Here is a 144,179-nt window from a genome sequence, read left to right as displayed (position 1 = left end):
CTGTGAGAAACACTACAGTCCTCCGCTCTACCAACTGAGCTAAGGTCGGGGAGATGTTATGTTGTTCTTGCATTTGATATTTATTATATATTAAAATATTTGAAACTATATGGCAATAAACATCCATTATATAATCCTTTGTTTTAGGGCAGTGATAAATCGACTCCCCATGTGTCTATCTCTCGCCTCTTTCTCTCTCTAACCCAGAGGAGAGAGAAAGACACATGGGGAGTCGATTTATCACTCCCTTTGTTTTATGTCCGTGAATATGGATGGTTTAAAAACCACATCTAGGCAACGGTTTGTACAACAAGAACTAAAAATTATTAGGCTTTGGTATTTTTTTATGGGCGATGATATTTTCAGCCCCTGCAGTATGCATTCGCCCCCCTTTTAACGTGATTTGACGTCAAAAAGCGTTAAAGTTGCCCACTGTTCTTATAAGGGGGGGCGCATACGTACCGCAAGGGGAGTGAAAATATCATCGCCCTTTTTTTATGATTGCCATGAATTTTGGGCTATAGAGATCCAAAGCAACGCCTGTCAAATATAAGAAAACTTGGCTCCAGATCGGTCTGGAGGAAGTTTCCTCCAACCCTTTGCTAATAGTCTAATAGCAAGGGTTGTGGAAATATCAATTCCTCCTAAAAATAAAAAGTAAGCTTGGAATTGATATTTCCAGAGACCTTGCTATTAGAGGGGTTGGAGGAAGTTCCTCCGGACCGGAGCCAACTTTGTTTTTGTAGACTAAAAAGCACGCATGAAGTAGAGAAATAAAAGAACTGCTGCAGGATTATCCCCATGATTCATTACATCAGCCTCCATATCTCCTTAGTTCTTGTTACTTCTTATCATTTACATATGTAGTGGTAGGTTGGTAATTTCATACTCATTTCATTTTTTTATGTCTTTATAGCCTACTAGGAGTAGTTTAGTTATTTTCCTAGTTATTCATGGCTTTTAGTTCATTTGGTGTTAGTAAAGATAATTGTCTTTTACATGTATGGGCAGCCTATATAAAAAGCTTATTCACGCACAATTTGTAACTAGTTTTTTCTCATTTTGAAGTGAATAGAAATTAGAATTTTGTAGCTAGATTGTAATTCTAGCAAGCAATCATCCAGTAGGGAAACTACTCCTTTGAGAGAAGGTTCTTTTTTTTTGTGGTGAAATTCTTCCATGCAAGGGAGGAGAATTTCAAGCTTGAATTACTAGCTTTTCTTCTTTATTGCGGCCATTGATCCTTTAATTACAAGGAGTTTTCATTCATTAGTGATTCAACATCCCAATTGTTGGATCAAAGAACTCTAGATTGAAGAAAATCATCAAAGCAGAAGTTGAAGGCAAGTCCTAGCTATTCGTGCAAGCTATAAAGAACTGCACCTGAGATTTTGAACCTTGTACCTGGAATCCGATACTGGTTTGTAAGGAGTTATGTTTCTGTTAGTTTAATAGCAAAGCTTCGAAAATTCGAGGATTGCAATGTTGCTGTCTTTCATTTGAATTACATTGCCACTACTCTGCTCCTATTAGCAAGCTGTTGTTCGTGTCATTTGTTTCTGAAGCTGAGTGAATCAGTTTGCAAGATTTTTTTTCTTTGCTGAAACGGACGCTTTCCTTACTGAATTTTGGTTGTGAAGTTCCTTCTTCCCATGATCTGTAAGTAGATCTATTTGCATCTCTTTGTAAGCCATTAAATCTTTTGGATGTTGATGAAAGTAAAGGTGGTAGATGAAATTGTGAAAATTTCATGCTCTCGTTTTCAATACTGAGGACAGTGACGCCACTAGAATCAGATCTGGAACTTCCACTGCTAGAACGTACAGATCTCATCCAAAGATTGCTCACTAGGTCATCCTAAGGTTGAAGACATCAGTTTGAAATCTAGAATTTAGCAAGGAATTTCGTCCTAAATCTTTGAATCAAGGTATTGGAATCAATCTTCAGCTTTTGCAAGAAACCAGAAAACTCAGTGCTATTATAAAATTCCTTCAATCTCTTGTTGGATAATATTCTTGAATCTAAGGCCTAATTGAAGTGATCTAATGAGGCTGTATTGAATCCCCTGTTAGAGATGATGTTTACAGATTATCATATCCCCTTATTTCAGATTACCATATCCCCTTATTTCTCAGTTTACAATTTATCACCTTATCTTGCATTCAAATTTAATTTTAATCCTTCTATTGTTGTAATTGAAAACATATAGATTAGAAGATATTATTTGTATCTAAATCACTAGGATTAGAGTCCGAACCATCCAAGGATGCTGCTACTTGATGTATATAAATACACGCTCCGTAACTCTCTTTTTATCAATGAAAAAGAATTCTTATATGAATCCAAAATTATTATGGTATCAGCGCTTCAGGTTACAGCTATGTTTCTTGTGGAGTCTCTCATTTCTCTCCTGTCTAATCCCTGCAATACTCGGTCCTTTAGGCAATACATCTTTGTTCTAGGAGTCCATTCCAGTCTTGCTACAATAGCCTATTAAAGCAGCTTATTCTAGCCTTGCTACAACAGTTGTTGATCCCCTCTATAGCAGTAAATCCTTGCTACAGCCTATTTTAGCCTATTATAGAAGCATTACATCTTTGTTACGGCATGTTTTATCCTGTACTTGATCCTTTTTTTCTCAACAGTTGTTGCAAGTGACTTAATCCAACTTTTTTTTGACTCCACGTTTCTTCCTACACCTATTTACCTTCATTCCTTCCTCATGGCCTCATCATCTCTAGATCGGGTCAATACCTCTCAAGTTTCTGGGAATAATACCACTTCTCCTCAACCTACAGATATCCTTGTTGATGCCTCCGGTCCTTTTTATGTTCACCATTCCGAGAATTCGGGCTCCATCCTTGTTTCACAGCCCTTAGTTGGAGATAACTATGTCACCTAGAGCAGAGCTATGGCCATAGCTGCTCATGCAAAGAACAAATGGGGATTTGTAGATGGTTCTCTACCCAAGCTTGCCGAAAGTTTTGCTGATTTCACCAACTGGGTACGATTTAAGTTTCTTGTTCTCCCGTTGCTGCCCAACTCTCTTCCTAAGGATATTGCCGATAGTGTGATTTTCGCTGCCACTGCACGTGAAATTTGGGGTGATCTCAAAGATAGATTCACCCAAAGCTCTGCTCCAGCCATCTTGCGAATTCATAGAGAAATCTCCAATCATGCTCAAGGTAATCTTACTGTTCCAGTACTTTTCTCAATTAAAGAGTCATTAGGATGAATTATCCTCCCTCATTCCCATTCCAACTTGTTCCTGTGGGGCAATGAAAATCTTTAGTGATAATCAACAAAATGAACATGTCTTCCAATTCCTCATGGGACTGAATGATAGTTACGGACCTATTAGAGGACAAATTCTCTTAATGGACCCTCTCCCAAATCTTAATAAAGCCTACTCTTTAGTCTTACAAGAAGAGAGTCAGGGAGAAGCAAATATCCCACTTCCCACTCCACTTCATGGAGCAGGCCTTATTGCTTCCAATGGTCAACCTTCCATCCATCAGCCCCCACCCATTCCAAATAGAGCAGCTCGAGACCCCAACTCCTTCAATTCTAAAAATCGTGGCACAAGAAGTCCACGTCCAACTTGTGAACACTTCAGTTACAAAATACTTTTCATTCAAATTAGATTCATCCCGTTCAACTACCGAATGGGAACATTTCAAACATTTCTCATACAGGTTCTTTTCATCTTTCTCCATATCTATATTTAACTAATCTTCTTTTTGTTCCAGATTTCAAATTTAATCTTTTATCCATTAGCCGAATAACTAAATCCCTTGATTGTTCTGTTCCTTTCTTTCCTAACTCTTGTGTATTTCAGGACCTCTCGACGAAGAAGACAACTAGGAGTGGGTAGAGACGAAGGCGGTCTTTACTATTTTAATTTTTCTAGTTCTGCATACTCTAATAAGCCTTCTTTTGATGCTTGGCACTATCGATTAGGACATCTTTCTTCTTCTAAGTTACAGTACTTAGCTAAGTCTATTCCAGAGATTTCTTATTTAAATTTTTGTTCCTGTGAGGTATGTCCTAAGGCTAAACGTACTCGTTTGCCTCTCTCCAGTAGTAGTATTGCTTCAATTTATTAATTCATGTTGATGTATAGGGCTGCAACTCGGGTAGGGTGGGTCGGGTTTTGAAGAACCCAGCCCTACCCAAGAAATATCTCGGGTCGGGTCAGGTAGAGTTTTTTTTCAGAAAACCCACGATTCCCGAACCCGGCCCTACCCATGATAAATCTCGGGTCGGGTTTTTTCACATTGACACAATTTTTTAAGGAAAACTCTTGTTTGGCAAGGCAATTCAACTCATAGAAGCAGAAAACTCAAGCATGGCAAACTCTTTAGTGAATTAACTAATAACTAGTCCAATGAGAATAAATTGATGCATTACCAAATGAAAATGATTATACTCATATGAGATAAATATTATAAGCAATTGGGCAAATATAATAGATAAATAATGAATCTGATTCTTTAATGACACAAAGAAGATGACCATAAAAAACAAAAAAGAACCAAATTTATAGGCCATGCAATGAAATTAAACATACTGGATGTCTTTAGTAGGCCATGTAAGGAAAGTAAACTCACTGGACGTCTTCTCGAGAGGAAAAAAACTTGTCACTGAACTTTTTTGTAATGGTCTTTTTCTCAAGAAGCTCAAGATGAAGATCCCACAAGCATGCCTAGCAAGTACAGGTAGAAGCTTGGAGTTGAACTAGCACTGGTGACCTTCTCATGGACCATGGAAGATGTTCAAAGAATGGAGGAAGTCACAAGGGCTAAAGCAAGTCGAAGAGTTCACTCGCAAGTCAGAGATGTCCAAGAAAGTGCGGAGGAGCCAAGCAATCCAAGAAGACTCAAGGGTATACACTTTAGATTGTATTTGGAGTCCTCTTGTTATTTGTATTTGCACTTTCAAAAAGGGTTTTTAAAATGGTTTCATTAAAACATATTTATATCTTTAGAAACCATCAACACTCCCCCAAACATGTTTGAAAACCTTGGACAAAAGCCCAAAGACCATGGCCCAAAGTCCCTATGTTTCTAACTTTAAAATGGAATTTTAAACAGGGCCAGTCGACCGGGGTTCCCCGGGCGACCGCGATAAGGTGGCTGGAAGTCCAGCACCTACCGGAATTTAGTAGGCTGGTAGATCGGGACATCCCGGGCGACCGCAGAGGTGTTCCTGGAAATCCAGAAACACTCCATCATGGTCGGGTCAGTCGGCCGCCATTGGGCCAGGCGACCTCGGACAGGGAACTGGACAAAAATATAAAAGTCCAGCTAGCTCTCTCTGGGCGACTACCATGACTCGGTCGACCACGCCGGTTTGAAATTTGAAAATAAAAGAAGAGCGCCCAATAGGGCGGGTGACCGTGATGCCTCGGTCGACCGCGACGGTCTGGAAAACTAGCTGTTGGGGCCTGCGCTGCTTGACTTTTTCAACCCCATTTTTTACAGTTTTGCCCCCAAACGGTCATATCTTTCCATGGGCTATTTATACCCTATCCAAACACAACTAAGTAACCTTTTGGAAGATCATTTTTCAAATCTCTTTGAGCTTACTCTTTAAAATCTAAGGTTTTTAGTTATTCCTCTTCTATGCTTTGATTTTGCAATCTACATTCAACAAGATGATCTCCATAGGGCTTTCATTTGCTTATTCTTTTGGAGAATTGTGAGCTATTATCTTTGTATCAAGCCTATTAAGAGGATAAGAGAGTTTTTCATTTTTGTTCTTTATTTATATGAGGGTCTCCAATTTGGCCCGGTAAGAAAGGTGAATCGTCTTTGTGGAAAGGGGTTTTCACTTCGGCCTAAGGAGAAGCTTGATTGTAAGAGGGTCTTGGATTCGACCTGATAACAAAGGAGAATCCGGAGCGAAAAGGGTTTATTCCCTTGGAGGTGAAGAAGGAGTTATAAAGCTTGGAGATTAAGCTTGAAATCTCAACACTAGTGGAGTACTTAAGGAGCTAAACTTGGAAGACTGGAGTAGGTCTTGTTGATAGATCGAATCACTATAAAAATCTTGTGTCTCCTCATTGTGATGTGTATTCTCTTCTCTCCTCCTTCTCACTTGGTGAATGGTAATCTCTACCCTTTATGTGTGTTTATTGTTTTTTGAACAAGGGTTAGAGAATACAAATGATAGTAGTATCTAAACCCTAGCTTTTAGTGTTTTGCTTATTTGAACAAGGGTTAGATCAATAATTGCTTAATTAGTAAATCAACCTTAACAATTCACCTAATTAAGCTAAGAATTTTTAATTAACCAATTCGCTCCCCCCCCTCTTGGGTTGCCACACTTGCGTTTTATTTGGTATCAGGGCTAAGGCTCTTATATAGATTTTTTGAACTGTCAAATTTCTGCAAGAGAAAAGATCTATGGCAACCTCTATGGATTTTGAGAAAGGACAATCCTATCTTGCTCTTCCATTCTTTGATGGAACAAGCTATGGATCCTGGAAGTCAAAATGTTGTTCTTTCTCAAATCCTTAGATTATGAAATAATTAATATAATTGAAGAAGACTTCACCTTGCCTAAAAAATGCAATAAGCTTGCCTTGAAAATATTTTCTTTGAATTCTAAAGCTATGATTGCATTGTGTTTTGGAATTTCTAAAGATATTTTTGTAAAAATCTCTTCATGTGTTAATGCAAAAGAAATTTGGACTACACCTGAAAACATCTGTGAGAAAAATGTTTGTCGTAATGCATCTATTGATGAAAATGATATTTATGAACAAAACAAAGTTTCTCAAAACTCTTTTGCAAATGAAAATAATGTTAAAAAGTCAATTTCTGATTTGCAAAATCAAATTGAAAATTAAAAAATGGAAGTTGATGAAGCTGTTTCCAAAAATGAAAAATTAGGTCAACTCAACAAAATTTTGATAAACAAAAATATTGAGTTAGTTAAAAAATGTAGAGATTTGAAAAATAAAAATATTAAGCTTATTGAAAAACTTAAGTTTTTGAAAGAAAATGAAGAACAACTAAGAACTAATTCATCTCATCAAATAGATTATCTTGAAAATAAAATAGAAGAGATGAAATTAAAAAATGAAGAACTCTTTTTGAAAAATGAAAGACTACAAGAAAATAAAGATAAACATGTATGTTCTCATTTGCATTCTTGTGGTTCTATTTGATCCTCATCTACCAACTCTTATTCTTGTACTTATTGTGGTAGATTAGGTCATTACAAATCTAAATGTAAGTTTAGATTTGTAAAATCTTCTAAGTTTGTATGGGTTAAAAAAGATTCATCACATCACACAAACTTGGTTGGGCCCAAGATGATTTGGGTTCCAAAACCCTTTACTTGAGACATTTCATATGCTCAGTAGATTTAGGGGTATGTGCTAAAATTGAAAATTATTTAAAAATTTGCTTGTATAGATACTATGTGCCTATTCTTGATTGATTCCTATGTATCTATATGTATATGAGCTTAATTGATTAATATCTTTTTGAAAATTTCAAAGTCTATTTGCTTAAAATTTATTTTTAATAAGACTTTGATGCATTGCATCTGATTGATATCTATTGGAAAAGGTTCCCTAGATGTCCCATGGTGATATATAGTTTATTTTTTAGCTTATATTGACATATCTATTGAAAAGATGCACTAGATAATTCACTTTATGTATCTAGTTAATTTGTGCTAAAAAAAGAAAAATCATTTAAATTACATACTAGACATGTTGTAATGATTCAATATCATATGTCTAGATGTTTGCACTTAAAAGTTACATCTTTTTGAAAATATATTATAGATACACTTTTTTTTTACTTGCTTTATCTATATGTATCTATATTTAGGCATTCATACCATTAATAACATGATATAGTATATTAATATCTATAAACCCATGTTATGGTGCATAATAAAGTATACTCTCATATAATGGTATGATCTTGTGATTTTGTTTAAGTGTTTTGGTACTTCATTTGAATCTCTCTCATGCATAGCTTTGTTTAGATTAAGCTAGATTCCTAAGTCCAATACCTTGAAACATGGACTTAAATGTGAACTAGTCTTGCCAGTGCTATATTTCATTGGTTTAGAGTTATTGATAATGTCATTCTAGCAAATATAGCAGAAATTAAAAGAAAATTAAAAATAGAAAGAAAATGAGAAAATTCCTTTTAAAATATGATGTCTAAGCAAAATCATAAAAAATCAATTCTTAGACTTCTTTAAACAAACAAGGTTGGATCAAAATACAAATCTTAGTGAACTTCCAAAGCTAGTTAATATCATGAGAAGTTCATAAGTCAAATCACTAGCCCAAGGTGTATCACCCTTTGGACACTCTTGAATGTCCTTGGCTATTGATATAATTCCCTTGGATCTTGAAATCTTAGAATATTTAAGAAAAATTGATATTGGTTCAATGTGAGAACACTTATGAGTTATCTCAACTTCTCATTAAACTAATCATGTCTAAGAGCTTTAATATGATAATTCATTTTGAACATGTAACTCACTTGTTTTGAAAGAAGTCTAATATGAACCTAAAACAAACAAACAAGTGAAATTTGATTGGAGGAAGAAAGTATTAAGAAATTTTGATCCTTCACATCAATCTTATGTGCACAAGAAACATTAAAATCTAAGTAAAATCATCATAAGTGTGCACATTAAAATACATTGGCATTATGGAATATCTTTGATATTTGATCATCTATTTATATCATCCATATGACATTGATTTGTTCACAAGGTGATTAAACTTGAAACACTCTAAATATATGAACTTAAAAACTATAGTGGAATCATTAAAATGTTATGATTATTAAAATTCACTTAATGAAAGGCATATGATTAAAATTAATATATGTTTTGCCTTTTATATGTGATCTGTGTATATCATAGAAAAGACTCCCAAGCTAGATCACTATAAGTTTGAGTTATTTGAAAATATTTACATCTTATACTCAAACTTATATCTCATGACCCTCATGGCAAAATGTGAATATCATTGAAATCATGAGAGTTTGCCTAAAAAGCCAAAAATTGAGCTTATCATTGAAATATGTATAAAATTGGCTTTAAAAGAGAAAATTGAAATGAAATGTGTTTTGAAAATTGCACTTTATCATTTAATTGAAATTAATCCATCAAAACACATCTAACAAGTTAACAGGGAACATGAACATGAAAATAAAAATGAACCTTCCCTAATATTTGAAAACTAGTTTGACTTTATGGAAAATTTTCTAAAACTAGTCGTCTTCATAATAGGATAAAGTTGCTTATCCTATGATAGATTTCTACATACTTGTCATCATTTGTTATCCTGGTAAGCTTATATTTGCTTATTTATAGCACTCTATATATGTATTTCCCCTTTTGTGGTATTAGCTACGTGTTAAGATGTTAAACTTTAAAGTTAAAAGCTACTCAATTCATACTTTTAGCCTTCTTACTAGTTAAGAGGGAGACTGTACATTCACTTTAATTAATACATCTAATTACTTTGGCATCCTGCCAGCATCTTAACCATGGTAAGTCTTATGTGCATTGAATTGTTATATATATATATGTACTCTATATGCACATAGTTAGGGGGAGTATGGTCTGCTAGGCTGTCATCTCATTTGGTATCATTTGATTTCCCTTAGCAATCATGCATTAGTAGCCCAAGGGTTGTTTGTCAATCACTCACCTCTAAATCCCTTGGTGCATGTATGTTTGGACAACCCTTTGGATTCATACTATGTGTGAGTCTCAAACAAAATGGGAGCTATATATATGTATAATATCTGTCCTTTTTATCTTGTCCTATACTTTCATTTTGAGACTATCTTTCATTTATGACAAGTTCCCTTAGCCTATGCCTTAATGTCATATCCTTTTAGGCCTTCTTGGAAGAACCCATAAGGTATCAATATCTCCAATAATAAGTATCTTGTTCTAAAGTTCAATTGTTTGGAAAATCTCTAGAACTTTCCCTTCATAGGATAGTGCTTGAGTTGATCATCTCATTGCCTATGAAGTAGTCTCTTATCATGTGTATTTGAAGGTAAATACATCATTCATCATGACAAGATTCATTGGCTATGCCCTCATTGTCATATCTTTAGCCAGTTTGTGTTGTCATGCCTTACCATATAGGTTTTACCTAAGGCCAATGACAAAAACTTAGGGGGAGAGCCTACATATTTTATTCTCACTCTTATATGGACTATTGTTATGTGCTCACAATATTCATTGCCCCATTAGTTGTGCTAAAATGTAGATATCATTGATTAAAAAAAAACTACTTGTCATGAACTAAACTTGATTTTTCTTTTTCAAATCTTTATGATAAGCATTGTATGAACTTGAATGTCATATCATAATCATTTTCATGGGCTATAGAAGTTATGTGTAGTATATATCCTTCATCTATGCCCATTCCCAAATATAGAAGTGTTTTACACTGTCATTTCACATGTCTATGTTTGATTAGTCTTATCATGCATATTTCACTTTTATCATATCATATCCATGATAAGTAGATAGGGGGAGTATTTATGGCACTATGTTTTGAACTTTCACTGTTAAAACCCTTCCTTTTCACCGCTACAAAAATGGGGAGAATTTTTTAAATTGATTAGGCAATCCATAGTTTATATGCACCATATGTCTTATAGTCATATATTATACTTGTGCATATAGTGAGGGGGAGCTATTCTCAATAGTTATATCATTTAATGCATAATTAACTATTTATTTGATATCTCCTTCCTTATCAATTTGGTTTGTCATCATCAAAAAGGGGGAGAATGCAAGCCCAAGGGTTCCCATGGGTTCAATCATTCACCTTACCTTCTTGTTTTGTTGCTAGCAAACTTAAATTGATTAGTCTTTATCGACTAATTTGTTGCTTTGAAGTGTTGTGGCTTATACAGGAATTTCATATGTCATATCGCTATTACACAACTCATCTCAACACATGGCTTGAGGATCAAGATACAAAGGAACCAAAGAGCTTGCACATACATTGAAGACATCATTAGAAGATGTTCAAGTCAAGAAGCTCAAGTTGAGGATCCCACAAGCATGCCTAGCAAGTGCCAGTAGAAGCTTGGAGTTCAACTAGCACTGGTGACCTTCTCATGGACCATTGAAGATGTTCAAAGAATGGAGAAAGTCACAAGGGCCAAAGCAAGTTGAAGAGTTCACTCGCAAGTCAAAGATGTCCAAGAAAGTGCGGAGGAGCCAAGCAATACAAGAAAACTCAAGGGTATACACTTTAGATTGAATTTGGAGTCCTCTTGTTATTTGTATTTGCACTTTCAAAAAAGGTTTTCAAAATGGTTTCATTAAAACATATTTATATCTTTAGAAACCATCAACACTCCCCAAAACATGTTTGAAAACCTTGGACAAAAGCCCAAATACCATGGCCCAAAGTTCTTAAGTTTCTAACTTTAAAATGAAATTTTAAACAGGGCCGGTCGACCGAGGTTCCCCGGGCAACTGCGGTAAGGTGGCTGGAAGTCTAGCACCTACTGGAATTTAGTGGGTCGGTCAACCGGGGCATCCCTTCTACGTAGAGGTGTTCCTGGAAATCCAGAAACACTCCATCATGGTCGGGCCAGTCGACCGCCATTAGGCCCGGCCACTGCGGATAGGGAACTTGAAATAAGGGTCTATAGAACCAAGAGGGGGGTGAATTGGTTTATCAAAAATTTATACCATTTTAAAATTCAAGTATTAGACTTAATTTGATTTTTCCTTCTCTTGCTTAGATTTTGGTTAGTTCAAATAATATCAAATCAAAAGGAAGTGCCAGACCAAACAAAAATGAAAGTGCATGACAAGGAAGGAACACACCGATGTATAGTGGTTCGGGTAAAGCCCTACTCCACTCTTCTTGAGATCATCCTCAAGGATTTCCACTATCACTACACAGTATACTCAAAAGATTGTATAAAATAATTTTCTTCAAACTTATTAAAACACAAAGCTCATTCCATTTCATATACACAAACAAGACAAGTCACAGATTATACTAATTTTACGACCTCATGAACTAACTAATGAAAATTAAAACAAAAGTTATTTTTGAGACATTATAACGAAGATGCAAGTACTCCAACTTCAATGACATTATCATCCAAATCATACCCTTAGAGATGTATCCACTCAATCTGAGAATTTTCACTACAATCCCTTCATTTAGAGTTCTACGCTCTGCTGAACTGAAGAGAATTGATCAAGAAATATGAAGGGTAATTATCAGAACAAAACAACAAACAGAGATGATGAAAATTTTAATCACCTGATTAGTAATATTACACTCAAATCATCTCTGACATGGAATCCGAAGTGATAATTGAGCTCTATATTTTTTCAAATTATTTTGACTTCAGCAATATTATAAATAACAATATACATATATGTATATGCTCATTCTAAAAAACACAGATCGCAGACATAATATAAAAATCATAAGCTTAATAAATATTTTATTTTTAACTTGAAATGAGAATAAGGTGCAACTGAAAATCATAATAATACTTTTTCAGTAAAAAGAAAACAAGTTTATGATACTTATTCCATCAAATTTGTACTTGATAATTATATCTCTCTAAATCTATATATCTATCAACAATCAAACATCATAAGTATAGGAATTGGATAATTAAATAACAATTTTTCTATCTTAACTTATTCTTCTGAATCTAAATTTTGAAGATCTAATTATAAATCCACTAATTAATCTGATCAGATTTTCTAATGTCTCAAATGAACTTCAAAACCTTGCAAATTGATTTTGTCTCAAAATTTTTAACACTATTGGATTTATGATTCAATTTAAAATCAAAAGATCCTAAAACAGAGCATTAATAACACTTGAGATCTTATTGAAAACTTGACTCACAAAGCAAGTATCTATAATGAAAATATGTTGCATACTTAAAAAATTAACACAGAGAAAATATATGAGAAGGTACTTACTTCTTGTCTAATTCTTCTTCTTTCACTATAAGCTCTTTTTCCGCTTGAATCTGATGTGAAAAAACTCTCTCCTTCTCTTATTTTTCCTTTGTTTGAAACCTTGGAACTTACTCCACTCTGAGAATGATAAGCTTTTGAAATAATAAAAAAAATCTCACTGGAATTGAGATCCGGACCTCCAAAATAAGAAGAGTAGTGGGAATAGTTGAGACAAAGGAAGATAAGTGATAGAAATTGATGATTTCCTGCCGGATTCCGGCAAGATCCGCCGGAGATGTGAAAGATAGATCTGATATAGGAGAAGACCAGATCTGAGGTTTCTCAAGTAAAAAAAAAGAGCTTGAAATTAGGGTTCGAAACTTGCTAATGGTGTTAAATCATGAGTTTTTGGAAGAGATTTGAAAACAAAATAGAAATAGGGGAAAAAGAAAGGATTAGCCAGAGTTTGAGTTTGCCGGAGAAGCGATCCAATCGAAAAATCTGTGGGAGGCTGATCGGAGAAGAAAGAGATGGGGTTTGGGGAATTTAGAGGGAAAACGAAAAATCTCTCTCTAATTTCCTTTTCTCTCTTTTTTTTTAATCAAGGTTAAGATGGTATTTATAGGTAAAAGGATGTGGATATTAGCACTTCAAGTTGATGGGCGCACGAAAAAATTGATGAGCGCGCCCGCAATTCTTGTTTTATTCAGCCATGCACGTCATTTCCAGGATAAATTCGCCCCCTCTGAGGATAAACTCACCCCCTTTTCTGGTTTACACTACGACACCACCTCGGCTCGATCGCTAGGCAAACGCGCTCAGATTCTGACGAAATTTTGCAGGGACCTAGATGAGACCCTGACCTAGCTTAGGGTGAAGTTTGGGACTCTAATTCATTCATTTGATGGGGTTTTGCATAAAATTGGAAGGTTAAGGGCACGGTCAAAATGGGGTGTCTACTCCACCTTTCCAATCTCAAAACTTTTTTCTACGAGGAAGGTGCAAAGCCTCTCATACCAGGCTCTAGGAGCTTGCTTCAAACCATATAAAGCCTTATCAAGCTTGAAGACATGATTTGGATGTTTGTTATCTTCAAAACCTGGAGGTTGCTCAACATACACTTCATCTTGGATATAGCCATTTAGGAAGGCACTTTTGACATCCATTTGATATAATTTAAATCCTTTATGAGATGCATATGCCAAAAGTATCCTAATAGCTTCCATACGGGCAATAGGAGCAAATGTCTTATCATAGTCTATTCCTTTCTCCTGATTGTACCATTGGGCTACAAGCCTAGCTTTATTTCTAGTGATAATTCTATCTTCATCCATTTTGTTTCTATACACCCATCTTGTGCCAATGACCGGATGATCACTAGGCCTAGGCATTAGTTTCCACACCTTGTTCCTTTCGAATTGACTCAACTCTTCTTGCATAGCCATCAACCAATATTCATCCTTTTCGGCTTCCTTGATGGACTTAGGTTCTAATTCGGATAGGAACGCCAAGTTGTTACTCACACTTCGATAGTATGATCTAGTTTTTACTGGCGATGTGGCATCACCTAAGATTTGGAATTCAGGATGATCTACCAATATTCTCCTATCCCTAGGTAATGAGTTATCCTCTACACTCTCAACTTCCTCACTAGGTAATGTATTACTTGTAGATGCATGGGGAGGAGCATTTGTCTTAGATAATAGGTGTTCAATAGGTTCATCCTCATCATGTGGCATTTCTTGAGGTGTTGGCTCTCTCTCATCAAATGTAATATGCATGGATTCTTCTATAACTAGGGTTCTTTTATTAAACACTCTATATGCCTTGCTATGTGTAGAATACCCTAAGAATATGCCATCATCCGACTTCTTATCAAATTTATGCAAGTTATCTTTGATATTCAAGATGTAGCATCTACAACCAAACACTCTAAAGTAGCTTATATTTGGTTTTAAGTTTTTTCAAAGCTCATAAGGTGTTTTCTTAGAAATTGGCCTCATATACACCATATTTATGATATAGCAAGCGGTGCTAACCGCTTCCGCCCAAAAGTATCTAGGGAGATCATTCTCATGCAACATGGTTCTAGCCATTTTTTGGAAGGTTCGGTTTTTTCTTTCTACAACCCCATTTTGTTAAGGTGTCCTAGGTGCCGAAAAGTTGTGTTTGATGCCATGTTCATTACAATAAGTGTCAAAGTGTATATTTTCAAATTCCGTTCCATGGTCACTTCTAATGTAAGATATGGCAATACATTTCTCATTTTGGACTTAATTACACAACTTAAGAAAATTTTCGTAGGTTTCATCTTTATGTGCTAAAAATATGACCCATGTAAATCGTGAGTAGTCATCCACAACAACAAACGCGTACCTCTTTCCACCTAGGCTACTTGTCTTCATTGGTCCAAAAAGATCAATATGAAGTAGTTGCAAGGGGTAAGTGGTTGAGACCATATTTTTAGGGGCAAATGAGCTCTTTAATTATTTGCCTAATTGACAAGTTCTACAAATGTGATCTTTGGTGTACTTGAACTTAGGCAACCCTCTAACAATGTCTTTTGAGGAGAGGGTTGAAATGAGATCCATTCTGGCATGACCCAACCTCCTATGCCATAACCAAGAATCTTCACTAATGGCATTAAGACAAGTTACATTTTGGAGTCTAAGATCATCTAGCCCAATAGTGTAAATGTTATTGTCTCTAGAACCTATGAATTGCACTTTTCCATCTATCTTATTCTTAACAATGTATTTGTCGGGGTTGAAGACTACTTCAAAACCATTGTCACACAATTGACTAATGCTAATAAGATTATGAGATAAGCCATCAACATAAAGTACATCATGTATGGGAGAGGTAGAGTTACCTATGGTGCCTTCTCCTTTAACTTTTCCTTTCTTATCATCTCCAAAGGTAACATCTCCACCATCCTTGAGTGATAGGGATGCAAATTAAGTGAGGTCTCCGGTCATGTATCTAGAGCATCCACTATCAAGGTACCATGTGTTCTTCTTGTTGTGGCTTTTAAGGCATACCTACATATGAATAGGCAAGTGAGATCCCTTAGGTACCCAAATCTTCCTAATCTTGCTAAGTTCATTTATTTTTGCTTTAGCGTTCAATTTGATTTTATCTTGTTTAGCATACATGGAAGCAACCTTATAATGTCCTTCTAGGCCATAATGAAAACAAGTTTTAGTACCACTAGAAGAAGCCTTCACAAATTTGTTCTTATAGTTTGACATTGTAGTATCCCATTTATGTCCAAGTCCACTCTTATCATGTGACAATCTTTGAATATTAACAAGCCTATCCAATTTTAGTGAACCATTTTCAAATTTTTCAAAAAGTTTCTTTAGCTCATCGTATTCATGAGATAGTTTACTATTTTCATGCTTTAGTTTGTTGTTTTCAATGGATAGTTCTTGTCGATTTTCATTTAAAATCTTGATGGTAGCATTTAAATCATGAATTTCAACTTTACATTTTTTATTTTCATCTTTTAAAAACTCATAATCTTTCTTTACCCAACCAAATTCTTTTGTCATGCTAGAAAGAGAATTTTCAAGAGATGCATTTTTATCAAGTTCAATTTCAAGTTCATCATGTGCACTTTGCAAGGAATCAATAACTTCTTTTAAAATAATAACATCATTTAAAGTGCTTACCTCTTGATTGTCATTTGTTGAAGCCATGAAGCACATATTTTTTGCTATCATGCAATCTTCTCCATCATCCGGCTCACCTTCACTTTCATTGTCCTCATCCCATGTGGCGATCATTCCTTTCTTGCGTTCTCTCCTCTTGAATCGATTGTTTGGAGTAGGCTCATTGTTGAGTGGACAATCCGGGCGAATGTGTCCAAGTTTCTTGCATCCGTAGCATTGGGGTTGAGATGATCCGTTACCGAGTTCTTCTTTCTTCTTGAATGGAGGATTGGCCCTTCTATTTCTCATGCCTCCCATATTCCTTTGCAAGAACTTGATCATTCCTGTTAAGAGGGCTATCTCATCTTCCATGTCTCCCTTTGCCTCTTCATCATCATCTATATTGCAAGCAAAAGTAACACCTTTTCCTTTTTTCATTTTATTTTCAATTTCGGGTGCTTTTATTTTGAAAATCATCCCATGGGTTATCAAGGACCCTATTAGTTCATCTAGGTTTAATATGTTCATGTCCTTGGCTTCGGTGATTGCGGAGCTTTTGGATTCCCATGATAAAGGTAGGGATCTAAGGATTTTGGTCACTAAATCTCTATTTAAAAATTATTTTTCAAGTCCCCTTAGTCCATTTACTAGGTTAGTGAATCTAGTGTACATGTCGGCAATGGTTTCATCAGGTGTCATTTGAAAAAGTTCATATTGCCTAAATAGATGATTCATTTTAGATTCCTTAACTTGGTTAGTTCCCTCATGGGTAACTTCTAAGGTGTCCCAAATTTCCTTAGCCGAATTCAAGTTTGAAATTCTATTGAATTCTCGGGGTGACAAAGCACAAATTAAAGAATTCATGGCTTTGGCATTGTAGTTTGAGGCTTGTTATTCGGCTTCGGTCCATTCATTTAGATTTCTAGTGGGCAAGGTATATCCATTATGAATGGCTCTCCACATTTGGTAATCTTGGGTTAAAAAGATTTTCATTTTGGTTTTTCAAAATCCATAATTTGTTCCATCAAAATAAGGTGGCCTAGTGTTTGAGTATCCTTCATGGTGTTGAGGGTAGTTTGCCATTTTTAGAATCTTTTCTCTAGACCGGTTAGGGTTTTAAACAAAGTAGAGACGAGGCTTTGATACCAATTGAAATAAGGGTCTATAGAACCAAGAGAGGGGTGAATTGATTTTATCAAAAATTTATACCATTTTAAAATTCAAGTATTAAACCTAATTTGATTTTTTTCTTCTATTGCTTAGATTTTGGTTAGTTCAAATAATATCAAATCAAAAGGAAGTGCCAAACCAAACAAAAATGAAAGTGCAAGACAAGGAAGGAACACAACGATGTATAGTGGTCCGGGCAAAGCCCTACTCCACTCTTCTTGAGATCGTCCTCAAGGATTTCCACTATGTGAGACCTCCACGATGCCCGTCTCCGAGGCGATTACACTCCCAAGGGGTATTAAATGAGGATGCCCTTGACACCTTTACACCGACTCTCCTTCTTCGCCGAGTTCTAAGTGCTACTCCTTAGGGTATTAAAAAATAGAATGCCCTAGCCACCTTTACAATGAATAGAAGATGAAAATTGCTTGGCTTCTCTTGAAAGCTTGATGCACAATGAAGTCCCCTTGAGTGCTCTCCACAATAGGTTGCAAATGAAAGCCCTAAATCCAAACTCTAATGATTTGCAAGTACAAGGCAAGTTTGGTGGAGAAGAAAAACAAAGGCTCAAGCTAAAAGGGTTTTGCAAATGCTTTAAAATGCTTAAGGATGTTTTTCAAATTGTTCAAGAGAGGTAGATGATCCTCTTGAATGTGTATTTATGGTCCTTTGAGAAGATATGACCGTTTGGAGGTGGATGTATCAAAAACACCCCAAAAATCAATTTTTAATTTGAAACCCAAAGGCTCTTTTTTGTGCTGTCGTGACATTCTCGGAATTCCGAGAACCATTCTTGGAGCTCCGAGAAATTCTCGGAGTTCCGAGAGAATGGCCAGAAGTTGGAAAATACTTACTGGACCATTTCTCGGAGTTCCGAGAAATTGTCGAGAGTATGAAATATACTCCCTGGACACTTTTTCGGAGTTCCGAGAAGCCTAAAATTAGCAGACTTTTCTGTTTTTGTTTCTATTTGACTTTGGGCTTTTGGAACTCATTTTATTTGGTAGTTTTCTGGATGTTAAATACCATATGATGGGTTACTTTTTATTAACATTGGAAGCACATCACACTATGGCAGGGCTTATGATAATTTGGAATGTTATGAAGGTCCCAACATGTTGGTCCACCACATAACCATTCACTTAACCAATTAATTTTAATACAGGGAGTGTGGTTAGTTTTGAAAAATACAATTGAAAGATTTTGCCTTGACTTAGAAATCAAAGAGAGAGGATGTACAACAAGTCTAAATATGGTTACGCTCCTCTTTGGTCTTGGTCTTCATAGATCTTCTATGGTGTACTTGCTTTGCTTGAGTGTGTTGAGGTGAGCTCAACATTGATTGTTCTTCCGAGGTAAGTTGTCCCATGTGGTCTCTAGCTCCTTTGACTCTTGTGTGGTACATCATCAAGCATGACCAAGTGATGTGATGGTTCCTTCTATGATCACCCAATCTTATCACAAACACTTAAAGGCAAATTGATTAGTATTCAAAAACATAATCAATTGAGTTTAGAATCATCAAAACAAGATAGGAGGGTAGACCCTTGGGCTTACAGAACTATACAAAAATATAAAAGTCCAGCTATCTCTCACCGGGTGACCGCCATGACTCGGTCGACCGCGCCTGTTTGAAATTTGAAAATAAAAAGAGAGCGCCCGATAGCGTGGGCGACCGCGATGCCTCAGTCGACCGCGACAGTCTGGAAAACTAGTTGTTGGGGCCTGCGCTGCTTGACTTTTTCAAGCCCATTTTTTACGGTTTTGCCCCCAAACGGTCATATCTTTCCATGGGCTATTTATACCCTATCCAAACACAACTAAGTAACCCTTTGGATGATCATTTTTCAAATCTCTTTGAGCTTACACTTTAAAATCTAAGGTTTTTAGTTATTCCTCTTCTATGCTTTGATTTTGCAATCTACATTCAACAAGAGGATCTCTATAGGGCTTTCATTTGCTTATTCTTTTGGAGAGTGGTGAGCTATTATCTTTATATCAAGCCTATTAAGAGGCTAAGAGAGTTTTTCATTTTGTTCTTCATTTATATGAGGGTCTCCGATTCGGCCCGGTAAGGAAAGTGAATCGTCTTTGTGGAGAGGGGTTTTCGCTTCGGCCTTAAGGAGAAGCTTGATTGTAAGAGGGTCTTGGATTCGGCCCGATAACAAAGGAGAATCCAGAGCAAAAAGGGTTTTTTCCCTTGGGGGTATAGAAGGAGTTGTAAAGCTTGGAGATTAGGCTTGAAATCTCAACACTAGTGGAGTACCCAAGGAGCTAAACTTGGAAGAGTGGAGTAGGTCTTGTTGATAGACCGAACCACTATAAAAATCTTGTGTCTCCTCATTGTGATGTGCCTTCTCTTCTCTCCTCCTTCTCACTTGGTGAATGGTAATATCTACCCTTTATATGTGTTTATTATTTATTGAACAAGGTTAGAGAATACAAATGATAGTAATATCTAAACCCTAGCTTTTAGTGTTTTGCTTATTTGAACTAGGGTTAGATCAATAATTGCTTAATTAGTAAATCAACCTAAATAATCCACCTAATTAAGCCAAGAATTTTTAATTAACGAATTCACCCCCCCCTCTTGGCTTGCCACACTTCCATTTCACTAATGCTGTCTTAAATTGAAGTACTCACACTACTCAATGCAAAAATCAAATAATCTAATCTCTGAAAGCCAAAATGCAAAGCTTCCACGAGAGTCAATTCTCAGGATCTAAAATGTAAACCACGAGTGAGCGAAGGCCCAGAAAGTAAGCACAACTATGGTTAAGCCGGCCAATAGAATGGAAGTAAGCAAATAGGCAGCAAAATTTACATCTCAAGGTTCAATACGCAAGTGCTTGTTCTGAAGGAAATTTCCATATCACAAGGGGATTTCACCAAGGGGAACTAATGGAAAGGAGTTTGATTGGGTACAAAAGTCGATCAATTGATAAATCACATGGTCACAAATTTTCAAAGTTAAGAGATTCTCACACACAAGTCACATGTCGATAACGTTAGGAGGATGGAACCTACATTCACATTCTCCTAAGGCCACAGAGTCCTGCAGTACTCTGAGGTTCACATAGACGCGCTGCATTATTACTCGGCGGTTAGCGGCTCCATGAGTTCTCGTCGACAAGGCCAATGTATTAAACCCTATTGGCAGGATTCAAATCTATAGTTTAGTCTCCCTTTCTAGGACCTAAAGTTCACATAGTCGATAACATAGAAGAATGAGTACAAAATGAAGTTGTCAGAAACACATTCTAAGACTCTCACATGCATAATTTCTTAGTAACAGAGAAGCTCAAAGTCACAATCACTTAAGGCTTCGTTTGGTTGCTAGTAAAAAAAATTTCGTTGGATTTTTGTGGAAAAAAGGAGGAGACAAGGGAGGGGACAAGCATTTATTAGACAAGGGTGTCATTATGAGTAGAGAGAGAGGGAAGAGACAGAAAGAGAGAGAGAACCATTCCCTATAAAATTACATGGGAGACTTCCAAGGTAAAGCTAATGTCACCTCCCTTTTTCTACAAAAATCCAATGGATTTTTGTTATTTACTAGCAACCAAACGAAGCATAAGGGTAATTCAATAGACTACAGAAGTTTCCAAGATATGATAGTCAAAACAATTTACATGGCATGGTACCATCACACAAGTTTAAGAAACAACAAGGATCTAGTTCGAACAAAAGGAAACTAAATAATGCGATATTACTTACATTGTTTAAAGTTCTGAAATCTCTCCATAGTCTAAGCTAAGCGATTTTCGTTCAATCCCCTAATTTGTCAAAAGTGTGCCTCGGTGAGTCTAATGGTCGCAATCGGTGCAATGATATACTTAAAATGCCCTAAGCGGGCTAATCACGTAGTTTTGGAAAAGTCCTAGGTCGGTCAACTGTTCATGGCCCAGTTGACCAAGCCCTAATATTAAAAAATCTAGTGTGATGGGTTCGGTCGACCGAGCTTTGGTACGGTCGGCTGAACCCCTCAAACCCACTTTTTTCGTTTATAAAAAAAATATGGGTTTGTTCGACCGAAGCCCACTCCGATTGGCCAAACTCACATCGAGGGGGTTTTCACTAATTTTTCGATATTTCTCATTTTTTTTGTAAAAGTCTTCAAACAATTGGTAAATGCTCGTTTCTCATCGGATCTTAGCATGGGTGAGCTTGTTGGAAAGCTCGTGGGTCGAGGTTTCCAAAGAGCCCAATGTTTGTTCGAAAATCCTGACGGAGATCCGTCGAAAAATAAGAAGTGGGAAGAATCCCCTTCTGAACAACCCTATTCTTCGAAAAATTGATAAAATTAACGAGTTTCCCATGAAGGCTGAGCTTGGATCACATGTCTTACCTCAAATCGATCTCCTCGATCTCTTGAAAAGTCCCTAGTGGCTCACAACATCTCTCCACATGATCTCTTCCAGAGTTTAGGTTTCCTTCTGGAGAAAACCAACATAACATGAGTATTTATACCCCATTAAGGATCCCTAATCTTTGTTTTAAATGAATTGACCGAAATACCCTTTTTCTTATATCTTACTGTAGGGGTATTTCAGGTGTTCAAGATATTCACACACCAACTTGAGGGGGAGTGTTAGAGATGATGTTTACAGATTACCATATCCCCTTATTTCAGAATTAATGTATCCCCTTATTTCTTGGTTTACAGTATATAACCTTATCTCACATTCAAATTTAATTTTAATATTTGTATTGTTGTAATTGAACATATATATTAGTAGATATTATTTGTATCTAAACCAATAGGATTAGAGTCTCAACCATCCAAGGATGCTACTGCTTGATGTATATAAACACACGTTCTGTATCTCTCTCTTTTCAAGGAAAAAGAATTCATATATGAATCCAAAATTATCATCCTCAACCACTTAAGATTTCAAGCAGATTTGTGATGGATTGATTAGCAAAGAAATCTGGAACCATACACAAGATGCAAAGTATATTTGGCAACAATTATTTGAAAGAATGCAACCGAGACAACTTGTATAGCAACACATTGAGTTCTGAAGTTATTACTTTTGTTTCTATCTCTCGTTGGAACTGATTAATGAACGATTTTCTCAGTAACTGTTTTATTGGCACATTCCTTTTGAGATGTCTATTTTGGAAGAGCACCTTTGTTGATGATCTTAAGGAGCTTGAGACTCAGAAATTCAGTAACGAACCGAGCCTTAATGGCTTGAATTTGTATCTGTGAAAGGATTTCTCTTGAATCCTTCGAAGTCTAAGCCATTGTGACCAACACAATAACTTCCTTGCATGTATCTTACTGTTGTGATTGATGATTGTGATGCTAGAAGCTTTTTGTGTTGGTTTTCATTACATATCTTTATTATGTAATTCAGATTGAAAACATCTAATCTTGTGTTTGCATTGAAAACTCATTCAACTAATGCCCTGAAAGTAGTTCAGTTAAGCATCAGATATGGAAGTGCATCCTAAAGTTTTTGTGACCTTTCAATGGACTAAGAAACAATAAATTAAAACAGTCAATTTGGCTCCATTTGAGGTTTGCCCATACTATTCGAATCCACAAGTTACTATGTGCCATGACTATAGTTTCTACAATTCTGGTTTGATTGAATTCAAATTTATTTAGAACATTAAAGGGCTTACCATAAAATGCGTGTCTTTGACTTGATGATTTCTTACTCAACGACCGGACAGTGAGACCTTTCGGTGAGCACCCCTAATTCAAGGACCTGAAAGCCCCACGTGTCTTATCAACAAAAGCTTACGACAAAATGCTTCGTGCCTCTCTCGCTTTAGCATTCGTTTGCTAAGAGACCTCTACGAAAGAGAAGAATCTGAAGACACCCCATTTTGTTTCACTTTAGTTAGTAATTATAGAGGACGACAACTTAGAAGGTCAAAAAAGGAAAGTGGTGGTGTGATTGAGAAAATAAAAGAAAGAATGGTGATTTGAGTGAATAAGACAATGTGGTCAAAGAGGAAAATATGCATAACATGAATTAAAGTTTAGGCAACAATTAGTGGTCAATATCCTCCATACAAAGTGAGATCCCATAGAGAAAAGTGGTCAATATCCTCTATACAAAGCAAGATCCCATAGAGAAAAGATAGCATGGAAACCAAGGCAACAATCAAGGCTTGCATCGCATATTTCAAGAAACTATAAACTCTCTTGATCCCACAACCATTCAAAATGAAAGCATTCATTTCATGCAAGAACGTAGTAAACTTATAATAGTCAAACCCAACCCCATATTGAGTTTGGCTCAATATGGGTATCGGTGGCTGGAGGTGAGTTTAGGGAAAACATCTCAAACCAAATGCTCTCAAGACTGAGTAATCAAATTATTTATGAAATAAGATATTGTAGGGACACTCCATGTTCACTGGGATGATAGCCGATTTATTAAAAATTTGGCAGTAGAAAATGCCTCAACCCAAAAACATTTAAGAATTGTGGCTTGATACATCATGGCCATAGGGGTGGCAATGGGACGGGGCCAGATGTTGCATTCCCCATCCCCACCCCTGCCTCAAGGGAAAATCCCCGCCCCGCCCTGTGGGGAAAATCCAATCCCCATCCTCGCTCCGCACACTATGGGGAAAAATTCCCCGCCACATCCCCTCCCGACTATATTAACAATTTCCATTTTTTTAATTTAATCAAACAATTATTAAATAAGAATCCAAAGTTCCAAACTAAAATACTCCACTTGACGTAATATTAAAGATATATAGGGATATTTACGTAATTTATAGACGAGGATTACAGGGCGGGGCCATCCCCATCCCCATCCCCATCCCTGCCCCATCCCCACTTCGAGGAAGTTTTTTAATTCCTGTCCCCACTTAAAACGGGGAATCCCCGCCCCGCGCGGGGCAGGGCGAATCCCCGTTTTCACAACGATATGTCAATTCTTTCTTTCATCTATTCTGCTTTGTTCGGATGTGTCAGGACAAGAAGATTGGTAAACTATCCCACATTCAGCCAGGTGATTTTCAAACCTCTTGTCAGAGAACTTCCTCCTCTCGTCTGATTGAAAATTTTTAATTTTTTTGGATTACTATCTTTCAACCATTTTTTGAAAAATAATGAAACATCTGAAAATTTTCGATTTATATTTTAAAGGATAGAACCAAGTATAACGGGAGTAGTCATCAACGAATAAAGCGATGTCAAAAATTTTGAACTGAACTAACCGGAGCTTGTCCCCAAAGGTCATAATGTACCTTTTGTAAAGGTTCAATAGAACGATTATTAGATGCAAAAAATGGGAGTTTAACATTGTTACCGAATTGGCAACTACTGCATAAATCCAATGACTTTCTAATTGTAGAAATAAGTCCATTATTCTTAAGAAAGTTTAGTACTCTCCCCTATGGATGACTCAACCTCATGTGCCATATGTCTTCATCTCCAGTGCAAAAACATTTTGAAAAATGAGCCTATACTTTTGTGCCATACAGTGCGTACAATCCACCTCGTCTACTTCCCAATGCCAATATTTGTCTTGTCCATTGATCCTTTATCTTGAAACCAAATTCATCAAATTCAAAGTAGCAAGGATAGTTAGTGGTAAGTTGAGATACAGAAATAAGGTTTTTCTTAGTATTTGGAATAAGTAAGACATCTCCCAAAAGAATTGTAGTATTACCACTGATTATTTTCCTTGACCAATATGAGAACTATGCATCTGATTGTCATTTTCTACCATAACAGAATCCGAACCTTTATATAGGGTGAAGTTGGTGTGATTACCTGAATTCTCAGTTATATGGGCAGTTGCTCCAGTATTAGGAAGCCACTCATTGTCATGTGAGTCAAAAATATGCATTGCGGCTAAGGCTTTCGGTATTTTGTTCCTGATTGAAAACTATTATCTCGACTTTTCCAGCAATCTAGGGCTTCATGGCCGCTCTTTCTGCAAATCTGGCATTTCACAATAATGCCTTGATTTTGAGATCGATCATCTTGTTGAGTGTTGGGCCTTTGAAGTCGATTGTCTTCGATACGTCGAGCATGATTCTGATTTTCACTATGAGGAAATCCTTTGCCTTTGGATGTGAAGGACTAATGTCCTATTCTATTACTATTATTATTATTATTATTATTATTATTATTATTGTTGTTGTTGTTGTTGTTGTTGTTGTTGTTTTTATTTCCAATGTAGGAGGATCGTTGGCCATAGATGGCCATTGAGTGATTCAATGTTTCTCCCATGTATTCCTTATTGTGTAGTTCATGATTTTGCAATAATGATACTATATCGGAGTAAAACGGTACTGGAGGTTTAAGCATTGCCATAGTAAATTATTTATATTTTGGTCCAAGTCCATGCAGCATAATAAATACCTTATTTGTATCGGCAAAAGACTTTCCTATTGCGTTTAATTCATCACATGTTGATTTGAATCTACGCAAATAATCAGATAAGGATAATGTACCCTTAGGAAGTTGCAACTACTACAGGAGCTCAAACTCTCGGGCCTCTGAGTCTTGAGGAAAGGCGTTTTCAAGGGCTTGCTTCACATCTGTAGTGGTAGTCAACCCCATTGCCAACCTGAGAACTTTTGCTGAGAGTGTTTCAGTTTGATCCATGCCTTGAGCAACTGATCTGTCCGAATCCATGACATCGAGTCTGGATTCAGAGTTTTTTCTTTCTCGGCTGATGATTCCACTTCAAATCTCGGCATCGGTATGCTCCCATCAATGAAGTCAAGCATATCTTGGCACTAATTCAATGATGTGATTTGAGTCTTCCACAACAACTAATTCGATCATTTCGGTTTGATTGAAACAAAGTTCATGACATTAATTGAAACTTGGTAAGGGTAAGCTGAAGCTGCCATTGGTAAACAAAGAGAGTAGACTAGAATTGATAGCAAAAAAGAAACAAAAAAATGACGGCAGCTAAGGCTCTGAACTATAAAGAAAAATAAAAACTTAAGAAAAAACTTGAAGAAAAGGGTTGGAAAGTCCTTCTCACCTTCTTTGTTGATCATGAACGTATGTGTTTTGCACTATTTAAAGATGTTACAAGATATTTTTACAAAGATTTACAAGATATTCAAATCGCCTATTTAAAGTATAAAGAACATCTATTGTATAATCAATCACAACTTAGGCAAGTGTGTTTATTGAAATATGTGATGCAGGCCTTGATTGCTGCCTTGGTTTCCATTCTAGCTTTTCTCTCAGGGATCTTGTTTTGTATGGAGGATATTGACCACTTTTATCTATGGGATCTTGCTTTGTATGGAGGATATTGACCAATTGTTGCCTAAACTTTGATTCACGTGATGCATATTTTCCCTTCTGACCACATTTCCTTATTCACTCAAATCACCATTCTTGCTTTGATTTTCTCAATCACACCACCGCAGTCCTTTTTTGACCTTCTAAGTTATCATCTTCTATAGTAATAACATGGCATGGAGGAACCGATGATGAGTGAAGATTCACCTTCTGGGTGGTGGAGCCTTTTCTAGGTTGAAACCCAAAGATCAGAAGCAAGACTATACCAATATGAGAAACCACGACTCAGGCTGGCATGAACGAACCGATGATGAGTGAAGATTCACCTTATGAGTGTTGGAGCCTTTTCTAGGTTGAAATCTGAAGATCAGGAGCAAGACTTTACAATATGAGAAACCACGACTCAGGCTGCAATTTCATCTTCAAAAAATCTTTACAAAAATCAATTCAAATTCACATTTTCAAACACTCTTCAAAGTCATTCAGAGCAACCCTGGTCCTGGGGAATCAAAGTCTTCAAAACATTTTCCAAAATACCTCGAAAACACCACAACTGCACTTACGATTGCATATGATGTCGCAAAGACAATTTCCATGGCCATGTCATAGTAAAAAGTCCCACATCAAAATTTTTACTTTAGATCTTGAAATTTCAGGCACATAAAAAGCCCCCTCAACTACCCAAACGACAAGAATCAAATACCTCGGAATTGTAAAAGAGAGCTAAAGTTCTGATGAGGTGAGGATCTGCCACATCAACCATTCAACCCACATTCCGCCAGCTTGTTCTGTTAGAAGGGTTGTCACCCCCGGGTAAAATCGCTACGTGTAGCGGAAATAAAAATCACGTCGAATAAACATTTTCCAACGATTTGGCCCTAAGCCTAGGAGTCTTAGGGTCTAGATGTTCTGATGGTGATCAAAATAAAATATAGAACGACTGAAATACCTTGTTACAACACCAACGAAAACCGCCCGCTTGATCTACTCCTCAAATGGCGATGAACAATCTGATTGCCGCGCCACCGCAAGTTGATCCATTAGAATCCTTTGTTTTGCACAAAGGGAACGAGAATAACTTTTTATTCTCTGATACGATCTGATCTCTATCAGTTCCAAGGATGGAAAAAATGAATTTAATTGATGGAGCTTTGATACTTTTCTCAAAAGTAAAAGTGGTAAACAAGAAGTAGAAGAGAGAAAGTAGAGAACTTTTGGGCATTTTTATAAGATTTTTTAAAAAGTCAATTCTAGAACCATATATCCTTTAGAAAACGTCCCTAAATGTTTTACATACACTTTGTGTTTCTACATGTAAAGTTTTTTAAAGTTTCTCCAAAGTTTTCTATTAAAAAACAAAGACTAGCTAGCTTTCCTTTTAAAAATAGAGACCAAATATAAGAGGGAATCTATGTCAAAACATTATGGACTTTTCCACATGCCAACTTGGGCGTGAATTGGAGATGGGAAAATGTGGGTTGTTGCTTTGCAAAACCAATCCCTATTTTTTCTCAAAAAGATCTCCTAGCAAATGTCCTACAATATCTCTTTCTTTATTTTATTATTCTCTTTTGCTATTTTCTTTCAAAGAGATATTGGACAAGATTTTATTTAATAAAAAATAGGGTAATTTACTGTTGTGTGCTGAAGTGTTGGAAATATAACGTAAAAATGCCGATTTTTGGAAAAAACTCGTCTAAATGTTATTTTATTAAAAAAATAAAAATCATGGGCGGAAATGCCCCTCGATTGAACTGTGTTGGCTTTGAATAAACTATTTTGGCCTCAACTAACCTTTTTTTTTGCTTCGACTAAGCTAGTTTGGCTTCGACTAAACTATTTTGCCTCAGCTGATTAATTTTGGCTTCGACTAAGCTATTTTGGCTTTGACTAACGTATTTTTGACTTGACTAATCTATTTTGGCTTCGACTAACCTATTTTGGCTACTAACTTATTTTTTTTGGCTTCGACTAACCTATTTTGACTTCGAACTAACCTATTTTTATCTTTGACTAACCGATTTTGGCTTTAACTAACATATTTTTGGCTTTGACTAAGCTATTTTGGCTTCGACTAAGAAAATTTCGCTTCGACTAACATAAAATTAAATGAAGGAATGACTTGTGGTAATGAATTGTGGCCTCATATAAGAACTTGGGAATGGAAGGCCTCTGGAATTACTAATTGTTTACTTGAACAAGCTTTTGATTGTGGAGTCAAATACATGAAGCTTCTTTGAACTTGAGCTATAAACCAGAAAGTTTATAGATGCAAGTTTGAGGACTCAGTTGAATTAATGGGCTGCATATTTCATATGAGGTATTCTGTGAGCAAGTGTGGAGGCATGACTCTGTTCATGGCAGATCAGATTCATTATGTTCCAACTAGAACATAAGAACATGTTCACAAAATACCTTCATAACAGCCAACTTTTCAAACTTTTTGTATTTTATGTGTAATTAAACTACTTGGAATTAAAACTTTCCTTTTAAAGTTGGCTTCATCTATTGTAAAAAACTGCAGTAGACACCCACAATCCACTTAGATTCCACCCACCTAAGCTATCCCTAAGTTTGCAATTTCCTCTTGCTCAAGCTATTGGTCGAGGCAAAAAATGCTTAGTCGAAGCTAAAATTGCTTAGTCGAAGCCAAAATAGGTTAATCGAAGCCAAAATTGCATAGTCGAAGCTAAAAATACTTATTCAAAGCCTTAACTAGCTTAGTTGAAGCCAAAGCCTAGTCGAAGCCAAAGATGCTTATTCAAAGCCTAAACTAGCTTAGTTGAAGCCAAAATAGGTTAGTCGAAGCTAAAAATTACTTAGTTGAAGCCAAAAAAGCTTAGTTGAAGTCAAAAATCGGTTAGTCGAAGCCAAAATAGCTTAGTCGAGGCCTAAAAAAGGTTAGTCGAAGCAAAAAATATGTGATTCAAAGCCAAAAACAATTAGTCAAAGCCAAAAACATTTTATTCGAATCCAATTAGGTTACTCGAAGTCAAAATAGGTAGTCAAAGCAAAAAATGAGTTACTCGAAGCAAAAAGTATGCTACTCGTTGTCAAACATGCTTAATTGAAGCGAAAAACAGTTTACTCAAATCCAAAATAGGTTACTTCAAGCAAAAAAAAGTTAGTCGAAGCCAAAATAGGTACTCAAAGCGAAAAATGAGTTATTCGAAGCCAAAAATGAGTTACTTGAAGCCAATATAGGTACTCGAAGCCAAAAACGAGTTACTCAAAGCCAAAATTAGTCGAAGCCAGGGGCATTTTGGTCCTTGAATTATTATTCTTTGCAAAAATAACATTTATAGGAGTTTTTAAAACAACTAGCATTTTCAGGTAATTTTTCCAACTCTGAGAAACGCAACAGTGATTTACCCTAAAAAATAAAACCAAATCAGATTTGAATTCCTCCTTGGAAGTTTTTACATTGGCCCACCGATAAATTCGTCCTATGTGTTTTCCATATTGGTTTCGTAATTAAATAAAAACTTGTATTTAATTCTCCAATTAAATAAGACAAAATCCTCCTATCCAACATGATTAACGCTCCATCCAAATGTTATTAAATTCCCAAAATACCCTTTTAATAAATATTTAACTAATTCAGTATTCCAATTGAGTCCTACGACCTATATTTTTGTTTTGAAAAATAAGTCCTACGGCCTATGTAAACTAATAGAACTTTCCCTTTGCATCAAATGCAACAAATTTAGTTCATCCGTGCAATCCAATAAATGCAGGACCCCTATCTAATAGATATAAATGGGTCATTTGAGTTGTGAGTGAGATCATTGCATGGATTCAATGGTTGATCCTACAAAACCCATGAATGGGCCCACTTTGATTCTTACTCCGTAGGCAAAACTACAATCGCATTGGATCAGTGGCCTCCATCGAAACGTAATCTTGAAGATAACCATTAAATCATCATACTCCTATTCACATCTAATATGTGCAAGTCCCTTCTCCTTTCCACATCTACTGAATTGGGTCTTACGAAGGGTGGACATAGACTACTCCTTGGACCCACTCGTGGTATACCTTTCAGTTAAACAGTTTGGGCCCGCAAATGCATTTGCTAAAACCATTTCAAAATATATTTTGTAAAATACTTGATAAACCTTCTATCAAATCCACCTGGCCAGGTAATTTTATAGGCCTACTGCTCTGAATAAAACTGTAGATGTTGTCCCAACAAATGGGAGAAGAATTCCATGTCGGGTATCCCTATTAGCCTCGTAGGTTTGTCCAATATTTCAATACCATCCTTAGGTGATCCCCAAAACAACTGCTGTTAAGAGAGACCAAGAGTGAAGGACATGCCCACAAACCAATATAATACCTTAGGTCAAAGGACATGTAAAGGGCCTTGTCTGGTAGAATAGCCTAACTATCTCCTATCCACAGGTTATTCTAATGTGATCATGTTCACTACACAATCACATTACCACACCCACTCTTCTTGCTTAGGGTCCACCACCCAAGTGACCGAGATAAGTCACTCTACGACACACGCATGTAGGCAAGACTGGGACAAGTTGTATACAGGAGGAGATGTCCAATCTCGACCCCAACTAGGAACCTTTAAGATGTGCAAAGAACCGGAATTCCATATCTCTTTGCTCTCTAAGATTTGTGAATCTTTGAGCATGGTATTCCTACTTTGCTTCCTAAGGACAAATATGTGTAAAACAAATAAGCACATCTCACATAGTTATTGAAATAACACCCAAGAATTCATGAAATGAAACTTTTATTAACAAATAAACAAAGTACACTGGTTTTTAGGGCACTAACTCTAACATGTTTTCCTGTCGGTAATGAACTAACTAATCTTCCAAGTTGTATTTTCTATGTTATAGCATGCCATAAAATTATTTCAAGCACAGGCTAGCGATTTTCGTTGCATTGTAGGAAATTCATAAGTTCAAGCAAAGAGAGTCCCAAGCCAGCCTCCCTCCGGGTGGGCCTCAACTCTGAACCCTTTAAAAGGGGAGTCCAACGTCTGACATGGAGGAGGTTTGACCGCAGTTTCAACCTTCAATGGAAAGGTGAATTGCAGTGAGATCTTCGAGAGACAACCCCTTCATGTACAGAGCAAGCCCCTCCTATCATTAAAATGAATGTTCCAATCCCCATGCGTTCAAAGTAGAGACTAGGCTCGTACTGAGCGGGGCTGATGCCTAATCTTTTATGGACTTGTAACTGGAAACCTACCCCTATCTTTGGTGATGCCTACAGGTGCTCAGAGTCTCATGGGTTCTAGGCCTTAGGTGGCAACTCTATTTCCTCCTCGAGGTATCCAGGCCCGACTCAATTCCATCAATTCCAATGGGAGCTCACACTGTCGATATCGATCACTCGTAGCAAATGATCCATCTACACCATGGTTTCAAATTTCAGTTTCGGAATACGTTTCGATCCTCGCTGAAACCGAAATTTCTGCCGAAATTAGATGAAATCACATTAACGACTATTTTTTCTCATAGATAATTTTGACCAAAATTTCCATAACTTAGGGATAATATTAAATAATTATGAAAAATCGTGATTTTTGGGTGAAATCCCTTAAATTTCGGACGAAATTTCAGGATAAACAAATTTCGGCCGAAATAAACTACCACTCGGGCATTATGGATTTCCATTTTGGTCTCGTCCGAAACTTGAAATTTCGGACCGAAATTTTGGATTTTAGTTGAAATTTAAAACCATGATCCACACGAACACCTCTGGGAAGCAATGTCGGACAATGCGGCAGCCACAGGAAGGGAATGAATGTCGGGCAGGAGGCGGGCGTCCACAGAGACTTGCCTTGTCTTTTATTATTTAAACAGTTGTCAAAAGTAATTAAAAATCTTGAAAAGTTCTAAGCTACTAACTAAACATAAAAAGAGTCAGGTGAGTTCTTCTCATTCTCAAAACATGGTAGTGCGAATATAAGTAGCATTAAATTTTTTATTTTTATTTTGAAAAATGATCCACGTAGAAGAACCCAACTAGAACCAGGATTAGAGCCGATCGAGTAGATTCCTTTTACCTTCTTCATGAATTTTTTGTAAAGGATTCATTGAGACGACCCCGACTAGTTTGGGACAAAGGCTTTCTTGAGTTGAATTGAGTTGAGATTTTGAAAAATGATATAGATGGGCTTACACCACTTTGATGTTGTGATGAAAACCCATTTGTTCCATCTCCTTCTTGGTCTCCTTAGCATGACTCTTTTTTTTCCCATAGGATGATAGGAATGCTAGACTCACATGTGACCTTGCAAAAAGGGGTAAATTGGCACAAAAAAGGGCCATGATATTTTCACCCCTGGTACGGATGCGCCCCCCTTTCAACGTGATTTGACGTCAAAAAGAGTTTAAGTTGCCCACTGTTCGCGTCAAATCACGTTATAAGTGTCTCCCGCGAACAAATACGATCATTATGGATTTTAACCCATGCAAATCACATTATAAGCGTCTCCGATCATGATGGATTTTGACCAATTGGCCGCCCTATACCCCTTTGCGCCTGTGAGTCTGGCAAATCTCTTGTTTTTTTCATTAGGTTTCTAGAAGAAGAATCGACTGGGATGCCAATTCCGATTCCTATTCCTATTCGTATTCCTAATTCCGTATTCCTAATTCCTAATTCGGGGATTCCAAATTCCAACGCAAGAGGTGTTTTTGGTTTGCTCCACGAATTTGCTGCTTGAAGCCAGAAAAGGATATTTTCGTCATTCCGAAAGCAATCTGTGGTTTTCAGAACTTACACATGTTTTCTCTTCCTCAGCCTCATCCTCTGCCAAAACAAATCAATTCTTCCTTATTTCCTTCCAAATTTCCAGCACTTTAGGGTTTCTGAAATTTCCGAATCCATCAAAAACTTACAATCTCTAACTGAGTAAACATCACAATCTCTTTTCAATTCATTTCAAATGATCTGATTTCTTCTCTCTCTTTTCTTTGATTAAGTTTTTAATACATCTTTCAGTTTTTTTTTTTTTTTTTGCACTTTGAGGATTAGATGGAGATCGATAAATCTGTAAGAGAAAGCAACGATAAGAGGCTTCAAACAAAGTATAACAACGCAGTCTACGTAATTCAGAGGGCGCTCGCTCTATACGCGTACGTACGCGATTTTCATCTCATTCTTTTAAATCGCTTTGTATTGTATTTGTTTGATTGTATAAATCTCTGCTTAGTAGCGACTGAGTTAATTTTTATTCGTCTTTACTTGTGTTTGTTTGGATGAAATGTGGTTGATTCTTATTACATGCCTAGATGGGGCCGACTAGAGTGGAATAAATTAGTTTGGATTTGAAATATATCCGATATCATTGGATTACTTAGATGGTAGATTAGACTGGTAGCGTAGATTAAGCAATTAGGGTTAATTTAGATACTAGTCAATATCAGGTTAATCTTTTATTTTTATTTTTCCATTCTTATCATAAGATATATCTATATCTTACTATGTTTATCGCTTGAGTGTTTTATGTAAAAACTCATTAGTTTCTCTGTAATGGAATGAAGAATGTTGTCCTACAAATTGTGGAGGACTGACCCTTCCCTTGAAGTGGGTCAAGAGGCTGATGTTCCCTCTAAGAATATCAATTCCGTTGCGAACCGATTTAGGTTTGTAACAGTTTTCCTTCCGAAGTTTAAATGCTTCTATTGATTCTTCTTTTTTCTTTAATTTACGGTTCCTTATTTCTCGATTGAATTTTAATTTTTTATGGGGTTGTTGTATGTAATTATGGATTTCTCTGGGTTTTCTTTTTCCAGGCCTTTTGTATGATATCGGGAATTTGAATGCTTTGCTTCATATACCCAAGTCACAAATACTGTTCTCGGGACTTCCCCGGCAAGGGAAAATCTCAGAACATTAATTTTTTTTAATTTTTTCAGGTTATATCAGGAAAAAATGATCAAAAAGTGGGATAAAATCTCGGGACATTAATTTAAAGGGAAAATGATCAGAAAAATGTACTTTTTACCTGAAATTGTCAAACTTAGCCCATTTTTGGACCACAATACCCTTACTTAGCTGTTGAAGTTAACCCATCCAATCATTCCTTTTTCACAGTTTCCAAAGGCACCTTTTCACCTTATTTCATGATTACTACCCAACGAAACCTTCTTCTTCAACCTCTGCACTTCTGAAACGGATGAAAAAGCTTCCATTGATCCACTTCTCACAGTCCCATAAAAATTTTCCGTTCGTCCATTTTACCTTCTTCAATCTCTTCTCTTCTCAAACCAATAGTTTAAAAACCTTGTAACCTTGTAAAACCTCTTCTCAAGGGCTTGTAAAACCCTTTTTTTGGCGAGCTCTCCTGAAAGCCATAGTTTAAAAACCTCTTCTTCAATCTCTTCTCTTCTCAAAGCCAAACCTTGTATTTAAAAACCTGGGTTTAATCTCTTCTTAAGGTATTTCCCCCTCTTAACTTTGTTTTTTGAAAATAGAGGTTCACAGTAAAATTTAGTGGTTCTTATTGTTGAAATAATGGTTTGGAGTGCTAAATAGTTGTTCGTAGTGTTAAATAGTGGTTATGTACTTTTAAAACAGTGATTCGGAGAGGCAAACAGTGGTTCCGATCAACTAAATAGTTGTTCTTAGTGTTTAAATTGTGGTTCCGAGTGCTAAATAGTGGTTCTTAGTGTGTAGATAGTGGTTTGGAGAGATAAATAGGGGTTCTTTAGTGTTAAATAATGGTTTCATTTAACTAAATAGTGGTTCAGAGTGGTAAATAGTGGTTCTTAGTGTTTAAATAGTGGAGTGGTAAATAGTGGTTCTTAGTATTTAAATAGTGGTTTGGAGTGATAAACATGGGTTCTTTAGTGTTAAAACAGTGGTTTGGAGTGATAAATAGTGGTTCTTAGGGTTTAAATAGTGGTTCAGAGGCCTAAATAGTGGTTCTTAGTGTTAAATAGTGGTTCTGTGGATTTGAGGATCGTTAGGGTGTGAGGGTTTTGGGAAAGTTAGGGTGTGAGGGTTTTACAGTTTTGAGTTGTGGGTTTTTAGGGTGCGAGTGGTTTCCACGCTGGTTTTAAAAAAAAAAAAGAAGTTTGCTTTGCAGGTCGACTTCTAGGTCGATCTGTATAGTGCATTTAGAACCTGTTGATATAACACATGAAAAGGTCGACTTCTTTACTGCAATTTATAACCTGGCGAGATAAGAGGCAAATAGGTTGACCTCTAAGTCGACCTGTTGAGTGTAAATGGAACCTGATGGCATTAGTAGGGAAGAGGCTGATTTGAAGGTCGACCTCTTTAGTGTAATTTGCAACCTGATGGTATAAGAGTCAAATAGGTCAACTTGAAGGTCGGCCTCTTTAGTGCAATTTACAACTTGTTTAGTGCAAATGGAACCTGATGGCATAAGAAGGAAAAAGGTCCACTTGAAGGTCGACTTCTTCCCAAAAAAGTAAAAAACAACAACATTATCTAATGAAAATGTCACGACAAACATGGAAGTTGGCCACAACAGTGACCCTACAGACACCAAAATTGATGAACATGTTTACATTTTTCCTACTGAACAAGTCAACTACATTTATACCATGAATTTACATAACTGTATGGTGAAGATAATCAGTCCTCAGCCATCAAGACAGACAAGCACAGACTGCTCATAATTACAACAGGGTAAGAGATAAATGATCAGTACTTTGCAAGCCCCCAGTAGAACTTCTAAAAAACTACAGGCCTTACAACTTCCCACAAGAATTAAGCTAACTAAATAAATTACATAACAATTCATCCTCCCATCGATAATAGAGTTTTCCGAAGTTGAGTCTACTCTATCCCATCGTCTAATTTTTCTAAGTTGACCCGCCCATATACCCCCTCTAGAAACTCAGATAATAGAGTACTTCTCATCGACGTAATATCCTATTGAACCACTATTGAACTGATATTACAACTATAGTTGCCATTGAACCACCATTGAACCACTATTGAACTACTATAGAGGCCATTGAACAACTATTGAACCACTACTCAACCAATATTACAACTATAGAGGCCATTGAACATCTATTGAACCACTATAGAGGCCATTGAACAACTATTGAACCACTACTCAACCAATATTACAACTATAGAGGCCGTTGAACCACTACTTAACCACTATTACAACTATAGAGGGCATTCAACAACTATTGAACCACTATTACATCTATAGAGGCCACTGAACCACCATTACATCTTGAGGGCATCTATAGTGGTTCTGAGCCCATAGAATCCATCAATGAAGGTCTTCTTCAAGTACAAAAAACCTTCCACCCATGAAACCCTAATAGAAGAAACCCTACATACGAATAAAATGGAATTAGGGTTTCTGTTCTTACCGTTGAAGATGGAGTTCACGTTCTCCGTCGAAGGGTGGATGAGAGAAGGGCGTCGGTGTCGGTCGGGTTCACTCCGCCGCCGGTAGGGTTCGATTTCTCCGACAAAACGCGGTGGAAGAGAGAAGATGGAGAGAGAAGACTGAGTGTGTGCAACCCCACCAGTTGGGTTCACTTCGCCGCCGGTGGGGTTCGATTTCTTTGAACCTACGGCCCTACAAGTGGAAGAGAGAAGGACGAAGATAATAGAGAGAGAAGATGGATTGGGGTTTGCAACGGGAAGGGAGAGAAGGTAAAAAACAAAAGTTAAAGGTGAAAAAATTCAAAATGAAGTATGTAAGGTATTGTGGTCCGAAAATTAGCTAAGTTTTCTCCCTCCTCTCTTCTTTGAGAATTTAGAAATCACCCCCCTTTTCTGACAATTTCATGTAAAAAGTACATTTTCTTATCATTTTCCTTAATTTAAAAAGATATAAAGTAAGAACAAAAAAAATTTAAAAAATACGGTAAAAATCTCGCAATATTATCATGGCAAATGGAAATATCTTTAGATTTTTTAAATTCTCGGGATTATTTCGGGGTTTTTTGTTTTATCTAAGTGTTGCGTTAAAATCGCTATATTAAGAAAGTATCGGAGATATTTTTGAGATAGGCATATTCTGAATTAATGTATACATGTGTGGATATAATGCTTGCCCATGTTCACTTTGCCCATTTGATTGGCCTCATTGGGAAGAGATACAGTGACTAGCATTACTTGTCCATTCTCTGAGGTCATAATTGTTATGACAACCTACCAAGTTTTCATGTTTGGGTGATTGGTGAGGTGGAAGCTTGTATGGTTCTGTCAAAATTTGAAAGTTTTGGATGGGAAAGAGGTTATTTGGAAAGTACAGGTTTTTTTTTTTGGTCGACTCAATTGATATCATGGAAGATTGAGTTCCGGCAAAATATTCTTTGATACATGGGGCATTGTGATCTGAACCTGTCTGGAGGAAGCACACTTTTGCAATGGATTTGAATATCAAGCTATAGCAAATTGTTAGTTAAAGAACCGATTCCAAGTCCAAGCTTGTTTTGGGCCTTTAAAACCTGAGAGCGAGTAAAACAACATGGAAGGATCTTCGTGAGATTAAGAAAGTGAAAGAATTCCATTCACAAAAAAGAAAAAGAAAGTGAAAGAATTCTCAGAGGATTTTAGAACTTGAAGTTTCCAAGGGCAACCGACATCGAGAAATTCTCAGGCAGCCACAAAAGATCTTGGACTTGTGTTGATCTCACTCTGTAGAGCTTGAAGAAAACGACAACAGTGATAAGGCATTCAAAAGTTTCTTTGGAGGATGGCTATTAAACAAGTCAATAGGGCAGAGAATCTGTAGAACTTTGGTCAAGATCTCGCACAAATATTGCAGGTCAGATCTTGCTCTGAATATAACTCGCAGATCAGTTCTGCATGTAAGGTTTTCATGCCAGAAGGGATGAATCTCGAGCAATGGTGATTTTTTTTACTATGAATAAATAACTTAAAACGAAAATTCATGAAAGGATACAATAATCTAATGCCTGGAGAAAAGATTGGAACAAATACATGAAGGAGAATTCTAGAATAGAACAGTAACCAACTGTTAATCGTTCTTTACATGTAATGAAGTACAAAAGGAATGTACGATGGTTGCTCTTACAGATAAAGAGAGGGCTATTTGGAGATCCTTTCTGGATAAAGAGACCCCCTCTCCTCTATTTAGAGATGGAGGAAGGGCTGCTAGAAGCTTCCTCTTGCTGCCATGTGTCCCATGGACAGCTGGCTTGCTGAGTTGGCATGGCCATGTGTCACTTGAATTGCTGCCAACACTTGTGGTCCCATTCCAAGTGTCATGAAAAGGTCTGGCTGTGGTAGTCTCCACTAGTGGTCCCTCAGTAGATCACATGGTTGAGTCGGCAGTGAACATGGCTGCTGACATGGTAGTACCTCCTTGATAACCAATTCATGCCTTCCCTCTATTACAATCTGCCTTACTACACAGCACTCTCTTTCACTCTTATTACAAGTCTATCCTTTTGGGTTTGGCCCAAAAAAGGCCCACATGTGCCACGTGTTGGCCAACCCTAAAAAGAGGGGCCACACGTGAGGGGCAGTATTAAAGTATAAAAGATTAAATAAAGCCTTCTCCAACCGCTTAAGCTTTTGGAGTAACTGGTCGTTTCACAACAATACACCACACCATGAAGTAACACAAATTCATGCTCCTTACATACATGGGAAAATATCACTACCCTAGGTAAAAGAAATAGCCCGTACTCCAAGGCTGTCCCATGTCCACATCACATTGACATTCTTAATCTTGCAATCTAATACGCCTGATGCATCTTGTGAAGTTAATTGATGGTTGCGAAAGTTTTTACTATCATTATTTTGGTCAAGTATGCATTACAACAAGAATGGCTTTACGTTACTGTCTTCATGCTGCCATCAAGCAATACACTGATAGCTATCCTTTTCTCAACTCAACTCAACAAAGCCTTTGTCCCAAACTAGTTGGGGTCAGCTAAATGAATCCTTTAGAAAAAAAAAAATTTCATGAAGAAGGTTTTCTATAGGATTCATTTCATAGAAGAGTGGCAAGGTTTTTTGGCTAGCTGCCAACCTGACGCCAACCTATGAAGCACGGGTACAGGTACGGGGTGCGGGTACGACACGACACGGGTATGCGGGTACGTGATTTTCCAAAAAATCCGGGTGCGGGTACGTTCAGGTACGCCGAATATAATAATATATTTTAATATTTTATTATATATTTATATAAAAAAATAAAATAATCAGTTTTAGGCTCTCAATGGGTTGCCACAATATCAAATGAACAGGGCCTAAATGTAATTGTGAGCCCCAAACAGATTATTGGACTCAAAATTTTGAAATCCAATAATCAGTTTTGGACTCTCAATCGGTTGTCCCTGTTTGTTTTGAATCCAACAGATTATTGCACCCAAAAATCAAACAGATAATCAGTTTTGAATCCAACAAATGTAATTTTGACTCTCAACAGTTTTGGACTCTCAATCCAATAATCAATTTTGAATCAAACAGATTATTGCAGATTGTGAGTCAAACAGATTATTGCAGATTGTGAGTCCAACAATTCAACAGATTATTGCACCCAAAATTGCATTTAGGCCCGGTTTGTTTTGGATTTTGAGAACAGATTGTGAGTCCGAGTCCGAAGCTGATTCTTGGACTCAAAATTAGACTCAACAGATTGTGAGTCCAATAATCAGCTTTGGACTCACAATCTGTTCTCAAAATCCAAAACAAGCAGGGCCCAATGTAATTTTGAGTCCAATAATCTGTTATGGACTCAAAATCCACTGTCAAAATCAAAAAAACAAAAACAGGGCCTTAGAGAGAGGGAGAGAGAGAGAGAGAGAGAGAGAGAGAGAGAGAGAGAGAGAGAGAGAGAGTTGGAGAGAGGGAGAGAAATACCGGAGAGGAGGGAGAGAGAGAGGGAGCGTTGGAGAGAGGGAGAGAGAGAAATACCGGAGAGGAGGGTTTCTGCCTTGCCGGAGAGGGTGACGGTGCCAGAGAGAGAGAGAGAGAGAGAGAGAGAGGCCCGTGACCTAGGGCTTTATTTATGTTAAAAAGTTTCTCTCTTTTTTATAAGTTATCAACACCCCCTTTTATAACCACACCCGCCTGAATTAATACTCCGTTTGGTTGCTGGAATTTTTTTGGTTCTTGGGACTTTTGTGGAATTTCCACAGGAAACCCACGTTTGGTTGCTGGGCCCAAAATAATCCCAGGAACTAAAATAACCCCGCACGAAACCCTACCCTTGAAAAAAAAAAATACTCCCACGAACCAAAATAATCCCAGGAACCAAAAATAAGCTTGCAGAAGAATTGTTTTCTTCCCAACAGTTCAAGCAACCAAACAAAGCATTTTTTTTTGCACCATAGTCCGGTTAACCAAACATGGGATTTTTATTTTACCGGGATACTTCTAGGGACTTTTTTTTTCCACCAATCTCCTAGGAAGTTTTTTGTTCCACAGAAATCCCAAGAACCAAAAAATTTCCAGCAACCAAACGGATGTTTAAAAAAAACATACCCAAGTGTCGGGTGCGCACTCCGCGCGTACCCGACACACACCCATTTCAATTTTTTATTTTATTTTATTTTTTTATAAAATATCTGTGATGGGTGCGCACCCGACACGCACCCACCACGTACCCGGGCGCACCCGCACCCCACATGCACCAGACATGGGTGCGGGGGGCTTGGGAGAGTACCCGTGCTTCTGAGACGCCAACCCTCCTTCTTTATCCTTGCTTGGGACAGGCTGTGAAAATTCCGATAGCTATCCTTTTGAATTTTAGTAATTCACTGTGCAGATTTTATCTGTACGGCATACACAGGTTCATTATCGTAGGTGTGGTGTTGCTCAGCTGACATAAGTAATGAATGTGTGAGTTGTTATCTTATGTTACTAATGGTGAACTGAATGTTTGAGTTGTTATCTTTTGTTACTAATGGTGAACTGAAGGGCATTGAAGGAGAATAGAGATTCTTGATTCTTGGGAGCTGAGATTCGAGAACTATAACCTTTTTTGTATGTGTAATTTTCTTGGAAGGAATGGGCTGTTAGATTCAAAATACTTAATTTGAAATACTTAATTTTGAGTACTTTGTTTCCACTGAAATGATCATTAATAGAGTTGAGAGAACTCCCTCCATTTTTTCAATGGCTACTGATAGTTTATTGAAGAACAACTCGTCTGTACCCACTATTATTAGCAGTCAGCTGATACCACCATGCCGAACCACGACCTCATGATTTCAATGCCACTAACTATGCCTACCTATTTTCTGACGCTTCTTTATAATAGAATATACTTTCATTGGAGGACAGCCAATCTATGAACTCAACTTGCAGCCCATCATTAAATTCAGGTATCTCGATCTTTAGACCACATTCCCACCTTCGACCTTCCTGTTCAACTGGTTCTCTACGCAAAATTCAGTTATGACAAAGGTTTTTGTGTTCTTCCTCAGACTCATCATCTCTATCTTCATGAGGAGTTAGTTGCATGATGCACTGGGTTAATTCATCAACTTGCCTTCTCAGTTGTTCGATTATCTCCCCTTGGTCAATCGGTTGATTGTTTTGCGTAGCTGCTACTCCTCCCCCTTACTTTTCTCCTCGTAGGCATCTTCTCGGACAACAAACAACCCCAAATTGATCTACTGTGATACCAACTATTGCAGCTGCAAGTAGAGAAAAACAAAATAGCAAGGAGCTGATTCAAGGCCACATAAATTTGGTCAAGAAACACATGTTCTGCCCAACGGATTTTGGGAGAGAGAGCTAACATTTTTCTGTTCAAAACTTCAATAATAATCTCCCATATATATACCAATCGATTTATATAATAAGCAAACAAAGAAGCCCTAATGCCAAAACATATCTTCAGCATTGATATATCTGATGAGAAAATCTGCCCGGCAAATTCGATCCAATCGTGCACCAGTAAACAAAAAGAAAAAATAAACATAAGCCCCAAGATGAACACTGAGACGTGGTTCGGCCAAGATGCCTACTTCCACGGGCGAAAAACACGGTCTTCCACTGTGAGAAAAACAATTTACAAGGATTACAATGGATTAACCCAAAACCCACAAACCCGCAAACCTTTCCTTGCCCTCTCAACCAAGACTGTACCCGAGAGAAAACCCCGAGAAGAAAACCCACTAGAAGAACCCAAGAAAAACTCTCTCTTCTCTCTCTCTTCTCTCTCTCTCTCTCTCTCTCTCTCTCACGCCACACACGCCCAACTTGGTCATGTGTTTTTCCTTTTTACCATAGATTTCCCAAAAAGAAACCTAAAATCAATTTTTTCTTGTTTTGGTTTCCTACTCCAACTAGGAAATCTTGTTATAATTAGGAAACATCCTAACTGGGAAACAAGGCAACTTTCCCAACAATATCTAATCTAAACCATCTTTACTTAAGTGAAAAGGCAAATGACTAAAATACTCCCTAACATTTATGTAGCAACTAAAAAGAAAGGAAATAAAAGTTAAGTCATGTCTTCTTTGTGGACACATACTGTTTAAGGAAATGCAAACATGCGTAAGGTCTCATGAAACTGATCAATTGAAGCCTCTACATAAGCTTCCCCTTATCGTCCATTGGAGAGCGATCCCTCTCAACTTCATCTTTACGACAACACCTTCCTTGCCTTTTCCACGCGCCCCATTTGAAATAATTCTCTAAGTTTTCTTCCCAATGTAGAAACTCCTCTGTGTGCATCCTTCCATTAAAATATGACACTTTTATTATCACTCGACCCAAATTTAATTCCAATGCCTTAACCAAACTTTCTTAAGGACTCTGCGTTTGGGCTGTGCACAATACACAGGCTAATGAGAAGGGTTTCCATCTTGTGATTAATTTCTTTCCCGATACTTTCTTTTGGATGGTCAACCAGTTCTTTAGCATTCGGATTGCCCTTATGGTAGCTCCATTCAGTCTTTCACTTGCTCTTGGCATAACAAACTTTGGAACTCATGGGTCAAACACTCTATCGTTCTCCTCAATTCCAGTATCTCCCCTTGTTATGCTTGATTCACATGGGCACCATGTCCTGTACCACATGCTGCCATGGGATTCAATTTGGCTATGTTACCAATTTGATGCAGCACAAGCACATAACAGTTCTGATCCACAAGAAATAAAGAGAAGAAATCCAAGAGAACTAGAAGCAAAGTGGGAACGAAATTCACCTAGGTGGTGCTGTTGTTCGTAAAACTTCTTGGGGGAGAGAAATCTCCTTCTCAAATTCCAATAATGTTAAAAACTGATCAATTTACAGCAGAAACGCCCTTACATGGATGCAATAGCTGCTCGCCTGCTCCTGCATCAGGACTTCAAACACCCATTTTTTTTTTTGAATGGGCTTCAAACATCCAATTCTCAGTCAGTGAAAAACATTTGAAACATTTCTTTTGGGTGACCAAGCAATCGCTTTTGTTTTCTTTGCAGACATCTTCTCTTCATCTTCATGCTTCTGTGGTTGACACCAGCTATAACATGAGTAACTTCAGTGTTCCTACTTGAGGCCAATACCATTTTAAGGCTTTGAATATAAGGAATTTTCCACATTTTTGGTATTTTTATTGGTCTATTAGTTGAATATCGACTACTTTTCCTGAAAAAAGTTAAAATTTCCAATTTGTCATTTTTTAGGGGTGAAAGTTGGGGCCAGGTTTACTAGGGCAAAGTTATACCCAAGTAAAGCCCATGTCCAAAATTTCCAACCCAAACCTAAGCTGGGACTGTGAGACTTGGCCAAACCAACTCAAAATTTAGAAACAGAACAGGTTTCCAGCCCAACCCAAGAAATGTTTGTTGGCTGGGTGTCAGAATTCAACCCTTGTGGTACTCAAATTAGGCCCATGTGTATGCACAAATTAAGCCAATATTACATTGCAGTGGGAGTCACCAAATCTAACCAACTTATCCTCATCCTGTACAATGCGTATGACAGTTATGAATGAAATCTACAATGCCAAAGAAAGCTAATAAGCACCATAAGTGTCAATGCAATTATCATTAACAAAAATAAACAATAATAATAGTAAAAAGTCAGTAACAGTTGATGGGTGCCATTATTTTTACCACAAGTATTGACATAAGTGCCAACGACAAGTATATATGTAATTATCATAAAGAAAAATTCTGAATAATAAGCATAAAAATACTAGTAATAGTCAATGGGCACAATAATTTTTACCACAATTATCATTACAAACAAAAAATAAACTGTGTCAACTCTCAGCAAACCACTAGAAACGCCCCTTCACTTTATACTCACTATATATGTTTTTATTCTGAATTGACCTATTTATGTTATGCGGAGGCCAAAAATAAAGAACTTGGGACCCAAGTGATGAGGATGTTGCTAGTAACAGAAAGCGGACAAAGACTGTTCAATCACACTTTGATCTTTAGATTTTAAACCTAATGTCATTTGGATGTTTTGCTGTAGTATTTGTTTATTTACTTGGCCTTATGTACTGAGGATCATTACTCATAGTTGCAAAATGTCTTTCTGAGCAGGTTTGAGGAGGTTGCCTTCAGCTTTAATGGGGGGAAAGACTCAACAGTAATTACTTCTAATGCTTGTTTACGTTAAATTCTGGTTCATTTAATGAAACTAGTGGAACATGGATATTTACAGGGAACTTGATGGTTGCAGGTTTTGCTACATCTGCTTAGGGCTGGCTATTTTTTGAATAAAGAGAAGGCTATTAGTTCTATTGGGAGCCAAACAAACTTCAAACTAAAGTGTCCAATACGAACAATCTATTTTGAGAGCCCTTATGCTTTCCCTGAAATTAATTCATTCACTTATGAAACAGCGAATACGTGAGGAAACATTTCTGATTCGATTCTCTTGCTTTCATTTGTTTCGGCACAATCTTTAATTTGTTGGCATTGAATCCTGTGTGTTATTTGGGCTTTTGATTTTTTGAGCAGTTATGATTTGCAATTGGAAACTATTCGCCTTGACTTTAAGTCTGGCTTAGAGGCTCTACTGAGGGAAAAAATTACCAAAGCTATTTTTCTTGGTACCCGAATTGGAGATCCTAATGCGGTATAGTAATACTTTTGATACTTTATCACAAATGATAATCTCTCTTGTTGCCAAATACCATCCGGGCTTCAAAATCTCTTTCAAATTTCTTAAGCATCCTTTGCATTTCCCTATGTAGGTTGGCCAAGAACAATTCTCCCCAAGTTCACCTGGATGGCCACCTTTCATGAGAGTGAATCCTATCTTGGACTGGTCATACAGGTTTTCTTTAACTAATGTGTATATGTTGGTGATATTTATGCAGTGTAGAAAACTTGAAATAGGTGTTTTTGGTTTTGTTTCTGATGTCAGTGAAAGATAAGGTTTAATTTTTTTAAATTTATGTTATTCTTGACAGGGATGTATGGGCTTTTCTTTTGACCTGCAAGGTTCAGTACTGCAGTCTTTATGATCAAGGGTAAAATTTTCTCCAATTGCGAGCATCTTTATAACCCCTGAGTTAACTTCCGCGGGACTTTTCCTTCACCTTCTGCTAATGTTTTTGTCCTTTCCATATGATTGCACCAACCTTGCATCGTTGATTTTTCAATCTTCCATCTGTGGTTTAAAACAGTTTGAATGCATTTATTTGATATTCTTCATTATTGCGGCTCTAGATGTGATTGTTTTATGTTAGTGCAAGTTTTACTTTTGAAACAAGCAGTTACTCCAAAAGCTTAAGCTGTTGGAGAAGGTTTTATAAAATCTTTTATACTTTAACACTCCCCCTCATGTGTGGCCCCACTTTTTAGGTTTGGCCTACACATGGCACATGTGGCCCCTCTTTTTGGTTTGGCCATTACATGTGGATTTTTACTATCAAGGAGGTTTGAATCGAGGACCTTTGCTCTGATACCATGTGAGAATTCCAGTTACTCTGAAAGCTTAAGTTGTTGGAGAAGGTGTTATTAAATCCTAAACCCTAAACCCTAGCTCAAGAATCTGCAAATCAGCTTGCATTTTAATTTGGTTACTAGCTCAAGAATCTGATAATGAGCTTGGATTTTAATTTGGTCACTGATGCAACTTTGTAACTTGAGCATGATCTTTAGAAACAAAATCTGGGCTTCCTTTTTTTTTTGATTCAGATCTTTTATACTACAGATACACTTCCATCGGGAGCATCTATGACACGGTTCCAAATTCATTATTGTGCATCAGTGATTCCTCCACCAGTAAGGAAAATTTTAGACCTGCATATCTGCTTAAGGATGGAAGACTAGAAAGAGCAGGGAGAGCAAAGAAGTTTTCTCCTCGGATCAGTGAAGGTGTTCCTGTTGTAACTAATGGCCTGAGCAGTGTAAACCCAACCCTAAGTTGCACTCTTACAGCATCAGTCATCGCCGTAGGTGATGAGATTCTGTAAGTCCTTTGCTCGCTGGAGTGCTTTCTTAATTTCAAAGAACCTGTCATTTGCATAATATTAGTTATTTGACCACTTTTATTGGGATTAATTTTTTCAATTACAGTCTATATTTTGAATACCTAGACCCGGGTGTGGCTCTTTGGCTTAAAGTCATGGGTATGCTCTCTAGTGATGAGAGTTCGAATCCTCCCGGAGTAAACCTGATGCGTGTGGTTTAGTGGTGATTGCACGCATCCATAGGGATTAGTCCCGCCCTAAAATGGGTTGGGGATACCCTATGTCATAAAAAAAATATTTTGAATACCTAGGTATATGCTTATGATTGCATGGTTGTGTAAAAATGCTTCAAGAAATTCATGTTAAATCTTTCAGACATCTCTGGAGCTGACACAAGCCATAACCAGTTTTCTGAACAAGTAACTATGTATTGAGTTAAAAAAGATAAAAATTCTTCAAGAACTTTTGTTTTTAAATTTTTTATACTTATGGAGCAGGCATAAAATTGTTTTTGCGTGACAGGAGGCATATGATTGAGCTGGTGCAGGTAGGTGTGTTTGTCTGAGTGTGGAGATGCATGTTTGCACACATATATTTGTATCTATGTATCTACAGATGTATGCTTATGTCTCTATCATGTGTGTATGTTCTATCTCTAGATGTAATTTGTTTATATTATTGATGAGAATCAAATTTAAAATTCTACTCCTAAGCATGGTTTTAAATTTCCACCGAAATTGATATGAATAACCAAAATGTTTCTGTTTCCATCCCCACTGAAACTGGAACTGAAATGACCGAAATGCATAAACCAAATATTGTAAGTGTAATAGTAGCATATTATATTAGTATGTATCATGTAATTATATTTATATGAATTGCATGCAAAATGTGGTGCATGTATTATGCATAGGGGTGTCAACGGATCCACTTCAGGTCGGATCCACCTATGTCACAGTCACGACCCATTCAAATTCCTTATCGGTCGGGTCGGAGTCAGATTGTTCTTCGGATCTTACTTTCCACGTCATGATCACGATCCATTTTAATTCGGACCGTCCATCGAAGTGTCCTATTATGTCCCACTAAGCTAAGTAAACAATTAATTTTTTTCAAAAGAGATAGATGGCAGTCCACTATTAGTATGTCTCTATCATTTTCTTCAAGTAAATTAAAAATTTATCTATGTTTAATCTATGTGTATAATAATGCTTGTAAACAATAAAACTAATCAAAATTACTTACACAAATATAATGTATAACTATTACAAAGAATATGATTCATAAAGAACAAAACCCCTCTCTCTTTTCCTTCATGAAAGTATGAAATGAAACGACTGAAATGAGTGAAATCACATTCCCATCTGATTCATTAAGTGATAAGAGAGGTTTTGACCAAAATACCCTTCATAGAACGGTTAGCATTAACAAAATTTGGAGGGTATTTTTGTAAACCATTTCGGATCGTGACTATCCAATGGGCATCTGTGGCGTGCTCATACACAATCCAAAATTTTTCGGATCCCAGATTTGATGATCCGAAATATGCCCATGGATCCTATTCATATGTTTAGATTCCGTTCATTAACGTTCGGATTCGGACGATCCATCAGACCGTCTGGATCCATTGACACCCTAATTGTGCATAAATATCTATATATATATATATATATATATATATATGTATATATGAATTACATGTGAAATTTGGTACGTAGTAAAGCATTAGACATGCTCGACAGTGCATGTTACTAGGTGTTCGATATTTTTAGACCATCATAGATGTAGTCTTTCTTATGTGAGGGTTTGTAAGTGTTTATTTGTGCTTATTCTTGCATTTCCTAAAGTTTCATCTTTAAATTTTATCATTTGAATGTGTTTCCGTATGTTCCCTTGATTTTACAGGATTTCCACCTGAATTTCCAATTGAAACCAAAATGGTTCCATTTCCGTGGCGACTGAACCCAAAATCAAATCCGAAATTTAAAACCTTGGTTCCAAGAACCATTAGTTGATTTATACTTAATGGTGGTAGGGTTGAAGCGCTCATGCAATGATTTCTGTTTAATTTTCTTTATAAATCGCCACTGCTTCTTAAATGTAGTTGTAAAAACTAGTCCTTCCATATGCTTACATTTTTTTTCGAGGTTTTCTTATGAGCTTTTTTGTGGACTTTTTTACATACAACCTGTTTTTTAATGCTTCAAATAAATTAACATATCTTTTGAGCTACTGGTGTGAGCTTTTTTAGAGAACGTGCTTTATGCATAATTTGTTTTGAATGTTTCAAATAAAAATGTGGAATTTCATGGATTACATTATTTTCTTTTCTTGCATAACCTTAACTTGGTTGCAGTTTTTTTTTACATAGTGCATTATATTAATTACTTTTCGCTTAACTGGATATTTACATTTTTATTGTTTTCTTGTCCCGCTGTTCCACATAACAGGTTTGGTTTAGTTGAGGACCATTTGGCACCAGCATTGTGTAGAAAACTTCGTTCTATTGGTTGGGCGGTCACACATATCGCGGTGGTTCGGAATGATGTAAGAAACTTATGCCACTTGCTGTAAAATTACCTGTGAAGTACTTCATATAATCTTTAAAAAGAAATGGACTTAATGTTACTCATGTTCATTAACATATGTATACATATTAGTCACAAGGGATGCTGTGGAGCTGTCTTTCAGATCTCAGCACCCTTTTTTGCTCTGATTCATATTGTGGTAATGCTTGTAAAGGTTTCCATGTAGATATTTGGATTCTATTTTGAGTATTTTTGCTGATGTGAAGTCTAAATTTCCTACGCAATAGACTTCACACACACATATATATATATATATATATATATATATATATATATATATATATATATATATATATAGGGGGGGGGCCACATTGTTTGGATGATCCACAACATTCATTTGATAGGCCCTCGTATATAGGGTATGCCCAAAAAATCAGCTACATAGGATCTTCCCAACCCTATGTTTTGTGGAGTTAAAAGTGGACGTCTATAAACCTTCACAAATTTGTCCATATTTTGCCTCCACAGTTTGAAGGGTTAGGATGATCCCATGGAGCTGATTTTTTTGGTTTTGCTAGGGTCCATCGCAAAAGGCATTTCGTTGAACCTCTGTTGCATGACAGAGTAGCCACATCATGAATAATGGTAAAATCTGTTGGAAAGTGAGCCTATGTGGCTGCTCTGTCATGCAACAGAGGTTCAACGAAATGCCTTTTGCGATGGACCCTAGCAAATCCCACACACACATATATATATAGGCAATTTCGGTCAAACCCTCAAGGATTGAAATTTCGGTTTCGGTTGAAAACGAGGTGGCAATTTCGTTTTCGGTGGAAATTTCGGTGAAAATCTTATAATTGCGGCCGAAATTTTTAAATTTCGGTTTCGGTTTTAAATTTTGGATTTTGGCCGAAATTTAAAACCATGTTTGTGATGGACGCTAGCAAATTCCTATCTATCTCTCTCTCTCTCTCTCTCTCTATATATATATATATATATATATATATATATATATATATATATGAGAAAAGTGTAGCTACACATACGTGTAGCTAACTTAGCTACACCGACGCCTTAAAATACAATGGGTCTCACATTGTTTCGGTGATGCAAACCATTCATTTGATGGACCATCACATAGATAGGGTGTGCCCGAAAAATCAGCTCCATAGGATCATCCCAACCCTACGATTTGTGGAGGCAAAAATGGACGTGTAAAAGCCTTCACAAATCTGTCCATTTTTGCCTCCACAGTTTGAAGGGTTGGGATCATCCGATGGAGCTGATTTTTTGGGCACACCCTATCAATGTGAGGGCCATTTAACTCTCTCTCTCTCTCTCTCTCTCTATATATATATATATATATATATATATATATATATATATATATATAAGATGATAGTTTTCTTATTTTACTCCTGAAACTACTATTTCTTGAGTTGAATGATATCCCATGCTGCAGTAATTCAAACTTACGCTATTTAGGCGTAAACTATGAAGTTCTATTTGTGCCAAGACTTGGAGGGACAAAAACTTGCTCCTCTGCTTGCCTCTTTGGACGAAAGTTGCTCCTCTCCTTGCTTCTCTGGACAAAACTTGCTCCCGTGCTTGCCTTCATTGTTTGCCTCTTTCAAAGCTACCTTCTCTCTCTCTTTTCTTGATAGTGCTTCTATCGGTCAGTAGCATGGGGTTTTTGTAGTATGTTATCTTGGGGATTTGAAGCCTCACTGGAGGAGGCTGGAGGAGCTTTTGCTAAGGATCCTTCTCCTCACCATATACCTTACAGATACCTTTGTGGTTAGGGGCTCTAAAATCATGGTTGAACCTAGGGTTTCATCCCCCTCTTTTCCCTTGAACATGTGAGATGTATCAATAGAAAGAAAAAAAGGAGATTCAACAAATCCATAACAAGTATTGACCATCTCCCGTCCTCCAAATGGCAACCGAATATTAAGCAATCAGATGCATATAGATCTGAAGTTGCTTACATTAGCTGTACGGATTATGGAAACAATGAGAACTTAGAGTAACACTGAAGAACTTCCCCTTCAAAAGACTTTTAAATAAGGAGGGATTTTAGGGTTACATTGGTGGAGATGGGGAAGGGATTAACCCAATGCTTATGGTAAAAAACAATGTGTACAAGAAAGAGAAGATAGAGCAATCTTTGTTGGTTGAAGATGAGGAATAAAGGCTTGGCCCGTTCTCTACCCCTCTATATTTCATCGAAGCTTAGGAAAAGGCTCCCACATAAAGATAAATATAAAAATCAATTAAGGAAAGGAGACCGATACCTCTTCTCACCTGCATATAACCATACCTCTTCTCACCTGCATATAACCAAAATAACACATCTTTGAGCACTTCACTCATTCGGATTATGGAAACAATGAGAGCTTAGAGCAACACTGAAGGACTTCCCCTTCAAAAGACTCTTAAATAAGAAGGGATGTTAGGGTTACATGGGGGAGATGGGGAAGGGATTAACCCAATCCTTATGGTCAAAACCAATGTGTACAAGAGAAGATAGATCAATATTGGTGGTTGAAGATGAGGAATAAAGGCTTGGCCGGTTCTCTACCTCTCTATATTTCATCAAGCGAAGCTTAGGAAAAGGTTCCCACATAAAGATTTAATATAAAAATCAATTAAGGAAAGGAGAACGAGGCTCCTGCATAAGGGCGGCCCAGTGCACGAGGCTCCCGCCATTGCGGGGTCTGGGGAGGGCTAGATGTACGCAGCCTTACCCCTGCTTTGCTGAGAGGCTATTTCTGTGACTCGAACCCATGACAACCAGGTCACAATGGAGCAACCTTACCTCTTTTCACCTCCATATAACCGAAAAACACATCTTTGAACTTAACTTGTACGGATTATGGAAATAATGAGTGCTTAGAGCAAACCTGAAGCACTTCCCCTTCCAAGGACTCGTAGATAAGAAAGGATTTTAGGGTTACATTGGTGGAGATGGGGAAGGGTTTAACCAATGCGTATGGTCAAAACCAATGTGTGTACATGGAAGAGAAGATACGCCGATATTTGGTGGTTGAAGATGAGGACTAAAGGCTTGGCCGGTTCTCTACCTCTCTATATTTCATCAAGCGAAACTTAGGAAAATGCTCCCGCATAAAGATAAAATATAAAAAATCAAGGAAAAGGAGACCGATACCTCTTATCACCTGCATATAACTGAAAAACACATCTTTGAACGCTTAACTCATATGGATTATGAAAACAATGAGAGCTTAGAGCAACGCTGAAGGACTTCCCCTTCAAAAGACTCTATAAGAAGGGATGTTAGGGTTACATTGGTGGAGATGGGGAAGGGATTAACCCAATGCGTATGATCAAAACCAATGTGTACAAGGAAGAGAACATAGAACATTCTTTGTTTTTTTTTTTTTCTGAATGATAACAATTTCATTCAATAAAGGGGAAGACCTAGATAGTCCGCCCAAGATTACAAGAATACGAATAAAGAGCAAAAATAATGAGACAAAAAGAGAAGGAAAAGAATGGAGGGGAAACACAATCAAGGGGGTAGGAAATCTAACATTTCCAAACCTAACTTCCCCACACCATCTTTGGTGAGCCTATCCGCAATATCCGCAATTCCATTAGCATATCTTCTAACATGATTGAACACAACCGACGACCCACTAACATGATAGAACATTCTTTGTTGGTTGAAGATGAGGAATAAAGGCTTGGTCGGTTCTCTACCTCTCTATATTTCATCAAGAGAAACTTGGGAAAAGGCTCCCCATAGAGATAAAATATAAAAATCAATTTAGTAAATGAGACAGATACCCTCTTCTTCTTCTTTTTTGAAAATTGACAATTTCGTTAATAATCAGGGTGGGGACAAGATGTCCCACACCAAGTACAAATGTGGAAAGTAAAGCAATTACAGAATCTGCTACATTAGTTAATTATAAAAAACTGTGAGCCACATGGTCTCCCTAAATACTCCTTCCGTTGCTAAGATGTCCGCTGCCTCATTAGCCAATCTTCTATTTTCAATCCTGGGTTCCAAAATTCGTATAAGGTCCAAGATCTCAGTAATTAGCCCTTGAATCCACTAGGATCCCTTAAGCATTCGAAGCCCAACTAATTGCATTAGCTGAGTCCCCTACCACAATTATATGCCTCAAATCATGTTCAAAAGCCCATTGAAGACCAAAAAGAAGGGCTCTTATTTCTGCCTCATTTGCATCACATTCTCCTACCGGTCCTGAGTAGGACATGATGGTTGATTCCCTTCATCCCTTATCAGACCCCCAATCCCAGCCTTACCTGGATTACCTATGGAGACCCATACCTCTTCTCACCTCCATATAACTGAAAAACACGTCTTTGAACACTTAACTCGTAAGTTTCTTCAGTCTATAATAATTTCTTTGAAATTAACTTTTATATATATATATATATATATATAGGGAAATGTTATCAGCACTACTGTATTTTGATGAGGGCACTCCTCACTTTATTAAAAGTACGGTATGGCCCGCACCATAGGATGATCCAAACCGTCCATTAGATGGGCCACAGCCTAAATAGGTTTTGCCCGAAAAATCATTCCCATAGGTTGATCCTAACCCTTCGATCTGAATGTTAGAGGGTTGATCGTAACCCTCTATAGATCGAAAGGTTAGGATCAACGTATGAAATAATTTTTTGGGGCACCACCTATTTAGGCTGTGGCCCATCTAATGGACGGTTTGGATCATCCTATGGTGCGAGCCATCCCGTACTTTTAATAAAGTGAGGAGTGCCCTCATCAAATATAGTAGTGCTGATAGCATTTCCCTATATATATCAATCAAACGTGTATAATTGGAGAGCATTTTCCTTGTAGTCTTTTTGAAAGTTATGTGGCACACATATTTTACTAAATTCTGCATTGTTTGACTTTTCATTTTCCAGCCACCTCTTTATCGAAATAAACATCGAATATAAAGCTTTTTGTAAATTTCTAGGCATATGAGATGGTTTTTTTTTTTTCCTGATTTTATTCTCAAATGCAGATTGATTCGGTAGCTGAAGAAGTTGAAAAACAAAAGTCTACTAGTGATATGGTAAGATTTTACAAATGGTTGAAGAGCTAATTTTGTGCTTATTGCTAACAATGCAATGCATGACGATAAACCTCCCTCTATTATGTTCCTTGCATTTACCTACCTTGATCTGATCCGTGTAGGTATTTATGTTTGGAGGAGTTGGCCCAATGCATTCAGATGTTTCAGTAGCGGGTGTTGCAAAAGCATTTGGAGTTCGTCTCGTGCGTTGCTTTTCTTCTAGATGAACCTTTACATAATCCATTACTGACATGCTATCTAGAACAATTAGAATCTGAACTTCCACAATTATTCTGTGAATCATATTTTAATTTGGTCTCGTCTTGATATCTATATGTACTTGTAATCATGGTTTTAAATTTCGGCCGAAATACCAAAAATTCTGCCAAAATTTCGGATTTCCGTTGGGACCAAAACCGAAATCTACAAAACCCCAAATTTGGGATTTTGTCCAATTTTCATCTGAAATTTTGGAAAAATGATTTTTCCCCAATTTTACTTATTTTCCCAAATTTCGGCCTAAATTATCGAAATTTTACTATTTTCGGCTGAAATTTAAGATTGAAAATGTAATTTAATTTTTCCCTGAATTTCGGCCCAAATTTCGGGATTTTGGAGGAAATTTCGGTTTCAGCCAAGGCTGAAACCAAAACCGAAACCGAAATTTAAATCCATGCTTCTAATATATCCAAAACTCATTTACTACATCTATATTTTCTGTTATTTACCAAGAAACCTAGAGCCTTTCATCCCTCTGCTTGACTACTATTCACTTAATGGTACCCAGTAGTCCATTCTCTTCAATGATCTGCATTAGACTGATATTCTAGTTTTGTTGTAGTTCTATGTTGATTTTATATATTCAGTTTTAAATTTCAGGCTCCTGATGAAGAGTTTGAAGAGTATCTTAGACATCTTATAGGTGATCAATGCACTGGAAACCGAAATGAGGTAATTCGGTGTGTAGATACTATTATTATGTGGGTTGTACATAATCAGAATTTTTTTTTTCTTCTGAAATTTGTTTTTAAACATATTAACCATCTTACAGAAGTAACCGATGCCACAATATTTGATTTCATTCATATTTTCTAATAATTACTATCTTGTATTAATTGTTGCCGTAACCATCCTACAAAAGTAAGTGATGCTACAATATTGGATTTCATTCATATTTTCTAATAATTACTATCTTGTATTAGTTGTTGCCGTTTTCATAAAATATATGATCTTTGAAACATCATGTATAGGCATAGGTGTGTAAAACAATAAAAGTGGGCAATTTCTTTTACTATTGGAACTCTTTCTATGTGAACATCTTTTTTTGTGGAAAAAATCAATTACTTGCAATGAGCACTATGCGTTTGTTTCCTTGGAAGCTTCTTATTTCAAAGAAGCTGCATATCTTTCTTGTTTCAGAAGTGTATGATGGATTCAATTAAACTTACAGTGGATGATGTTGTAATCTTTCAAAATGTTTCGTCTTAAAAAGGAAATATTTTTCGAGGACTTCACAAGTAATTGAATTCATTCTCTGGTGGTATTTATCAAATAAATTATTGTTTTGACAGTATCATATTATATAGAAATAAGCAAAGAGAGGAACATAGTTGAGCCTACTGAAAATCAATTTTTGGATGCTCATCGTAAGTTGTGAGCTCTCCTGGACAAGTTTTCTTAGGAAGCCATGGTTTATTTCATGAAAAAGTTAAAGTTGAATTTTTGAAATTGTTAGAAGTGGATAAGGAAAGAGAGGAAGAAGAAGAAGAGTGAGGGAGAAGGTGGTGAGTTGCCCTCATGTACATGATGTATTTATAGGCCCAACTTAGGGTAACATGGTACAAAGACTACAATACCTCTCATCATACATGTAATGACTAAAATACCCTTCAACACACACTTCAACACTCCCCCTCAAGCTGGAGTGTATATCCTATAGAACTCCAGCTTGTTACAAAGAAAACTACTGCAAACTATTATAATACATTAATACCCGTACAACAAAAAATAATAATCCCATACACACACCAGCTTGGTACAACACTCTTCCTCAAGCTGGTGTGGTGAATCCATAGTGAAAAACATAACAAAAATGGGCAACAGCCATAGCGAATACAACGACGAGATCAACTGCCATAACAAAACAACAGCTCCCCATGAATCAGCACTACCTCGAGAGCGATCACCATAGGGCCTCCCCTTGAATCAGAGCAACGGCCAAAAAATCTGCATACTAACAACGATCGAAAGAAGGGGTCACAACATGAAACAACAACGAACCTCAAACAAAATAAACACACCAAAGGCGAGCACAACAGACAACGACGAAGCACCACGAGTAGACAATAGTTGAACAGCATATCGCCAAGAGAAGAACCTCAACCACCAGAAAGGTGAGAGGAACCAACAACCAATCAACAAACAGGGCAATAGAAAAATCAGCCCACAACAACAACAACCAACCAATGATATCCAAACGGCACGTTGCTTGGGAAAACAACCATCCAACGACGGCCAAACAACAAGTCGCTTGGGGAACAACCAACCAAAGATGGCCACACAGCACGTCGCCTGGGAGAAACAACCACAAGGCTGTAAGCAAAGCAAACGACCAGGCATATAGCCACAATAACAATAAGGCCGAAAGAAACGCTAACGATCGGGCATATAGCCACTAATAAGAACAAGGCCGAAAGTAATGCTAACGACCAGGAATATAGCCAAAACAACAAGTCCGAAAGCAACGCTAACGGCCGGGCATACAACCACAACAAGGCCGAAAGTAACGCTAACAATCGGGCATATAGCCACTAATAAGAACAAGGCCGAAAGTAACGCTGACGACCAGGAATATAGCCAAAACAACAAGTCTGAAAGCAACGCTAACGGCCGGGCATACAACCACAACAACAAGGCCGAAAGCAACGCTAACGACGTGACATATAGCCACAACAACAATAAGGCCGAAAGCAACTCTAACGACCGGGCATATAGTCACCAACAACAAGGTGGATTGCGACGCAAACCACAATAACCACAATGTATGCGTAAAACTACGTAAGGCAACACACACATGTAGAAGCACCAACAAGGTGGATTGCAACACAAACCACTATAACCACAACAAAGGCGTAAAACTACGCCAAGCAGCTACACTCACCATGTAGAAGCTGTCGAAGAAGAGAGGAGAATGAGCAAATGTGAGTTAGGGAATAGCTCCCCTTCACTTATTTATTTATATAGAAGATGAAAGTGTACAAAGACCAAAGTGCTCTTAGGCACATATACACTTCTCAAGCTGGAATGTATATATCATGCATTCCTAGTTTGGTACAAATATCATTTAGCTTAGCTTTACTCAAAGACTCGGTAAAAACATCAGCTAGCTGACCTGCAGATCGAGTTAAGGTAGTGCATATCTCTCCCTTTTGGATTCTCTGGCGTATGAAATGACAATTCACCTCTATGTGCTTGGTTCTCTCATGAAAAACAGGATTGGTAGCAATGTGAATAGCAGACTTATTGTTGCAATATAGCTGAGCTGGGGATGAGGAAGGGAAACCAATCTCAGATAGGAGAGAGCACAACCAGATAAGCTCTCCACTCGTATGTGACATGGCTCGATATTCTGCTTATGCACTCGATTTGGCTACTACTTCCTGTTTCTTACTTCGCCATGACATTAAGTTGCCCCCGACAAAGGTACAATATCCCGTTGTGGATCTCCTTTCTGTTGGTGACGACCTTGCCCAGTTTGCATCACAAAAGCCTTCCAACTTCGCATGCCCATGTTTCTTGAATAATAATCCTTTCCTTGGAACACCTTTCAAGCATCTGATAATCTGAAGTACTGCTGCCCAGTGAGAGGTACGTGGTTAGCTCATAAACTGACTGTCTACCCCTACAACAAATAAGATATATTGACGAGTGACTGTGAGGTATATAAGTTTGCCAACCAACCTCTTGTACCTCGTAGGGTAATCTAACAATTCTCCCTCTTCTGAACGAAGTTTTTCATTCGGGTCCATAGGCACGGCAACAGATTTCACTCCAAGAGAACCCGTCTCATTTAATAAGTCCAATACATACTTTATTTGTGAAAGGGAAAGATCACTGCGAGAATAGGCTACCTCAATCCCAAGAAAGTATCTCAGTCGATCCAAATCCTTGGTGGAGAACACTTACTCCAAGAAAATCTTCAACTTCTATATGCTCGTTGAATCATTCCCTGTAATGATAATATCATCCACATACACTATGAGAAGAACATGTTCGGCATCAAACTGATGGCTGAAGACGGAGTGATCAACCACACATTATTTCATGCCAAATCTCATAATACCATCACTGAATCTCCTAAACCATGCTTTTGATGATTGTTTGAGGCCATACAATGATTTTGCGAAGTCTGCAAACTGAGGAGGACATCTCCCTACGAGCAACATACCCAGAAGGTTGCTCCATATAAACCTCTTCAGTTAGGTCTCCATGCAGAAGGGCATTTTTGACATCAAGCTGATATAAGGGCCATCGTCGGTTGATGACTAGTGAAATCAACACTCTAACTGAGGGGATTTCGGCAACTGGGGAGAATGTCTCTGTGTAGTCAACCCCGAATGTTTGTGTATAGCCCTTGGCAACCTAACGCGCCTTAAGGCGCTCAACTGTCCCATCTAGTAAGTATTTGATGGAAAATACCCAACGATAGCCGACGGGCTGAGCACCATGAGGTAGAGGGACAAAATCCCAAGTATGATTGGCCTGAAGAGCGGTCATCTCCAGATCCATAGTAGAACACCAACCTGGATGCGCAAGGGCCTCGGCCACATACTGCGGCAAAGAAACAGATGACAGAGAAGATACAAAACTACGAAATGCATGAGTGAGAGGATCATAGGAGACAAAGTTAGAAATAGGATGTGCAGTAGAATGTGAACAAGTACGGGAAGCAATATGAGAGTCTACAATAACATCCAAAGAGGGAAGAAGAGGTACCTGAGACGGAGGAATTGGTATCTTCTGCTGAGAAAACGATGCTTCGGGCGTAGGCTGGGGGGCATCGTGCCTCAGACGCCACTGATAGACCTTCGTAGGAGCTAGAGGAGGGGCCAAAGTCACCTGCAATGGAGAGGAACGGACTTAACCGGATCATGTAGAACAGGAAGACAGAGAGGAACCTGAGAGTCGGGGACAATGGTACTGCTCTCAGCGACAAAAATAATGAAGGAGACAGACTCAAAGAAGGTGACATCGGCGGAGACAAATAACCGGTGCAACCTAGGGCTATAACCAAGGAAGCAGGATTCTTCCCTGGGAGCCTTCGATTCCCGCTTTCGATTCCCGTTTCGTTTCCCGCTTTCGATTCTTGCTCTGGCAACCTTGCCTATAACACCGATAACCCTTATGGGTGCGAGAGTACCCCAGAAAGACACATCTCTCTGCCCTAGGATCTAACTTATTGAGGCTGGGAGAGAGGTTGTGGACAAATCAAACACAACCAAAGACCCGTGGAGTAAGCAATCGTCTTCCCAATCGAGAGATCTTGAAAGACACAATAAGAAGGGAAAAAAGAGATAGAGTAAAGATTTTTGGTAATTTGGCTAACAATAAAGTAAATTAAAAGAGGACTTAGAAACACAAAGAACTGAGGGCAAGGTAAGTCCAGAGTGTGGAAAGATAATACTAACACCAGAAATGGGAGCAATGGTCCCATTAACAAGAGTAATAGAATGAGAGGTAGAAGAAAAGAGCCAAAACAAACTAACTAAACATGAATTACCCGTCATGTGGTTCGAGGTCCCGGAATCATTAATCTAGGAATTGGAGCTAGTGAGAAGACATGCAGCTGAACTACCTTGCTATGCAAAGCCTGCGGTAGGTGGTCGACTGCTTGCATGCAGGCGTTGAAGCTCCTCATTATCGGCGCTGGAGACGATGAAAGTACCATCAGGGCCGCGAGGCTGGCGGAGGATGTAGAAAGCATCAGGAAGACTGGCAACAGTAATGTGAGCAGAGCGGTATGGACAGAGCTCAGGATGTAAGACATAGCAAGTATTCACATGATCCTTGGCCACCTGACCATGAGTTCAATAAGGGCGGCCATGCCCACATGTACCACGGTAGTCGCCAAAATATCGACCGCCACCACAAACTCTACGATCCTTGTCACGGCCAAAAGTACCACCGCCACGGCCTGAACGGTCCCCACTACCATACGCCTCAAGCGCAGAACCGTCGATAGATACACCATGAGAGTAACCACCCTGGACACACTGCTGGGCACGAGAGTAAACCTTCGTGAGGGATGGAATGGAACCGGAGCCGATAATTTACTTTTGGAGGGATAGAAAGCTAGAGCCCAAGGCATCAGGGAAATGAACAACTTGGAGCTGCTCCCATTGCCTGGCTAGAACGGTCAGATAAGTTGTGAGGGGCATAAATGCATCTAGTTGCTAACAAAGTGAAACAAACTGACTGTAGTAGGCAACTAGAGGGGTATCTTCATGCTGGAGTTGCATCCACTCCGAGTTGGTAGCACAAATGCGAGTGAGGTTATTGACCTCAGAATGGAGAACGGATGCATGCTTCTAGATTTCTTTAGATGTTTTGAGGCACATCATCGTGCCAGCGGCGTGTGGTGCCACACTCTGCCAGAGGAGAGTGCGGATCAAGGCATCATCCTGCCGCGATCGGAAACATGGTTTTAAATTTCGACCGAAATCTGAAATTTCGGATTTCGGTGAGGACTGAAACCGAAATTCCTGAAATATACCAAATTTCGTTCGAAATTTCGGGAATTTCGTCGAAATTTGTGATAAAATAATATTTTCTATTCGGTTAAAGAATTTCGAATGAAATTACCGAAATTTCAGGAGAAACTTGAAATTTCGGTAATTTCGTCCCAAAAAACCGCCGTTTCGTGCGTAAGTACGAAATTTCGGGATTTTGGCTGAAATTTCGGTTTTGGATAAGACCGAAATTTTAGCCAAAACCGAAATTTGAAACCATGATCGGGAATAGGAGGGATCCGTGGACGAGGGAGGATCACACTCAATATAATCAACCTTACCTCGAGCTAGTAGGTAGGTCTTGACTGCCATATGCCAATTTAGATAATTGGACCCATCTGTAGTCATCTGTGGGAAAGAAGCCTCCACAGAAGGGAAATAACTAGAGGAGGGAGTCGAAGGTGGAGGAGTAATGCTGATTGGAGGATCTATGACGATAGAGATAGGAGGAAACTCTGAACTACAACGACGATAGAGGAACAATAGAAAAGGGAAAAAAATCACAAGACAGGCCCATATAGCATACCACGGCTCTGAAGAGGGCACATAGCAAAAGGAGACATAGGACTACTAGCTGGAGAGAGAATAAAAACTAGCCAATGAGATCGGAGCTGCGGAGAAGGACAAAGAATGTGATGGAGAGGATTTAGATCATTTCGGAGAGGTTAGAGAAAGAGTAGATTAGGTTTTCAAAGAGTTTGGATTGAGAATGGGTGGGAGATGGGATTTTGGATGGAGATATGGAAAGGGATGGGATGTAAATGGAGATGTTAAGGGATTTGAGGTTTTGGATGGAGGGATTTGGAAAGGGATGGGATGTAAATGGAGATTTAGAGGGATTTGGGGTTTTGGATGGAGAATGGAAGAGTGGAGGGGTGGGAGAGGGAGGATGGCACATAGGGAGAGAGAGTAGGGGCGTGAGAGGGAGGTGGGATTGAGGGTTTGCTCAAGGCGGTAGGGGGGGGGGGGGGGGGTGGGGGGCAAGGCGCAAATGCGCTAGAAGGAGCGTTGAGTGGGTGGGGTAGGAGCATAGGGTTGGGTAGGGTTGAAGAAGGAAAGATTGAACAAGAGAGGAGAATGAGAAAATGTGAGTCAGGGAATAGCTCCCCCTCGCTTATGTATTTATATGAAAGATGAAAGGGTACAAAGACCAAAGTGCTCTTAGGCACATATACAATTCTAACAGAAGCATCAACAGACACGACCCGCAAAGTGAGTCCACAAACAACACCAAGTGTGGAAGGAACCTACCAAGAATGCGAAGAACCAACTAACCACCAACCAAAACAACGATGATCTCAACCACGATCAACCCAACCAACAAACTAACCAAAAGCGCCAACAAAAAAGGGGCGCACCTACATCAGCCCGAATTCGCCAACGACACAACACTCCATCCATGGAACTACATTAGGCCGAATGCCTTCAACTTGCACCGAAAAGAATAACTCAAGGCACCACAACTCTCTCAGACATTTCATCAAACACTTGGCCTTTGATATCAATACAAACGCCATCGAACACAACTATCACCAAGAAGGAGATGACAAGATTAGGATGGAGTGGAGTGGAGGGGGTTTCAAAACTTAAGGAAAGGGGTTTAGGGAACTAGAAAGAACCCAACAAGGGTCTAAGGTTTAGAAAAAGAAAGGGATTTATGGATTTAGAAAAAAAAACAAGAAAGGAAGTTATCGAAGGAGAAAAGAAGGAAAAGAATAGAGAACAAGGGATCTTTTTTTTTGTTTTCGTGTTTTGTTTTGGATGGATTTACAAATGGTATTTACAGAAGGGAGATGGAAATTTGAGATTTACAATGGGAATGGATTTTTGTTAGAGATGGAAGTGTGGGATTAAGGTTTGGGATTAGGGATTTGGGGTTTGGATGGAGATTTGAATGGAAGAGGTGGTGAAGGAATGGGATTGGGGATTTGATGGAGGGATTTAGGGAATAAGGGATTGGGGGGGAGGGGTATTACGGCAAACCAAGTAGAGGGAGGTGGTTTACGGCGAGGAGGATAGAGGGTATGGGGTTACGACAATCCAAATGAAGGTTGGGGGTTTACGACAAGAGGGGTGGAACGGGGGGTATGCGCAAGGGGTGGAAGGGGTGGGGGTAGGAGGGGTGGTTACGGGTCCCACCAATGTTGAGGGCTTACTATAGTATGTATAGGATGGGTTTGCGCAAAATAGAGAAGGGGGTGTCGATGTCAAGAGAGAAGGGGTTGCGCATGAGGAAGTGGGAGTGGATGAGAATGCGCTACATACACGTAAGAGAGCGAGGGAGATGCGAGAGAGATTGTAAGGATTTGGGCGGAGGGAATTTAGGGTTGGTGGCGTGGAGGAGAGATTTTAGGGATTTGGCTCAAGGGTTACGTGGTTGGGTTTGCATGAGAGAGATTAAAAACGGAGAGATAGAGAGAGACACAAATGGGAAATGGGAACTCTTCGTTTCTTCCCTAGGATCTTTACTCTAATACCATGTTACTATGTTAGAAGTGGATAAGGAAAGAGAGGAAGAAGAAGAGTGAGGGAGAAGGTGGTGAGTCTCCACTAGGAAGCTCCTCATGTATATGATGTAAATATAGGCCCAACTTTGGGCAACATGGTACAAAGACTACAATGCCCCTCATCATACACGAAATGACTAAAATACCCTTCAACACACTTCAAAAGAAATCAAGGAACACACTTTTACGAAATGAAATGAAATCAAATTTATTAGATAGCATATAGCTGTTTTAATGTCACTTCCCATGACTTTGTTTGTGAGGGTTAATCTCATTAACATGGAAATTACATTTGGGTAGTTGCTCTCTTAGATCGTTACTTCTCTGAGCTGGTTACCTTGCTAGGGTATTGGTTCACCAACTAGTTAATCAAACGCAAGCCGCTTCTTTAGTGAATATCTTCTTTAGCAGCTATTTTCTGCAGTCTTTTTCTCAAGGGCAGGTTATACACTTTACTCTTATATGCTCACGATGGAACCATTATCTCTCTTTTTTTTTTCAGTTGAAATAACTTTATCACCAAATGGAAAATAATATCACTAATTCATCTCCAATTTGCGGATGGCACATTAATCTTTAGTGTGCCTAACGTTGCAAAAATGGTGAAATTGGGGTACATGTGCCTTTTGCAACTTTAGTATGCCTAACGTTGCAAAAGTGGTGCTATGAGGTTATTGCTGGTCAGAGTCCTAATTTCTTAAATCCAAGATTATTGGGGTACATTTGCCTCTTGCTGAGTTTGAGAGGTTGGCGAAGCTATTGGGATGTATCATTGAATCTACTCCTACCACGTACCTTGGTCTTCCATTAGGGATGGGGAGACCAAAGAAAAGTCAATGGCACCCGATCGTGGAAAGGGTGGAAAGAAGGCTCGACGCTTGGAAACACAAATTGGTATATTTAGGGGGGCCGGGGTGAGGACTACAGATTACTCTAATTAAGGCAGTTCTAGCAAACATTCTAATTTATCAATTGTCAGTTTTCAAATGCCCGATGAGCGTCATTAATCGAAGAGAATGCATTCAAAGAAGATTCCTTTGGGGGGGTTCGGATGAAAAGAGTAAGATGTCTCTAGTTAAATGGCAGGAGGTTTGCAAACTGATTAAAGTTGGGGGTTTGGGTATTAGGAGATTGAAAGAGATGAATTACGCTCTTTTGGGTAAATGGCTATGGAGATATGGTGAGGAATCTCAAAGCTTGTGGGTTAGGGTAATTGATGTGAAATATGAGGACTTGCATGGGAGTTGGTTATCTGATGACAAATTCAGGGTTGAGCGTGGTATAGTTTGGAGTGACATTCCCAACCAAAGGGTTAGTTTTAATGTTGGTATTTGATACGGGGTTTATTCAGGGGAGAATTAAATTTTGGATGGATAAATGGTGTGGAGACTTCAGTCTTAAAGATGTGTTTCTTGATATCTTCAACATCTCTCGTACGAGAGAAGGGTGGGTCAAGGAGTTTTTGGAGCGTGGGGATAACGGATTAGCTTGGAACCTCAATCTTAGAAAACAATTCTTTGATTGGGAATTTGATAGTCTTTCTAGGTTGTTGGAGATTTTGGAATCACAATATGTCAGCTGCTTTGGGTCGGATAAGAGGTTTGGATCTTGTGCAAATCTAGAGAATTTAGTGTCAAATCATTCTACCTTCACGTTTCTCCTGGCTTGTGATCTTTGCAGGCGGCCAAAATTTGGTCTATTCCAGCTCCTCCCAGGGTTTGTTCTTTTGGGTGGACAACAGTGTTGAACAAGATTCTTACAATCAACCATCTGAGAAGTCGTCATATGCTAATAGTGGATCATTCCACTATGTGCTTGAGGCAGGTGAGACAGCGAAGCACCTTCTTTTACGTTGGAAGTTTGCAAGCCTTGTGTGGAGTAAAGTTCTTGTTAGGTTTGTCATGAATTGGGTTTTCCCTGATAACCTAGAGGATCTCATTTGTGCTTGGAGTTTTTCATCTTGGAGGAAGAAAGGAAAGATCCTTTGGAACTTATCGTGGTTGGCAACGATTTGGATGCTATGGAAGGAAAGAAATGCTAGGATCTTTAAAGGCACAAGTAGAGAGCCGCATCATACTTTCATTATGGTCATTGCCCTATCCATCTCTTGGGCTAGATCTCTCCCTAGTTTAAAATTCATCTCCGCTTTCGACCTTTGGTATGGTTGGAAGGATATCTGCTTCAGTGGTGAGTATTCTAATTGAGGTGGGCCTCAGTGGAGCCCTACTCCTCTTGGTTTTCTCAAATTCAACTTTGATGGATCCTGCTTGGGCAACCTGGGCCCCTCGGGATTGGAGGTCTTCTTAGGAATGAGGAGGGGGCTAAGATTTGGGCTTTCTCTGGCCCCATTGGTAGTGCAGACTCAAACGAGGCTGAAATTAGAGCGGCGCTCCAGGGCCTTATATTTCTGGAAGCCCAGGACCTCTCTAAGGTTATTACTCGCTTAACGCTATTGAGTGGCTAAAGGGCAGCAAGGCTTTCCCCTGGAGATTCGCTCGTTGGATCGACGAGATTGGGGATCGTATTAGTAGATTTGTGTGCTCTTTTCAACATGTTAAAAGATCCGCCAATGAAGAAGTAGATGAGCTCGCTAGGGACGGAGTGGCGAGGCAGGATCTTGTATTTTTTTATTCCCCCCCTCCCCTGTTGAGAGGGTGGTGTTGGTTGTATCTTTTCCTTTTTCTTCTTTTCTTTTCCCCTTGCTCGCGCTGACTTGCTCCGTCGGTCGTGTATCTGTTCTTTTTATTAATGATATTTTTTTACCATTCATAAAAAAAAATCACCAAGTCATGCATTAGCTTGTCTGCATTGAGATAATGATCTTATTTTATAGTATTATAAGTTGCTTAAACATGAACCAAGATTAAAGCCACCTAAATTGGGATTTTCCTTAGCAACCAAAGCATTTGGCTTCATATAGCTTACAATAGTATTTATCATAAGTCATAACGGATATGAATCCAGGTTATCATTGAAATACTTTAGCTGGAATGTGCTGTCCCTGAAAATTTTCAATAAAGTATGGTTTGAATACAATGGGATAAAGGGTAATAAAAATAGGAAAATAAATGTTGACTATTGTGCAAAACATCTATTCTACATCAATATGTACGAAGACTTCTCATACAATTGTAGCGAAAATACATAAGCGGATGGAATCACTTGAACTAGGTAAGTTTTACAGTGATTACACTTGATAAATCAATATCAATTATCAATTATGAAGATCTCAAGAAAGCTTAGGCCATAGTTTTGTTATTTATTCTTGTCTTGTCTGTTTGGTGATCCTCGCTCTATTAATAGAGAAATTATATGGTGTAAGGGCTTACAACAATAAGGCCTTTGTACGGTGGAAGTACCATCCTAGATGTCTGATTCAACAACAGCTCCTCAAAAAGTGAGCTGCTGTTGGATCAAATATCAAGGGCGGTATCCCTACCGTATTGTTGTAAGCCCTTACTCCATATAAAATCTCCTATTAATATATGCTCATTTCTATTTTCTTTCCCAAACACTTTAATATCTTGCATTTGTTGTAATAAAAACAAATGAAAGAGAAAAAAGTTTTGAAGAAAGTTCGAATTCATAGGGTTTCCGATTTTAACCAGTTTCCCAATTTCATGCAAAAGGACTGCATCAAATTAAAATAGTACTGTATCTATAACCACAATAGCAGCTCACTAATAGGCTAGGCTATTTACTTTCTTGAAAGCAAACAGAAAGTAATAATAAAATTATCATCTAGTAGATCATCTCCATACCATCATCTTAACCTTCCAATCTGAAGAGGTTTCTGTAATGTCATCCCTCAACAGATTTGCGGGTTAGGATCATTCTATGGGGATGATTTTCTTGGCACGGTATATTTAAGTCGGGTCTGTATATGTGAATGCTTTGGACCATCCAACAATGTGGGCCCACTGTATTGTTTTAAAAAAATACGTGCAATATATTATTGGCATTTGTTACGCATCAATATGGACAAGTCATCTTCTTCAGAGTATCTGTGCAATATCGATGTGCCTCTGATGCTTTCCTCATTAGGCTTTATTACAGGAAAGCTCGATAGATTTCTAAATAATTTTTATTTCTTAAAATAATTTGTACAATATATGCGTCATGAGTTTATGTAGCATGAGTAATTGCTGCTGAAAGTGGTTTTGATTTTAAGATCTATTTCCTTTCCAGATGGCTCAATTACCTGAGGGTATTACTGAATTACTGCACCATGAAATGCTACCTGTCCCCTTGGTACGTACGGTAGATGGAAAATATGATATGTATATTTTACTATGCACTTACTGTTTAAGAGTTAGTTCTTTCAATTGGCAGGTATCTTTCTTCTGGGGTTTTTGCGCAAGTTTAATTGCCTATAGTAGAAGCCATATTTAGAATTTCATCTTAAACTGAGGCGGCATATGGAAGTGATTAATAACCTTATGGACATTTTATTTCGATATGTATTGGTTTTTTATATGGTGATACACTAGAATACTTTATTTCGGTTTTGTATTTTGTCACTGATGCATGTAGCGTGCACGCTCAATAAGAGACACCAATATGCACATGATGCTTGTCATGTGCAAAACTGGGGTTTTTAAAGCCACTCTTTCCACCCATATTTTTGCATTTTGAACCTCTCTGAAGTTTTCTGGTTGTTTCCTTGGGACTCTTTAATGACTAAGACCAAAAAACTTGGATTGAAGAGAAGCATCAATTTAGGGATTTTGCAATTTGAGCTATACACTTAATTTTTGTTTGTCTTTTCGCTCTGATTTAGTTCTTCTTTCCAAATCCATGTATTAAGTCATGATTGTTGGAGTGTTTTAAGCTAGATCTACACATGTATGTGCTAGATCTATCATCTCCCCTGTTGTTTTTTTTTTCCTCCTGTTTTTAGAATATTTTTTTTCAAACTTTTGTACTTTTTTTTTTTCAAACTTTGTTCAAACTTTTTTACTTGCTAAACTATTTTACTTGTGATGGAGTAAAAAGAGGTAGGGGCAGACCGAAAACAACTTGGGTAGAAACAGTGAGGAAAAACTTGATAGCTAGGAACATAACAGAGAACATGACCTTGGATAGGATAGAATGGAAGAAAATGATCCACGTAGACAAACCCAACTAGAGCCAGGATTAGAGTCTTGTAGATTCCTTTCACTTTCTTCATGAAATTTTTCTAAAGGATTCATTTAGCCGACCCCAACTAATTTGGGAAAAAGGCTTTGTTGAGTTGAGTTGAGTGTACTTGCCAAATACATATAGGTCCATGTTGTTAGTAATATCTAGGGCTAAGAACATGCATGAATGCTCTGGATCTCAAATTCTTTCCATTCTTTTGGAATTTTTAGTACTTTTTGGGGTCAATTTTTCTTCTTTCTTGAAATACATGTAGATCAATCTTTGTGGTAATGTTTACAATTGGATTTGAGCATGGATTAATTTTTTCTTGCATTCATTTTTTAATATTTTTTGGTTATTTCAAATGTTTTGGTTTCTTACTTGCTAAGTACACAGATCCACGCTCAGTGGTAATATTTAGGTTTGGATCTATATTCTATTATATTCTGTTCGTTTTCTTTTGCCGTATTCTTCCATTTTTGTTAAAAGGGACTTGCTAGGGTCCATCGCATAAGGCATTTCTCGAAACATTTGTTGCATGAGAGGGCAGCCACGTCGTGAATAATGACAAAATCTGTAGGAAAGAGAGCCTATGTGGCTGGTCTCTCATGCAACAGACATTCTGCGAAATGCCTTTTGCAATGGACCCTAGGAGATCCCTTGTTAAGATATTTTTTTATAAAGCACATTAATAATTATCAACATTCTGTGTAAGGACTGTTTAATATTGTTACTAGACGTTTCTAGTTTGCTGCATTTTCTTTTCTTTTAATAATTTCTTACTTTTTTTGCTCTCTCACTCTCTTGGTGTATATATATATATATATATATATATATATATATATATATATATATATATATATATATATATATATATAGAGAGAGAGAGAGAGAGAGAGAGAGAGAGAGAGAGAGAGAGAGAGAGAGAATACTTTCTTTCTTTTGATGAGTACGTCTATAATTTATCGTTCTCAGGCATGTTAAACCATCTCTTGAGGAAGCTTTCATTCACTCATATTTGTTATGGCTGGTGCTGTTTGGAGCAGCGTTATGATTGTTCTGAGCATGCAGTGGTTCTTTGTTGCAGATTAAATGCCAAAATGTCATCATTCTCTCTGCAACGAATGTTACTGAAATGGACAAACAGTGGGATTGTCTGCTAGAGTTAAACACTCCTAATGGGCCCCTGGTGCCGATGATACCCTTCATATCAAAGCATCTAAGTACAACACTTTCTGATGTATGCGTCTAAGCTTGCAGTTTCAAACTGCTGGGGTTGTCTTTTCATTTCTCTGGTTGATTAATTCTGATATACATCTTAATTGCAATATAAACCATATTACGTTCTTTTCTCTCTTTCCTTCTTTATCCTTGATTGAAACTTAATATAAACTGTTTTCCGTAAGCTGATTATGTTTTTCTAAGATCAGTCAGAAGCAATTTTCTTTCTATTGTTTTGTCAGTTGAGAAAACTTCACCTTCACCTTCTGTTTATGTAAAATAGTTTAGCATGAATGTTTTGTATCGTAATTACAACTTCCGAAACCCCTAGAACAACTCATATAGGGACATATATGTTTGTGCATATAAGAGGAAATATTTTTGTTTGCACCAAATTTCATCCCTCAACTTCTCTCTTTTGTATGTAAGTATGTATGTTTGCATGTATGCACACACAATACAGATACATTCTAGTAACGCCATTTCCGCACACTTCATGCAGTTGTTCCCGCCACAGTTGGAACATAGGGAGAAAATTAGATGACCTATCATGCATTAATGAACTTACATAAAATGTTGAGCAGTCAGATAATTTTTTTATTCGATTACCATCTGTTGAACTGTCTTTCTTTTATCATGTTTCTAATCAGATCCCCATCTCTACCATCAGGGTGGAGGATATATCCCTGGGAGGCTTCTGATATTCCTTTCTACTCCCACTTGATTCCGAGGGAGGCTTCTGATATTCCTTTTGTTTATATCTTAGTTGTCGATTCCGTTTTGTTCTTTGTTTCGTGGAACATTTCAGCGTTTCATTTTGAAAATGATGCTACTACCGGAGGAATTTTTAGTAGCAGTATATGGACCAAATTTAATATTAAAAAACAAATTTTTACTTAAATTATAAAAACATTAAATTTATTTTAATACAACAATAAAACAAAGAAAATTAATGATTCAAATTAGTAAATTACATCTCATCGTTCTGTTACATTCTTACATGGTGTAGTTGAGAGAGAGTAGAGGAGAGAATGCGAGATGGCGTGAATGTGTTAGAGAGAGAGAATCGATCTCTCTTCCCTGCAAAAATGTATTATATATCTATATACTATATAACAGAAGAGAAAATGAGAGAATTATTTGAATTTCTCCCAAAATTCTATGAGAATTACACATCACTTTATTTTGACTTTTTTTAACAAAGGCACCCATTCAACCCACATATTTTCAATCCTACCCCCTCCTTTATGCTTTTTAACAAAGGCACCCATAAAGCCACATAATTTCAATCCTACCCCCCTCCTTTATGCTTTTTTAATTATGGAAACCTCTATAGATTGGAGGGCTAGGATCAGCCTATGGAAATGATTTTACGGGCACAACCTATTGATGTTGTGTTCCATCACATGGACGGTTTGGATCAACCTATGATGTGGTTCGTACAGTTCTTTGTTGGCCCGTGCATCGCACGGGTTTTTTTACTAGTATATATATATATATATATATATATATATATATATATATATATATATATATATTGTAATAGGGTTACATGAAATGACTAAAATGACCCCACTTAAGTGGTCCAATACTCACGCCTACTGTTAAAACTCCCCCTCAAGCTGGAGTGTATATATCATACATCCCCAACTTGTTACATAAGTCACTTAATCTCACTCTGCTTAGAGGCTTGGTAAACATATTAGCTACTTGATCATTTGATCTAGTAAACACTATGCAAATCTCCCCCTTTTCGAATCTTGTGACGGATAAAGTGGCAGTCCACCTCTATGTGTTTAATCCTCTTATGGAAGACTGGGTTCCGTGCTATGTGAATGGCGGACTCGTTATCACACTGAAGTGAAGCAGAATATGAGTAGGGAAGTCCAATCTCTGACATGAACGATTTCAACCAGATTAACTCACACCTTGTATAGGCCGTGGCCCTATACTCTGCCTCTACACTTGATACAAAATCTTTTCTGGTTGGTAGTTGCCCCTTCAATATAATGAATAGGGGTTCAGGTCCACCACTGGTCGATCTCCTATCTGCACCCAATTTGTATCTAAATATCAATCAATCCTCATATGCTTGTGTTTCTTGAAGATCAATCCTTTACCAGAGCTTTCTGTAGGTATCTCACAATCTGAGTGACTGCTGACCAGTGTGATGTCTGTGGTGTACTCATGAACTGATTGCTACACCAACAATATAAGATAAGTCTGGGCGTGTTACAGTGAGATAAATCAACTTCCCAACTAAACGTATGTATCTCCCTGGGTCCTCCAGAAGTTTTCCATGATAAGGAGAAAGCTTGATGTTAGGATCCATGGGCGTCTCAGCCGGCTTTGCACCCAGTAGACCTGTCTCCTCCAGTATATCTAGCGCATATTTCCTTTGTGACAGGGATAGCCCTTCACTTGAGTAGGCTACCTCTACCCCTAAAACCTATCTGAGGTGACCAAGGTCCTTTGTACTGAACTCTTTCTGAAGGAATTCTTTCAGCCTTTGTATACCTACACTATCATTCCCAGTAATAATAATGTCATCAACATAAACAACCAGAAAGATCCGACCATCCTTCGACTGAGAGCTGAATACAGAATGGTCCATAGCGCACTGAGTCATGCCAAACCTTAAAACTGCTTCAGTGAATCTCCCACGGCACGGGGAGATTGCTTAAGGCCATACAAGGCTTTGTTCAACTTACAGACAAAATTCTTCATCTCCCCCTAAGCAAGATACCCAGGAGGTTGTTCGATATAAACCTCCTCCTGCAGATCACCATGCATGAATTCATTTTTAACATCCAATTGATAGAGTGGCCACGACATATTAACAACAAGTGAAATACGAACTCTGACGGATGAGATTTTTGCAACCGGAGAGAATGTGTTTGTGTAATCAACCCCATAAGTTTTTGTGTATCCTTTTGTGACTAGTCTTGCCTTCAGTCTCTCCACTATACCATTTGGTAAATATTTCACTGTGAACACCACTTACAGCCCACTGGCTCAGCCCCAGGAGGAAGGGGAACCAACCGCCATGTATGATTTGTCTGCAAAGCACCATCTCAGTATCCATCGCTGCTGTCCAACCAGGATGTGGTAAAGCCTCTGCAACTGAACGAGGTATAGAGACAGAGGAAACAAATGATAGAAAGGAACTTAAAGTAGATGACAAGCAAGCATAAGAGACAACATCAGAAATAGAGTGATGTATAGACCGAGAATGTGTACGAGATGACACAGGAGCATCATCATGTGCAGTCAAAGTAACAATTACCTCATAAGCAGTGGATGGATCAACAGGCTGTGGAGGAGGTGGCTCACATGTTTGGCCGTCTGCACATGTGCGTAAGACATGTTGTCGAGGACGACGAGAATAAGTTTTAACCTCATGCAATAAAGAGGGTACAGGAGGAACAAGAGCAGGTAGCGGAAGTGGAAGAACATGTGAGGGTGGTGTAGAAGGCTTCGTAAAGTATGGTTTATCCTGAAAAAAGGTAACATCGGCAGCAACAAAGACACGACGAATCTGTGGACAATAATACATGTAGCCTTTCTGAGTGTGAGAATAGACAAGGAAGATACATTTGATGGCATGCGGAGCAAGCTTATTGAGGCCAGGTGCTAGATTATGAATGAAACATGTACAACCATGCACTCTAGGAACCAAAGAAAAAGGTTTCCCTGACAGACGTAAAATGGAAAATGGCTACCTATTTTGGAGGACAGATGAGGGTAGACGGTTCACCAGAAAACATGAAATAAGAATAGTGTTAGCCTAGTATGTCTTTGGAACATGCATATGAAATAAGAGTGTGTGTCATATCAACCAAATTTCTAAGCTTCCTCTCAGCAACACCATTTTGCTGAGAAGTATGGGCACAAAATGACTGATGTAAAATGCCATGGCTAGAGAAAAACTGCTGAAAGCTACTAGAAGATGAAAAATATTCACGTGCATTATCTATGCGCAAGTATTTTATGGAATAAGAGTACTGTGTAGAGATCTCAGCATAAAAGGAAAAAAAACACATTAAAAACTTCTGAACGATCTTTTATTACATATAACCAAGTCATTCGTGAATAATCGTCCACAAATACAATAAAATATTGATGTCCGAATACTGAAGGAGTTTTACAAGGACCCCAAGTGTCTGAATGAACAAGCACAAACGGACTAGACATACGACTGACTGACCTAGACGGGTAGGAAACAAGATGGTGTTTTCCGTACTAAAACAACTCACATTGACAAGAACTAATAGGGTTATAAACAATAGAGGAATGCTGAAGCCGATCTACTAGAGGGTGACCAAGACGACAGTGCCACATGAAGAAATCAACAGAAGCGCTCAAGGCCGAGAATAAAGGTGCACTATCAAAGTAGATCCTGAAAGACATAATAAGATGGAAAAAATGTTACAGAACATTGTAGATGGCGAGTAATTTGACTAACCGAAAGTAAAATACAAGGGAAACTAGGAACACAGAGTATAGAAGAAAGGGAAAAATCTGGTCCAAGCGATGTGCCCCCTGTACTGGAAGCATGACGCATCGTTCCATTTGCCAGGGTGACAGAACTCAACTCAACTCAACAAGGCCTTTGTCCCAAACTAGTTGGGGTCGGCTAAATTAATCCTTTAGAAAAAAATTCATGAAGGTAAAAGAATCTACCCGGCTCTAATCCTGGTTCTAGTTGGGTTCTTCTACGTGGATCATTTTCTTCCAGGGTGACAGAAGTGAGCAAAATTAGGTGCAAAGGAACTAAGGAGGCTACTATTATGCGCCATATTAGAGGCTCAAGAATCAATGAGCAGGAATCAGAACGACTGAGAGAGCTGGTTGGGTTGCTACCTTTCTTAGTGACAGTGGGAAAGATTGGTTTTCCCTGATCCTGTGAGCGCAAGAGGGCGTCATATGCAGTGCGTGAAATAACTACCTAGTCTGAAGGACGAGGCTACAAAGGGGCCTCAACAGAGATCGGAAGTAGTCGCTCCAGAAACATGATGAGCAGCACGTGAGGGTCTCAGCTGTGGATGTAAATCATAGCAAAAGTCTACAGTATGACCCTAAAAGCCACAATGTGTACAGAATCGGGATTCACGGCCTCCCCTGAATCTCGACCACCACATCCACGAAGACCACGACCACGGCGGCCATGTCTACCACGACCAGAACTAGTATGCTCTGCAAGAGCTGAACGCTCGATGGAAGAAACATCAGGACCTCTGTCCTCATAGCACGCTGAACTCGTGAGAAGGTCTCAGTGAGGGACGGTAAAGGGTCCTCCCCTTTAATCAACTGACGAATCGGTAAAAAATCACTGCCCAAACCATCAAGGAACTGAGCTACCCTCAAGTCACTTTTTTGCTTAGCCAGGACGGCACAGTTTGTAGAAAAGGGTTGGAATGAGTCAAGTTGTTCACAAAGGTGAACAAACTCGGAATAGTAGTAAGAAACAGTCTGATCACCACGCTCCAAACGTCGTAGCGCAGAGTAAGTGTCACAAATACATGTCAGATTATTTTCACCCGAATATAGAGTTTTAGCATGATCCTAGATCTCCTTGGCCGTGTTAAGGAGCATTCTGTGTTCTGCAATCTGTCGCTCCATACTGTGAAAGAGAAGAGTCTGAATATGAGCATCTTCCTGGTGCCACTGAACATGGTCCTTACTTTCTGATGACAGAGGAGCCGATGTGAGATAACTACTCTTACCTTGGGCTTTAAGATAAATTTGAACAGAGCGAGACCACGCGGGGAAGTTCTTGCCATTCAATTTGATAGAAGCATAGGAGCCATAGGAGGGTCATAGATGACCCAGAAGCTACAGTCGAAGATGTAGGAGTCATCATGTCAAAACTCCACAATGACTACAAACAGCCCAAGGAATATATAATCACCAAGCACCACAAACTACGAAGAAGGCAATAACAAGCCTTAGCAAACACAAGCAATCAACAACTATGGACTAGTAGTCCCTTCTCCACCAACAAACAACCAACAAAGAACACACTATTGAAACTAAGCCAACACAACAATCGATCAACAAGAAATCACATAAAGATCACCAACAACACCACTAATTCAACATGGGGCAGCCAACCATCCACCAGTACCACATCCACTATCCACGTGAATCAACAACCACCAAATCGGGCAGCATACACAGTAACCCTTGCTGTCCCGCACATTAGCAGAGGATTTCGAGAGCAAAAATTTCACATAGAAGGCCTACAAAGAAGTGAGAAATGCCAGACATCGTCACAGAACCCTTAACAAATATGAAACTGACGGAAAATTGATACTTAGCACATAAATAGGGAATAAGAAGGAAGATTGGGGACTGCTGGGATGCGAAATAAATAGGAAAACAAGAAAAAAGGGGTGGAATGAGGGGCGACTAGTGTGGGAATGAGAGGGGTGGCAGCTAGGGTTTGGGACTGTTTTGTGGAATAGGTGTGGTTAGGGTTTGGTGATGAATTATAGGATAGGGGCGGCAACCCTAGAAGATTAGGGTTTGGATTTCACAGCCAGGTCTGCGATTTAGGGTTTGATCAAAGAGAAACCTATAAAATGAAAAAGGAGAAGTATGAAAGGTTGGAGAGGATCTCTTGTTAGAGTTGGTGCCCTAAAACCCAGTATGTTTCACATGTTAATTAATAAAAATTTATTTTCATGACAATTAATGGGTAACTAAAAGTTAAATATGTGTGAAATGTTATTTGTTATTGACAAGTATTTGTCCTTAGGTAGCAAAGTAGGAAACCCATGCTCATGGATTTGCAGATCCTAAGGAGCAAGAAGATATGGGATTCCAGTTTTTGCAGACCTTAGTAGTTCCTAGTTGGGGTTGAGGTTGGACACCTCCTCCTGCATACAACTAGCATCTATCTTGCCTACATGCACGAGATGTGGAGTGACTTATCTCAATCACTTGGGTAGTGGACCCTAAGCAAGATAGAATGGGTACGACAATGAGATTGCGTATTGAACATGATCACATTAGAATAGCTTGTGGACAGGAGACGATTGAGCTATTCTACCAGACATGACCTTTTATATGTCCTTTGACCTGGGGGGTCATATTGGCCTGTTGGCGAGTCTCTCATTTTTTGGCCTATCTAACTGTGATTCTCTTGGAGTCACCAGAGGGTAGTACTGAAGTGTTGGACAAACCTTCGAGGTCAATAGTGATACCCGACATGGAATTCTCCACCTATTTTATAGGATAACATCTACGGTTTTGGTCAGAGTAGTGCGCCTAAAAAAATACCTGGCCAGGTGGATTTGATAAAGTGTTTATCAAAAGGATTTCACAGAATAAGTTTTGAAATGGTTTTAGCAAATGCATTTTTGGGTCGACACTAGGGGTGGACATGGTTCGGTTCGGTTATGAGGTGAAACCAGAACCGAACCAGTACCTGTCGGTTCCCAAAAGCCTGAACCAGAACCGAACTGAACCAATCTGGAACCGAACCGAACCAGAACCGAATTTAATCTGTTCGGTTCGGTTCTGGGTTTAGGAGAAGTCCAAAAATGGAGCAAAAAATATCCACATTAAAACCACTGGATAATGCTATTTTGGGTGGTTCAAAGAAAATTGGGGTATTCTCATATTCCAAAAGGCACTGTTTGCTCCAGATTTTTGCAACTGAGTGTTGCCCCAAAACTGATTATTGGACTCCAAATTACGTTTAATTTGGATTCCATTAATCGGTTAGTGGTCCACAATTGGCTGCAAAAAACTGAAACGAACAGGGACTAAGAAATAGAAGGGCTTCAATGTTTTAAAAATCAAAGAAAAAGGGGAATACAATCGGTTCTCAAAATCAAAAAATATTAAAGGTTGCAATCCAATGAAATTGCAATCCAACGACAATTTCAATCCAACAGGCTGAAGATGTTCTCTTTTTTCCTACTTTAATCCAACGATGGAATTAGAACCCACACGATAGAAAAAGCACAAATTTAGTCGAGTAACCCAAAATCTGATATAAGAGACCCCTCAAAAAATTCCACAAAAGTAGTTGAGAGAGGAGAGGGCTGCAATTTTTTGTGTGAATACTAGATGAGAAGAAAGAGGCAGGCATCTCAACAATGGAAGAAACCCACTTCAAATAAACGATGGAATAAACCCACTTCAAAAACAAATTGATGCTATTGAGTATTGACACATACCTTCTTCTTCACCACGTCGGACGAACAGAGGTGGGTGGAGGCGCCGGAAACAGTGGAAAGGGAGAGAGAAACATAGAAAACTAAAAAGGATTTGCAAAGTTGCAAACAAATGATATCAACATCCCTCTTTTTATTTAAAGAATTAACATATTCTAAGCCTAAAAAATGATATCAACACCCACCTTTTGTTAATACGTTAATGAAATGCCGGTTCGGTTCTCGGTTCCAGGTCCCCAGACCCAGAACCGAACCGCCATTTTGCAGAACCGAACCACACCGAACCGAAGCAGCCGGTTCGGTTCGGTTCTTCGGTTAAAACCGAACTATGTCCACACCTAGTCGACACTGCTTGACTGAAAGATATACCATGAGTGAGCCCAGGGGGTAGTTGATGTCCACCCCTCGTAGGACTCAACTTGGTAGATTTAGACTTAGAGAAATGACTTGCACCTTTGATGTGATTAGGGGTATGATGATTTGACGGTTATCTTCAGGGTTATGTCTCGATGGAGGCCACTGACTCAATGCGATTGTAGCATTAGCTATGGAGTAATAATCGCAGTGAGGCCCACTTGTGAGTTCTGCAGGATCTACCGTTAAATCCCTGCTACGATCCCACTCACTACTCGATTGACCTATTATAATCTATTAGATATAGGTCCCACATTTATTTGGTTGCTTACACGAACTAGTTTCGTGGCATTGGATGCATTGAAAGGATATACATAATGTATATAGTGTATATGCACTATGGGATACATTGGGAATACCAAAATGGTTAAGTATTAACCATAAGGGTATTTTAGGAATATCATAAATTATATTGGAGCTTTAATCATGTTGGATAGGATTGGATTGCATTAATTTAATTGTGAATTAAATATAAAATGCAATGGGAATTTGAATTGGATAAGTGGACCCGCATGGGACGAATTTAGGTGGGACCTATGGCCACATGCCCCATGTGGTATGCCATTATCAATTTGGAATTCAAATAATATTTAGAATATTATTGCTTGATTTGTTTTCTCAAATTAAAGCAACACATGTTACGAAATTGGAAAGAGAGTTCTTGGGTTGCTAGGATATTTCAAAAAAAAATTGGAAAGAGAGAGAAAGAAAGGAAGAACGAATAAAATTGGAAAGTTGGGAACCACATGGGGCAACCAAGGGTTGCTTGGGCAGCAAGCAAGCCCTTGGGGGGATGTCCCATGTGGGTTTCCTTATATGGGGTTGCTTGCTTTGCCCAATAGGAGCTTCCAATTGTGGCTAGTTTCCATTGTTTTTGAGATTTCTCTAGAAACTTTGGATTGTGCTTATGGAAATTGAAAACTCTATAAATATAAGACATTGTTGGAGTTTTCTACAGTTCTTCCATAATTCCATGTGCTAAAAATTGGTAGAGACACCCCATAGACTTTCTCTTCTTCATCTCCTTCAATTCCATCAACTAGTTTTGTCTTTTCTGGGTCAAAGACAAACATCCAACCAAGCTCCATTGATCTAAATACATATTCCCATATTGTGATCTGATTTACATCAGATTATAAAGTGAACAAAGAGTTGTACACAAGATCCTTTCTGCAATAAAAGGAATCCATCGACTCGACTTGCGGTTTCGCGTCGATTAGATTGCCGATGAATTTTCGAGGAGTAAATCAAGCGGACAAGTTCTTTTCTACATAAAGGTATTTATATTTGTGTTTATTAAATCAATTAGTCCAACGTGTAACGCTTTTGCTCGGTGTTTTTCAACCTTTGTAACATCTCTAACCTTTAGCTCTGATACCATCTTACATTCTTACATGGTGTAGTTGAGAGACAGTAGAGGAGAGAATGAGAAGATGGCGTGAATGTGTGTGTGAGAGAGAGAGAATCAATCTCTTCCCCACGAAAGTGTAATATATATATATATATATATATATTTATATTGGAATAGGGCTACATGAAATGACTAAAATGACCCCACTTAAGTTGTCCAGTACTCACGCCTACTGTTAACACGTTCAAATGTCAAACATAAGGTATCACCTTCTAGGGGTTGCCATAAGCCGGATGGGTTTATGTAGGTTTTTTCTCATTTGGGGAGGCAAAAGGATGGAAAATACCCTAAACGACTGTAAAATAGTCCAACGGCTCGAATATATAGCTTTACTTTGATGGCTCTAGCTTGGGGAACCCAGGTCCAGCAGGAGTTGAGGGAGTTCTCAGGAATGAGCCCGACGAGGTTCTTTGGGCTTTTGCGGGGCCTATTGGGACGACGGATGCCTCAGGCAGAGGTGCGTGCAATATATCAAGGTTTGGAGTTTCTCACGAAATTTCACCTTGATAATGTAGTGGTAGAAGGATATTTATCTAATGGCATCCGTTGCCTAAAAGGATCTCATAAACCTCCTTGGAGATTTGATAGGTTGTTTGATGAAATGTTTGATTGGGTGAGGTCCATGGAGGTTGAGTTTAATCATGTTCGGAGCTCTGCAAATGAGGTGGCAGATAGTTTAGCTAGAGAAGGAGTATTCAAGGAATCTCTAGCTCTCTTCGACTCCCTTCCGCCGTGATAATCTTCATGTAGTTTATTTTGTGATATTGTATGCTCTTCCTTTGGTTGTATCTTGACCATTTCGGTTCTCTCTTTAACAAAATTCGCTGCCATTTTTCAAAAAAAAGAAAAGAAAAGAAAAAGAAAACAATTAAAACGGCTAAAAAATAAGGGCAAACAGTAAAACATAGAAATATAACTTTTAGATGGCATTTCTATAATATATTTTTTTAAAAAAGTTGAGTATTACAGGTCATTTCGCCTATTTTCAACCGGAATAAACCGGTACAGTCCGGGACGAGGCAGGATCTTGGGCAAAACGGAATATGGGGTGATTTTGTTCCGGTTTATGGACCGGTACAAATTGTTTCGTCCATTCCGGTTGAAATGGAATGTGTAACGACCCGCATTTTCAGATAACTCTAAACCCGGACTGTTAACAAATGACAACAGTTTTTTTTAACAAATTTGAAAACTCCATTAAAAGCTTGTTAAAGAAACTAACAAGAAGATTCGATTTAATTAACTATTCAAAAAAAAAAGAAACAGAAAAAAAGAAAAAAAAAGATTCGATTTAATTACCAAAAATAAAAACAAACTTAGAAAAATACGAATATCCATCAAGGCCACACGGCCACACCAATTACTCTATCCTCGCTCTTGCACACCCCCTTTTTTTCTCGATTTCCTCATTAGCATTTGTCTCAATGTGATCAATTGTAGCCAAACCTGTGGGGGTGTTTTGGTGTTAGTTCAAAGAACTATGTAGATTAATTCGGTACCTAAACAAATACAATTAAAGAACTCTTGAATTTAAAAGCATACAAATCAATTCAATAGTGAACATGTGATAACAATTATTTCAAATTGAAATATGAAATATTAATAAAGGAACACGCTATAATATCCATCGAATGTGAATCTACTGATCTCATAAAACATCCAACATTTTACAATTAAGAGGTTTATGTTTATTATTAATTTAATGCATGAGACGACTCCCCAAGGCAATCCAGCTCCTCATAGCTTGTTACCTTGGCTCCAATATGTTCTACTACCATCGTCTACAGGTAGTGGGCATGAAGGACTTTTTACGACGTGCTTAATAACCACTCCGCCTCTTGACATCATCGTCTAAGAGGATGCATTTACCGCCAAGGGGGTGCGCTAAAACCCAACGTCGGCTTGGAATTTCACTATTCCTGGACGACTCATATCTCCGCCCAATCCACCAAATTATTTTCCCAATGCCTTTGTTTCTTACCAGTTTTTTCTGGCATATCATCCATATCTTTTGTTTTTCAATATCTTAAAGATATTTTTAGCAATTTTCTTGCTTCCCACATTTTTCCTTTTCCTTTAATAAAGAATCATAACATTCATCTTTATCTTTTGTAAGCTATTGGCATGGCATCATTTTCCAATATTTGTTGCATGCTACTAATATAACCAAACACGAGAGCGAGATGCATATTAATAAGAAACAATCATCTTAACTACCTCATTAGCGTAAACAATTCTATGTCTACTAAGAATTTTCATTGCATGCATATAAATCAATCATTGCTTAAGAGTACAAGTTAAGGGCACCGTCACCTACCTTAATTACTTGTGGTGTGAGAGTGAGAAATCCTTAATGTCAGAGGACAAAGTCGAATGTGCTACCAAATTTGAAACAAAAATCATGTACACACACTAAGTTTCCTGTTAAATTATACTTTAACTCTGACCCTAGCATAGTTGGAGAGTCATAACTTTTTAGGTTTTGTTCTTTAAATTCTATTCCCAAAGATTTCAGTGTCACACATCCAAAGGATACACTCACGGGTATTAATACCTATGCGTAATTCATATACTGATCAGATTCTTAATTATTTGCATAATACATATATAATATATATATGTATGTGTATATGTACTTGGGCAAAATCATATTAAGTGCTGTTTTTAACAAAAAAGACAAGTACGAACAATTTATACAAACACTAGGTCTTTCTCCGAAAGAAAAATAATTATATGATTTATCAAGCATATCACCTATGGGCTGATTTTTGAAGGACATGATTTTTACATCAAATAAATCACACTGTTTGGAAGAAAAACAGTTGCTATTTCATATTCAAATCACACACGTGCTTTGTAATATTTAGGAAACAATTCTTTAGTATATATATATATATAGCATGCACATGATGAAATTTGTGGAAAACCAAAGCTTCTATTATATTTATTTCACACATATATATATATATATATATATATATATATATATATATATATATATATATGAGGAAACTGTTGGTGAGCTTAAGCTCACCAAACTTATGGTGAGCTAGCTTGCCCAATCACATGGGTCCCACATTTTGGAGAGTGATCCAAACCATTCATTTGCAAGGCCTTATCATAGATAGGGGGTGTACCAAAAATCAGCTCCATAGGATCATCCTAACCCCCCATTTGTGGAGGACAAAAATGGACAGACACAGGGCTTAAAATAAGACACACATGATCTGATTTTTATAAAAAAATATCACACACACACACACACACACACACACACACACACACACACACACACATATATATATATATATATATATATATATATATATATACTATGGATCATGCACACGAATTGTCTTCCATGAAAATCTTCTTTTACATTTAAAGATCATAAGAAAATCTTGAGTCGAAGGAAAAACAGCTTTGAACCCTAATTCGAAAGAGATTTAAGGAAATAAAAAATCAAACACCATGAATCACAAACAGAAACACATAGAGAATGATTTTAGGCACTTACTCGAAACAAGATTAGGGTTTGAAGATCAATCCCTCTTCTCCTTTTCCTTTTCTTTTCTTCTTTTTTTTCTCTCTCTCTCTCTCTCTCATGTTTTTGGACGTGCACAAGTAAGGTAGCAAAAGCCCATGTTTTGGGTTTTTAATAGCTAATGAGTTTTGTGCTTAAAGTGGGTTTCCCAATTAGATTTAATGTTAAAGGTTAGTTTTTTAATCCAAGTCTTCCACAATTTGCAAGAGTCCATCTTTATTAAACTCCCTATGGGTGTACTTGTCAAAGTTAACAACTAAACTAATAAGACAAAACTCGTAACTATGCCTAGCCCTGATAGAAAAAGGGTCATAACTTGCTCAAATCACGTTTGAATCGCTAAATCCTGGGTCAGATGGATAGGTATTTGAAATATCCATCTACCGGGACCAAAATCATGTCGAACGGACAAGATTTGATGCTCTAAAATTTGGTTATACTAAAAAAATCGAAAACACATTGTGATTTTTGGTCTGGAGATCTACGGTCCAGATTGAATTAAGGTTATTAACTTTCTAGGCCCGTGTGGGGCCGGGTCTTTACATAATGGAATCGGCAACTATGGTTTAGATTTTGATCCGTATCTTGGATTAGTCACCTTTCTCCTGGTAGTCATGGAAGAAACGATTCTTACTGGTGATCTAACATTCATAAAATCATTAATGATATAAACATTGAGATCCTAGAGAGGGAAGAAAAACAAATCACTTTAAAGATATTACTTTGTGCTCCTTAATAGATGATCGGGTTGATGCATGTGCCTCTCATTTGTGATCCCCCCACCCCCAGCCCAAAAAAAAAAAAAAAAACCAAAGACACCCAGGTTGAATCATATCATTTTTTTAATTTGTTATTTCAATGCAAAGGACCAAAGAAAAAAGAAAGAAATGTTGTCTGTCCAGAAATAAGTAAATCTGCAATTGTATTTTATATAAAAATTACTGCTTTCTTTTGGTTTCAACCCCCCCACCCACGACACACACACACACACACAGCACAACACAGAAAAAAAAAAAAACAAAAAAAAAAACACCACTCTCACACACACAATTGCTTGGTTCAAGCTTATTTTTTATGGTTGTAGGCTTGTAGTTGAGTATAAGGTTGGCTATCAAGTATTTGCCCCAATGCTTAGTTATAAATGCTTTGATCTCCGGGTTGGCCCTCAAGGAGGATTCCATTCCGAAGTTTCATTCAGTGTAGTCAGGGGCTCCGCAAACTCTTTCTATTGCGGGCCTGAGCATCTACTTCTTTGTCAGTAATCACTGGCTTTCAAGGTGTATACTAAGAGCAATAGGAATGAAATCAAAGTGCACTTTTTGTTGGATACCAAGGAAGTACATACAGCTAGGCCTTATTTCACTTCTAATCCTTCATTCTTTTGCTAGAGTTTGATCTCACAATAGTCTATAGCGACCTCCATTACTATAACCTCCTGCCGTTGAAGGCACAGTCCAGTAGCCTCTGTCGATACTATAGTAAGAAGAATCCCTATGCCACTCAAGATAGACCCTTACACCTGATGGAGAGGCGGTTGTTCGTAAACCAAAAAACCAGCGCATTGTACGACGCGAGATTCCTAGAAAACTGGATTAAGGTCGTGAACTATTTTGTCTACTGGAGAAGCGAAGCCACTCGACTAAAAGGAGAGAAGATAAGTAAGCCACTTGACCGTAAGGTGAAGGAGCGAAACGCCACTCGACTAAAAGGAGAGGATATACGTAAGCCAGCTTCCTTCCACAAAATACATTGGCTTCAGGAGATCATATGAGATCCTAATGGAAATATAATATTTTACATGTAGGTTTTGTAGCAATGATCAAGTGATTGATGTAGAAATCATAGTATGGTTTGGATTTGAATGCATGTCAGATTTTCGGTCTCCTAGAATCTAAGAAGGAGGTGACTGTTTGACCACTATTAAATGTCCGAGAAAAGACGCTTGCCCACGATGGATATTTTCATGTTTAGTCTGGGAAATAGAGACCCTTTGCTCCTCAATGGTTGAGATTTACTCATATCCATCATGAAGCTAACACCAACGTTGATAAGCTTGCTGACATTGACATTCAATGACGAAGCTATTTGGGGCGAGGTACCATTTAGTTTTTATTTTATTTTTCTTCCTTTTGTTTTTGTTTTTTTTTTGTCTTGGCTTTTGTGCCTTTTCTTATTAATGAATCACATTGAAGGAGAAGAAATGATGCAAATTTAGGACAGATTTGAAACTAACCCAAGATCTCAAAGAGATAAAAGAACTTAGAAATAGAGAAAAGAAGATACCCCAAATCAGCTCTATTCACTCTTCGGACTGATGCATAACCGGCTACTGAATTGAAGAAGGCTATCGTAGTTCTCTTAAAAACTACATATGTTTGTGTCATCTCATTTTCTTTATATATCATATCATATCATGTGAGGAATGATCTCATGCATCCTAGATGCACTGTATTGCCATTCTTCCTAGTCTCCATCGTACATATGAGGCTAACCATGATTGCTGTAAGCCATTCATTTAGTTGACCTCTCCTTAAATAGTCAACTCAACTCAACTCAACTCAACTCATCTCAACTAAGCCTTTGTCCCAAACCTGTTGGGGCAGGCTAATGGATCCTTTAGAAATTTTTTATGATGAATAGTCAATGCCTAAAAATTGCTATGATTGGAGCATTAAAAAAAAATGTTGTGATTGGGTGATACTCAGAATCCGATCAAGATCCATAAAAAAGACAATGCAAAATATGAACATAAAATGGTCTTGATTCAATGACCAATAAGTGAAATTAAAAGATGGTTAAAATGGTTCATATAGCCAATTTATGGTGAAGCCTACCATGTGAGTGGTTCATCTCAATCAGGTGCACGACATGGCTTGGAACCTACTATGTGAATGGCTCATCTCAATCAAGGTGTGCACTATGTGAACAACATGGCTAGGAAGCATGGTTATACGATGCATCCAGGAAGCATTGGATCATTCCTCTACCTCTCTCTCTCTCTCTCTCTCTCTCTCTCTTAAATATATATATATAGCTAACACTTTTAATTTACTATTGACATGCATGTCAACACTGACATGCCTGTCGACACTTGTAAACGTACTGCTAGAAGTGTCACACTTAATGTGAGTGTCTCAACCAATTTGTTACTGTGTCTAGTGTGACACTATTTTATTTATTTATTTATTTTTTGAAAAATGACATATTTCATTAATATTAAGATAGCATTCGGGACCAAGAGTCCCACCCTGCTTTACAAAATATTAAAGATTAAAGGCACGGGCATACCCGAGGCCATTTCAAAGATGCCAAAATAAAGAAAAGTACAATATCCAAGACTACTCCTTCCTTTCAGCAGCCTGGAATGGGCTTACAAAAAGGAAGCTATTTCATTCGCCAATCGCCTACGATGTTCAATCCTCGGTTCAAGTACCCTAATCAGATCCAATATTTCGGCGACCAATTCATGCAGTTTCCAGGGTCCCTTTGAAAAACCAGAGGCCCAGGCTATGGCATTTGTAGAGTCACCTTCAACGATTAGAGGACGTTGATTGTTCTCGAAAGCCCACCGCAGCCCGAATAGGAGAGCCCTGATTTTTGCTTTGTTTGCATCACAGATACCAGCCGGTCCTGAAAAAGTCATAACTATTGATGTGCTAGAATTTCTAATGACTCCCCCTATGCCAGCCTTCCCCGGATTACCGAGGGAACAACCATCAAAGTTAAGTTTCAACCACTCCAGTGGTGGTGGAACACTGGTTCTGATTGTTCTGTCCCATATAACTGAACACCAATTTCTTATAAGGTCTCCCATCCCATAGGGGATTCTTTTCTTAGTCTTTGTCTATGAGACTAATTCAACTTTGATGTCCGAAGCCAGTCGAGCATAAGTTTTGCTTATTTCCTCAAAAATCCGTCTGTTACTTCCAGACGTGTGACGCTGTTTTATAATTGCATATTGTATTTATCTCTTTAAAAATTAAATCTTATTTTATTTTTAACTCTTCTTTAACTATGTTGTTACACCCCCCCCCCCCCCCCCCCCCCAACCACTACAAAAAAAAAAAAAAAACCTAAAACAGCACACAAACTCCTCGTCAAATATTATATTATTTGTATTCTACTTGTCTCTCTCTTTACACCCAATTTTTGTATCTACACCCTTTTGATTTGTACTTGGCTCGGTCTAGACTTTGCACCGGATAAAAAAACTGAAAGAAGGAATAAAAAATCAACCAGAAAATTAAGGTTTGGGTGCGACGCACTCTAGGACTGGAAAGGAGTCACGTTCATTACAAAGCTTAGTGTCCTTAATTGTTACCTGCGTATCTTTAAAGCCAATAAGATTAAAGTGGTTTTCATGTTCCCATAGATGTTGTTTGTGGCTATTGTTAAGAGTGGATAGATGTGCATCTGCGCAGATGATTCATTTTATTTGAGACTAGGTAAGCCGTTGCCCCATTCCCTTCTAAAGGAAGTATTGTATGTTTCATTTTCAGTTCAATGTTGTTATTTTTTTTTGTCAAATACATGGAGTTGTTGCATTACAATCTTTAGTATTTTCTTGCATTTTGTCCAGTCCACCTGGTCAAGTTTATTCTTGGGTGTATACGTATGTATCACATTCTGTTCTGAGAAGGTAATCTATTCGTGTTTCTGATATATGTGATGCAGGTAAAAGCTGCTCCATTTCTATCAAAGTTCTGTCTTGAATTTCCAGATCTTTACATTGGTAATAATACCAACATTATTGATACTTTTGGGAAGTAATGCATGTATTCTCTTCAATGACCCTGATGTTTGTTTTCAAAATGTAGGGTCTTACCGTGAATCCAGAATTGGGGCTCTTGTAGTCAGTTTTGTCGGGAAGGTATATTAGTTTCAACAAGCATTTTATGATGTTTTACATCTATAATGATGTGTTTAACTTTTTGTGGAGACAAAAGTTTGTATTCTTAAGCTAAGAACCTAATTACCTACATATGGTAACACACAAGGAATACATACTATATTATCCATTTCTCTTGTGCTGAAGTTTTCATATATCATGTCACGTTCTATCATGCCCAAACAACCCTTATGTGCATGCGTGCTAGATATGGACAGGAAAACCATGATGTGGATATGGATAAGGAAAAGGACAAATAAAAAAGAATTATGAAAATTAACTAAATTTAACTTAGACAAAGGAATTAAGAATATATTAGTTGTAGCATCTACAAGACTCTTATGCTACTCTCATTTTGACAAATGAGTGGCACTGCAGGCAATTTTACAAGTGTGTCATGTATTTGAATTATGATCAACTAACAAAAACATTCATTAAGTATTCAGTTCTAGTGCCAGTATCTACTTTGTTGTCCAGTTTAGCCATTTCAAAAAAAAAGTATTCAGTTATAGTGCCAGTGTTGTGTCGTTTCTGCCTAACTGCTTTGCTAAGGATGGAAGTTGATTTTCAGATTTTCATGAAATGGAACAATAATGATCTTAGCAGCTACATTTTCTTGGACAAAGTAGTATTCAACATGACAAAGTAGTATTCAACGTTTTTATGCATAATGTAACTTAAGTAATGTGATTGTTGCTAAATTATGAAAAGTAATTTATGGGAGCTTGAAACCAAATTGTTTGTGCTGAGCCCTGTATTTCTGATTTAACAGTTGTTTACCAACAATTACTTGCACTCATCTACGCATTGTTTAAAAACTCCTTAGTTATTGACTTTGCCGGCTTAGCTCGGTTTTGGTCTTACCATATCAACCAAATACTCCTTTTACTCGACCGAGTCAATATGAAACTCATCGTGTCAATCAATGACTTGCCCGAGTCGACTTGTTTTACCTTTGCGAGTTTTGTCTGAGTACAAGTTTTTAACATTGCTTTCAACTGACTAAATTTATCTCCAAAAAATGAACAGTGCCCACTAGTAGATTGTTGATCCTTCTGAGGGATAGCCATGTTAAAATCTAAGTAATCTCTCTACATCCATAAGACCATGATTGGTATAGTAAAATCTCTTTTCCTAAAGCTGCCTTTATGTACTTAAGGATTTTTGAGTACCTCATCAAGATGAGCAGTTCGGGCCTTCATGGGACATGCATGAATTGATTGATCACTCACTTTGCAAGCATATGCAATATATGGGCGAGTATCGTAAGATGTGTCATGTTTTTAACAAGTCTTTGATAAGAACCTATAGTAAGATGTGTCGTGTGTTCAACAAGTCTTTGATAAGAACCTAAGTCACTCTCCAATTCCCTTGCTAATCTAGAAGCTTATGATTTGTTCCATGGGAGTCTCATCCAGTTTTGCTCCTATTCCTATTACCTGGCCCCTTAGCAAATCAAGGACATAATACGTTGAGAAATAAAAATCCAATGTTTTGACAAAGCAACTTCGATCCCTAAGAAGTATTTCAAAGGGCCAGAGTCTTTGATATCAAAGAACTTGCCAAGATAATATTTTAGATCCTGGCTAGGATGGGAATTATGCTTTGTTTTTGTTTTTTTGAAATGGATGGGAATTATCCGTTGTTTTAGTTCATGCTATCTCTTTTTACAAACATAGAAGATCAGCACTTCTTTTGTACCCTATGTGAGTTATGGCAGAAGTGAAGCTATCAAAGCAAGATTGAGGACTTCCTTTGGCCATGGATCGCCTTTTGTAACCAAAATATTTTAGCCTTTGCCCCCTTGGCTGAAGCCCAAGAGGAAGATCCATGTAAATTTCTTCTTGAAGATCACAACGAAGGAATGCTTTTTCATGTCCAAGTAATGTATTGTGTAGGCTTTGTTTGCTGCAAGAGAAGTAAGTACTTTTACAGAGTTTAACTTTGCAATTGAGGTAATTGTTTCCTAATAATCATTCTGATACATCTGAGCAAGTCCCCTTGTCCATTAATGTGGATTTATGTTGTTCATTTGAATCATTAGGCTTGTGTTTCAAGGTATGCACCCATTTACACCCGACTACGTGTTTCCCTTTAGGTAACTCAATTTGATCCTAAGATCTAATTTTTCCAACGCTTGCATCTTCTCAAGCATGACGTCATTCCATTTAGGGTGAAACAAGGCATTTGCAACTCTAGAAGAAATTTCACCAAAAGAAATAGAGGTGATATATGCTTTCTATGAATAAAGAGAATTATGAGAAACAAATTTAGTAATTAGATGAGATGAGCAAAACTGGTTACCCTTGCGTAAGGCAATGGGTAGGGCTGAATCCAAACATTTGAAATAGGAGGATGAGCAAACACAATAATTTAAGGGATCCAACACTATTTGATGCCATGTCATTGCTGGAAATGGTGAATTATTATTTTTGAATGATAATTAAGATATTTATTAGTATGAAAACCACCAGATAGAAGCAGCCACCTCCCAGGGAACAACACATCCCCCGAGTAGGATACTTCTTACAATCATCCAGAGTTACAAGGACAGTAAGTGCAAAACCATCCAACGCATAACAGTACAAGAACAGTAAAATGAAAATAGATCCTAAAGTTTTCTTCCTTTATGCTTCATTTTGTTTTCAAACTGAAACATAAAGGAAGAAAATTTTAGGATAGAATTAAAAATGAAGACATTCGTAAAAAGGTGGGGGTGGCACCAATTGAGGAGAAGATGAGAGAGCACCGCTTAAGATGGTTTGGACATATCCAACATAGGCCTTTGGATGCTCCAGTGAGAAGAGGCGACTCGTGCCAAGTTGATGGAGTAAAAAGAGGAATTTGACCGCTCAATCCGCTACAAAGTAGGAAAGGGTACGACGGTACGATTCTGGCTGGATCTCTAGGCGGTCAATCTAAATTTTGCCTCGAATTTCCGGGGCTCTTTAGAATTGCTTCGAACCCCGACGCGACTGTAGCTAATTATTTGGTGAGAGAGGGCCAGGGGGGAAGAGGTTTCTGAGATATTCGCTTGCGTCGAGACCTCAAGGATGATGAAATTCAAGAGTTCCAGCGACTACTTTCCCTCGAATCTGCATATTGCTCGCAATATAAGGACAATGAAAGAGTCTGGACCCCGTCTTCTACTGGGGAATTCTCTGCCATGTCTTTCTTCGCTTTGTTAAATGAAGGTCATGTCTCTCCGATGAGGCGCATTTGGAAATCATTGGCTCCACCAAGGGTAGTAGCTTTTGGATGGGCACTGATACACAGGAGGATTAACACATGTGATCGGCTAAAGAAAAGACATTTCAGTATGGCAAGTATGTGTGTTCTTTGTCATCAAAATGAAGAAACCCTGGATCATCTAATGTTGCACTGCCCTTTTGCTTACCATATATGGATAAAGCAATCGGAGCTTTTGGGATCTCCTGGGTGTGCCCTCAGTCTATTAGTTCCCTTCTCTCTAGGTGGGCTCACAGGACCTTTTGGAGAAATGGGTAGGTATCTCTGGGCAACAGTTCCATATGCTATAGTATGGAATGTCTGGAAAGAACCCAATAGACGTATCTTCCAGGAAAAAAGTAGAACCGTGGCTCGCGTTGCCTCGGATATCAAAATTGAAATGATTTCTTGGACAAGGGCAAAGAAACAAACTCCTTATGGTATGGGTGAGATCATAAGGAACTGGTGGTCAATAATATGGGACAGAACTATTCGCTCCAAGCCTAAACCAAAATGGTCACGCCCGCCAACGAGGTGGCTAAAATTGAACTTCGATGGTAGCTCTAAGGGTAACCCAGGAAGAGCAGGAGTCGGAGGAGTCATTAGGAACTCTTCCGGATCTGTCGTTATGACATATTCGGGACCTTGTTGAATATGTGACTCTAACGAGGCTGAGGTTAGAGCATTACTCTTTGGTCTCCGGTGGGCGTTAGAACATGACCAATGTCCTCTTATAGTGGAAGGTGACTCCTCAGATGTAGTGGCTTGGGCTTCGGAATCATCAAAAGGTCCGTGGAGGCTGCAGGATATTGTAGCAGAAATATTGGATTTCATGCGAGTACTTAATCCGAGACTTGAACATTGAAGGTGAATGGCAAATGAGATGGCTGATACTCTGGCCAAAGCAGGAGCAGAATGGGAGGAATTTGAAATATTTTCATATTTGTAATCAGCGTACTTCATTGCGCATGGATAACACTATCCTTTCCTTTGGAAGGATGCTTTCTATCTTTTGAGAAACACTGGATATGTTCGGTGCCCTACTAATATTTGTACTAGCAGGCTAGGACAACTGGTACCGATTCCGTTTCAAATATTACTGCAATTTGTCAATTTTCGAAAAAAAGAAAGAGGTAGGGGCAGACCGAAAACAACTTTGGTAGAAACAGTGAGGAAAGACTTGATAGCTACGAACATAACAGAGACCATGACCTTGGATAGGCTAGAATGGAAGAAAATGATCCACGTAGACAAACCCAACTAGAGCCAGGATTAGAGCCGGTTAGATTCCTTTCACCTTCTTCATGAAATTTTTCTAAAGGATTCATTAAGCCGACCCCAACTAGTTTGGGACAAAGGCTTTGTTGAGTTGAGTTGAGTTGAATTGAGTTGAGATGCTTCAGTTTGCAGAATCTTCATCTTGCCCCTGTCTGCTCCATCCTTTGCTAGCTTGTCAACATCTTCATTGGCTGATCTCCTTCTGTGATGGAACTTAGGTACGATTTGAGTAACTAGGTCCCTAATTTCATCGATAATATGCGACTTCTTTCACTGTGAAATGTATTTATTTGTTGCACATGCTACGACGTTGGAAGAGTCGCCTTCAATAATCAGCTGCTCGGCCATGGATCGCAAACCATTTCAAACCCCAAAGCAGCACTCTTGCTTCTGCCTCGTTCGCATCATAAATACCAACTGGACCTGAAAATGAGAGAATTGCTTGGCCTCCTGAATTACAAAATAGTCCGCCTATGCCCGTCGTATCCGGGTTTCCTTTTGAAATCCTGTCAAAGTTCATCTTTACCCATCGGGAGGTGGTAGAGGTGTAGATCCGACCTCAGTGTCACCTTGGATTTTTCCTTTCAAATATTACCGCCTTCCAGTTTCACAGGGTCTCGCCAACACTACAAGGTCGGCCTTAATGTCTGGCACTATTTTTCCCAATCCGCTCTTCTTGTGCATTTCTTTCCATAAGTGTCGTATCATCACATAGCGTACCAATCTCTACATCGTCCTATCAATATGTCTTGAAAGGGCCCCCAATCCAATGTAATGTTTTTTATAGAAGTTTGGAGTGGCCTGAATAGTCCAAAACTTTTTAATATGCACATCCAAAGTCAGTAAGAGGGAGGGCAATTTACCATTAGGTGCTCTAAAGTGTTGTTGTTGCTTTTGCGAGAGACACACCAGCTTGCAAGATGGATCTTTTTTCTTTTTAAGCAGTCACACATGTTGATCTTTTTCATTGCCACGGTCCAGGCAAAAGCCACCACCTGTGAGGGGCCCAAGATCTCTATACCCTAGCACACCGAGAGTCATTCCTGTTGATGAACACCAACTTGTAAAAGAAGAACACTCGAACATCATCTATAACTGGGAGAGGCAACAGACTTTTTTAGAGTCATTTTTTGGAAAAGTAAAGGTGAAGGAATTCCCAAGAGAAGAAAAGGAAGCACAAATTCTTGGAATGTTACATCCACATAAACATAGCCTTCCCCTTTCTTTGGAGAAAAACACTTTTAACCCTTTTTAGTGTTTGAATATCCTAGAAAAACACACCTGAAGATCGAGCCACAGCTTTATCCTCTCTGACCAAGTATATGAACAAAACATATACATCTTAATAGTCTTGGACAAACTTAGAGTAAGAGCATACTAGTTTAAGCATTTGGATTTGATTCAACACAGTCACTGGTTAAAAACTCCAAGTCAACCATCTACTTGCTCATGTCGACTCTCTTTTACCTTGCTGACTTTGCATTCGAGTCCGAGATTTTTCCTACCAAGTAAATAAAAACTCCTTTGACCCACGAGTTCAAGGAAAATTGGCGCCACCAAACATTGATTCGCTCGAGTTGGCTCCCTTTTACCTTGGCCGAGTTCTCGTCTTAGGTTTGGCTACCTCAAGAAGATGCCAATGCTCTCATCAGCTATTCCATTTTGTTTTGAAGAATATGACAGAAAGTTTGAGACTTGTTAGAATCCATCACTTATGACTCTTATATGACTTAATGTGATGGGGCTCATCACTTATGTTATGCTCAATATATAAAAAGGGGAGAGAGGTCCTTGGTTTTCAATTAAAAAGGCTATTAACTTCTCCTCTATATTCTCTCCTCCTTTCTTCATTTCTCGCTTCTCCTCCTTTCTTCATCTCTCTCTTCTCCTATGCATGTCTTTCTTGTCTTCTCCACTTTACATGGTACCAAATCATATGATTTGAACTGGATTTTCTCTTCGTTTTCTCATTGTTTCTTTTTTTAATTTTTTAATTCTTCCACCCTATTTTTTTCTGATATTACTCCTCTCTCTCTCTCTCTCTCTCTCTCTCTCTCTCTCTCGTGCAAAAATCTCTTGACTATTTTGGGTTTGCTATCTAATTGGATTGTTGCAATTAGATTGCACTACATACTAGCTCTCAGTGAAAGAAAAACTCACAGCATCTGCCATATCTTTGTATTGCCCATCCAGTATCTGCAGTCATTTATGTTTTTTCTACTGCAATCACTGCCCTCCTAGTGCTCAGTCATTACATCTGAGGCCATGAGAGAGATCTCTTAATTTCAATAACAAGAGTTGTTTGCTAACAATTCACGCTGGATAGATGGATGTTGAATAATTGGTGTCCTGCAAATGTCCATCAAGTCTCAGGCTAGGATCATCTAACCAGCAAGCTTTTTTGGCCACCTGATGGACGGTCTAGATTGAGGTTTGTTTCACTCATATGTCCAACATGAACGAATAGCAGCACATTGTGTTGTGAATGATTGGGACCGAATTGTTAGTCTAAAACTAAAATACAAATGGAATTTTCGCTGCAGAATATCTGTTTTTTTTTTTTTTTTGAATGGCTGCAGAATATCTGTTTTTATGGTCATTTTGCCTAATAAAGTCATTTTTTTTTGCAGGACCAAGAGAGAATAGAGACAGCAGTGAAGAAACTGCGCCAGAAGTTTCATCTATCAGAAATCTCAGAAATCTCAGAAATCAACTGTGGGTGATTCTGCTGTCATCGTATGTATGCCTCTCATCCTCTGAACCATCAGAGCAGAATGATACCTGCAGTGCTCTTGAATTTCCAATTATTTTCGGAGCGAGAAGTTCTCTCCATATCTGAATTCAGATCATCACATAACGAAACACTTGTACCTGCCAAAAAAAAACATAACAAAACACTTTAGGCTTCTGAATAGAAGAAAACCCATTTCTTCTCCAGGCTCTTGGGCAAAGCCATTAATACTCTAGGAGGAAAATATTCATATGGTTGCTTCAGTAAAATGATGAAAAGGAGCAGCTAGCAAAAGGGTCCGGTAGACTTTTGAACTTGCGATCATGGCAGCCATGTACACTTAAAATTCGACAACAATTGAAAATCCAATGCAGTATTTGGGAAAAAGAAGATGTAGCTTCAAAGCTTTATTAAAGGAGAATTCATATTCTCTACTTGGCTGCAACAAGTAACAGGTTTATGTTATTACCAGCTTCATTTGAGCATCTTGATAGTTATCATTTGGGCTGCCATAGGAGTTCTTTGTTCTTCTTTGTTTAGTTACCTTGCCTTCAAAGTACTTGTTTAAGATTCATTGTTCTTGGCAGTGGCAGGTATGGAAATAAATCCAAGATGCAGAGATGGATGTAGTGATATCTTTTGCTGTTGAAGAATATTTAGTTGTTATATGATCCATGTGTATATTTTTCCAAGAGAATGTGAGCCAGCAAATGTATCAGAGTGACCACTTGTTCTATAATCCAGACCCTTTATCTTCTAGGCATTGCCATGGATGGGTCATGCACCAAAATCCCTATCAGACCATTCTAGGCGTCCAATTTGGCTGTATAGAAAATAATAGGGCAAAGGACTGCTTATCAACAGTCTCAAGAATTGGAATTTTAGAACCGTTCGATGGAGATGGATTTGTGTGTTTTGCCCACCCATATCAAGGCCTAGCAGATAAATGGTTTGGATAAAAAACCAGAGGCCCCCAGTTGTATTTCTGCCTGCTCATTTTGGTATTGATACTCCTAAATTTAGGCATTTTTCTCCATATCAATTTGCCTTATTTGATTTGCTTCAAATCTGTTACATGTAGGATAAACTGAGGTGTGTCATGCCTAGTTTTAAGTATGTCTATACTAGTCACATCGACTTGTTTTGATAATGGCACTCAATTTATCAAACGTTGTCTAATCAGGTGTTCGATGATAGTTACTGCAACAACCTTCACTAGCAAATTAGAGAAGTGCAAATAAGGAGCTGCCCCTGAAGTAGCATGACGACGAGAACGATCAAATACAGAGCGTCCTCCTGAATGAGAACCCATCAAATACATCTGCAAATCATGAAGGATCGAACGGTGACACCTCGACAGGAAAATAACAGCGATCCATCGAGCAAAATAGGTACACCAAAGTGCGCACATGAGCAATGGCGAAGCACCACGAGCAGGGACACCAACTAAGTAGAACAACACTAAGAGAAGATAACCACCGATGGGGAAACCATTGGAGACAAGGTCGACAGGAAAACCGTCACCTAGAGAGAAGAAGAAAATGAGAAGATAACCAACCAATGATGGGGAAACCATTGTCAGGTAACAAGGTCGACGTCATAGACATCGTCACCTGAAGATAAGAAGAAAAGTCGGGAGAAGATAACCAACCAACTATGGGGAAACCATCGTCCGGAGACAAGGTTGACAGTATGAACATCGTCGCCTGAAGAGAGCCGACCAACGATGGGGATACCATCGCCAGGAAAGAGAGGTTTGCAAGGAAACCGCCGTCTGTAGAAGAGCGGACCAACAATGAGGAAAACATCGCCCGAAAAGAAGGTCGACGGGAAAACCGCCGCCCGTAAAAGAGCCAACCAACAATGGAAAAACAATTGCCCGGAAAGAGAGGTCGACGGGAAAAACGAAACCGTCACCTGTAAAAGAGCTGACAAACGATGAGGAAACCATTGCCCAGAAAAAGGGGCCGACAGGGAAAAATGAGACCGTCACTTGTAAAATAGTCAACCAATGATGAGGAAATCATCGCTTGGAAAGAAGGTCGATGGGGAAACCGAAACCGGCGCCTGTAAAAGAGCCGACCAACGATAAGGAAACCATCGCCCAGAAAGAAGAATAAGGCATAAAGCATGGCAAGACTACATAAAACTACGCCAAGAACACGGAAATGAAACAACAAACATGACGAAGATTATAAGGAAAACCCAACAACACTCCCCCTCGATGCAGGCTACATGAGCCCGGAGATGAAAACACAAGAAAAGTTGACAAGAAAACAAGAAGATAACAAGACTAGTCGACAAGAAAATAATACTAACACTCCCCCTCAAGAGAAGACAACAAAGAGGACAACACTCCCTCAAGAAGACAATATTAAGAAAAAAGACAACACTCCCCCTCAAGGAAAGACGACAAAAGAAGAAGTATATGACAACACTCCCCCTCAAGTTGAATGGCTTCAACTTGAAAAAAAAAGAAGACTATCAAGGCACCATATATCTCTCGGACATTTCATTGAATACTTGGTGTGCGCCTTGAAGAATGAGACAAAGGAATGAAGACAAACAAGGCACCATACCTTTCTCGGACATTTGATCAAACACTTGGTGTGCGTTTTGAAGAACAACACAGAGGCCAAGAAAGCCATTAATTGCAAACGGGAGAGTTAATCGCATAGAACACAAATGAGTTAATCTCAAGAAAAGAAATGAGGATGCAAATAGAATAATCGCATGAACGCATGAAGGGTTAATCGCATCCCAGCCTTAATCGCAAGATTCGAATGATACTTTAATCACAAGATACATAAAAGTTAATCACAAGATCTGGTTGGTAATCGCAAGTTGGGATATTTGCAAGGGATAATTTCTAAAAAGAGTATAATTGCAAGACCCTTGGTAATCGCAAGATTGGGCGATTAAGACTTGTAATCGCAAGTTTACTGGAAAAAAAAACTTAATCGCAAGGCAAGGTGCGATTACAAAGTAGGATGGGCACCCGCTGGAGTAACACAGACACAGAGATAAAGACAAGAGGTTTGCGTGAGAGAGGAAATGGAAGATAGGGTTATGCCACCTGGGAGAGAGAATACCGAAAGAGAAAAAATACGAGAGAGAGAGAGAGAGAGAGAGAGAGAGAGAGAGAGAGAGAGAGAGAGAGAGAGAGAGAGAGAGAGAAGGGTGAGGATAGAAAGAAGGGTGAGGATAGACTCATCTTCTTTCCTTCGGATCTTTGCTCCAATACCATGTTAGAAATAGAGTTGGGGTTAGAAGAGAGGAAAAAGAAGAGTAGAGATGATGGAGAATCTCCACTAGGGAGCTCCACATGTAAATGATGTATATATAGGCCGGCATCCAATGTACAGTGACCATGGTTTTAAATTTCAGTTTCGGCCCTCATCGAAACCGAAATTTCAGCTGAAATTCTAAAATTTCGGCCAAAATCTGATACAACAATAAAAAACAATATTTTATTTAATAGCAAATTTCGGCAGAAATTTCAACCGAAATTACTGAAATTTCAACCGAAATTACTGAAATTTCAACCGAAATTACTGAAATTTCAACCGAAATTACGGTAAATTCGGTAGAAATTTCGAATTTCGGCTGAAGTTTCAGGAAAATCCTAAATAATTAAAACGGGAAAGTGTATCATGTCGATCTGGCAGTTACACGCTATTATTGGTTTGTTTGACGCTAGTATGAAGTGGGTCCACCCTCTCTTCATATTTGTGTTTATGCAAATACACTTCCCCAAATCGAATGAGAATATGAGATACAGGGAAAAACAAAAACCTTTTCCCAAACCCATCTTCATCTTTGTGAGCTTTCCCAAACCCATCTTCCCAAATTCATTTTCTTCTTCGTAATCTGCAAATCCAAGGTACCAACCACGAGCAAAAAATACAGATATGGTCTGCAAATCCAATTGAGGAATTAGGGTTTTTCATGGTGGGTTTGATCTTTGATAGGTCTGCAAATCTGATGGAAGGCTCTTTGTTAACCATGCCATCCCACGTTTTTGCCCAAGAGCTTGAAGATGAACACACAATCTCCATTTGGATCATGGATTATGAGAAAAGAAGTTGAATCCCATGAACAAGCAAGGATGACTGAGAACAGGTTGTTGGGTTTTTACAAGACTCATGAAATTGACTTTTAGGTTGAAATCACTTAAATTTCGGAAAAAACGACCGAAATTTTGGTCGAAATCATGTAACGTTTCGTGTATTTTGGATTTCGGTTTCGGTCTAAATTTAAAACCTTGACAGTGACTAATGACTAAACTACCCTAAATACACGTTATTCAACATTTTACGCTCATTTTTCAGTGGAAAATAGCTGTAAAAAAGGGAAATGATATCTATGCCAAGTGTTTCGATAAACATGCGCTCCACTTGTTTGTCTTGTAGTATTTAAAGGGTTTAAAGAGCTTTTTGAGAACCATAATATCCTCTGATACCCCTTTAAATGCTACATAACAAACAATTGGAGCTCTTGTTTATCAAAACACCTTGGTACAGATATCATTTCCCAAGAAAAAATATGCTAAAAAGATGGTGGCTATTTAGCTCTTCCCTAACTGTCACTTTTGGGAACCATAGATGCCATTGATCCCAACCGGTGAGCACAATATGTCCAGTCCTATTTCCGTTGATCCATCTTGATTGGATGATCCCATCAACCGAGAAAATCTAAACGGTTGATTTTAGTGGTACTTTATCTTATGCTGGTTGGCACCGTTTGGGCATGGGACAAGGACAACATGGGTCAGTCATGATCTACTCAATTGATGGTTAGCATTGGGTAGAGAAAAATACACTGGGGTCCACCTATTTAACACAAAGTTACACAGCTAATGACAGTTACCACAACTAATGACCTATGCTCTCTCTCTCTCTCTCTCTCTCTCTCTCTCTGTGTGTGTGTGTGAGTGTCTTTCTCTCTCTCTCTCTTTTGCTTTTCCCTGAACGTGTTTCTGACTTCACTACAACCATCAATCCCAGTATATCTTATTCCTTTGTTCTCTTATTCTCTGAAACCTAGCTGTTAGCCCCAACCGATTTTTTTATCCACTCAGATTGCAGAGATCCATGTTGACCTGAAGCCAATAATAAGGATATCTAAATTAAGGATATCTACATTAAATAACTAAACTAGATTGTTGACAACATTGGAAAGATGTTACTCTGGAGAAGATAAAATAAATTGGATTTAGAACTTTGCGCCGGCGCTGGGAGGCGAGGGGAGGGGGGATTTCTCGGTAAAATCCTTCTATCACCACTTAGTCCCATGCTCTATATCCTCTAATGTAGCCAAGATATGGAGCATCCAAGCAAGGTCTTAAATTTCGGTCTTATCCGAAACCGAAATTTTAGCCAAAATCCTGAAATTTCGAGCGAAATTTGGTAACGAGCACTCGAAATGTCGTTTTAGGGGCCGAAATTTCGGTAATTTCCGCTGAAATTCTGTAAACGAATAAAAAATTAATATTTAATCTTAAATTGTGCTGAAATTTTAGAAATTTATGAAATTTCGATTGAAATTTGGTACATTTCGGGAATTTCGTTTTGGTGTTGACCGAAATCCGAAATTTTGGATTTCATTCAAAATTTAAAACCTTGCATCCAAGCACCCCAAGGGTTTGTGTATTTGCATGGGCGGCAAACTTAGAAAGGATGCAGAAAGTCGACTTTTTGAGGAAGCGAAAGATGCTAATCATCGATCATTGTGCTCTATGCTTAGATGCGGGGGAAATAGTGGATCACTTTTTGCTACATTGCAATGTGGCAAGAGAGGTGTGGAGTAGACTGTTATCACGATTTAGTGTAGCGTAGGTCTTCTTGGCCAAATTAGCGGAACTGCTAGAAAATTGGAAATTGGCTCCATGGAAGGGGAAAAAAAAAGATTCTATGGAAGGTAGCATTTCTTGCTACTTTATAGGTTTTATGGAAGGAGACAAATGCACAGGTTTTCAAAGAAATATCAAAGAGACCACCCTTCCTATTCAATAAGATGATTGCAATCACAATATCTTGGGTGAGAACCGTCCCTAGCTTTGCATTTGTGACTGTATATGATATATGGTATGGTTGGAGAGTGATTTGCAATGGAGCTAGGGAAGAGCTGAAATTGGATCAACTGTGGGAGTCAATTTGGGCCCAATATGAGGCGGAAGTGCGGGCCATACACCATGGAATTAAACTTCTAAGCAATGTTGAATTGGAAAATGTGGAGATAGAAGGAGAATCAAAGAATGTAATTAGGTGGTTTAATGGAGCTCACTCATCTCCTTGGAGATTTGTGGCTCTTTTTGATGAAATTCAAGATAATATTTGAGGTTCACAAATAGTAGCTTATCATGTCAAGCGAAGCGCAAATGGGGTAGCGGATAAGTTAGCTAAAGATGGGATATCTAGAGAAAGATTGGAGCGATTTGATTATCTCCCTTCTTGATATTTTTCTTTTGTTTCCTTATTCAGTCTTGTATTATCTACATCGACCAGCTTGGTCTCCTTTCACTATTATTAATACTATCTACCATTCAAAAAGAAAAGAAAAGAAATAATTACTCATTCCGGGACTTAAACATCTAGGAATGGGACAACATTTCAAAAGTTCAAACAATTAAATGGTATTATCTTGACCTTCGGAAGCAAATGCAAATGTAGATATTGATGGGAACAAAACTGTAGAAAAGAATCTAAGCATCTTGGAATTGCCAAGTTCTAAAGTAGGAGTGCCACCCTATGTAGATATTGATAGAAACACATTGGACACATCACGAAAAAAGAAGATAAACCAATGCTCAGAAAAGACTAGCAGAATATCTATATCTAACAAAAAAAAGTGTTCCTTTGGCGATTTTATTAATATGATGAATGACCCATTTCATTAGGAAAGAACAAGGTTCATCTCTATCCAATAGAGAAAGGTGTGGAATGTAAAATGAATCCCAAAGAATAGAAGTGACACATAGACGTGATACATTAAATACTAAGAGCTTAAATAACGGCTTCGATAAATCTTCATGAAATGAGCAGCCTTGATCATCTTATCTGAAGTTGCCTGCATCAAAACTGATTTCTGAAAATATGCCAGAATAACAAAATTAATGCCAATGTAAGTCTATTAGATCTCTGATTTAAGTGATCCAACCTATCAAAGTTGTCTGGGTATCCGAAAGTAAAGTAGCAAGCCAAATTGCCATTGTTTTGGCTTCTGTTTTGTTGGGAGCTTGTTCCCTTTTGTTGGCCTTTGAGCCCCCTTAATGTTTGTATTTCTCTATATTTTCTAATGAATCCTGGTGGGGGTCTTGCCTAACCCTAGCTTACTCATAAAAAAAAAGCCACATTGATAACTAACCACGGCAAGAGAAACCTTCTTCCAGAAGGATTCCCCTGTTCCAATTGAGAACTAATAAAATGAAGTAGAGAACCATCGCCATTGAGTCGGCCGAAATGCCCCAAAACGTTAGAAACTAGAGTCCCACATTTTAAAATAAAGACTAGAGGGCTCTAAAACCGGCTCGAAACTTAGGTCCAAATTGGATGGGAAGAAGACGCACCTTGTGTGTAACGATGACGCTTCATGGCATGACGCTATGCTCGGACTGAGTCGGCTCGGCTTGGACTGGGTTGACCCGGCAGAGTCGACTCGTCGAGCTGAATCGATCATCTTTCCCGCTAGTCTTTTCTGAAAATTATCTTTACATCCCGATCTTGGCCGAATTTTCCGACCATAGGTGGCGGAGATCCTGTGCTATAATCGATTCGTCATCTGTGGCGTTAGCGGGGATGAGATCTCTTACGGGTTAATGAGGATGTGGGGTCACTCATAGGTTTAGTGAGAACAAGATCTCCCATAGGTTAAGTGGGGACTTGGCTTTCTGCGGGTTTAGAGGGGGTGAACATTGACCATGAAGATTTAGTGAGTCTGGCATGATTATTGTAGTTTTACAATGCCGGTATGTTTATATGCCAGTTTCATTGCATCAGTTATATCATGGCAAGTTATATTATGCTAGTAGTTAAGTTAACGCATGGAATGCCAGTTAATACAGAGTTGCTATAATTATCAATGATTATCATGTTAGATATTCATGTTAATTACCGGACAATGATAAATCGACCCCCATATATCTTAAATCGACCCCTTTTAACGTAAAATGTTAGGGCCTGTGAATAAAGTTTTCATGCGCAGTTAAACGCCGTACAAGTGTACAACTCACACGCCCTAACATATTTGTTAAAAGGGGTTGATTTAAGATATATGGGGGCGGTTTATCACTCCCCTAATTACCTTTTTAGGAACTTGTCTATCTCACTCTTTATTATTTACATTACAAATGCCGTACAATAGGAGATTTTGTCTTGCGGGACCGGGAAGTGAGGAAATCGAGAATCAGGATTTTGTATCACAGTTAGGGACCGTTTGGATATGCGGATTTTAGAATCTAGGTTTTAGTTTGAAAACAGTGTAAAAGAGGGTTCATGATCAGGCTGCCGTATGCTGTCCTGATAGCGTTTCTTGGATTTTAATAAGAAATCTAGGTTTTAGAAATCTCTCCCGCATCATGAGATTTCTAAAACCTGGAAATGGGATGATCTGCTACTCTCTCGCTGATGGAAAGAGGGGCAAAAATCAGAAAAGGACAGCTGGTCCGCTTCTTCTCTTGTCTCTCATCTACAATTGTCACGCCCCAAACTCCTCCTCTGGGCATAGGACATGACAGCGGCGTACACCCGCAAGACAAGTCCCACAAATGTACAAGGCTACAAGCAATAACAGAAATAATCTGGCATTTCATAACTAAAATATTGAAGTCTCAATTAATGTGGACTCAACAAAGTCAAATCAAATCTCAACTCTGCCTTGAGTCATAGCAAAATAAAATAATAAAGTCTTTACATCTTATTCAAAGTACTCACTTCCTAATGAATTGAAATAACTAAACTAATCTCTAAGCCAAAGTCAGTTTCAAAAGCTAAGCGTCCTATTCCTCGTTAACCTCACGAGTGTCAAGACCTGAAAAATATTATATAACCACAGTCAGCGGAAAAGCTCAGTACATAATAAAGCACTACTCTAAGTACAGTCTAAGCATGCCAAGGTTCAATATAGGTCAGATAAAAGATACAAAGTTGAATATTGAGGTTTCAACTGAACAGTAGGCACAAAGTAAATATAGTGCATGTCAGATAAGGTTCTGAATTAAAAGTGCAGTAAAACAATTCAATGTTTGAGTTATGGTCAAAGCCAAAAGGTTTTTCAGAATTCATATACACTTCAGAGTCATCGGCATGGTCCAGAAGACATGTTATTGCTTATACATCGACAGTCCACGATGTTGGAACTAGTTCCTTAAAGTTCAGATATAAGTCGACAGAGCCAGCGTTTTATCCCACTGACGGGTCAGAAGTTTCAGTGTACTACCCCCACAGTGGTTTTCAAAATTCGCCAACTGTACTACCCCCATATGGCAGGGTTTCAGAAATACCCAAGCCTCCACAGAAGTGTTCAGAAAGTATCCAAGGTTCATATTCAAAGGTTCAAATTTCGAAGCTGAATTTCATAACAGTTATTTCAAAAGTTCAGATTCATAATGGTACGGTACTGAATAGGGAAGAACAGAATTAGGCATGCTATACCTAAGACCATTTCAGAAGGTGAAGGCATCAATACGGGATTCTAAAGTTAATATCAATTCAAAGTGTATAGGGTTTACAAAATACCCAAAGTAGTACGTTATTACGTACCTCAAAGACGGAAAGTTCGTTCTCCAAAATCATCGAACGATTGAGTATTCTTAATATGAATAATACAAAAACATCACATAAGTGTTCTAAAAGTAACCCCTAAACTGAAGATTCGAAGTCCAAAATCCAAAACAAAATTTCAATTTCCAGGCGGGTTCGGACGCCTGAACCAGATCTTCGGACGCCCGGACACCCCTCTTTGACGCCCCCTTCAGGCGTCTCTGAGACTTTTTCCAAAATCCAACTCTCGGCTTTTTAAACCCTTCACATTAAGACGCCCAGACACATAAGGCGGGCGTCCGAATTGCGGCTGGGTTTTTGACGAAAAATTCCAGATTTATTCCGATTGTTTGAAAACTTCAAAAATTCATATCTTGTTCGTTCAGACTCCAAATTGCGCGAGGTCTGATCCAATGGATTCGTATCGACGAGAGGAATCTACCAAACCCGATTTCACGCTTCGAATTGAAACATACGATTTAAGAAAAATCGCTAAAGATTCTATGTCGAATCTCCAAAACTCTAATTTCCTGATCTTTAGTTCGTCGGAATTAAGAACGATGCTAATCCCAAGGAGTTCAAGATCGGTTCTTATTTCTTTAATGAAATCAAACATCTAAATCGATTCTTATAAACCCTAAAACTCTTAAGTTAGGGTTTCTAACATACAGAATCTTACGATGAACATAGATCTTACCTTGGTTCGCAGCTTCGACTCCGAAATCGTGATCTCCTCTGTCTTCTCCTTCTCTTTCCCTGATTTCTCTCTCTAGGGCTGAACAAAATGTTTAGGGTTTGTTTTAGCCACAAAATGATATATTTATAGGCTTTCTTAAGAAGCCCTAATCAAAGCCAAATTCCAACTGACAAAAACACTCCTTTTAATAGAAGGGGAAAGAAATTTTAATAGGGTATTTTGGATATTTACAACAATCTTGAAGAAATCGCGAATTCTAACATCCGCGTATCCAAACTGCCCCTTAGTTATTGCATACAGTAGTTGACATTCGTTTAGTTGATTTACTTTTTTATTCATTGTAGTCCAGTTGTGACATTTAAGTTAGCTTCTGTAGTTTACTTTTACTCATGACAGTTACCCATTTATATTTATGAGATTACTTAGTTTAGTTATGCTCTGTGTAATGCATGCTTTGAGAGATGCCTTGCATGTTTGTGAACTTGTGCTCATGGACATGTGCAGCTGTTGCGTGCCTGGGGCGGTCTCTGTTTGGGGCGTGACATATTTTGTACATCACGTTCAAAAAACATGGTAAACACAAAGTATTACTAACTCTGTCAAAATATTAACAATCATAAGATGTAAAAGACTCAGACATTCAGCCAACAAAGTAAACACAATGTATTATTAACCCTATTACATGACGTTACATAACATTTGATAATAATAAGATGATAAATCTCTTATTCAAACACATCCAAACCATAGGACCAACTTAATAAACCATGTCTATTCTTAAACAGGAATGGGATCAACAAACAACGAGGTTATACGCTCCTTGGTTTTGCCTTCGGAAAAGGTGTATCCATCTTCAAATTTGTATAGTACTTCTATCACAAGTGCGAGATTGAGGATTCGCATAAGGAGAGTAAGGGACAGGGGGTTCAAGGCATGCTTGATTTATGTCTTTCCATGCAATCATAATCATTTCACAGAACTTATTGCACGCTTCCTGCTCTGTGGCCCCATGCTCCTTCTAGTTGATGCAACATGTGCTCGTTCTTTTTCAAACTTCAAATGTCAAAGATTCAAAACAATGGTGTTAAAGTTAATATAGAAAATAGTTAGGTATTTTATCATTTTATCCCATGCACTAATAGTTGATGATTGTGTTACGTTGTGGATCTCTCTCTCTCTCTCTCTCTCTCTCTCTCTCTCTCTCTCTCTCTCTCTCGGGGTACCAAAGCTGACTTTAACGGCTGTTACATAAAAGAGTCTCTTTACCTGTGAAATAGGTAAAACCCCTTTGTTCATAAGAAGCAATTTTTAAGATGTAATAGTCATTGATTTTTTCGGAAATAGAGGGTAAATATTTAGTTAGGGTAACTGTGTTATTTTATAAAATCTAGATGATACGGGTAGATTATAAAGAATGTTGTGTTCTCTTTTTGTATCTTCATATTATTTTTTTGAATCTAAGAGTATTCGTAAGAAATACTAAAGCATAGGCCCTGTTTTTTTTAAGATTATGACTGCCAAACTGATTATTGGACTCAAAATTACAATTAAATTTGAGTCCAACAGCACTCACAATTGGTTGACATAATCTCAAACAAACAGGGCCATAGTAATTAAGGGACGAAAAAAGCTTGATGCTTTCCCTACAATAGGAGATGCCGGAATAATAAGGTAGTTTCAAGGTTCCGTCATATTTTTACGCCCACTTAGCCTATTTTATCTTCTCGTTGGGTCCTTTTTTCTCTGTGTTTTCACATGAATCAAGATCATACCTTGTATCCAACGATGTCATCTTGTAGTTGACAAATTATTGATACATTCACAACAGGCTTAGGCCTTCTGCTTGCTCAATCAAATGCCTCCTTTTGCAATTTCACGCATCCCAATGAAACTAGTGATAGTGACCATAGTGTAACCAGAACTGATCAATGATACAGTTATATGCTCATTGAATAGAGGTACATATCCCTTGTTAAGCCATTCGGCTTCAGCCAAGAATGCTCTTGTTAAACCTTTAATCTGTATTAAAAGCAAGGTTTAAAATTTTGGTTTCGGTAACCGTTTCGGACCCCACCGAAAACCAAAATTTCGGTCCGAAATTTCGTTCCAAATTCCGGACCCAAATTTCGAAATTTTGTAACACTTTATTTTTTTAATAAATAATGTCACTAAACCGAAATTTCGGTCCGAAATTTGGTAAATGGCGAAAAATTGAATTTCAGAAATTTTCGGTTTCGGTCCCCACCGGTATCCGAAATTTCTGTCCGACATTTCGGATTTCGGTCGAAATTTTAAACCATGATTAAAAGGAGGTCATTCACCGTTACATTAGAAAATAACTATTATAATAGAAAACAAAAGATAGGGGAAAACAAACATAAGATGTCTCATACTGCTTCTTTTAGGTATTGTACACGATAGGAGTTTCCTTCAACAACAAGTTCTTCTTCTATTTCTCTGACAGTATTCAGGAGCGCTAGATAACACACTTTTATATATATTTTGGAAGTAGATCTACGGCCTCAAAATTCCACCTGAAGTTAATTTCACATTAAATTCTCAGATTTTCACCAATTGATGATTATTTCCAAATGGAATTAAGAAGTGATTTTCTTACTAGAAATTGCCTTGGAACTATTTATTTTGAATTTCTAAAATTTGAAGGGTAATTTTTAAAACCCATCAATTTCCTCGATGAATAAGAAGATTACCTCTAGTGAGCGTACATGTCGTAAAAGTCATCGATCATGGATGTTGTATGTAATACTTTTCCCATTCCTATTCTAGCATCATTCTAACTTGGGTGATAGTGACACTCTCCTGAATTCTAGCAGAGTATCATCCTCCGTTTCATTTAGTTCCTATCTAAATGAATGGAGGATGCACATGAGAGAGAGATGATTTGAGAGTTCAAAACGCAATATCACTCTGTTAGATTGCATCAAGTGATGAAAGTCTCATCTGAGTAGAGAATTAACTTGACTTCTTTCTATGATGTGCCACTACTTACAATCAATCTCCATATTAAGTAAAATACCACAATTCACTAATATCTAATAAAAGCATTAGAAAGAAAAGATACATGTAAATCAAGTACCTATTGATGGCATCAGTGAATTTTCGTATTTCCTCAATTGTACCGTGTACATCATAAATATTAGGGTTGCAACTTGAGCCGGGTTTTACCCGACCCGCATCGACCCGACCCGAAAATAACCTGGGTCGGGTTCAGGTTTCATGGGTTTTGGGTCGAGCCGGGTTGAGCATTCAAAAGCCCGCATGAATCTCGAGTCGAGCCGGGTTTGAAGGGGCCCGACCCGACCCGACCCGAGTTACATAAGTTATAGTATGTACATTTTTTTCTATTGTTAGCTACAAGTTAAAAGTGAAAACCCACACACCCACTGTTATTGTATGTGAGTGTAATTTCTGCTTCTATGAGTTGAGTTGATTCAAGCATTTGATTCAGCATTGTTTGATTGTAATTACAACATTGTTTGATTACGGCATTGTTTGATTCAAGTGTAATGTGAGTGTAATTTCTACTTCTATGAGTTGAGTTGCCCTGCCAAACAAGAATTTTCCTTAAAAAATTGCGTCAACATGAAAAAACCCGACCCGACCCGAGATTTATCATGGGTAGGGCCGGGTTTGGGAATCGTGGGTTTTCCGAAAAAAAGCCCGACCCGACCCGACCTGAGATATTTCTCGGGTAGGGTTGGGTTCTCCAAAACCTGACCCGCCCGACCCGAGTTGCAGCCCTAATAAATATCATCAATCACTGATTTAAGGGATATAATTTTGGTCATTTAAAAAAAAAGGGATATAATTTTAGCATTTATTATTCTAGCTCGAGAGTACTGTGGTTCAAAGTACACTCCATTCGACCAAATGAAGTATAATTCCACTATTCGGTCCCGAGCAAAAGGCAAGTTTCCTATTAGATCCATGTCCTTCCACCACCTGTCAGAGATATCAATATAAACCACGTTAGTAAGGGGTTAATCATTGTAATCCTGTAATTTTCCTTTCTCATTGTGGAAGATCACATTAACACCTTTTTATGTAGGCTTTCATATGGAACCACATAAATTGTCTTTTTTATCTCATGCCCCCTGTGTCATTGTTTTATATTGCCTATTGATGACGCCCAAAATCTGACTGCGCGAACTAGCTTGGCAGAACCTGGAATCCTGCGCTCACAGACGGCCACTTCAACACTCAAGTCAGAAATAGGCAATCACAGACAAAGGACGATGAATGGGGGAAGGCCAGATCAAGTTACCATACCGAAAGGGTAGAAGGAGAAGTGATTGACTGCCTCTGCTTGAGTGTGTAGATCCCTTTTTATAGAGAGGGAGATCCACGATCTTGGAGATATCAATTAGGCCTTTAATTTAGCCCACGTGGAGCGTGATGGATGGAGAATAAAATCGTGGAGATATGATTTCCGATGATTCTGGGCAGAGATCCTGGATAGTGGCCTGGGCGGGATCTTAAATTTTGAGTATCGCGCCTGGTGTACAACGATAGTCCGGATTGGTCGCATAATTCGAGATTCTCATGATTGTGTTTAGCTTCTTTTGAGGTTCGTTACCGTATGAAGGCGTAGCCTTATGGGTGTGGTTCATCAAGGAGTGCCGCTTGTGAAGCTCAACGGAATCTAGTCAAATGATAAAGGATGAATTTGAGGGTCGGTACCATGTGTACCGATTTTACCCCTAACATACTGCCCCCCTACTTTCTTGTCCCTTCATAAGGGTCAAGGAAGTAGCTAAATTTTTTTTTAAGCGGTGGGCTGCTCCCGACTTTCTGAAGATAATGGAGTTGAAGAGTTTCTATCAGGGGTTGGTGGGTCACGTTGTTTGATAGACGAGGATTCTTGGGGAAATGGCTCATAAAGGGACACGTCTTTTCATTCGGTGCTGACAGCTTTCATCATTATAGGCGGCGGAGGCATTGAATTTCGCCCAAAGATTCTTTTTTGAAAATGGGAGAGATTTTTATTTTCCCGCTTCAGATGAGGTTTCAAAAATTGGCGAGACGTCAAATCCCGCCCAATTTTTCCACATAGTAGAGCCTATAAAATAGGAGTGAGGAAAAGGATTATTTGCCATCTCCTCTTCCTTTTTTCTTTCTCTTTGTTGAAAATGTCTCAGGAGCTTGCTGGTGATGGTCGACCGGGAGCAATAATTCTGGTCGTGGAGGTGAATTCACCCTCGGATGGGGGATGAGGAGCCTCAAGTTTTCATCGAAGAACCGATAGCTCGGAGAACTAGGAGGTTGCAAAGGGCAAAAAACCCACCGGTGGCGGAGGTTGAATTGCCGGAAGTGGTGACTCCAGTGGCGGTGGTTTCTCCCTCGGTTGGGGACGAGAGAGTGGACCACGGCTCCCACAGTAAGAAGAAGCGGAAAGCAGAACCCAAGGAACATTCAGGTTCCCCCGTTTCCGGGGATTCCATCGCTCCTGGTGATGTCCCTCACTTCATTGCCAATTTTATAAGCGGTCCTTGAAGCATACCATGGAGAGAGGATGTGGGGTGGCGGATCAACTTCTCCAGTAGGGTTAAGAGGTTCTTTGATTGAGGGCCAGGGTTGAGAAGTTGGAAATGGAGAACGAGGCCCTGAAAGCGATGCTACAAGGAGTAACGGAAGGTGACAAGAGGGTTGAATCTGTTTCACTTGGTCACGACCCTCATCTAGAGGAGGATTCGCCAGAGGAGGATCCTGAAGAGGAGCCTGAGGAAGAACCAGCTGAATGACTGCGCCTTTGGCCACGACTTTGGCACTGTTAGGCTCAAGCTCCTTTTGTCTTTAGTAGTTTGATGGAGTTTCAGATGTTATTTCTTTCTTGCAAATGGCCTAGAAGCCCTCCTTTTGTAGAAGTTCTCTTACTTGTGAATAAAAGAATATTTGTCATTGTGGGACCCGATCTCGCGAGAGGGTCGCGAGCGCGCGAGCCGCCACGCTCTCTGTTGGTCTCTCGTACCCACGCGAATGGCGTGTGCTTTTTATTATTGGATTTAATTACCCAATCAAGCAGGCAGCAACCAAGTCATAGGGTGCAAACAAACGTGCAACCCAGTACCCATAAGGGCAGGGGTAAGCCGCCGAGCCTAGCAAGGTGTGATTTAATTCATATTTTCCGTGAACTTGGGATCACTAAGGCAATCTGAATTCCACGCAAAAGAGAGTGACAGAGTCGCCACCTAGATGAGGGATCTAGGACCCATAATTGACCAGAAATCTAGACTCGTTACCTGGTTACGAGAATGGAAGGTATGGGGAGTTACCACCACATGCACCATTCCTACCCGATAATCGATCTTCAATTCCAAAAGTTAACTCTTTTGAATTTCTTTTAAATGGCTCATTTAACTCTATATTAATGTGCGAACTACATGACATGCATCCTAAGATCTAATTTCAGTGTAATTCCTAAATGTGTATCTTGATTTTCTTAATTTGTTTGAATTCAATCTAAGTGAAAGTTCTCCTAAAATTCTAATTTCATGGAAAGTCCTAAGTGATTTAATTACTTTTAATTTAAGGATTAATGTACAAAACCCCACCAATTATGTGTGGAGCCGACTCGGGCTTGGTATGCCACTCAAGTATCCAAGTTGCCTACGTATCCCAGCCTCACTGGAATCAGATTCGATCGTAGTTCGGTGCACCTGAACTAAGCTACTTATGCCTAACTCATCTAGGACATCGATCTATACTGGATTGACTGTTTTAACAGTTTAAGAGAAATTATTTACTTCAAGTTGAAGATTTTATTATCCTAGGACTTCATCTAAGATGCTATATGGTCCTATCTAAGTGCAAGACGTCTCTTAGACTAATGCAGGTTAACCTACATCCTAAGTAACTAGGTTTGTCATAGGAAAAAATTGGGTGACTAGTGTAACTAGATCTATGGCACGGTTGCTATCCATAGCAAACTCCCGTGATGAGGCTGGACTCTTAACTCTAGGACTCCCTAAAACTTAGGACACAACGTGACGTAAGTGTTCCTAAGGGGCCCTAAAGGTTCCTACGATAGGAGACCGCAATCCAACGGCTCCTAAGACGCGGATCGAGTTAATTCGATATGTTGAACTTAATAATTTTTGATTTTTGAGAATTTTCGATTCCTAAACATCTAAGGAATACCAAAGGCTCTATGGTTCGCAAGTTTCGGCCTCGAATCGCAACCATGCAAGGGAATCGTGCTCTCAACCCTTGTATAATTTAGCACGTAAGTTATAGTATCTTATTGCCTGGCATGTTTCTCAGGATTTCCGTGGAGAGTGGACCTCGGAGCCAATAACATACTATAATTTATGCACTCTAATTATGCTGGATCGATCGCAATTAGTATACGATTATGGTTACGATCTCGGTCACAGCATAGCCAATTTACAAAGGTAATCTATGAACCCTAAGGTTTCTGTTTCAAAAAAGTTAGGGATTGAATTTATGATGAAAATTTAAGATTTTTTGGAGATTTTACTGACTTTTGTATTGATTTGCTATTAAATTGTGATTTAATATCATTAAACCCAGATTGCTAGGATTACACAGTAACCCAAAGAAATCAAACTCCAAATCAGTTGAAAATTTTCGAGTAACAAGATATGGAGGATTATGGCTTACTAGAGAAATTTCATAAATTATCATTAAGATTTGATATCAATTTCTAATTTTTCAAAATTCAAATCAGATTATAGATTAACACAGTTACCTATATCATATCAATTTTAAATTACTCCAAACTTTTACAGAATAAATATATAGATGACTAAATCTTACTGAAAAATTTGCAAGAATTAGCATTAAGATTAGATATCAATTTTCGATTTTTCAAAATTCAAATCAGATTATAGATTAACACAGCAACCTATCGTATATCAATTTCAAATCAACTTAAAATCTTACAGTATAAAGATAAGCATGATCTTAGACTACTGTATGACTTTTATGGATTTTTATTATGATTTGATGCCCATTTAAATTCACACAAAAATTAGATGAAACCAAAGAATTACTTAAAAAGCAAACCTAATGGTATCCTAAAATCAAATAAAAAATTTCAGTAGATATATAATAGATTATAAAATTGTTTATCAAAATTTTAAAACTTAAAAATTAAATCTCCTCCATAAAATTGGTTTTTAAATATAAGAGATAAATTTGTTTCCTAGGCGTTAAAACCCGTTTATTAAAATAAATTGTAAAATCTTATCAAATCTTTGCAAAATCAATTGAAACTATTTCTATAACATTCCAGTAACCTAAGTTACTGGTTTGTAAAGAAAAATTTTAAAAATATATTAATTTAATAAGAAAAATAATTATGGCACGTAAAACGGAGAAGCGATTAGAAAACAGTAAAAACCATATTTTTTTTAAAATATTTTCCAATGGAAACTTCCATTTATCATTAAGCTTTAATACTGAAAAGTTTGATCAATTTTTAAAACCATTTGGTATTTATTAAAAATAGCCAAAATTTTAAATAATTAATAATATGATTAAATAAACTCCAAAAAATATGAAACTTTTTGGGTGATCTAAAAACCATGTAAAACTACTGGAAACAAACTTTCACTACATTTGGACATGATTTGATATACTTTTGGCTCCATTCATCAAGAAATAACCCTTTTCGAGGTTATTCTTTGAAAAATAGAATGAAAAATAAAACGGCCGAACCGCGGTTGGAAATTAATTTTCCAGTAGTTTTGTATTTTATATAAAACCCCAAAAATATCAGTTTTTAAAAAGAACCATGTTTTCAAACACTTGCTTTGATAATCTAATTTAAATCCGTATTGAATAAAAACAAAAGAAAACCATTTTTAAATGGAGGAAAATTAATTTTTGGATCAAATTTTGGATTTTGAAAACTCATAATCTATATTATAACATACTGGAATTTCAAAGAAAAACTCGTTGATTTGATCCATCAAAATTAAAACCCTAGCATGCTTTTTCTACTTCACAAAGATGAGGAATCCTTACCGTTGATCGCGATCCTTGTCTCAAGGGTTAGTGATCCAAGATATACACTTTGTCCAACCCTTTTATACGCTAAAAAAGATCCAAAGAACACTCCAATAATCCTTGATTGTGTGATGCCTTGGAGAAGAAGAAGGAATTCAAGAATTCCTTTTGTGAAGAATACTTGAGAGAGAGATGAACACACTTCAAGAGAAATGAGGTTTTTTTTCTCTTTTTTTTTCTTGAGAGGAGAGAGAAAAAGGACGAATTTGGATTTTTTTTGAATCTTTTCTAGGATTGTTTGCTTTGATTTTTATACAAAAAGGCTAAGATTAAGAGAGAAATAGTAGTTTCCAATGTGAGAGTTCCCTTTTAGCTTGTTTCCAATTTTCTCCTCTTGCTTTCTTTCTTTCTTGTTTCCAAATTGGATTTGATTCCAATCTTAATTTCTTGTCAATCAAGACATGCTATTCTTCATTCCACATTGCTTCTTTGGAAGAAAACCTTTTTTAAGCAATCATTCATCTTTTCCTTCTTTTCTTTTTTTATTCTTTTTATTTTTCTTTTAACAAATATGATGCCACAATTGTGACATCATCAAGGTTGGGTGCATAACTCATGTGGGTCATCCATGTGGGGTGCCCACCATGGTGGTCGACCCATATGGGTGAACCCACATGAGCTCCATCTTTGCGGGTTTTAGCCCAATGGGCCATTTCACACTGGTTTCGGGTTTTTCCGTAAAAATTCAATAAAATCTTTCTAAATTCAACATTCTATATATGGATCCAACCCATTTGACATTTATGGTGCATCCCTTACACATGATCGGACCACATTTTTTGACTGTTAGACATCCAAATGCGACCAAAATACCCTCAGATTGGTTCACCCCTAAAGGGAAAAATTAAAAATGAAAAGTCTTTGCGGTCAAACTTCAAAAATAGAAAATTTCAAAATTGGGTCCTTTCGGTGAGCAATATTAAACAGGATCATTTGGTATCCCTTGAAAATACCCAAAATGCCCTAAACACTTAGAATTTCCAAATTAAGCGAAACCCCTAAGAAATTCTAAATTTAGCAGGTTTTTCAAAATTCAGAAAATCATTCATAATCTCTCAGACATATTTCGGGGATCAAAAGAATTACACAGGAAAAGACCAAATTACCCCGAGGTGCTAGAATTTGGCGAGACTAGGGAAAACCCTGAAAAATTCCAAAAATAGCAGATTTCCAAAAATTTATGAACGGACTCAAGATTTCTTAGACACAACTTAGGGACCAAATATGATATATTGAAAATGTCTAAAATACCCCCGAAGTGCAAGACTAAGAGAAAATCTTGAGAGATCTAAATTTAGCAGGTTTCCCAAATCTTACGAAATTACTCCTAATCCATCAGCCGTTCCCTCGAGATGGTATTGGATATATGAGAAATGATTGAAACATCCATAAAATGATGAAAATGTGAAAGACCCATGAGTTTCTAAAATAACAGCTTTTTCAAAATTCATGTAATCGCTCAAGATCTCTCGGACACAGTTCAGGGTTCAAACGGGACACATCAGGAATGACCAAAATACCCCTGTAGTGCAAAATGGGCAAAAATGAGGGAAATCCTGAAAATTCTAAAAATAGCAGGTTTTTTCACTTGCTTGGAAACTTGGTTTTACATCTTTCGGAAGCTAAATGAACCCCCTAGAGACCTTCAGGATCGCGAATCAACTTCAAAACTCCCATAATGAGGTGAAATCTACCCTAAAATGCATGGATGCCTAATCTAACGCTGAATACGGACTCAAGATTCGATGATACTACCGAATCTTTCACTTTTTAAAGCGTAGCAAAATGGGGGTGTTTATAGTCATTTCTATCATTTTCTTTGTAACTTTTAGTATTATTTAACACCGATAATAATGCGTGGCCAATGCTCGTAGATGTATGACAGGTACGTTGTTTGGTAACAGTCAGAACCGAATGTCATGAATTATGCGTCACCATACGAGGGTGCATCGTTTATTTGGAGTTATGCTCACGGCGTAAGTGCGTACATTCGGTTCTGAATGTATTTTGACCTTGACGTGGATATCGCATAGCTTGAGTATGTTGTGGGATTGAGTTCTCCAAAGGATATTCGGCACTGGGGAAACTTTGTTTCGGGGGTGTCTATTGTCATGTTTTGAGGGGTGCTTCAGAGAGACACGTGTAACGGTCGTGACCCTTTAGTTTGGCTCTTCAAATAATGATGATGAAACGGCGCATTTAAAGCTCCAAAAGTCGTGCGTGGATTACGGGGTGCCACGTGGCGCCTCATGTCAGAGGGACGCGACTTTTGAGTTTCCCGCTTGCAGGTCCTATAAAAGCCCGCCCATTTACCTTCTCCTTTTTACCTTTTTTTTCTTTTTTCTCTCCCTTTCTTTTTCCTTTCATTCCGGTGGGATTCCTTTGGATTTTCCGGCGTGAAATCCTCTTCTTCTTTGTGAATCATCTTCCTTTTCTTAGTGGGATTTTCCGTTCTATCCAACTTTTAGTCGGAACTCTAATTTTTTTGACCGGGTTTCTCCTTTTTTGACGGTATTTCTGATACTGGTTCGTCTTCTCCGGCGAGCTTTTCGAAGTTTATCCTCCGATTTCACCGGTGCGTTTCTCAACCCATCCTCACATTTCATTTTCTTTAGAATAATTATGTCGGAAAACATGGATTCTCACCACCAAAATATCGAGCCAGTGGGAATGGAGGAATCTTCCTCCTCTCCTCGAATCCAGTCGGAAATAGAGGTAGGGAACCCGCCGGAGCAATCATCGGCGTAGAGGTGTAAAATTAGGGCCAAGAGAGTCGATGATGGCTTAACTTTTGAAAAAAAGTGGAGTGTCACAGAAAAGGATAGCACCACGCTCGAGGAAAGAGGTGGGTCCAATTCTTCCCCTTGAGCCTCTAGGTGCAGCAGAGTCGGTGCCGAGTGATGCCCCCGTGATTGTCGCGTTGTCCGAGGATAGGAGTGATTCATGATCGGCACTGATGGATGTTCAGATTAGGTGTCTCGATAGGGAGTCTGTGGAGCTTCATAGGCCGCACGTGCCTCATGGTGGGGTGTATCGTCCTGAAGTTGCTATGAGTTCAATAGGTATCCTTCAAACTTCGGATCTGAGGCAATTGTGGGAAAAGTATCACATTCCGGATGATTATGAGGTTCGACTCCCTACTTCCAACGAGCGGGTATGCAGCAGCAGCGTGGAGGGGGAGACGACCTTCTACAAAGAAGTTATTGAGGCGGGCGTTCGTTTTCCCCTTCATCCAATTTTGATAGATTTTTTTCGATTTCTTTGGCCTGGCACCATCCCAGATTTTTCTGAATGAGTGGAGGGGTCTTCTGGCGTACATAGTAAAAAGTAAGATGGTGAGGGCCTTACTATCCTTGGATGTAATTCGGAAATGCTTTCTTATGAAGATGAAAGGGGATTGGGTGGATGTGGCTCAGCGTCGAACTTTGATGATCATGGGCGGATCCCCGTCTTCCATTAAGTAGTGCAAGAATGAATTTTTCTTCATGAAGCCACCTCAAACAGCTGGGTGGCGATTTCCCTTTGATTGGAGAGAGCCCCATGAGGAGAAGATGGGGTTGAAATTTTGTTTGGGGACATTGAGTCAGTTGGTATTCAACGACATTGTAGGTAGAGGTGTAGAAGTAGGAAAGGAAAGGTTTGACGTTCGGGATTTTAAATCGAACAAGTTTTGGTCAAATTTGGCTTAAGTAATGTGGTCGTAGATTCGGAAGATGAAGTTCGGGATGACGATGAGGAGGAGGGGGAGGAATATGAGACGAGTGTTGACGAGAGTCAGTCTGGTGATTCCCTCTTCCGACCTTCTTTTCCACATTTATATTTGCTTCCCTTTTATTCGTATTGTGACTTTGCTTTTCGATTTTTTCGCAGAGATGGCGGCGCAAGGTTCAGGTGCTAGTATTTCTGCCTCGGCTTTGGCGGAGGCACGGAGACTTAAATCAATGGAAGTAGCCCGGCAGAAGGAAGAGAAAGCCTTGAAGCGTCAAGCAGACAAGGCTGGGAAAAGATCAGTTTCGAACGTAGGGTCCAAGGAAGTTGCCCATTCGGAGAAATCCACGCAAGGCAAGCGGCAGGCGGAGTTGCCGGAGAAGAGCCCTAGCAAAAAGAGTAAATCGGTAGAGTGACAGGGTTCCAAAGGTAAAGACCCAGTCATGGCTCCGGAGACTTTCCCGGCCGAGGGTTGTGACGGGACCCGGGCTCTTTTTCTGCCGGTGACCCTTCCGAAGGACCAGGCGGTTCAACATGGGCCCTATTTTGACCCTAGCTGGAAGGTCGGTACCGCCGACTCCGCTCTTCGTAACCCAAGGGTGGCAGTGGAGATGGCGATGACGAGCGTCTTACCAAAAGACCTGGCGGAGATGGAAAAATGTTCACACTACGCCTTGAGCTGGGACATGGTCGCCTTGGCGAAGAAGGTGTGCATTTTGATTTTTAATTCCTCAAATGTTTTTTAGGCCCTGCAAATGTTTATCTCTGGCCCTTTATGCAGTTATCGAATATTTGTTCCTATACCTCGTGGCGCATGGACAAGTACCAATCTCTTTATGCTCACGCATCCAAAGAGGTGAAGAATTATGTGGATTCGCAGGAGAAAAATAGGAGAATATTCGAGGAGTCCTTGGTGGATGTGAAAAAGCTTTATACATATGGCCAGGCCAAGCTTCAGAGGGTTAATGATGAACTTGACCAGGAAAAGGAAATCCGTGCTAACCTCGAGAAGGAGCGGAATGAGGTTGAGCAACGAGAAGGATGGACGCGGTCCAGGGCGATTGCTGAGTTTCGTTAGTCCCAATAGTACCAGACGGATATGGCCCTCCATATCCTGGAATTTGAAGCAAAGGGGTTCATTGATTGTCGGAACCAGGTCAAGGCCATTGACTCCGACTTTCCTATTGAAAGGCTAGAGGGGCCTCAAGGGACCGAGCTTTCCGAGGGTGAGGATTCTGAGGTGATTGAAGCAAAAGTGGCGGGTCCTGCGGTCGCCTCTCCTGGAGTGGAATCCTCCGTTCTGCCTGTGTCCGTTTGTTCCGCAGAAGGAAACTCGAAGAAAGATATTTAAAGGTCGGGGCCCAGTGTTTTTCTTCTTACTTTTCTTATGAACTTGTTCTGTAAAAACTAAATTTTATTTTGGTATGGGTTGAAGGGTTTGCCTTTCGAGGCAATCCTTTCATTATGGCGATGTAATTAAAACATTTTTACCCCTCACTGGTGATGGTGAGTTTTGTATTAAACTTTGTAGAATATTGGTGTATTTCTTTGAAACAGATAGACTCTCTACCGTGCTTCTCGAGGCATCAGTTTATGGGTCGTATCTTTAAAGTAGATAGACTCTCTACCGAGCCTCTTGGGGCATCGATTTATGGGTCGTATATTTTAAGTAGATAGACTCTCTACCGAGCCTCTTGGGGCATCGGTTTATGGGTTGTATCTTTTAAGTAGATAGACTCTCTACCGAGCCTCTTGGGGCTTCGGTTTATGGGTCGTATCTTTTTAGTAGATAAACTCTCTACTGAGCCTCTTGGGGCATCAGTTTATGGGTCGTATCTTTTAAGTAGATAGACTCTCTACCGAGCCTCTTGGAGCGTCGGTTTATGGGTCGTTTCTTTTTAGTAGATAGACTCCCTACCGAGCCTCTTGGGGCGTCGGTTTATGGGTCGTATCTTTTAAGTAGATAGACTCTTTATCGAGCCTCTTGGGGCGTCAATTTATGGGTCGTATCTTTTAAGTACATAGACTCGCTACTGGGGGGCTTCGGTTTATGGGTCGTCTCTTTTAGAATTTCGTCCTTAGTTCGTCGCTTGTTCGTCTTGGAGATTTATTATTGTCAGGTAGCAGTCGCTCTTACAGGTGGAGAATCGAAAAGGAGATTTTATTAATTGATTAATTGGAGGAAAGAATTACATGGCTGCAATATCACAAAGACAAAGGCAAACACAGAGATTTATTGAAAACATATAAAATGAAAGAAAACTAAATTCTCGCCCATTGGTAGAATTTCTTCAAGTTCTATATATGCCAAGTGCGGGGAATAGGGTTGCCCTTCAGACTCTCCAACTGATATGACCCTGGTTGGAGTATGCGGGAGACGCGGTAGGTTCCTTCCCAAGTAGGAGCCAACTTTCTCGAGTTACAAGGGTCGGAGACTTCGGCTCGTCGTAGTACTAAGTCTTCTGTTTTTGCTGCCCCGGAGGCTTCGGCTCATCGTAGTACTAAGTCTCCTGTTTTTGCTGCCCTTTCCTTCATTTTGGAGTAATAGTCTCGAGCGACCCTCTGTTGATTTCTTCTACAAGGTCAAGGCTACTCCTTAGATGTTTGGGGTTCGCTTGCTCGTTGTATGTTTCAAGCCTTGGGGAGTGGGCACCAATCTCAACCGGAATAACATCATCTACTCCGAAGGCGAGGCTAAATGGTGATTCCAACATAGTAGCTCTGGGGGTGGTTCTGTAAGCCTAGAGGAGACTTGGTAATTCTTCTACCCACAAGCCTCGGGCGTTCTCCACGTCCTTCTTTAATCCTTGCAAGAGCGTTCGGTTGGTTACTTCAACCTGTCCGTTAGATTGTGGATGGCCGACCGAGGTAAATCGTTGTTCGATGCCGAGTTTACCACAAAAGTCTTTGAACTGCTTGCTTGCAAACTGTATTCCGTTGTCAGTTACGAGGACCCGCGGAATTCCGAACCTGCAAATAATATCATGGTAGAAGTAGTTTTCCATTTATTTGGAGGTGATCTTTTTCATCGCTTTGGCTTTGACCCATATGGTGAAATAGTCGATGGCAACATATATCATTTGGTGTCCCTTGGTCGAGTTCAGAAAAGGTCCTAATAAGTCCATTCCCCACATGGCAAACGGGACAAGGTTGAAGATGGGTTTGTAGGGAACTGCAGGGAGACGAGGTACGATAGCGAACTTCTGGCATTGTTTGCATTTTTTGACAAAATCCCATGCATCCTGTTGGAGAGTCGACTAAAAGAAACCTCGGCGGAGTATCTTTTGAACTAACACCTTCCTGCCTGAGTGATCAACACAGATTCCTTCGTGGACCTCTCTCATAGCGAGTTCCGCAGCTGTGGGTGGGAGACATTTCAATAGAGGCCAGGAGAAGGACTGCTTGTACAACGCCTGTCTGTCGAAGATGTAACGGGCGGCTTTGGCGATTAAGAGTCGGGCCTCTTTTTTATCAGAGGGTAAGGTGCCATCTCTTAAGTAGAGCACTATTGGGTCCATCCAACTAGGCTCTTCTCTGATTTGCAGGATTTCCTTTCCTTTGATACTGGGTTGAGAGAGAATTTCGGTGAAGACATTTCCTGATTCAATTATGCCAGATGACGCCATTTTGGAGAGTGCGTTGGCACAGGAATTCATGGTTCGGGGGATCTGCACTATTTGGAATTCTTCGAAGGCGGAAATCTCCTTGCGTACCTTTCCCAGGTATTTGATCATTCGCTCTTCTTTAGCCTCACTAAAACCGTTGACCTGGATTACGACTAATTGCGAGTCACTATGTGCTCTGACGAGGTTGGCGCGTAACTCGACAGCGAGGGCTAATCCGACGATTAAGGCTTCATATTCTGCTTCATTGTTCAAGGCTTTGAAGTCCAGATTCAGGGCGTACTCTGTGAGGAAGTCGTCGGGTCCTGATAAAACCAATCCAGCGCCACTGCCCCCAGCGGTGGCGGAACCATCAACGTATAACATCCACAGAGGATTCTAGTCTGGCGATCCACGAGTCGGCTTTTGTGTTTCCGGTTTGTCCATCGGTGTAGTACGTTCGGCAATGAAGTCTGCGAGTACCTGTGATTTGATCGCAGGTCGTGGTTTTATTTGAATGTCGAACTCCCCTAACTCAATTGCCCAATTAATTAGTCGGCCTGAGGTTTCGGGCTTCTGCAATATCTTTCGGAGAGGTTGGTCGGTGAGGACTGTGATGAGATGGGCCTGAAAATATGGACGGAGCTTTCTTGTAGATACGACGACTGCAGAGGCGAATTTCTCTATCTCTTGATATCGTGTTTCGGCGTCATGGAGTACTCGACTAACATAATAAACAGGTTGCTTCATTTTTTCCTCCTGTCGAACGAGCATGGAGCTTACCGTGCAGGGCCCTACAACCAGGTACAGGTATAAATCTTCCCTCGGTATCGGCTTTGAGAGTAATGGAGGCGTTTGGAGATATGCCTTCAGTTGGTCGAAGGCGGTCTGAAATTCTTCCGTCCATTGAAAATCTTTTACGCTTCGGAGGGTTTTGAAGAAAGGCAGGCATTTTTCGGTGGATTTAGACATATACCAACTGAGGGCTGCGATTCTGCCTGTGAACCTCTGCACGTCCCGGACTTCCTTCGGCGCTGTCATCTCCAGTAATGCCTTTATTTTCTCGGGATTAGCCTCAATTCCTCGCTGGCTGACCATGAAGCGTAGGAATTTTTCGGAGGTAACTCCAAAGGCGCATTTGGTGGGGTTCAACTTCATTCGGTTAGACGGAGCATAGCGAAAGCCTCTTCAAGGTCGGCAATGTGGTTTTGCACTTTGAGGCTCTTGACGAGCATATCGTCGACATACACTTCCATGTTTCTTCCGATTTGCTTGGCGAAAATCTTATTGACCAATCACTGGTACGTGGTGCCGGCGTTCTTGAGGCTAAAGGGCATGACCTCATAACAAAATAATCCTTGGTCAGTGACGAAGTAGGTTTTCGGAATATCGGGTCCGTACATCTGTATCTGGTTGTAGCCGAAGAAAGCATCCATGAAGCTCAGCATTTCATGTCCGGCGGTTGCGTTGATGAGATGATCGATCCTTGGTTACGGGTAACAGTCCTTGGGGCAAGCTTTGTTAAGATCGGCAAGCTTTGTTAAGATCGATAAAATCTATACAAATCCGCCATTTTCCGTTAGACCTTTTGACCATCACCACATTGGCGAGCCACTCCGGGTAACGAATTTATCTTATGAATCCGGCCTCGAGGAGCTTATCCACTTCTTCTTTGATGTGCTTTCGTCTTTCGGCGGCAAAATTTCATTTCTTTTGTTTGACCGGCTTGTAACTCGGGTCTACGTTTAGTTTGTGGATTGCTACGTCGGAGGGAATTCCGTGCATGTCTGAGGCGGACCAGGCGAAGATATCTGAATTAGTTTTCGAGAAATTGACAAGTTCGGCTTTAAACTTACCTACCAAGAGAGATCCTATCTGGATGGTTTGTTCATCTGATTCTGGAAACAGGGGGATCCTTATGAGTTCCTCGACCGGTTCTCCCGGCTTTATTTTGACTCAAGGATTGGGACAGCCGATCGAGAAGGTTTGTTTAGCAGCTTTTCTCTTTTTGAGCAGGGTGGCGTAACATTCACAACCTTTCTCTTGACCGCCGCCGACTTTCCCGACACTGACTTTTGTGAGGAATTTTATTTTCAAGTGCCCAATTCATTCAGCGCTGGCCGTCTGATGATACCATTATAGGCAGAAGGGACACAGACTATCACGAAGGTTTGCATGATGGTTCGCTGAGCAGGGTAAGTTCCAAATGTGACAGGGAGTTTGATTTTGTCTTGCACTTTGACCTCTGCTTCGGAGAATAAAAAAATAGACCAATCCACTAGTTCCAGCCTGTCTTTATGGATGTGCACCTCGGTGAAAGCATCGTGGTGGAGAACATTGACAGAGCTTCCAGTATCTACGAGAATTCAACTTACATTGAAATTAGCAATAACGAGTCGAATGACTATAGCGCCATCATGCTGTCGGTCTATCTTTTCGTAGTCTTTCTCAGTGAAAGTGATAGGCACTGAATCCGACTTTGACTTTTTCGAGGAGGTCTCCACATAATTGTTCTATCCCGCATATCGGTTGCATCCTTCCATGGTCGGTCCACCAGAAGCGAGACCACCGTAAATGGTATCGATATTCCCAGTGATCTTGGGTGCCTCTTCTTGATCCAAAGTTCTTTGTCTGCTACCCTCTGCTTGGAGACCGGGTGAACGTCGATGTTCATTTGGTCGATGTACTTCGGATCTGGGTCGTTGCTGACTTCTTGGAGGGTTTTGGAGGTAACGATCGATCCGACCGAGTCCCGCAAGCCTTTTAATTTCATTCTGAAGATGATAACAGTTGTCGGTGGTGTGCCCATGATCTTGGTGAAAGTGACAATGTTTACTGGAATTTCTTCCCTTCTCGGTGTTTCGCATTCTCTCAGGCCAATGTACATGATCCTTATTTCGAATCTCGTACATGATATTTGACACGATGGTGTTCAGTGGGGTATAGTTGACCCTTTCAGGATGGGGATTAGGGGCGTGATGATTCTGGCGGTCGTTGTGTCGTGCTTGCTTGTGGTTCGGTCCCGATCTGAAATCATCTTTCCGCTTCTCACTTCCTTGAGTACTTTCCAACTCTTTCTCCATGGCAAAAGATTCCTCGTTATTGATATATCAATCGGTGGTGGCCATGAGTTCTTGGAGGTCTCGAGGAGGGTTCACATTCAGGGCTACTTTCATGTCCTATCCCGAACGGGGTGGCGAAGCGCGGCTGTGGGACCCGATCCCGCGAGAGGGGAGGGGCGCGAGCTGCCACGCTCTCTCTTGGTCTCTCGTACCCACGCGAATGGCTTATGCTTTTTATTATTGATTTTAATTACCCAACCAAGCAGGCAGCAACCAAGCCATAGGGTGCAAACAAATGTGCAACCCAGTACCCATAAGGGCAGGGGTAAGCCGCCGAGCCTAGCGAGGTGTGATTTAATTCATCTTTTCCGTGAACTTGGGATCACTAAGGCAATCCGAATTCCACGCAAAAGAGAGTGACAGAGACGCCACCTAGATGAGGGATCTAGGACCCATAATTGACCAGAAATCTAGACTCGTTACCTGGTTACGAGAATGGAAGGTATGGGGAGTTACCACCACATGCACCATTCATGCCCGATAATCGGTCTTCAATTCCAAAAGTTAACTCTTTTGAATTTCTTTTAAATGGCTCATTTAACTCTATATTAATGTGCGAACTATCTGACATGCATCCTAAGATCTAATTTCAATGTAATTCCTAAATGTGTATCTTAATTTTCTTAATTTGTTTGAATTCAATCTAAGTGAAATTTCTCCTAAAAATTCTAATTTCATGGAAAGTCCTAAGTGATTTAATTACTTTTAATTTAAGGATTAATGTACAAAACCCCACTTATGTGTGGAGCCGACTCGTGATTGGTATGCCATCAAGCATCCAAGCTGCCTACGTACCCAAGCCTCACTGGGATCAGAGTCGACGTAGTTCGGTGCACCTGAACTAAGCTACTTATGCCTAACTCATCTAGGACACCGATCTAAACTGGATTGACTGTTTCAACAGTTTTAAGAGAAATTATTTAATTCAAGTTGAAGATTTTATTATCCTAGGACTTCATCTAAGATGTTATATGATCCTATCTAAGTGCAAGACATCCCTTTGACTAATGCAGGTGAACCTACATCCTAGGTAACTAGGCTTGTCCTATGAGAAAAGTGAGGTGACTAGTGTAACTAAATCTATAGCACGGTTGCTATCCATAGCAAACGCCCATGATGAGGCTGGACTCCTAACTCTAGGACTCCCTAAAACCTAAGACACGACATGACGCAAATGTCCCTAAATAGGGCTCTAATGGTTCTTACGATGAAAACCGCAATCCAACGGTTCCGAAAGACATGATGTAAATTGATTCAATTTGCTGAAGTTAATGATTTTCAGATTTCAAGGATTTTCGGTTCTTAAACATCTAAAGAATACCAAAGGCTCTATGGTTCGCAAGTTTCGACCTCGAATCACAACCATGGAAGGGAATCGTGCTCTCAACCCTTGTATAAGTTAGCACGTGAATTATAGTATCTTATTGCCTGGCATATTTCTCAGGATTTTCGTGGACAGTGGACCTCGGAGCCAATATCATACTATAATTTACGCACTCCAATTATGCTGGATCGATCGCAATTAGTATACGATTATGGTTACGATCTCGGCAGTTAAATTGTCACAGCATAGCCAATTTACAAAGGCCATCTATGAACCCTAAGGTTTCTGTTTCAAAAAGTTAGGTATTGAATTTATGATGAAAAGTTAAGGTTTTTTGGAGATTTTTACTGACTTTTCTATTGATTTGCTATTAAATTGTGATTTAATATCATTAAGACCAGATTGTTAGGAATACACAGTAACCCTAAGCAATAGAACTCTAAATCACTTCAAAATTTTTCAGTAATAAGATATGGATAATTGTAGCTTACTGGAAAAATTTCATAAATTATCATTAAGATTTGATATCAATTTCTGATTTTCCAAAATTTAAATCAGATTATAGATTAACACATCAACTTGTAGCATATCAATTTCAAATTAATCCAAACTTTCACAGAATAAATATAATCATGAGATTAGACTACTGTATGACTTTCATGAACTTTTATTACGATTTGATGCCAACTGAAATTCACACAAAAATCGGATGAAACCAAAGAATTACTTAAAAAGCAAACCTAATACTATCCTAAAATCAAATAAAAAATTTCAGTAAATATATAATAGATTATAAAATTTTCTATCAAAATTTCAAAACTTAAAAATTAAATCTCCTCCATAAAATCGATTTTTAAATAGAAAAGGGAAATTTGTTTCCTAGAAATTGAAACCCATTTATTAAAATAAATTACAAAACCATATTAAAACTTTGCAAAACTAATTTAAAATTTTTATCTAACATTCCAGTAACCTAAGTTACTGGTTTGTAAAGAAAAATTTCAAAAATTTACTAATTTAATACGAAAAAGAATTACGGCACGTAAAACGAAAAAGTGATTAGAAAACAAATAAAAAAACCTTTTTTCAAAAACAAATCTCATGAAAAATTCAACTTATTATTGAAAATTAATTCTGGAGAGTTTCATTAATTTTTAAAATATTTTGATATTTATTAAAAATGGCCGAAATTTAAAATAATTTAAAACCGGATTAAAAAATTCAAAAAAATCCAAAATTTTTTGGGTATTCTGGAAATAAAAACATTAGTTTGGAAATAAGATTTTATAAATTTTGGACATGGTTTGATATACTTTTGGATTCGTTCATCAAGAAATAACCCCTTTCGGGGTTATTGTTTGAAAATTAGAATGAAAATTAAAACGGCCAAACCGTGATTGAAAATTAAGTTTCCAGAAGTATTTTATTTTATAGAAATCCCAAAAAATATCAGTTTTTAAAGAAACCCACGTTTTCTAACACTTGCTTTGATAATCCGATTTAAATCCATATTGAATAAAAAATGAAAGAAAATCATTATTAAATGGAGGAAATTTAATTTTTGGATCAAATTTTGGATTTTGAAAACTCATAATCTTTATTATAACATACTGGAATTTCAAAAAAAAATTCATTGATTTGATCTATCAAAAGTAAAACCCTAGCATGCTTTTCTACTTTTGATATTACAAAGATAAAGATCCTACCGTTGATCGCGCTCCTTGTCTCTAGGGTGCGTAGATCCGAGGTATACGCTTTGTCGCACCCTTTTATATGATGAAGAAGACCCAAAGAACACTCAAATAATTCTTGATTGTGTGATGCCTTGGAGAAGAAGAAGGAATTCAAGAATTCCTTTTGTCAAGAACACTTGAGAGAGAGATCACACTTAAAGAGAGAAAAAAAAAATTCTTGGGAGGAGAGAGAAAAAGGACGAATTTGGATTTTTTCCCCAATCTTTTTTGGATTATTTGCTTTGATTTTTATACAAAAAAAGTTAGGGTTAAGAGAGAAATAGTAATTTCCAATGTGAGAGCTCCCTTTTTGGTTTGTTTCCAATTTTCCCTTCTTGCTTTCTTTCTTTCTTGTTTCCAAATTGGATTTGATTCCAATCTTAAATTCTTGTCACTCAAGACATGTTATTCTCATTCCACATTGCTTCTTTGGAAGAAAACCTTTCTTCTTTCCTTCTTTTCATTTTGAAATCCAAGTAGTGACTTGGTTTGGCAACCTAGAGGGGGGGTGAATAGGATGTTTATAAAATCTTTACCTTTTAAAAACTTTTCCTAAGATTTCACCAAAGACTTATCCCTTGTTTAATTAAGTTTGAAATAGTTGAACTTAAACAATATTACAAATTAATATAAGTTCAAAACCATTGTTGATTAGCAAACTTAATTAGGTAATTTTGATATAGCCTAGTTAGCAAGGTTAAGATATTTAGGTTGATTATCAATGCTAACTACTCACTCAATTCTAAGCACAAATAATCAAATAAGAGAGTGAGAGGGAGTGAGAGAAATACCAATCACACAAGTGACACAAAGATTTATAGTGGTTCGGCAAACGGCCTACTCCACTCTTCTCAAGGTCGCACTTGAGGATTTCCACTATTGAGACCTCTACGACCGCCGGCTCCGAGGCTTTTACACTCCAAGGGAATTAAATAAGGATGCCCTTCCACCTTTACAATGACTCTCCTTCTCCGCCGAGTTCTAAGCGGTTCACCCAAGGGAATTAAAAACAACGGATGCCCTTGCCACCGATCGAATAAAGAAGAAGATAAAAGCTTTGCCTCTATGTAGGCTACAATGCAAGTTGAAGCTCCAAGGATGCTCTCAAGAATAAACAAGTTTAAGCCTAAACCAATCTCAAAAGATTTTCTCAAATCAAGGCACAAAGAGTTTGGTTGGTGAGAGAATTTAACCCAAAAATAGTTCACAAATGATTTTTTAGGGTTTGTTGAAGTTGGACAATGTTCCTCTAGTGTTTTGGACCCTTGAATGGGTATATATAAAGTCCCAACTCCATGTGACCGTTTGGGGGGTAAAACAGTCAAAACTGGGTCAAAAAATCAACTAGCCGTTGCACCCCAACGGCTATATTTTTTTTGAAGAAAAACATTTCTCGGAGTTCCGAGAAAATTCTCGGAGTTTCGAGAATTCAAACAGAGCCTTTAAGTTTAGAATCTGGTGCATTTCTCGGAGCTCCGAGAATGTTCTCGGAGTTCCGAGCTCGGAGCTCCGAGAATAATTCTCGGAGTTCCGAGACTGGTTTCCAGCAAACAGTGTCGAACTTGTAAAATTCATATCTCCCTCATTTCTCGTCGAATTTTGACGTTCCTATACTCTACGGATGTGAGAAAAATGAGAGCTATCTGTTAAAAATATTTTCAAAAATATTTGAAAATGTTTTAAATAAGTTTTGATAGGATTTAGTTGCTGGTCCAGGTTGTTGCTTCGGAACTCTGTTTTGTTCATTCTTGTGTTGAATGCCATATGGGTCCCAACATGTTGGTACACCACCATGGACATTCACTTATCCATTTAAGTCCTTAAAGGGTGTGTTAGTCTCTTTGAAAAACATATTTTTAGGGGTTTAAACAATGTGCCTTGACAAGAGGAAATGCAAGAGAGATAGGAATACATTCTACCCTTTCTATCACTCTCTTGAACTCTTCTTTTGAGCTGGGATCTTCTATGGTTGAGCTTCCATGCTTGACATCTTCAAGTTGTGGTACAAGCTCCTTGGTCCTTTGCATTAGGTTCTTGATCCTCGACCTTTGGCCTTCATGAACTTTCTTTGTTTGTTCAATGCTTTGAGATGGTTGATGATGAGCTTCTCCTTGGTACTTCCAAGGTGTGATTAGTCCAAGTATGTTCCAAGCTCCTTTGCCATTGTGTTTGGTTCATCTTCAAGCATAGGCCAACAAGGTGCGTGCTAGTATGATTTGACTTGTGTAGGACCTGTCTAAAGCACAACACTCAAGGCAAATGATCAGTCTATAAACAACTAATCAATTTGCGTTTGTTAATCATCAAAACAAGTTGATTGAATGAACCCATGGGGAACCCTTGGGCTTACAATCTCCCCCTTTTTGATGATGACAAACCAAATTGATTAGATAGGTGGGAGGAACCTCTTATGAGGATAAGATAGACAAATTAATCATTACTACTCCCCCTCAACATATGCATGAGTTATATTTAACAAGTTATAATACAAGAATGCATATGGTAATGGATCTAATCAATTATACAAATTCTCCCCCTTTTGGCATTAGCAAAAAGGAAGGATTAAGCATTTAAGCACAATTACATAAAGCATCAAAGATATTCAATGAAAATATGATGCTCCCCCTAACTTCTTATCATGAGTTAGCAATTAAAATCAAAGTATAATCCAAAGTATATATGGCATGATAAGAGACAATCAACATAGGAAATGAATAATCACAAAACAAATCAAGCCTATGTTGGCAAAACAAAGAGACATTCCAATTTTAGCACAAATTTTTAGGGTGTATCTTAGTATATATATAAATCCAATATAAATCTACCCTATGACCCGTAATATAATAATAGATTAGCAAGTTAAAGCTTATATTTTACTTATCATGAAAGAAAAATAAGCAAGTGTATAGTTTAGCATGATAAGCCCTCCTTTTTAAAAAAAAAAAATCTAATGATATGCAATTTTTAGCATAATTAGTGAGGAAATGTTTGAATGGATTGTGTTAGCATCTTACAATGATCCATATAAACATAAAGATAGCAATAATTAGCTCTCCCCCTTAGTATTTGTCAATAGCCTTAGATAAACCTAAGATTTAAGGCATGACATGACATCATAGGCCAATGATATGACAATGGAATACTTGGCCACCAAAACTTATTCTTGGAATAGATGATATCATATTTGATCATCCAAGATAAGTTACAAGCCTAGAAGGATATGACTCTAAGACCTAGGCTATGGGCTTCTTGTCTTAAACTCTAAAACACACATAAAAGCACAAGACAAGCCCGAACAACTCATGTGGAGCAATCATGCTCCAAATGAGTGTACTTATCATATGTGAGGTGATAACCACATTAAGAATCATATGATAAGTAACTAATGACAAATTTACCTTTAAGCTCCCCATTTGAAAATGAATCATGCAATGCATGAATCCAAAGGGATGTCCTTGCATAGACTCCAAAGGTTTTTGGATATATTTTCTAAAAGATACCAAGTTAAACTCAACCCTTGGGCTACAATGACACTTACTCTCCAAGTGTCAGTTTATCATGATAAAATGATAGCCATAGTCTAGCTCATCATGATAAACAAGCATAGCACAAAAGATTTTCAATCTTTGGCTCATGCTCCCCCTAAATGTGATATAATATTTTAAATTCAAGCTTTACTTCCCTAAGTATGTAATATACATAACTAGATAGGGAGATCACATATAAATGTATACCTATTCATGTTTGAGATGTTGGCACAAGGCCAATTTGTTAGATATTTTAATTAATGTGAATGTACCATCTCCCTCTTAGAATCTAAGAAGGCTAAGGGCACCAATTGAGTGACTTTTAAGATTAATGTTTAAAATCTCATATGTGTAGATATTATCAAACAAGGGGTTGATAACTATAGAATATGTATAAACCAATTTTAGTTCAATTCTATAGGACCAAGACATAGTGAGCATGGTCGATAAAGTACCATGTCAAAGAGAGACATCCATAATTCATGGAGGTGAGAGTATACCTTATGAGAAAGATATGATCATCAAGGTTTCCATGGATAATCTACCATGTTTGGACACAAAGGACATGACACATAATGTGCATGGTCCAAACATTACATCTACATCCACAACCACATGTAAAATGACAAGGCATTAGGCACAAGGTGCATAAGTCTTATTGAAAACCAAAAAATGTGTGGGAGGCACATGTTCCCATCACAATCTAATACATACAACCACCTTAGTGAATTTTAATTTTACTCAAGTGAGTAAATGCCCAAATATGATTCTAGATTTCTATGATATTTTCATTTCAAGTCATACATTGAATCTAGATTCATGATTTAACTTTCCTATATAATATATATCCTTTTATGAACTTAGGGAAAGATCCAAGGATTTTATAATATATATGTATCAAATGATGCAAACTACCTTGGACACATGTATTCCATTTATGAACTTTCATGACTACTTGAACAAAATACATATAACATATCTGTACATATTAAGGTTCATCTTAGTCATGAGATTATCCAATTAAAGCTCTTTGGAAATACACTAATTTTTAACCCATTTATGATTCTTATTAGATTTGATGAAAATCATTAAGCATGTAATAGAATGGATTTTGATAGGACAACTAGGTGCATGTTCGTTCACCTAGGGCACAAAAAGTTGTCTAAGAAGGGATTTGAAGTGAATTCTTAGACATAGCATCTAATACCTTAGTTTTGCTAGAAATGATATATTAAAACAATTAAATACTCAATTGTCTAGCAAGTGCCATGTTTGTCCAAAATAAAGTTCAAAGAATAGTACTTTGGCATTTTCTCAATTTTTGCTCAAATACTATTTGATTGCCAAAAATAATTTCATTTAAGTTCAAGCCTTAAAACCTATGGGTTTCTTTTCTTTTAGTTTTTCTAGAATGATGTGATCAATTAGCCTAACTCATAGCAACTACCAAAACGGGTTCAAATTTTAAAGATGTACTTGAAGCTTTTAATTTGAACACATGGGCAAGAGATGTTGTTGTATATTCTATAAGGATCAATTTATGGTTTTCACATTGAATGCTCTATTGTGGTTGTCATGTGGATGAATGACATATTTTAAGTGCATGATGACTTTTAAGTATATGTGGGCACTTAAACTAGGAAACTCAAAATGATATTCAATTAGGCTCATCATATCAAAGTCTTAAATTAATTACATTTAATCATATAGAGTTTGAATTTTAAGGTGATATATATAGATATATGTTAAGCAAACATGAGCATATGATATCTATATACACATGTTTTTGAAATGAATTTCAATTAAAGCACATCCCCTAATCTAAAATAAACACAATATAGATCATGTTAGGGGTTTTGGAACCCAAACCATCTTGGTTCCAAGCAAGTTTGTCCTAGGTGATAAGTTCTTTTTAACCCAAACAAACTTACTACTTTTTACAAGTTTAAAAGTACATTTAAACTTGTAATGTCCAAATCTACCACAATAGTCACAAGATGCATAAGAGTAGGTAGATGGACGGGATGAACATGATGAATTACAAGAGTGATCATGATGGTAATTGAATTTTACATTCTCTTGTAACTTATGATTTTCCAACCTTAATATTTCATTCTTGATGTTTAAGTCATTGATTTCCGTTTTAAAATTTATTAATTCAAGAGATGAAAGCATTTTGATTTTCTCTTCTTCTTCTTTAAGGAGTTGATTTTCCTCTCTTAGTGAAGCAATGGTATTACTTAGTTCAATAAAATCTTTTTTTAAAATTTCATTTTCTTCACTAAGATGTGCATGATCTATTTCTAGTGACCTAAACTCCTTGTGAATACTAGCTAAATTATTTTTCAAGTTTAAATTCTTAGCTAGTTGATCCTCAAGTTTCTTATGTAATTCTTGGACATTTTCAACAAGTTCTTCAAGTGTGAATTCGGCATTATCCAAGGGGTCTTCATTAGATAATCCCATTAAGCACATGTTTTGATTTTGAAGATTTTCAATAGAGTCCAAAACATTTTTAGCATTTTTACAAAAGGATACTTTCTCATAAATGTGTGGTGGTAATGCACAACATGTTGCAATTAGGGCTTTTGTATTTAGTAAAGATAATTTTTTATTATATTCATTTAATCCTTTAGATCTAGCATTTAACATAAATCCATTTTCAATTATCTTTATCATATCTTTATCTAGACCTTTTAAGTATGTCTTCATATGGATCAACCATGATCTATAATCTGAACCATCCAAAATAGGTAGTCTAGATCCCATCTTTTAAGTTGCCAAAAAATTTGATCTTTTAACTCTTAACCGGTTAGGGTCTTAATCATGAGCCCAAGCTTTGATACCAATTGAAATCCAAGTAGTGACTTGGTTTGGCAACCTAGAGGGGGGGTGAATAGGATGTTTATAAAATCTTTACCTTTTAAAAACTTTTCCTAAGATTTCACCAAAGACTTATCCCTTGTTTAATTAAGTTTGAAATAGTTGAACTTAAACAATATTACAAATTAATATAAGTTCAAAACCCTTGTTGATTAGCAAACTTAATTAGGTAATTTTGATATAGCCTAGTTAGCAAGGTTAAGATATTTAGGTTGATTATCAATGCTAACTACTCACTCAATTCTAAGCACAAATAATCAAATAAGAGAGTGAGAGGGAGTGAGAGAAATACCAATCACACAAGTGACACAAAGATTTATAGTGGTTCGGCAAACGGCCTACTCCACTCTTCTCAAGGTCGCACTTGAGGATTTCCACTATTAAGACCTCTACGACGCCCGGCTCCGAGACTTTTACACTCCAAGGGAATTAAATAAGGATGCCCTTCCACCTTTACAATGACTCTCCTTCTCCGCCGAGTTCTAAGCGGTTCACCCAAGGGAATTAAAAACAACGGATGCCCTTGCCACCGATCGAATAAAGAAGAAGATAAAAGCTTTGCCTCTATGTAGGCTACAATGCAAGTTGAAGCTCCAAGGATGCTCTCAAGAATAAACAAGTTTAAGCCTAAACCAATCTCAAAAGATTTTCTCAAATCAAGGCACAAAGAGTTTGGTTGGTGAGAGAATTTAACCCAAAAATAGTTCACAAATGATTTTTTAGGGTTTGTTGAAGTTGGACAATGTTCCTCTAGTGTTTTGGACCCTTGAATGGGTATATATAAAGTCCCAACTCCATGGGACCGTTTGGGGGGTAAAACAGTCAAAACTGGGTCAAAAAATCAACTAGCCGTTGCACCCCAACGGCTATATTTTTTTTGAAGAAAAACATTTCTCGGAGTTCCGAGCGAAATTCTCGGAGTTCCGAGAATTCAAACAGAGCCTTTAAGTTTAGAATCTGGTGCATTTCTCGGAGCTCCGAGAATGTTCTCGGAGTTCCGAGAATAATTCTCGGAGTTCCGAGACTGGTTTCCAGCAAACAGTGTCGAACTTGTAAAATTCATATCTCCCTCATTTCTCGTCGGATTTTGACGTTCCTATACTCTACGGATGTGAGAAAAATGAGAGCTATCTGTTAAAAATATTTTCAAAAATATTTGAAAATGTTTTAAATAAGTTTTGATAGGATTTAGTTGCTGGTCCAGGTTGTTGCTTCGGAACTCTGTTTTGTTCATTCTTGTGTTGAATGCTATATGGGTCCCAACATGTTGGTACACCACCATGGACATTCACTTATCCATTTAAGTCCTTAAAGGGTGTGTTAGTCTCTTTGAAAAACATATTTTTAGGGGTTTAAATAATGTGCCTTGACAAGAGGAAATGCAAGAGAGATAGGAATACATTCTACCCTTTCTATCACTCTCTTGAACTCTTCTTTTGAGCTGGGATCTTCTATGGTTGAGCTTCCATGCTTGACATCTTCAAGTTGTGGTACAAGCTCCTTGGTCCTTTGCATTAGGTTCTTGATCCTCGACCTTTGGCCTTCATGAACTTTCTTTGTTTGTTCAATGCTTTGAGATGGTTGATGATGAGCTTCTCCTTGGTACTTCCAAGGTGTGATTGGTCCAAGTATGTTCCAAGCTCCTTTGCCATTGTGTTTGGTTCATCTTCAAGCATAGGCCAACAAGGTGCGTGCTAGTATGATTTGACTTGTGTAGGACCTGTCTAAAGCACAACACTCAAGGCAAATGATCAGTCCATAAACAACTAATCAATTTGCGTTTGTTAATCATCAAAACAAGTTGATTGAATGAACCCATGGGGAACCCTTGGGCTTACACATTTTTTATTCTTTTTATTTTTCTTTTAACAAATATAATGTCACCATTGTGACATCATCAAGGTTGGGTGCTCAACTCATGTGGGTCAACCATGTGGGCCGCCCACCATGGTGGTTGACCCATATGGGTGAACCCACATGAGCTCCATCTTTGCGGGCTGTAGCCCAATGGGCCATTTCACACGGGTTTCGGGTTTTCCGTAAAAAATCAATAAAATCTTTCTAAATTCAACATTCTATATATGGACCCAACCCATTTGACATTTATGGTGCATCCCTCACACATGATCGGACCATCTTTTTTGGAAAATAACTTTTCGGACCAAAATGCCCCTACTTGACTGTTAGACATCCAAATGCGACCAAAATACCCTCAGATTGGTTCACCCCTAAAGGAAAAAATTAAAAATGGAAAGTGTTTGTGGTCAAACTTCAAAAATAAAAACTTTTAAAATTGGGTCCTTTCTGTGAGCAATATTAAACAGAATCATTTGGTATCCCTTGAAAATATCCAAAATGCCCTTAACACTTAGAATTTCCAAATTAAGCGAAACTCTTGAGAAATTCTAAATTTAGCAGGTTTTCTAAAATTCAGGAAATCATTCATAATCTCTCAGACATATTTCAGGGATCAAAAGAAATACACAGGTAAAGACCAAATTACCCCGAGGTGCTAGAATTTGGCGAGACTAGGGAAAACCCCGAGAAATTCTAAAAATAGCACATTTTTGAAAATTTATGAACGGACTCAAGATTTCTTAGACACAACTTAGGGACCAAATATGATATGTTTGGAAATGTCTAAAATACCCCCGAAGTGCAAGACTAAGAGAAAATCTTGAGAGATCTAAATTTAGCAGGTTTCCCAAAACTTACGAAATTACTCATAATCCATCAGCCGTACCCTCGAGATGGTTTTGGACATATGAGAAATGATTGAAATATCCATAAGATGATGAAAATGTGGAAGCCCCATGAGTTTCTAAAAATAGCGGTTTTTTCAAAAATTTGTAAAATCACTCAAGATTTCTCAAATATAACTCGGGGGTCAAACGAGACACATCGGGAATGACCAAAATACCCCAGCAGTGCAAAATAGGCAAAAATGAGGGAAACCCTGAAAATTCTAAAAATAGCAGGTTTTTTCATTTGCTTGGAAACTTGAACTTTCATCTTTCAGAGGCCAAAGGAACCCCCTAGAGACCTTCAGGATTGCGAATCAACTTCAAAACTCTCATAATGAAATGAAATCTATCCTAAAATGCATGGATGCCTAATCTAATGATGAATACGGATTCAAAACTCGATGATACTACCGAATCTTTTGCTTTTTAAAGCGTAGCAAAATGGGGGTGTCTACAGCGGCGCGAACTATATCGAAGTTTGGTTCGTTGATCTGGTGGAGTTCCACGCGAAAATGATCGATGAACCTCCTGAGTGTCTCATCCCTTCCCTATCTCAGAGTCAGAAGAGTGTCGGCTGGTTTCTTTCGGGGCCGAGTATTGACGAAATAGGCAAAATATTCCTTCCCGAATTTGTGAAAGGATTCGATGGAGTTAGGCCTCAGTCGGCTGTACCAGTTACTGGCGTCTTTCTTCAGATAGGCGGAGAATGCCTTGCACATTGTGGCGTCAGAAGCGTTCCTGATTACCATTGCACGACGATAGGTTCGAAGGAACTCAAAAGGGTTGGATGATCCGTCGTAGAGGTCCAGTCGAGGCATATCCGAATTCGTAGCAACGATGGCATTGGCAACTCACGAGATGAACGGGGAAGCGATCTCGCTATCCCATTCTGCCAGGAAGTCCGGATCACATGGTGCCTTCATCTGCTGTTGGAGTTCTCTTATCTGACGCTGGAGATCAGCCATGATGGTGGGGTTTTCTTCTGTTTGGTCGTTTTTCGTCGGGCTTTCTCTTCGCGGAGGTATCTGGTCATCATTTTGTGGAGCCAAATTTATGGGCTCCATCATCGGGTCACTGCGTCTTTGACGACGATCGTCATGACGATAGTTAGATGGCGGACCAGTGATTGATGCAGATCCTTGTTGATGCTGGCGGGGTTTATGATTCCGAGGATTTCCACCCTTCTGAAGATTCTTGCTCTTCTGATATTTCGGCGGGTGAGATTTTCTCGGCCGACGGGTTTACTGGCGGAGGTGGTGCCACCAGTTGAGGAGGGATTCTTTGAAGTATTTATTGGAGTGCGACTGCAACGTCTCCAAGTTGTTGCGTGAACTGGTTGAAGGCTGTCATAGTAACTGGAGCGTCACCGAAGACAACCATTTCTCATGTCTTTTCCGGTCGTCCCTGGTTTCGTTGACTAGCTTGGATTCTTGTCATCATTCCACCGTTAGGTTGGGAGGTAGTTTTTGACCTTGGCATAAACGGTCCCACGGATGGCACCAATCTGATGACGCCCAAAATCTGACTGCGCGAACTAGCTTGGCAAAACTTGGAATCCTGCACTCATAGAAAAAGCGTCAGTGGGCCCGGAGTGGTGGGTCCGGACGGCCACTTCGACACTCAAGTCAGAAATAGGCAATCATAGACAATGGACGATGAATGGGGGAAGGCCAAATCAAGTTACCAGACCGAAAGGGTAGAAGGAGAAGTGATTGAATGCCTCTACTTGAGTGTGTAGATCCATTTTTATAGGGAGGGAGATCCACGATCTTGGAGATATCAATTAGGCCTTTAATTTAGCCCACGTGGAGCATGATGGATGGAGAATAAGATCGTGGAGATATGATTTCAGATGATTCTGGGCGGAGATCCTGGATAGTGGCTTGGGCGGTACGTTTAAATTTTGAGTATCGCGCTTGGTGTACAACGGTAGTTCGGATTGGTTGCATAATGGCGAGATTCCCATGATTGTGTTTGGGTTCTTTTGAGGTTCGTTACCGTATGAAGGCGTAGCCTTCTGGGTGTGGTTCGTCAAGGAGTGCCGCTTGTGAAGCTCAATGGGATCTAGTCAAATGACGAAGGATGGATTTGAGGGTGGGTACCGTATGTACCGATTTTACCCCTAACACCTATGAACGTGGTTATTAATCACATTTTTGTCTGTCCATTTTCTACAGTATGTAAACATTTATATTAGTAATTGCTATCGAAAATATGTAATATAACATATTTAATAGAAATTAATAGCAATATTTTTTTGGTAGGTAAGTTTTGATAGAACCTGCGACCTCAAGGTTTGAGATACAATGCCTCAACCATTGAGCCACTCAGACCCCACCCCAATTTTCATAGCTATATGTACCTTGCTGATACATATTGTCACGCCCCGACCCCATTGTGTAGATGTTGTCAGGTTCTGGGTCATCTACCCTCCCCGATTTTGTTTCCCAGCAGCACTAACCGTGCCCGACCTATTCCGTGGGGCCTGCCCCTTGGAGATTGAAATTCCAAGGGTAGGCCCGAGTAATATTCTAATGACAACTTATGAGGAAGGAAAATTAGGTTACTAACAAGTTTTAAGCTTCTGAAAACTCTAACTCAATTTTAAAGATTTAAGAGATCAAAAAGGCAATTAAGCACACAAGTTAAATCCTAAGTGCAATGCAAATATAAAGCAAGAGATAAGAGAGAATGCACCCGAGATTTAAAGTGGTTCGGTCCTCAAAACGCAAGGCCTACTCCACTCCACCAACCAAACCCATTGATGGCTTCACTATGTTGATCTTCTCAACTTCGGCGAAGATCGATGTCAATTACAATTCCAATTGCCTTTAACCTTGATGGCAATCCTCACCACGGAGAGTGGGCTCCGCTTCTCCAAACACTCGCGTGAATACAATCGTCTTGATAAAGAAAGAAAGAACAAAAAATCTCTCACAAGGGTTTACAAAGTTTGTAGAAGATGTACAAATTTGAGCCTAATGATCCAAATCCTAATTCTAAAGGATGAGAGGCATAAACAAGCTTGATTCACTCTTAGGATGTTCAAATAGAATTTTTGAGTGTTAGGATTGGTAGTTGGGAAGTTTATAATACCCATATATATAGAAAACCCAAAATATGACCGTTTGGGGGCATAGTCGTAATTCTGGCAAAAACCCCAACGGATATTTTTTCTTCCGAAATAGTGGTCTCGGAGTTCCGGGAATACAAACATGCTACAAACTGAGGAATATCTCGGAGTTTCGAGCTCGGAGCTCCGAGAAGCCTATATGCAGTTGGTTTTTCAATTCTGTTTCTTATTCATTTGGGCTTCCAACTCTACACCAAGTTGGGATTGTTTATGAGAGTTCCAAAGTGTTGGAACACCACAAGGACAATCTCTTAAACATTTAGGGGTGTGTGTTTTACGTTATTTATGCCTCTTAAAATCTAAACTAGGATTGGATCTTTACAATCTAAAATGACTCCGATCTTCAATTGCGATGCTTCAAGTCTTCATGCGTCTTGGATCTCCGATGTCTTTGACCTTCCTAATGCGGTCCAATGAGAGCTTTTTGGCCTTAATCCAAGCAATCTTGTCTTAAAACAATCATGATCTACAACTTAGACATACAAACACATTAGTGATATAAAATCACTTGTGTATTGGAATCATCAAAAGAAGATGGGAATGTCAAGGTGGGAACCATTGGGCTTACAATCTCCCCATTTTTTATGATGACAAGCACAAGAGATTTTCCAATAAAAGCATACATATATTACCTGACACTAGATTTTTCTCCCCCTTTGGCATCAATCAAAAAGATGGGGTAAATGAAAATCAAAGGGATAAAATTTTAAATTTTAAGCTCCCCCTTTTTCAAGGAAAAAGACAAACATAGAACTCCCCCTATTTAAAGTTTTTATTCAACATAAGAGGGGATATTTAAACAACCATACAAAGATATTCAATTTTTAAAAATTTTATTTTCTTAAAATCTTTGGTAAATTTTTTTAAAATTTTAACAAGGGAAAGATCATAAGATCCTTGGCAACTTTCTAATTGTGAAATGGCAAACATTAATGGAACCGGACTTCTGGAAGGCCATTCCACAACTAGACCTCCTTTCTTTGATGGGTCCAACTATGGACATTGGAAGACAAGGATGCGCATCTATCTTCTTTCGATAGATGTGGAGCTTTGGCATATTGTTGAAAATGGATACACTTTGCCTTCCAAGCCTTTTGAAGAATGGAATGTTGTAGAGAAAAGGCACGCAAATTTAAATTACAAAGCTATAAACTCTTTGTTTTGCGCCTTATCTACGGAGGAGTTTAATAGAGTAGCTCTTTTTTATTCCGCCAAGGTTATTTGGGATACTCTTGCCGTTACCTATGAGGGAACATCACAAGTCAAGGATTCTAAAATAAACTTGTTAAAGAGCAAATAAGAAATGTTTAGAATGGGTCAAAATGAAAGTATTTCCGAAATGTATACCCGATTTTCTAAAATATCAAATGAATTAGCTAGTCTTGGTAAATCTTATCCTACTGATGAGCTTGTAAGTAAGTTGCTTAGGTCACTTCCTCTACATTGGGATCCAAAGGTCACCGCCATACAAGAATCAAAGGATCTCAAGACGCTAACTATGGAGGAGCTTGGAGGATCTCTTCTCACTCATGAGATGCTCCTTACGAGCCGACAAGAGGAGAAGAAGCCAAAAGAGAAGGAAAAAGAGAGTAGATCCTTAGCACTCAAGGTGAAAGATGACTCATCTTCCTCAAATGAGGCGGATAGTGATGAAGAAGAAGCTTTGAGAAAATTCAAAAGCTTATGGAGAAAGAAGCACAAAAAGGATAAAAAGAAGAAGAAAGAAGAAAGTTAAGTTGAAGGTGGTATAAGATGCTATAATTGTAAGAAGACGGGACACAAAAGACCGGAGTGCCCTCTTTTCAACTCATCTTCCTCAAAGTACAAGGGAAAGAAGAAGGATTGGAAGAAGAACAAGGGTCTTGTAGCCGCTTGGGATGCTTCTAGCACTTCGGAAAAAAGCTCTCATACCAAGTGAAATTCCAAGGGTAGGCCCGAGTAATATTCTAATGACAACTTATGAGGAGGGAAAATTAGGTTACTAACAAGTTTTAAGCTTTTGAAAACTCTAACCCAATTTTGAAAATTTAAGAGATCAAAAAGGCAATTAAGCACACAAGTTAAACCCTAAGTACAATGCAAATATAAAGCAAGAGATAAGAGAGAATGCACCCGAGATTTAAAGTGGTTCGGTCCTCAAAACGCGAGGCCTACTCCACTCCACCAACCAAACCCGTTGATGGCTTCACTATGTTGATCTTCTTAACTTCGGCGAAGATCGGTGCCAATTACAATTCTAATTGCCTTTAACCTTGGTGGCAATCCTCACCACGGAGAGTGGGCTCCGCTTCTCCGAACACTCGCCCGAATACAATCGTCTTGATAAAGAAAGAAAGAACAAAAAATTCCTCACAAGGGTTTACAAGGTTTGTAGAAGATGTACAAATTTGAGCCTAATGATCCAAATCCTAATTCTAGAGGATGAGAGGCATAAACAAGCTTGATTCACTCTTAGGATGTTCAAATAGAGTTTTTGAGTGTTAGGATTGGTAGTTGGGAAGTTTAAAGTACCCATATATATATAGAAAACCCAAAATATGACCGTTTGAGGGCATAGTCGTAATTCTGGCAAAAACCCCAACGCTATTTTTTCTTCCCGAAATAGTGGTCTCGGAGT

At 38.5% G+C, this 144,179-nt stretch overlaps 2 protein-coding genes and 1 non-coding gene across 4 annotated transcripts in view; 1 reads left to right on the top strand and 2 right to left on the bottom strand.

The window, feature by feature from the left end:
• The window catches only part of TRNAY-GUA (transfer RNA tyrosine (anticodon GUA)), an 89-nt gene extending 40 nt beyond the window's left edge, over window positions 1–49 (bottom strand). Inside the window, exon 1 of the tRNA in view lies at window positions 13–49. This is a non-coding gene — a tRNA (tRNA-Tyr). The remainder of the gene's footprint in view (window positions 1–12) is intronic.
• Window positions 50–33,718: 33,669 nt separating this feature from the next.
• LOC143854748 (phosphoadenosine phosphosulfate (PAPS) reductase family protein) lies at window positions 33,719–96,948 on the top strand. 2 transcript variants are annotated; one of them, XM_077364855.1, is made up of 17 exons: window positions 33,719–33,915; window positions 34,039–34,139; window positions 45,478–45,523; window positions 45,617–45,786; window positions 45,898–46,015; window positions 46,134–46,216; window positions 46,353–46,412; window positions 47,099–47,356; window positions 49,808–49,904; window positions 54,913–54,963; window positions 55,086–55,166; window positions 55,843–55,914; window positions 68,447–68,509; window positions 70,467–70,619; window positions 88,830–88,887; window positions 88,973–89,025; window positions 96,180–96,948. In XM_077364855.1, the coding sequence occupies exons 2-17, from the start codon at window positions 34,039–34,041 to the stop codon at window positions 96,270–96,272; spliced, it is 1,557 nt and encodes a 518-aa protein (XP_077220970.1). In that variant the 5' UTR covers window positions 33,719–33,915; the 3' UTR covers window positions 96,273–96,948. The 2 variants fall into 2 exon arrangements, with proteins under 2 accessions (XP_077220970.1, XP_077220969.1); XM_077364854.1 differs by having other exon boundaries at window positions 34,006–34,139.
• A 25,803-nt stretch (window positions 96,949–122,751) lies between these two features.
• Window positions 122,752–123,483, bottom strand: LOC143853924 (uncharacterized). Its single transcript, XM_077363618.1, has one exon. It carries the CDS (start codon window positions 123,481–123,483, stop codon window positions 122,752–122,754), a length of 732 nt encoding a protein of 243 aa, XP_077219733.1.
• Window positions 123,484–144,179: the final 20,696 nt, after the last annotated feature.

Source organism: Tasmannia lanceolata, unplaced genomic scaffold (genome assembly GCF_043159265.1).
Source record: "Tasmannia lanceolata isolate RefF3 unplaced genomic scaffold, GAP_Taslan_0.1 ptg000020l, whole genome shotgun sequence".
Taxonomy (NCBI): Eukaryota; Viridiplantae; Streptophyta; class Magnoliopsida; order Canellales; family Winteraceae; genus Tasmannia; species Tasmannia lanceolata.
This window is presented reverse-complemented; position numbering and strand designations above follow the sequence as displayed.

Coding starts and splice junctions, on each gene's coding strand:
- LOC143854748 (XM_077364855.1), top strand. CDS start 34,039: ATGGAGATCGATAAATCTGTAAGAGAAAGCAACGATAAGAGGCTTCAA. Junction 47,357..49,807: donor GCCGTAGGTGATGAGATTCT/GTAAGTCCTTTG, acceptor TCCACATAACAG/GTTTGGTTTAGTTGAGGACC. Junction 54,964..55,085: donor AAAAGTCTACTAGTGATATG/GTAAGATTTTAC, acceptor TGATCCGTGTAG/GTATTTATGTTTGGAGGAGT.
- LOC143853924 (XM_077363618.1), bottom strand. CDS start 123,483: ATGTTATACGTTGATGGTTCCGCCACCGCTGGGGGCAGTGGCGCTGGA.